Source organism: Heterocephalus glaber, unplaced genomic scaffold, assembly GCF_053883595.1.
Source record: "Heterocephalus glaber isolate CG9 unplaced genomic scaffold, H.glaber_assembly_v1.0 deba00000901, whole genome shotgun sequence".
Lineage (NCBI taxonomy): Eukaryota > Metazoa > Chordata > Mammalia > Rodentia > Bathyergidae > Heterocephalus > Heterocephalus glaber.
In genome coordinates, this window is record NW_028258171.1 from 5,904,773 (window position 1) to 6,048,951 (window position 144,179).

The window sequence follows — 144,179 nt, forward strand, 5'->3', positions numbered from 1 at the left end:
GTTCTGTTTTTGATGTAAACGTTTGTGGGTATAAAATTTCTTATTAGCTCTACTTTTACTGTGCCCCATAGGTTTTGATATGCTGTATTTTTATTTTCCTTTTTCTTATAAAAATATTTTAATTTCTTCTTTTACCCACTGATTATTCAGGAACATGTAGTTTCATTGCCATATGTGTACATCATTTCCATTATTCCTCTTGTTATTCATTTCTAGTTGTATTTCTCTGTATTCAGAAATATTTCTTGATATGAATTCTATTTTTAAATTTGCTCTGACTTGATTTATGATATAACATGTGCTGTCCTGGAGAATATTCCATGAAGTGGAAAAAAATTATGAGAGACTAATAAAAGACTAAATGGTAATAAAATACAAAATCTGATAAAATTTATAAATTCCTGAATAGTTAAACTATGAAAAAGAAGAAAATACAAAAATACAAATAAAATATTGAGTAATAAAATAGAACCGTTAATGTAAAGTCTTCCAGCAAAAAAAAAAATCAGGATCTTATGGTCTGAAATATTTAATGAATACCAATTATTGCCAAACTATTACAAAAAATGAAAGGGAAGAAATTCTTCCAATCTCATCACCCTGCTATTACAATTAGACTGAGAAATCACACAAAAAGGTTATAGGCCAATCTACTTGATAAATATAGGTGCAAAAATTCACAAATACAAGCAAACTGAATTCAGTGGCACATAAGGAAGGATCATTCAGTATGATTAAATATGACTCATCACAGCAATGAAAGAATAATTTAATATGAAAAATCAAACCTGACAGAACATATCAATAGACTCAAGCACAACATTTCTATGATCATTTCAATAGATGCAGAAAAAGCATTTGATAAAATACAACATATCTTTAAGTAAAAATTCTCAACAAATTAAATATAGAAGAAAACTACCTCCACATAATAAAGACCATCTATTACAAACTAATTGCTAACACAATATTGAATGGGAATATGTTGAAAGCTTTTTCTCAAAAATTGGGAACAAAAGAAAGACATTTCACTTTCATTATTAATATTTAGTATAGAATAGGGAGTTCTAGTCAGAATTATTTGGCAAGGGAAAGAAACAAAAGTCATCAAAATGAATAAGTAGAGATGAAAGGAAAAGTCAAATCTCTGTTTTCATACAACATAATGATATATATATATATGTCAAAAACCTTTCCTAAAAACTGCTAGACTTAATAAATAAGCTTGGTAAAATTTCAGGATACAACATCAACACAGAAAAATCAGTAATGAGGGTTCCATTATCCCAATAGTGAAGTACTGGGGAAAGAACTTAAGAAAGCAATCTCAATTAAAAAGCTACAAAAAGAAATACCTGGGAATGAAGTGAAAGGTCTCTACAAGGAAAAATATTAAAAATGATAAAATTAGAGGGCACAAATAAATGGAAAATATCTTATATTCATTTGGCAAGGGATCTAAACATTTAATGCAAGCCATGTCAAAATAATTTCATACTTAATTGAAATTTTTAAAAGCATTCTTGGCCAGTCCCAGCACCCAGAAGGAAGCTCCCCGCCTCCATCCCAGGCTCCTAGGGCAAAGAAGCTGAGCTGGTCCCAGCACCCGGGAGGAAAATCCCTCGCTGCCATCCCATGCTCCTAGGGCAGAGAAGGTGAGCTGCATTGGCGCAAGAAGCACCACCCCACCCCTGTGGAAATGAGAAGACATGTAAACAAGTCTCAAAAACAGACTTCTGGATCACCTACAGCAACCCCAAAGGAAAATGAGATGGAACAATCTGATACTCAACCACCTGGACTCTCTGAACTGGCAACAAAAAAGGACCTGGCAAAAATGAAATCAGAAATAATTACTCAGATAACAGCAAAGATTTTGCTCATGGTGCAAGACATGATTAATAAATCTAGAGAGGACACAGATAAAAAAATAGAGGACCTGAGGAATATGATGGAATCCCAACATAGGAAACAAATGGAATCCATAAAACAGATACAAACAGATTTCCAAGAGATTAAAAACTCCATCGAAAGTCTGTACAATGAACTGATGTGAGGATAGAATTTCACATATAGAAGATAAGATTGCAATTAGTGACCAGGAAAAGAAAAATTGCTTTAAAATTGCAAGGGAGCATGAGAAATCAATCCAGCAGCTGCTAGATGATGCAAAGAAGAATAACATAAGACTGATTGGAGTCAATGAAGAAAGAGGAGAGAGTGCAGGTGACATAAAAAAACTCTTCACAGAAGTGATGGCAGAAAACTTACTAAGGAGGGGAAAAGAACTTGACATACAGATAAGTGAGGCACATAGGACTCCAGCTAGCCTTAATCCAAAAAAATCTACACATAGGCATATAATAGCTAGGATTCCAGAAATCCAACAGCAAGAACAAAATTCTACAAGCAGTGAGAGAAAAGAAACAAATCACATACAAAGGAAAGCCCATCAGAAGCACAGCAGATTTCTCAATGCAAACCCTCAAGGCAAGAAGAGCTTGGAGTGATGGATTTCAAGCCCTAAAGGAAAACAGCCTCCAACCCAGATTGATGTACCCTGCAAAACTATCTTTCAAAATGGATGGAGAAATAAGATACTTTCATGACAAAGAGCACCTCAGGAACTTCATGAATTCCAAACCGGCACTCCAAAAAATTTTAGACAATACCCTAGGAAAAGACAATGAGGATCACAACACCAGGAAACCCAGCAGAATGAATCCATTGGGCATGACAAGTTAAATGCAAAGGGGGAGAATCCAACAAAAAGAAAAAGTCATGGCAAGGCTTTTAAAACTTTTGACTTCATCTCCCTAAGGAGAGTACAATTCAATCTTGTTACTGTACTGATTAATATTTTTCTGATTCTAGAATTGCACACTATTCCTTGTGCTATACTGGCTATTTATCATCTTTTTATGTCTACATTTTAATTGGGTTGTCTATTAATGAACTCTAAGAATTCTTTTTATATTCTGGTCATAGGTTATATGTATTGTAAATATGGTCTGTTTAAGGACTACTTCTCATTTTAATGATGTCATTTAAAGTTCTAAATTTCGATAGAATCTCATTTATCAATTTTTTTCTTTTATAAATCATGTTTTTTGTATCCTAGGTACTTCTTGCCTACCCTGAATTCATAAACATTTTCCCTTATAATTTTTTCTTAAAGTTTTATACTTTTAAGCTTTCTTATTTAGGTTCATAGATCCCTTCAAGTTATTTTCATGTATGGAAAAAAAGGGTTGAGGTTAAATTTTTACATACGGATACCAGGTGTTCTAGTGCCATTTGCTGAAAACACTATCTCTTCCTCGGCTCTTGAATTGAGTTTATATTCTATAAAATGCTAATGTTAAATAATCTTTCAAAACTCAGTGGACCATATATGTTTGGTTCTATTTCTAGATTCTCTGTTTTATTCAAATGATCTATATGTCTTTCCTTACACCAACACTGCCTTGATTACTGTAGCTTTAGAAGAAGTCTTAAAATTAGGTACTAAATGTCTTCCAACACTATTTTTGTTTTTGTTTTCATTTTTGTTTTTAACTTTTCTAGGTCCTTTGTACTCCTACATAACTTTTAAATTTCAATATCCAATTCTTCATTTATAGCAAATATACACAGACCTGAATTTTTATATATACCTTGTGTTTTCTAATCCTGCTAAATTCAAACACAAGTACTAGGGGGTCCTAGAGATTTCTTAGTATTTTCTCTGTAGATGATCATTTCATCTACATATAAAGATTTTCTTCTGCGGTGCTAATCCTATCCTAGTTGTGTCATTTTATTGCCAGACTATTTTGGTGGGGACTAGGTTTCAAAGTTTAATGGACAGAAAAAGAGTAAGCATATCTGCCCTTGTTCCCCACCTTAAGGAGAAAGCATTGTATCTTCTCCATTCATATAAGGCGTTCTCACTGGAAGTATGGAGTACATGTCTTTAATCTGTTGAGAAGTTTCTGTTCTACTTCTAGGCTCCTGATAGCTTTTACCATGAACAGCTGTAGAATTCAGTCCAATACTTTTTCTCCAAGTAGTGACAGGATCATATGGCTTTTGCCTTTCCTCTGTTAAAATGATGACTTTTGGGGATGGATCTTCCAATGCTGAACCAACACTGCCATCCCTATAACAAAACCACTTTCTACATCCTGCCAGATCTGACTTCCAATAGTTTGTTTTGCTAAACAAATTTCTATCTATGTTCATACTTTTTTTCTTCTATTATCTTTATCCAGTTTTAGGATTAGCACAATGTTGAGTTCCTAAAATGAAGGGAGAAGTGTCCCTTCTTTTTTCTGCTTTAATTGTTTGATATAATTTATCAGTTAAAATGTTTGTGAGCCTGCTGTTGTCATCTAGGTAGGTTTTCAAGCTAGGAATATACTTTCTTTAATAGGTGCTATTCAAATTTTTTATTTCCTCCAGAGTTAGTTTCATTAATTTGTCTTCCAAGGTACTTCTTAGAAGTTGTCAAATTTATTTTAAAAACGATTTTTTAATATGCTTTCTATATCCTTTTAAATTCTGTAAAATCTGTGGTAATGTCTCCTAGATCTTAATATTGTAATTTTAAAAATGTATAACTGATACTGTGTAACAGGAAGAAAAAGTCTAAAAGAGCAGGGGAATTGTGAGGGGTAGAGGAAGGGATAAAAGGTAAATGGAAAAATATGAGAAGAGGAAAAAAAATGGAAACTAGGTCTTTGCAAATAGGGAAGGGTGGGCAAGGGAAGGGGGAAAAAAATAAGAACCAAGATACTCATGCAAAGGTACAATATCCCAATGATGAATGTAACTGTATTTTATACTGAAAATGTACCAATAAACTTACTGGGAAAAAAATCATTCTTGAAATTTCTATGAAAACACAAAACATTCCAAATACCCACATCAGTCCTGATCAGAAAAACAAAATCTGAGGCATCACACTACCTTACTTCAAAATATAGTAAAAAGCTATAGTGACCAAAATAGCTTGGCACTGGCAAAAATATGGTACAGGTCAATGGAACACAATAAATTACTTAGAAACAGGTTGTAATTCCAGCCCTTATAGCCAGATTTTTAACAAAGGCACCAATTACACACATTTTGGTAAGAGCACTCTCTTCAATAAGTGGTGCTAGGAAAATTGGATGTCCACATGTAGAAAAACTTATATTAGCTCCTTCTCACCATATATGGAAGAGCAATTCATTATGAATTAAAGACTCAAATATAAAAACCAAAGCTCTAAAACTACAAGTAGAAAGAAATACTTTATAAGGTGTAATCAACAAATAGGATGAATATTTAAATTTTTAAAAAATTACAGTAAAATATATATTTCCATTAATCTCCCCCAAAGAATTTGCCCTCACTTTAACACATTTTCCCCATCATACTTGCCACATTCTTAAGCAGTTCTAAAAGTTCTTTTTCATGAACGTCTGTAGTTATACTGTTGTGGCTGCCTCAGTATCCTGAATCAATTCACACATTTCTGTTTCATGATCATTTCGACTTTGGGGAAAAGCCAGAAGTCACATGGGGCCAGATGTAATGATTACAGTGGATGAAAACACCAAACAAGAGGGAGTATTTTGAAAGGGATTGATGTCAATGTGTCTTTTAATGTAATCATTTTTTAGTTCGCACATTCACTGTATATTTTGATCACCCCCATATATGGTTCTGGCAAAATTTTTTGGAAACATACATAAAAGCATAGCAACAAAAGGAACATAGACAATTTGGATTACATCAAACTAAAAGGCACAAGAAAAAAATAATAATCTAAGTGAAGAAATAACTTATACAATAGGAGAAAATATCTGCAACATATTCATTTGGCAAGGTATTAATGTTCAGGATATACACAGAAGTTTAAAAAAACAAAAACCTCAGTACCAAAGACCAAATAAACCAATTTAAAAGTGACAAGTAATTTAAACATCTGAATAGAAATTTCAAAAGAAGACATAAAATTGCCCAATTAGAATATGAAAAATACTTAACATCACTGATCATCAGGAGAATGCAAATCAAAATAAAAGAGTTATCATCTCACCCTAGTTACAATGCCCTTAATCAGAATGATGAAAAATGACAAATGCTGGTAGGGATGTGGACAAAGAGCAACTCCTGTACACTGTAGGTGGGAATGCAAATTAGTTAAATCATTATTGAAAACCATAGGGATGTTCCTCAAAAATTTTTAAACAGAACTAACAAATGATCCAGCCATTTCACTACTGGATATTATTCAAAAAGAATGAAATGAGTATATCAAAGAAATATCTGCACTCCCCTATCTGTTGCAATGTTATTCACAATAGTTAAGATATGGAATCAAATGAAGTATCCATTGATAAATTAAGGGATACAGAAAATGAGGTACATATATATAAAGAAGGACAATTTAGCCATTTTAAAAATGATAAAATCCATTTATTTACAGCAACATGGATAGAACTGGAGATCATAATGTTACGTGAAATAAGCCAAGAATATAAAGTAGAGTACTGTGTGATATCACTCCTATGTGTAATCTAAAACAGTTGAGCTCATAGAAATTGAGAGCAGAGTAATAGGTACCAGAGGCCAGGGATGTGGGGGTTATGGTGGGGTGGGTACAGATTGGTTAAGGGAAACAAAATAACATTGAGATAGGAATAAGTTCCAGTGTTCTACTACACAAAAGGATGACTATGGTTAAAAATATTTTGTATAATTCAAAGTAGGTAGAAGAGAGGTTTTTGAGTATTCTTATCAAAAGAAACATAAGTGTTTGAGATGGCAAATAATCTAAACCTCGGGTGTTGATCCATATACAGTAATTCCTTGGTTCACAAACTCTTCTGTTTGCAAACAACACAATTCACAAACAAGTGTTCCACAGAATTTTGCTTCTTTTCACAAATTCTGCATCAGCTGATAAACATGACCATGGCCATCTTCTCCACAAAAACACAAACACAGCCATCTTCCCCAAAATTATAAAACAAATTAAATTTGTAAATCAAGGTACCACTTTACAACGTACACACATACTGAAATATCATACTGTACCCAAAATGATAGACAATTATCCATTGATGAAAAATTAACCTCCTTTAAAAATCAAATTTGCCTCAATGAAATCTCTAGTTTGGATGTGAAATTCTGAAATTATTATGAATATTTTTCAGGAAAGAGCTAATATGAATATTTCTGGATATTTAGGTGAAACAAAAGATTATTAAATTTTATGTTAACTGAACAATTTTTTTAAAAAATCAAGTGTTTAAAACTATAATGGCATAGTAGAGGGAATTAAAAAAAATAAAATATATGTTTTTCAGCTACCATTAAAATAATAAAAATGAAATATTACTCCACTGACAGTAATGCTTTATAATATATTAAAATTTTGATTTGCATAATGTTATTATAACACAGTATCAGTTTCTAAATAATGTCAAGAAACTTAAAGTAATTATATAAACATTCACCCAGATGTAAATAATGTTATCATATGAATTTTACATACTTAAGAATAAAAACCTTGTTAAATAGAAGAGAAATAATATTTACTGATGTTAGATAACTAGAAGGAAAATAAATACAGGACTGTAATACTTCAGTTCACAAATGACTCTGCTTGGGAAAATTTGGTTCCTGAACACATCAGAAGCCTTTGGAAAAATTTTGCTTCCACTTGAAAACTCTGTATTGAGCGACAAACATGACTGCAGCCATTTTCCCTGCAGAAACACAGATGTGGACATTTTCCCCAACATTAAACCTAATCACTGAATTTGATTCAGTTCTCGTCTAGTTTGGTTTGCACCCAGAATCATGGAAAGAATTAAGTCTGTGAGCTGAGGTACCACTGTACTGATATATCATAGAGAAGAAAATAAACATACTATATATTAAGGAAGGGAAAATATTTGCTATTAAATTATACTAGTTAGTAAATATTGATCAATGATGTCAGGGAAGCAACAAGATATTTAAATATAATAGACTTGGAGAATCAGGGATCATGGTCCTGAGTCCTGGCTTGAAGATGTTCAATTCTTACATTGTCTGAGAATTCCCCTCCCCAGTGGGTCAGAAATCATTAGGGCCAGCAAGAATCCATCTTTCTTGAGCTTTCCACCGACTCTAGGTCACACTATAGACCTTAAGACACTGGAATAAATGCCCAAATAGCTTGAGTTCACTTCTGGGCCTGTGGAACTCCACTCTCTACTCTGTCTTCCTGAGGGTCAATGCCTCTGTCTCTGCACTCCTAGCTGGGGTTTAATTTGGCCTTTGTTGTAATACACAAGTGCTGTCAGATACAGTTGTAACTTCTCAAAAAGAGGAAGGTGTAAAGTGAGGAAGGACAGAAGACACACTTCATGATATATGGCTCTTATCTAACAGGGAACAAAATAAGAAACATTGCCTTTGCCTTAGTGCCATCCATTAAGAAAATCTGATGAACATTTCATTATAAATCACCTTAATATATCACCTGTTACCCTTTGCTGAGAGCATACTTCTATTTTAGCATGAACTTCAAGTTCTAACCCAGGGTTCTTTTTAAAATGAAAGAATCTCTAAGGTTAGGGAGTTTTACATAGCTGTCATATCACCTTAGTTACATTGTTCCACTGTAGGCAGCTGCAAGCTAGAGGACCAGTATCTGCAAGACCTCGCTGCTTTTATCAAAGAAAGTCAAATCTGTGGAGTCTCTTTCTGTATGCTAAATTATCTACCACACTCACAATTCTAAGTGTTATAGTCTTTATGAATTACTGGATTTCTGTATCAGGATTATTTTTTGACAATAAAATAAAATCTGTGTTCATTATGCGTGACCCTCAAAAGTCCTCATGTTTTCTTTAGTTCATCAAAGAAATTTATTAACAGATATTCCCCACTGTTGTAAGTTCTACTGCCTGATAATTGAACACAGTGGGAGTTACTTACAATGACTATCAATTCAAGAACAATTAATGTGCAGCACAGCTTATAGAGAAACAACATGAACTGAAGAAAGTACTTTTTCAGATCAATACTGCTTTTAAGGTTTTCTAAATTTTAGAGGAGAAAAAGAACACCTGATGAACAGAAACTGTTCAACTCAAATAGATTTCCATTCACAAAATATTTCCATTCAAACTATGAATATTCCATGAAGTTGACATACAAGGAAATTCTGGTTTAATTTTAGAAAGGTTATGTTCCTGATTATGTGTATAAGCTTTAGATGTTATTTATGTTACAAGTCAAAAACACATAATTTTGCAAAATAAGTTCCTATCTTTTTCTCCTATTCAGTAGAGTTCAAAATTAAAGGAGGATTCAATGGCAAAAATTTCACATTGTTTCAATTGAATTTCTATTAATCATTAATCTAAAAATAAAAAGACAAGATGAGTATAATTTATAGATTTGACTCAATCAAGTTGAAACATATTTTTAAAATTTCAATGTAATAGTCTGTCCTGGAAAGGACTACCTTTATATATTAAATTATAAAATTATTTAGGCACTCATATTAGCAATGCCAAAATAAAATAAATATCCTATCATAGAATTATCTTCATGTACATTAAATTCTGTTTAATAAAGATTTAAGGCTAGAGTTTCTCTAAATGCTGTTTATATTACTGTACTAATCTATATTAAAGAAGATAATAACAGATAATACTAGATAATCAAACATCACAGGAGATTTCTCTAGGAACCGAGATTGCTAAACTTTTGAGTGTCAGAGTAGTTATGGTGTGCTATGCCATCAATTAACATATATTTTTCTTCCAGTGGGTAATACATGTATTCTGTCAAGTAGTATTTTTGATGCTTACCTAAAAAACCACCCACTCTGGGACCGGGGATTGAGCTCAGTGGTTCCGCCACCTGCCTCTCATGTGCAAGGTCCTGAGTTCAATCCCTGGTACCAAAAAAACACACAAAAAAACACCCACTCTAGTAATGAAAAGTATAAGAATATTACTGTGTCATTCACAACAGTTTATGTCCTGTGCTTAAGGAAAGGAGTTGGTCATACTATTTACTTGCTGTTCTATATAGTTTCCATTGTACCATGGCTATATGAGATGTTGAAATTTAAATTGAATGTTTGAAATATTACAGAAGACAGTTTTTTATTTTTGTTTTTGGTACCAAGAATTGAACTCAGGGCCCTGAGCTTGCTTGGCAAGTACTGTGCCATTGAGCTACATTCCAAGACAAGAGTTTTCTGTCTAATCTACACATCTTTGGATGTTCTGAAGATATTTTGTTCTTTAATTCTAAAATGAACTGTTGTAAGAGTTGGAAACTGCACCTGGGTATATAGCTGTACATTTAAGTAATAGAGCAGGTAGAGCTGAGAAAGCACAAGGGAAAACTCTTTAGTGATGACAACTTTCAGTAAATTATTAGTATTTTAAAATGAAATCCAATATAATAAAATAAATTATCTTCACTAGATTTCCTGGAGACTGAAAAAAATCTTAAATTCAGAAAGATATTATTTGATAATATTGGAGGATTTTTGTATTACATAATCTAAAACCCAAGTGGGTCAAACTACTCTTTGACTGATATGAATAAATTTTAGAATATTGTGGAAGTCCAAATGGTGGGGAAAATTTTTAACATTTTACATTCTTCACATTATGAAATTGAGTATATCCACATTTATAGAGGAACTCTCTTTCAAAGCACTGATTCTGAATTAGGTCAACTATCTGAAGAATGCTTCTATAGATTGTATTAAAATTACCTAAGAGAATGGTCACAGAAGTCTCATTTGAGTTATGCAAAGATAATAAAAGCTTTCATAACCACTGTGTTATTTAATATTTACAGAGAATATTAGTGCTTTTATTGTACTGTCATGCTGGCTACAATAAGTGTGAAAATTACAAATTAAGATAATAGGGCCAGAGATTTAGCTCAGTGGTGCCATGTTTGCCTGACAAGCGCAAGATTCTGAGTTCAATTCTTGATACCAGGAAAAAAAAATAACAGATCATTATTTGTTACCTTTTAAATTTGTTGAAAACTATAGTTACAGAGTGTGGATAGCAGGATGCTTGAATGACATGTTTGACCCACTTCCTGTTTTCCACCCAACACCGTTGTGTAGTTTTTTGTCTTTGAATGTGGGCAGAACTAGTGACTTGGTTTTAATTAACAGAATATAGAAAAGTAGAAGTTATATTAAAGAGATAATTAAGGTCTCCCTCTAATCAATATAACATGGGAAAAGCAAGGTGTAGTGAAGATGTAATTGAGGTCATCAGTTGATTTATGTTAATTAAAAAGTAGATTATCCTAGGTGGGATTAGCTTAATCAGATGATCTATTAAGAATATTAGTGATATTCATGATGGCCTTCAAAGAAGCAAGCTTCCAAGAGTTCCATAGCCACAAGGAAGTGAATTCTCCCAAAAAATAAAAAGTGAGCGGTGGCAAACTATGACACATGTATTATTTTTCAAGACAAAATATGCTAATTTATGGATTGTTTTTTCTAAACTAAAACCTCAGTGTCCAGGTTGCAGTGTTGGCACTTTGGTGTAAATAAGTGGGTTTGGATTGCATATTGGACGCTTGACTCTAAGAGGTTCACCATCACTGCTCTAGATAAAAAGGACCTTTCCTCTAAATGAGACTCCATCTCTAATCCATGCCTTTATTACACCTTTGTGAAACACTGGGTACATGAAACAACTAAACTGGGCCCAGACTCCCAACTTGTGGAGCTGTTGCAATAAATTTACATTGATTTAAATCACTAAATTTACTGTCAGTATTAAAAGTCATAGAAAATAAAAGGGGGTGAAATTTATATACTGATAATAACCATATTACAAAGAATATTTATGAGGAATAGCGAATCACTTTAATTTCTTCATATCACATCTGATGTCTTTTGAACTTACATGATTATTTTATGAATTATCAATTAGAATATGTGATTTTTAAAGCTGTTACATTATTTTATTCATTCTTGTATCCCCAAATCCAAATAGTATTTGATACAGTGTAAATGCTCAATAAATATTTAAATTACTAATATTAAAATAAACACATTAAAATATATTAAGAATGTTTGCACTGAGACAAAAACCTCATAGGTATTAGTCACTTTCCTGTCACTGAGACAAAGTATTCAACACTTGTAACTTAGAGAAAGAGAGGTTTATTTTGCCTTATGGTTTTCGGAGTAATTAGTGCATAGCTGGATGACTCTAGTGCAAAAAAGGAATGGCAGAAGGGCATGGCGGAGGAAAACTGGTCATGTAATGGTAGCCAGGAAACCAGGAGAAAAGAGAAGAGCTGAGGACAAGAATACACCTTTCCTAGTCAGGGCCCCAGTGACTCCCCTCCTTCCACTGGGCTCTAACTCTGAACTACACATTCAACAATAAACTCATCAAATAAATAAACCCACTGATGAATACAGTGGCCTCATGGTCCAATCATCCCCCAAAGCCCCACCTTTGAATACATGAGATTTTGAGGGACACTGTAGATTTAAACCATAATACTATAGTAAATGACCACATAAATGCACCCTCCTGCCTCAATTACTTGAAAATTACTTAGATCGTGTTATTTCACTGAGACAGATAACCACAGCTCAATATTAACATGTACTTATTAGTGAACCCCTCTGCCTAATTTCAGAGACATTCCTTATTCAATTCAATTTCATTTACTTTATTTACAACTGACAAGGGGTTGAATTCAATGGCCTCAAATCCAATCTAGTTAATCTGGTCTCTGATGGGTGTTAAATACTCAGAAACTTTGTGTTTATTATTTATTTTTTTAATTCTTAAATTCTTTTATTGGTAGATTTTAGGTATACAATACATTTACATTTATCATTGGGTGCTTGTACCTGTACACGATGTATCTTGATTCTTATTTTTTCCCCATTACCTGTGCACCCTTCACCCCCTCCACCCTTCCCTATTTACATAGACTTCATTTCCATTTTTTTTCTTTTCTCATAATTTTTCCTTTCCCTTCTTTTTTTCTTGCTTTCTTCCTCAGATCTGGTTTTCTTCTTTCCTTTCATTTATTTTACTTTCTCTACCCTTCAGAGTCAAATTTAAATGCGTACAATTTTGTTTCACTACATTACATTGAACTACAATTTCATCTTTTTAGATACAAGTTAAAACTCCTTAAATGTAGGATAATATAGCACAAAATGTTAGGATAGAAAGGTGCTGAATTCTAGACTGCATTACTTATTATTTGTATGAATTTGAACATATAAATTAACCTCCCTAAATAACACTTTCTACACTTGAAAATATGTATAATCTCAACTACTTTATAGCTTCATTAAAGATTAAATAATCCTCAGAACATTTCCTAACATCATTACTGCACACGAATATATTTTGACTTATACGTATATTTTGTTTCCCAAAATAAAAACATAAATCAAGGTATCTTAGTTCTCAATAAAAAATTGTTGATTATCTAATTGTTGTCATTTTCCCTAAGAATATTGAAAAATATCAGCTCCCATAATATTAAAAATGATTTAATATAAGTCAATGCAGATATGCACACACGTGCACGTGTGCACACACACACACACACACACACACACCCCTTAGGGTGCCATGGAAGTTCTCTATGACTAAATATATTTCTCTCATTTCTGAAGCTATTTAGACTATGCCGAAAACAAAAAACAAAGGAAATGAAGTTGAACCACCAACGCTACACTAACATAAAGAGTAACCTACTAAAAAAACACAAGAGAATTAAAAAGTATTTTGTTTAGTTTAAATGGAAAAATACTTCTATTTCATCATATTTTTAATGTAATACATAATTTGGAATAGCTTGCTTCAGATTTAAATATGTCATCATGATGATATCTTCAATTTTGTTTCTCTTCAGAGGCGGAATGTACTAACATGAAGTGAAATTTCAAAATATTTTTCCCACAGCTTTTTAAGTTTGTGTTTTCCCAAAGCTATGATTATATATTAATTATTGATATTCAAAATGTTTACCTGCTGCTACAAAAACAAGCAAAAACAAGCACCTCTAAGGAACTTCTTGATGTGTTGGAGGAAAACCTCTTGCTGTTTCTAATTGTTTCCCATTCGTGAGAGCAGCACTCAGGGCCAACAAACAGCTTCTCTGCATGAGCAGTATCTACCTGTAACTTCACTGCAGATTTCCTTAGAAATAAAGTATTAATGTTTAAGCATAACCTTTCAATTTAAATTTATTTATTCTGAGTTAGAAATAAGTTTTTATAAACATGGCATTTTTTATCAGCCATATCACATCTAGTGATTTTCAAGTTGAAGGTTAAAGATATGGAAACCAAATTCAAAGGGAGAAGGGGTTTCTGTTGTCAATAGGAAAAAAGAAAGCAATAATTTAAGAAATATTTATTGTGTCCCTGTGTACTGAGAGGATGAAATATAATTCAATATCTCTGTCCTAACCCAACCAGTTTTGGAGAGAATAAAGAGGCTATCATAGCAAACTATACAAATTAAAACTGAGATGCCTGTTATCACTAGCTTGGACAGTTACTGTGATTGCTAATCATACGTCAGCTGGCCTGGGTTACCATGTTAGTCGAGCCCACTTCTGAGTGTGACTGTGGTGTGTTTCCAGAGGTGACAAATGTGCAGGCCACAGCCAAGGGGGCAAAGGACCTGCCCACGTTACCGGTGGCGGCATTCAATAGGCTTGCAGCCCCGGGGAATGAAAGGGAAAGAAATAAACTCTTTTCAATTATAGAAGGTCTATACTGCTTGAGTAGGAGCACCTGTGCTGCTGTCATCACCCGTGGACATCAGACCCCACTTTCTTCAGCTTTTCATTTCAGCCTCACTTGGCTCCTTGATCCCTCTTGCTCTTCAGCTTCCATCTCCTTGGTCTGAGCAGCTACTGGGTGCTTAGCTCTCCTGCACACAGATGACCACTGTGAACTCTGCAACTCTGATCCTGTAACCCTCCCTAATATACCCTCCCGCATACACATTTCCTATTTATTCTGTTCCTCTGGAGCACCCTAACCAATACTATTACAGAATAGTTATGAAACTATGTTATTCACCTCATATATTCAAACACAGCCATTTGCCAATTCATATATGTCATTCTCAGTGCAGAATTCAATGTTAAAAGTGTAACATGTTACTTAGATGATGGTCATGTACACCTTGCCATTTCCCTTCCACCTTCTCTCCTCTCCCACTTCTCTCCTTCCCCTTTCCTAATAGTCTCTCTTCTATTCTTATGTCATCTTTTCCATATATAAGAGAACACGCAATACTTGTATTTTTTGCCTATCTTATTTTGTTTAACAGAATGTTTTCCATTTACTACCAATTTACCTGAAAATAGCATGATTTCGTTCTTCTTTTAAATATCATATATCTCTAGCTAGTCATCTGTTGATAGGTACAGTAATACAGTGATTCTATATCTTGGCTATTGTGAATAGTACCACAATAAAAATGGTTATACAAGTATCTATTTCATATTCTACATCATTTTCTTCCATTAAACACCCAGGAGTGGTGCAGTTGGATTATATGTGGTTCTCCTTTAATTTCTTCAAGAATCTGCATTCTTAATTCCATAGTATCTGTACTAAATTACAATCCCATTAGCCGTATAGAAGGGCTTTTTTCCCATTTTTTTTCTGTATTCTTTACAAGAGCCATTCTGACTAGGTGAGATGGAATCTAATTGTATAAAATGTTTGATTCAGATTTCTCTGGTGGATAGTGTTACTGTGCATTTTTATCATCTATGTATTGGTTATTTGTACTTCCTTTGAAAAGTATTTATTCAGATTATTTCCCATTTTTATTGGATAACTGTGACCATTTAATTGTGATGTGTAAACTTGACCAGATGAAGAAATGCATAGCAGATTAGCAAAACACATTGGGCTGTGTCTGTGCATGCTTTCAGAGAAGACTGGAATGTAGGCCAGCAAACTAAGGAGGGAAGGTCCAACTTTATTGGAGTTGGCACCATGTAATAGACCTGTAGATTGGATGGAATAGAAGGGAAACATGGAGGAAGCCACCTGCATTCTGCTTGAGTGGGTGTACCTTTTTGCTACTCTTATTTCCTGTGGATATCAGACTCCAGGTTTTTCACCTATGCAATGCAGACTCATACCAGTGACCCTTTTAGTAATAAATTCATAAATGTCAAGGAGTGGCTTTAAGTGGGATAGGACTGCTTGATGACAGGAGAAATACAGAAAATTAAAATCAGCAGAAACATGAGCATAAATAGGGTTAGTTCGATATGCAATGAGGAAAGTGACATAAATTTTATGTTAAGTTAAACTGTCAACCATTGAATACATCATGAAGGAACTTGGTACACATTTAAAACAATTTAAGCTGTTTCCCAATGAACTGGGAAATCAGAAATTGAAAATCTTTAAGGAGAAAACTCTTATGAATAGTCTGTACATTAAAAACATGCTCTGCTTACAAAATGGATAACGAATGGGAGGCACAACTCATAGGATTTACATGGTATTATTTAACTTAATCTAAACTTTTGTATATAATGTTTTAAAATTATTCCAATAAAGATTTCTCAGAAAAGTAAATGTGATTGGTTATGAGAGTAAACTGACCAAATATTCCCTCCTGATACCTTTTACATAGCAATTGCTTCAAATTTCCTATGCTTATTCTCACTTATCCTTAAACACTGAGCACAAGAATCATTTTCCTCAAACTCCCAAAGCTCTTTCTTCTTCTACCACAGCAGTTGTTACATATTATTGAGATAAATTCAAATATCTCCTTCCTCTAAAGAGACAAACTCTACAAAATTAAAAATCTGTATTTATCTCTGAATATTCATGTTTACAATAATGTTTCACACATAAAACTTACACAATAAGAGATCTTTTGAACTTCTGATTGAATTTGCAGAGTATATGATTTTGATGGGTTATCTAATTGTATCTGCAAATCCCTGTCTCCCCATTACTGAGAACAAGGCAAGAAGATCCATATACTCTCTTTAAAGATGTTAAACCCTGTCCTATTATATTTGTAATGTGTATACATCCCCAGTGTTCTTTTACTGATTAAAGACAAATGCAGCATGTGAGCAAATTAGTGATTTCTTTAAACAAACATATCTCAACTGACATAACATTACCACTTTGTTGAAGATTTTGATCCAAAGTATGTTCCCAAACAAAGTGGTGTGTGCGCGTGTGTGTGTGTGTGTGTGTGTGTGTGTGTGTGTTGCATATAACTTCTTTGAAGCCTTTTGTCCACCATAAAAGAGCTAGTTAGGAAATTTCTTTCAAGGTGTGAACTGAATAAATAAACAATGACAAAAAAATCCTGTCTTTTAACCTTTTAGTCCTCTGAAGTCTAAGACCAGGATAAATTTAGTAGAAATAGTTTTAAAACTTCAAAAATTATTTTTTGTTGGCCACCCTCATTTAGATTCTAAATAATTACCTTTTACTCTCAAATATCTTTCTTTGATCCAGACTATGTATCTACTAAAAAGAAAACAAAAAATCTCTCACTTTTTGCAAGTGCATGGCAGAATATTATTTACTTCTTCACAAGTAAAAGATAACTTCTGGTTCAATTCAAGGTCCTATAACAAAGACATGATTTTTTTACCTTCTACCTGCAATGAAACTTCATTCTTATATCTTCATGTTCATCTCATCTGTCATGTATATTCTGAAGTTAGTCCCATTTGGTGTATTTTCTATCTTTAGAAGTCCTATTTGCATCACTTTTCTAAAACCCACCTGTCAACTTGTTCAGTGTTTCTACTGGCCTTTGAACATATGGAATACATTTTGATAATAGTTTAAATGTGCCTTCCTATTAATACTAACAACTATGTGAGTCTAGGTTATGTTTCTTGAAAGCAGATAGTTATAAAAGGAGCAAGCCTGTCCTCTCTCACCATCTATGCCCCCTCTCACTTGGATGAGAAATGACTCCCTCATCCCCACGTGTGTCTCTCTCCACCATCGCAATCCACGAAGAAGTGACACAGCCAGTGAGGACCTTGCCAGATCTGAACCGAAGGACACCGTGTTCTTTAGCATCTAGAACTGTGGAGGTCCACAAACCTCTTCAGAAAGACAGCTGTCTCAGCTATTCCATGACATGGATGAAAATTTGATTAACACAGATCATTGAGCTGTTGGAAAAAGTCATGATATATAAATATATTTTATTCAAGGAAAGTACAGAGAAGATGGATAGAAAAAGGTTACTAATTGAAGTAATATTTTAGTAATATAGCATTCTTTCTTATAGAAACAGTTACATTTATTCTACATCCTTTGCATTTTGGCACGGATTTAAAATCAGTTTGTCAATTTCCACAGAAAAGCAGCAAAGCTTCCTAAGATTTTGCTTAGCATTGCTTTGAATTATTTATTGATCAAATTTGGGCAGAATTGACATCATTATTCTATTCTGTTTTCTAATCAGTAGAAACAGTGTAATTGTTTTAATTGGGTCTTCTTCAGAAATGGTTTTGTTCCATGCTAATGTCATCTACAGATTGGGTTAGATTGAGATCTGCATAGTTTAAATAGTTTAAAACTAAAAATTAGTAAGGATTGTTTAATTTAGACTTCCAGCTGTTTGTTTTTAGTAAGCGTAAATAATTGATTTTTATATACTGATCTTATATCTCCCAACCTTCCTAAACATACTTTCTTGTTACTAAATTATTTCATAGATTCTATTGCATTTTCACCGTATGTAATGATATTATTCTTAGAATAAGGACAGTTTTATTTTGTCCCTTTCCACCTACGTGTCTATTGTATGGTTTCTTGCTTTATTACTCTTATTAAAATCATCGATACACTGCTAAATAGAAGAAGTCAGAAAAGATATTCTTGCCTTGCTCCTGAACTCAGGGGGAGAGCATTCATGGTTTCACCACTAACTGTTATGTGAGCTCTAACTTTTCACAGTTATCTATTATGAGTTAAATTGTGCTCTTCTAAAATAACATGCTCAAGTTCTAATCCATTTGTAAATGCAACATTATTTGAAAATGACATGTCTGCAGATACTCAAGTTGAAATCAAGTTATAATAGTGAGCCTAAATTGAATTCAACTGTACTTTACATGAAGCAGAAAAGTTGGACACAGAGAAAGACACGCATAGAGGAAAGAAGATTCGGGGGGAAAATACCACTTCTATATACCAAGGGATGTTGAAACTGCTAAAAGCTAGAAGGCAAACATGGCACAGATTCTGCCTCAAAGCTCTAAGAAGGAACCAAACCTGCTGAGACCTTGGATATTGAAATTCTAGCATCCAGAACTGTAAAACAGTAAGCTTTTGTTGTTTAAGATACTCTGTGGTAGTTGGTTATGGCAGCTCTAGAAAACTAAGGGTCTTTTTTGGGTTGAGGAGGTTCTGCTTCTTCACTTTGCTGAGTTTTACCAAGAATGGATGTTGAATTCTGGCAAATAAATCTATTCTCCTATTAAGTTTACTATATGGTTTTCTTTATATGTTGGTACTCTATTTAACTGCATTGAATGACATTTAAATGTTAGCTCAATATTGTATTTCTGAAATAAATGCCACTTTGCTGTGATATAGTTTCCTTTTTTATATATAAAAATAAATTTAGTAAATTTGTATTTATTAAATTGTTGTTACTTCCATGTTTCCTGATTAGCTCAACAGTGTCATAAAAAGCAGAGAAGAAAAGTTGTTAAATCAAAAGTACATTTTAATAGTTGAGATATTGTTATTGTCTAAACACAAAAGAGATTATACCCATACAGAAAAAATTGGAAGTTACATAGCTCTGACAATACCTCTGTAACATATTCTGATATTCTGACCCCTAGGGGAAGTATTTGTTAAATTCTTATGAAATAGCTATATGTTACTCCAGCAAAGAATTTTAGTCCTCTATCCTTTCTTACCTTCATAAAATAACCAGATTTATTTAGTTTCATCTACAGATGATTTCAATTTTCTGGGAAGTTTAGGATTTGTGTCCATAAGAAAGGCAACATCATAATACTGCAGAAAAAGATAACCAGGTACTCCTATTGATAAAGATTTTCATGAGACTGTATCTGGGTCTACTGAAAATTCCAGGCTGTTTTAGCTGAGAGTATGACTTTATAAAAGAAGTTCATCCAAAATCCACTCTTCTAAAAATTAATTGAAAAGGACTGAAATGACTAGTGAGTGAAAAGTAGCTGTGGGAATTTGCTTTAGTGCATTGTTAATATTTTTTTAATGTTCCTTTTTTGTAAAGGCATCAGAGAAAAACCCTGTTGTTTCAGAAATCTATTTTCAAACTTCACTTTAAGAGATGATACTTTTACCAACTGAAATTAAATATTTTATAATAATACCTGAGTTTTCATAATCTCCCAGACATCGGAAACAGTAACAGCAAAAAAACAATTGCCCAGTGTCACTACATGGTAAATTTAGCTGATACATGTTTTCACTGTCATGTTTCCATCACAGAAAGTGTTGAATACTTAACTTGATAGATGATTTGGTTAACTTGGTCATTTTGCATTGTATTAAGAAGCATAATATTCCTTTGTACCCTTTAAATATCCTCAGTTATAATTTATCTATGTAAACTGAATATTTTATGTTTCTATTTTGTTTTGAGGGGGAGGCTTGAGACAACGTCTTACTCTGAAGCCCAGGCTGACTTGAGCTTGCTATCTTCTTGCCTAAGCTCATGAATGCTGGGGTTACAAGCATCTGGTATCATACCCAGCTGATAAAATGATTTCAAAAAAGAAGCAAATAATTTACTGTGGATACTTTATAAATATTTGCTGCCTAAATTCTTCTGTGCAAGGATTGTTTCTGTATTTTAATTGCAGTGAAATTTCTGCAACATAAAATTAACCTTTTAAAAATGTACAATCAATGGACTTCAGCACATTCACATTGTTTTTAGGATTACTACTCTTACAGTTACAAAATATTTTTGTTATTCTAAAAGAGAAGCCTGTATTCTTCTCCCAGTCTGACCTTTCCTTTTCCTCAGTCTTTGGCAATCATTAATCTGTTTTCTTATCTATGGATTTACCTGATCTTGATATTTTATATAAATGTAACAATATAATATGTGAACTATTGTGTTATCTGACTTACTTCACTTGGCACAGCATTATCAATACTTCATTCATTATTATATTTGAATAAAATTCCACTGCATGAATATAACACATTTTCCTATTCATTCATTGCAAAACTTTTGGGTTTTTCTACCTTTTGGCTATTGTGAATAGTGCTCCTACAAGACAATGTGTTTTATATAATACTTTTGTTTGCATAACAAAATTTAATATAAAGTAATAGAGAAAATCAATATACTACAAGGTCAGCAGAAATTAAGTTTTATATTCCCCTTATGGAAGATTCTGAATAATCTATATGAAAGTGGCATATTCAGGAAGAAAGTAAAATTCACACTGTTTAATAATTGAATAAATAAGGCCACAAGGGAATATATGTATGGTTGTGCTAAAAGGACACTTTACCTGGGAAGCATCTATTTCTATCTCAAGGTGTTCATACTGAAGGTGAAACTGTAAATTGCAAAAAGGATGTTAAAGCAAAGAGAAGAATATAGCCCTGTCAATGCCATTTTGAACACGTTTGAATGCATGGTTGAATGAATGAACGGATAGAGATGGAGACAGTCTTGCTAGGTGACCTCAGAAATTAGTTTTGCCTGTGTGAGGCACATCTGCTAACTTGTATTTGGTAACAGAATGTGAATCTACAAAAGAAGCAAAGATATTTCAACAAAATTTTATCAAAATGTAAAAGGAAAAAAGTAAGAGGATATTCTTACTTCTACCCAGCATTTGAATTAGATTAATTGGTCTTCCCAAAGAACTATATTTCTGAAAACATTTTATTTGGTGCTTGATGCAGAATATGTATTAAAGTATATTTGGCATCAGTCCTAAATTATTAAGTCTTAAGCTTACATTATTGTTGTGATTAGTGTCCTATAGTATCTTTAAATTGTTAAAATATACAATTATATTAATGAGGACAGTTAAATAATTGACTAGTATAGCATTAATGTTTTCTTGTTCATGTTAACGATCAATTCAACAGCTAATGACAACATACAGATTATTTAGAATGAGATACACAATGCAATGCTATTGTATTTGGTCACTAAATAACATGAAATATTTATTTCTACACACCATACATAACTAAATGAAAAAAAGTTTGAAATGATAAGTATAATTGAAATATAGCATGATTTTGTTTTGCTCTTTTTCATGTCTGTGTGCAATGCCTGTAAAGTAAAATGGCTCGAAGGATACATGTTAAAATATCAGTTTTGTTTATTTTGGGGGACTGATTTTGGGGTGGCCCCCGTTTTTCTTCTTTGCTATGATTATATTTTCCCTAAAAACTCATAACCATCACCTGTATTTTATTCAAATAGAATTTGTTTTTATTCTGAATTATTTTTCCCAAGTCCTGTAGTAAAAGACAGACTGGATTGATCATGTACATAGATATTCAGCTATGATTCATTTGCTGTGTTTTTCATAGGCTGCCTACACATTGTTTGAAGTTTCCAATTATTTTTGTATTATGCAATCTGTCTTCCAATAACTCCCATCAAAAGGTTTCTACTTTAAATGAAATGCACTGGATTTATCTTGGAAAAAATTCAAGTTGCTATTACTTTTTAACAGATTTCTTTTCCCTTTTTTGCCAGGTATTCACTTGAGGGGTTTCACTGTAACATACTTCTGTATTTTGTCAAACAGTGAACAAAAGGATTTATTCTTTTAAAGATTCTTTGCTTTTAGTAGGTAGTCTTTTGAGAGCAGACTACCGAACTGAAGTTTTTCTCCAATCATGTTCCACAGTAGGGGAATGAAAAAAGGAGAGAACAAAAGATTAGGGGAAAAAATTGAAAAGCTATTATCTTGAAAAAGAGGTTCCTGGTTGAAGCATTATTGTTTTAACGTCCTTTGCATATAAAGAAGCTACTTGAAAGCTCAAAGTCTTTTTCTTTAGTTTCAGAAATTTTCACATATTCATTAATGGAAGAAATGACAAAGACTTCCTTTGCAAATATCTAATCAATAGGCACTTTCTAGCTCTAATAAGTATCTAATAAGTTTCCAATAAGCTTAAAATTCAGCTCTGTCATTGGCAGCCTGTGCTATTTGGTCCAGTTTAAAAAACACCACCAGACCTCAGACTTTTCGTGTGTCAAATACAGCTAGATAATCATGGCATTCATGTTAGAGGCTTGTCATAAGGATTAGGTCAGATAATACTTCTAAGGCATCAGAATACTGTCAGATCTCTTATTAACACTCAAATGCTTGTTATTGCATTATTATTATTCTATTGTCCTTATTATATAAAAACATTATTCCTAATGTTATTGCTATTGCAAGTAGGTTAAGGATTTTTAGTTAATATAATAAAAAATATAACCTAAATTTAAGATGGCTTAGTATTTTTTTTTTTTTTTAGTCCTGGGGATTTAACTCGGGTCCTTGTACCTGTGAGGCAGGTGGCAGAACCACTGAGCTAAATCCCCAGCCCTAGATGGTTTAGTATTAGCAGGTGGAATCTGTAGCAAACTACTTACTGATGTGGGTGAGTTTTTATTTTTTCCCTCTTCCATGTCCCCAGACTGCATCTCTCTCTATTATCACGGTTAATATTCATGTAAAGTTTACTAGGACAGGCAAAGTGGAACCTAGGGATTGGACAAATAAATCTCCATTACATGGAAATGGATCTCCAAACTTTCAGGATTTACATAGATAATGTACACATAGGATCAGATATTGAAAGAAATCCAAGAAACCTATTTTCCATTAATAATTTACACATAGCAATTCAAATATTTGTAGATATTATATCTGGAGAAGAGCTCAATTTTTAAAAAATTAACTTTCATACAGTTTCATGCAACTTGTTGACAGCTACAAAAGTTCATGCACATGTTAAGCCATTGGAGATATCTATATAAGATATATGTGTGTACATACATATATCCAAATTACATAGACCACACAAATACACAAGATTGTATATAACAGACTTAAATTAAATTATTATTTGTTTAGAATATTTTTTTCTTGGAGAAAAAGATCTGATTTCTGAAAATAGCTCTCAGTATTCACTGTGGAATAGAAATAAATGAACAACTAGACCTAAACTCAAAGGTTATCATGCTTATTCAATGCTGAAGTGCAAATATTATAGTCTTAAATTACATTTTTAATTTTAGTATAAAAATTTAATTTTCATTTTTTATTGTCAGTCAAATGATTTCTCTTCTGTTACTTACCTTGTTTTTATATTATAGTGTCAAGAATTGTCCCCAGTATAGCTCCCTGGAGTCCCTTGATTCTAACTCTCCTTCCTGACAGTCTCATGGAAGCTCAACAGTATATATATATTTCTATTTTGACTCAATGAATTAAGTTTTATTTTTATTCTATGGGAAAAATCTAAATATTTAAATAAAAAGTAGAATCTCTAAATCTGTGTGTGTTTGTGTAGCCTATCTGTATGATTACAATTGTGTATATATGTACACACCTATCAGATGTAGATACTCAAGTGGCTTAAAATGTCCATATATATTTAAGAATTTGATATTAATTTTTATTTTTTCACTGAAAAGGCAAATTTCTGTCGAATTTCCATAAAATCTAATTCAAGTTAACTCAAATTTTAATGCATGATTGACATTTTCATAATCACAAATGAAGACAAAACTTTTACCTACACTTTCTGAAATCCACTTTCCTTTTTTAATTTTTATTTTTCATTAGTACATGTTTGTAATACATAATGATCATATTAATCATGGGGAGTTGGTACAGGTACATAACACATCTTAATTCTTTTTAATCTCCCTCCCCTCCCTCCATCTTTCCTCCATCTATTTGTCCCCTTCCCTTTTGTAAAAGATTTAGCTCCCTGTCTCCTACCATCTTTTATTTTGTTCTTTAATTTATTTAAACAGCATGTCAGGTTTTTCATATAAAGGAAATTGTGTGACATTTAAGCTTGTGTGTCTAATTTATTTCACTTAATATTATGACCTCTTTATTTTGCCTTCTGCAAAAGTACTGTATATTGTATTTTGATTTGATTATTTATTGGTTAAATGTACTAATTTAGATCTTTATATAAACAATGCATAGTGCCATTTCATTTGTAAATTCTATACATTTATATAAAATGTATCATTCTCTAGTCATCTGAAACTTTTTTCACTTAATATAATATGTAGGAGATTTAACCATATTTATACACTATTCATGGTTCAATTACTTTTTGCTGTATATATTTCTAGTGGTTGAATGTAATACTATCTTTTATTTTGTTTTGTTTTTTTCAGACAGGGTCTCATTATGCAGTTTAGGCTGGCCTCAAATTTATGGTGATCCTCCTGCTTCAGCCACCACGCCTTGCAATATTATCATTTTTAATTTTGATTAATATTTAAACTGTTTCATTGTTTCCCTCTTTTCTGGCTGTAACAGATGTTTTTTCCATATATAGCTATATACAGCTCCTTGCACCTTTGTGAATGTTTCTTTCTACATATCTATTGAGATAGATAGATTGCCTCATGAGAAATACTGTAACTCAAAATTATTTTGTTAACATCTTTACAAGTATCATTCTTAGAAGCTGTATATGACAGCTTTGTTCTTCATCTTTTTCAACACATTGTATTTTCAGACTTTATCAATATTATTCCATTGTGAGTGAAATGGTATCTGGAGTAAGGTCTATTTGTCAATTCCTTGATTACTAGTAAAGGTAAGCATTATTTCAGAGGACTATTGGCCACAGGTTTTGCTTTTTTTAGCTACACACTATTAAAATTACACATTTTAACAATACTTGACAATTTAGCTGAAGAACTATGTGACAAAGAAGTGAAATACAAAATGGCAGTGATCAAGATGTCCTTAATGTTCCTCTCAACTTAATTAAATTTTAGAGATGTTTCTTCCCAATCTTCCTTTGCTCAGAGAACTTGTTTTAGAAAATTTGTCTTTGTAAATGTGTTCTCTACCTCTCTGAGATATAAATCTTCTTCCAGACCCCTGTCAGTGTTATACAAATGCCTTTCTCAAAGACCTGGAAGCCATGCCTTTGAAATATGGCCACAAAGTAACAGTGCCCGTATCAGTATCATGGGGCTTCACACCTATATTTTCTTCTAGTAATTTTACAGTTTCAATTCTTCTGTTTAATCCTTTAATGAGTTGATTTTGTATATAGTGTGAGATGTAGGCCTAATTTCATTGTTCTGCATGTGAATATGCACGTACTTATCTCAATATTATTTACTGAATGGATTGTCCCCTCACTATATTGTATTTTTAGTGTTTCTGTTGAAGGTCAGTTAATGGTAAATATGTAGATTTGTTTCTGGGCTCTATTCTATTCTGTTCCATTCTTCTTTGCCTGTTTTTTTTATGCCAGTACTCTATCTTTATCACTTAGATTTGTAATATTATTCAGAATAGGAGGTGTGATGCCTTCCATTTTGTTCTCAAGACTGCTTCAGCTTTTGGGCTCTTTTGCAATCCTTAAAAATCTAGGGATTTTTTTTCCTATTCATGTGAAAAATCTCATCAAAATTTTGATTGGGATTGCACTGAGGCTATAGATCACTTTGTGGAATATAGGCATTTTGACAATATTAACTTTTCTGATTTATGAACATAATAACTTCCTATATATGTGTGTGTCTTCTTCAATTTCTTTCACTCGTATTTTATAGTTCCACTATGAAGGTATTCTATACTCTTGGATAAATTTATTCCTTTTTATATCTATTATAAATATTTTTTTCTTTTTATAGTACATTAGTGTATGAGTACACTCTCCATTACTTGAACAAAATACTTTGTACACGCTACTTTATAAAGAAGCAAAGCTCTTTTAGCTCATAGCTCTGTAAGTTCAAAGACTTGGCACCAGCATGCACTCTCCTCTGGTGAGGACATCATGGACAATGGACAGCCATACAGTAGCAGGAATGCATGCAGGATAGGATAGTCCATTATCAGACAAGAATGGGATTTGGGGATGGGCCTCACTTTTAGAACTCATTCTCTCCTTCAAGAGCTCAAAAATACCACATGCTATCTTAGTCTTCCCCAAGGGTAGTGCTCAACGTGCACTGAGGACCTCCCAGGAGACCCTGGCTCCTTAAGGTGACACACCATTTCCCAATGCCACTGCCCTGGGGACCAGAGTTCCAACACAAAAACCCTTGGGGTCAAACCATATCCAAACCACAGCTGTGGGTGACCACAGTTAATAACAATGCGTTACTTATTTGAAAATTTCTAGGAGAATATTTTTTGTGCTTTGATGCCTTTGTTGAAAGTCAGTTGATGGGAAATGTGTGTTTTCACTACAGATAAGAGCTCTGCAGGGCAATACACATGCTAATGTTTAATTTTGCTGTTTCATAATCTAGACATATTTCAAAACATCACACTGTACAGATGCACATCAGGAATATATACAGTTATATATATATGTGTATGTTTGCAACATATGATACTACAATGATCATGAGAAATTGCTACATATACGTATACTATCTTAACCATTTTTACTTCTTCCCCTCTCCATGTTTCCCCTCCTACACCCAGCTTAATTTCCTGTCTCCACAAAGTCTACCTTAATAGATGAAAAAAAAAGAGAAAGGGAGACAGAAGTAAAGAGAAGAAAAGAAGGAAAATAAAAAGGAAGGAAGGAAGGAAGGAAGGAAGGAAGGAAGGAAGTCCCTATCTCTTAGTCTCTGGGATGATAGAATTTAACTTTAATCAACAAATACAAATGGCCTAATCATATTGATCATTCTCTGTCTTAATATCATCTAGTCATTTTCCACTAGTTTAATCTAACTGAGAAACACTCTGCTTTTGTTTCACGGGTGTTGAGTTTTATTTATTACCCTTATTACAACAATCTTGATCTCTTTTTCATTAGTCTTGTTTAACTTTATCTGGGGCACTTTTTAAAACACAGATTAAGATATACATTTTTCAAACAAACTCTTAGAACTGATATCATATCTCAAAAATCCCTCATCCACAGAACAGTTCAGAATTCATAATAACAATTTTAGGATTTTTATAAAGCTAACTGCACTATGAGTGTCATTAAGCTTCAAGCAAATTGTCTTAAATGAGATCAAAGAGCATTACAGCAGGCATCATTGGGGAGTGAGAAGGCCAAATTATAAGGGGCATGAAGAAACATTAAGTGGTGATTTTATCTCGACTGTGGTGATAATTTCACAAATGTAGACATGTTTCCTCAACACACTGTACACTTTAAATAAGAGTACTTCACTATATTTCAAAAGATATGAGGAAAAATAGAGAAGAAAAAATAAATGAAAATCAGCTTCAAAGAGGAAAATGGCACCTGTCAGCTAATCTGACACTAAGGTAAGCAGACAAATTATTGATTACAGAAATTTCCCAATCTGGGAATGAATTCTATTTGGGGATAATGCTTGTAAGTCAGATTTGTTGGTATCCTGTATCCAACAAAGTGAGTTTTATACAATATACCTGTAAAAGTTCACAACTCAAATGTTCACTAAGTCAGGAACTTACTGTATATTAGTTTATATGAGTGTTATTTTTCTTATTGTTGTTTTTAAAATTTTATATCTGGAGGAGGTGAGAATAAGGTGAGAAGAATAACTTGGAGTAGAGAAGGAGATAGATAAAGCAAAGGTGATGACATTCCTGATCTTAATACAGGGAAAACAGAGAAGTGAGTATATTGTGAAGGCATCTCAGTGAAAACTGGATGACTTTGAAGACCACCAAATGAATGTGGATAGATGAAGGAAAGATGTGGAATCTAAATGTCAAGAAAGCTATCCTTGCAATCAAACAGTCCTTAACGTGCATCTGTACTCATTTACTGCCCTTGCTACCTCAAACTAGCTTTTTCTTCTATTCTTCAGTTTACTATATTACACAAAATGAGGCCTTATTTCCCAAATTCAGGAGTCCTGAATAATAATAAAATTATATTACATGAATGTATACTGCACTTATATACCTTTTTATACCAATTACATATTGTATGTAACATAAGTGATCAAAATTGGGGTTAGTCTCATGATATGCCTCTATTCTCCTCCACCTCTTAGAATCAAAGCATTTTTGCCATTGTTTTTATTTATGACTAGTAAGTGCTTGTTTATGCTCATAAAAATACATTAAAATAATAAAATAATAATAAAACTGTGACCATGAATATATGAGAGGAATGAGTAACTGTATAGTGACAAAAATTGAACTTTAAAGCTCATAAAAACTCTTTGTATATTTTAGGAAAAACTATTTTGGGTTAAATATATTTGTCCATAGCTACACAGGAAAAACTTTTTTTTTTTCAGGGAATAGCATCTTGTAAAGCAATTTTATATGATTTAAGAATGTTTAATGTTTTCATTAATATCTTCTGAACAAAAAGACATTTTGAGTTGGTAAATTATAAATATATCTCTTTGCACCAAGTAGGCACTTCAGGCAATACTTTCAGCACTGCCAACAAAGCCACCCAGTATTACGTCGAAGAGGAGTTGGTTCTTTGAACGGCAGTTTTCTTTTTCAATCATTGGACCACATGTTTGCTGTTACATAAACTACCTTCTTCTTGACTCCCTTAGAGAAATATCTTAACTTCACAAGTTTTATACTCAGCAGAATTATATCCTCACATTTTATCTTCTAAATAATAAAAATTTGGAATCATGATTGAGAACTTAAAAATGAGGCCTTAGCACCTTTGTTTAAAAAAATGAACATTTTTCCTTTGTAATAATTTATGAATTCAAACAATGAGCATCACATGTCAGGATGTACCAACAATATAAAGAGGAACTGACCCCACCTGCTTTTTAATATGAAAGTGGATGTTCAATTGTGGTGTAATCTCAAACACTAATGCAAAATTCACAAAGACAACTCACCTGACTATTATAAATATCTACTAAGAGACATGGTCCAAACGTGTCAACTTTTATATTAAATACAATGAGTGCTATGAGTTAAATTCTTCATTCATTCATGTTATCAAAAAGTAGATTATTTCACTTGTGATTAGTGAGTCAGTAGTTGATAACCATAGATATCTTATTAGAGTTAGATTTTTCCAGGAAAAAAGGGGAAATAGCACTGATTTATGAACATTTTCTTGCCAAAGAAAGTTATTATCTAACATCATTACCTTTCCTTAGATTTTTTTAACCTAGATATCAGATTCTTCTTATAGCTTCAAGTAAAACAGTAGGCAGAACTGGATTTTCAGTAACAATAGCATTTTTAAAGACTATTATAATTTTAGAAGCTTTGAGATATATATTATCTCAACAAGGCTCTGAACTTTGCAAAATTTTGCTATAAATGTGTTTACTCTGAAGTGACCCATATCTTACTAACTTCTTTATTTGGAAAAGTAATCTTGGTGCAAATGACTATGTTCTCCCTTCTTGTAATTTCCAGAGTAAGTACAGGTTTGGTGTATGTTCTCCAGAGAAATCTGAGTTAGACCCAAGTTATCCATCTCAATATGTTTTAATAATATCCTCGTACCTTTCAAACATTCATCAACGAGCAATTTTATTTTCTCCAGTGATGGAGGAAAATGAAGTGAATTTTAAAAACATATTACAATAAAAATTGTGAATTAGTTATTGTTACATGAGTCATCTACAATTATTTCTAGAATACTGAGAAAGGGGCCGGGGATTTAGCTCAGTGGTTTCGGTGCCTGACTTGCAAGCTCAAGGTCCTGAGTTCGATCCCTGGTAAAAAAAAAAAAAAAAAAAAAAGTAATGAGCTTAGAATACTAAGAAAAACGTCTCATGATACTGATGTCAAAATCACTTAAGCTGTGGTATTTCAAATAAAATCAGCACAGTATCTTGCACTATTTCCATAAGTGTTAGCACAAAAGGTGATAATAATCCTGAACAAACTATAAATAGAAATCTTTACTTCAATTCTCCCCCTTCTAGATGTGTGCCTGTGCACTATGTTAGCGATATTAAAATTCTGTACCCTTACATTTATATATTTTCTAATGAACTCTATGAACTCTAATTACATTTATCTTATGCTTAAAGATGCTTGATGAACATTACTTTTCAAATTCAAAGACTATCATTTCTGAATTCTATCTCCAGTTTCTTTTTTTTCCAATATTTATACAAGTCCTTTCCATATCAATAATGCTACTTCACGTTTCCACAGTCCATTAGATTTTTCTTCTCTTTCTTCTTCATTGACTCAATCAAATCCCATTGCTTTTCCCACACTCACTCAGCCAACATTTATCTCTGGATCATTTCTACAATTTGTTCCTTTTCTTTTATGATTGGATCACAGAGAAAAACTACATTTTGAACTGATACCACTACAAATCTTCACCTTTTTCAAATCATCTTGGGTCTCCAGTTTTGCTTCGTGCTCTTTTAGCAATTTATTTATTTTTTGTTGTCTATCTTTTCAATTTGTTCTCGTGGGTATTCTAAAGATGAAGTGCAGTGTCACCACTATTATTCAATATAGTTCTGGAAACATTAGCCAGAGCAATTACACAAGAGAAAGAAAGAATACAAATAAGATAGGAAAGGAAGAAGTTAAATTATCATTTGTGGATGACATGATACTCTACATAGAAGACCCCCAAAAACTCCACCAAAAGACTTCTACATTTAATAATCAAATTCAGTAGCATAGCTCAATACAAAGTCAACACTAGAAAATCAATACCATACACAAATAACAAACCCAGAGAGAGAAATTAGGGAAACCACACCTTTCACAATAGCACCCAAAAAATGAAATACCTAGGAATCAAGCTAACGAAGGAAGTAAGACTACAGTATTCTGTAGCAAAGAAAACTGTAATAAAGAAAACTATGGTACTCTGAAAAAGGAAATAGAGGAGGAAATCAGAAAATAGAAAGATATCCCTTGATCTTGGGTAGGAAGAACCAATATATTGAAAATGACCAGTCCTCATCAAAATTGTTAAACAGATTTAATGCAATCCCGATCAAAATTCTAATAGCATATCTCATACAATTAGAGTAAACAATCCTAAAATTTATTTGGAACCAGAAGAGAACTAGAATAGCAAGGACAATTCTGGGCAACAAAGGCAAGGCAGGGGGCATCACAATCCTTAATTTGAAGTTATACTACAGAGCTACTGTGATAAAAATAGCATGGTACTGCCAAAAAAAAAAAAAGATTAGAGGATCAATGGAACAGATTAGAAGATGCAAAAACAACCCCATTGTACTCAGCCACCTTATCTTTGACAAAGGAGGCAAACACCCTCAATGGAGGAAAAATAGCCTCTAAAAATTAAGCTGGAAAAACTGGCTTTCCACACGCCGAAGATTAAAACTAGACCTATATCTTTCACCATGCACTAATCTAAAATCAAAATGGATCAAATATCTAATTATTAAAGCAAAAACACTAAATCTTCTGGAAGATAGAATAGGTAGAACTCTTGAACATACTGATGTAGGCAAAGACTTTATGAACAAAACTCTGATCACACAGGAAATATCACAAAGAATCAACAACTGGGATTTCATCATCTTCTTAAAAAGCTTTTTCATAGCAAAAGAAACCACCAACAGAGTGAAGAGACAACCCACAGTATGAGAAAAAAGATTTCCAGCTCTTCCTCAGACAAAGGATATTATCTAGAATATATTAAGAATTCAAAAAGATCAGACCCCCCAAATTTAGAGATCCAGTCAAAAAATGGACATCTGAAATGAACAGACACTTTCAGATGAAAAAGTAGAAAGGGCAAATAAACATATGAAAAAATGTTCAACATCACTGGTCATTTGAGAGATGCAAATGAAAACAACGCTGAGATTCCACCTCACCCCAGAAAGAATGGCTGTTATCTTGAAATCAACCAATATCAAATGCTGGCAGGGCTGTGGGGAAAGAGGAACCCTGCTTCACTGCTGGTGAGAGTGTAGACTGGTGCAACCACTGTGGAAATCAGTATGGAGATAGCTCAAAGAACTAGGTTTAAAAGTTCCATTTGACCCAGCTAATCCCCTGCTGGTTATCTTCCCCAAAGAATTAAAAGAATCAGTATGATAGATATATGTGCTCCATCTCACTCCAGAAAGAATGGCTGTTATTAAGAAATCAACCAGTAACAAATGCTGGAGGGGCTGTAAGGAAAAAGGAACCCTTCTCCACTGTTGGCCAGAGTGTAGACTAGTGCAACCACTGTGGAAATCAGTGTGGAGATTCCTCAAAAAACTAAAACTAGAGGTTCCAATTTGACCCAGCTTGTTCCCTTCTTGGTATCTTCTCAAAATAATTAAAAGCGTCATACACAACAATAAATGCACACCCACATTTATTGCACCACAGTTTGCAGTAACTAAATCTTGGAAACAGCCCAAATGCCCATCAACGAATGAATGGAAAAGATGTGGGATTTTTTTTATACCATGGAGTATTACTCTGCCATAGGGAAGGATAAGCTTGAGACATTTCTAACTAAATGGAAGCACCTTGAGATCACACTTTTAAGTGAAAATAAATCAGACACACATTGTTTAAATCATTTTTTTTTCTGATGTGAGAAACCAGAAGTGGAAGTAAGGGCCAAAATGTATAATAAATATTGGGAAATGGTAAGGAAATGTTCAAATGGGAAGGAAAACCAGAGAAAAGAAAGAGGAAAGAAAAGAAGAGACAAGAAATAAAAAGAAAGAAGGAAAAAATGGAAACAAATCTTTTATAAATAGAGAGGGGAAAAGGAGTCAAAGAGGGGAAGAGTGGGGAAAAAAGAAGCAAGATATATCATATACAGGTTCAAATTCCCTGTGATGAATGTTATCATTATGTATATCTAAAATGTTCCAATAAATGTTTTGCTTTTAAAAAATAGAAAAAAAAAGATGAAGTGCTGGCTCAAAAACCCTGTATCTTCTAAGACAAAATGACTTGGGAGAAACCTACCCATCTGCATTTTAAAGAGCTTCTCAGCATATTTTTACAGACACTAAAATTTGAGAACTCTATTGAGAAGAGTTAAAAAAAATACTAAGACAAATTTAAAACAGAGATGGATAAGGTGAAATTACCATTTATTAGTTAAATTCTCCATCATTTTAGAAATGAACAATTCTTTCAATAAATAACTCATTCAGTTATCACACTCATGCATATATACTTATACATAAGGATACCCTTATTAAATTGTTACCTATAACAAATGCACTGAAATATGTAGAAAAACACAGATGGTTTTGGAATGTCAGATTTGCTTTACTTATTGAAATATGCTAAATAGCTGGTTTCTAACTTAGAAGGTTTGTGATCATACATTTTCTGCCAAGAGCAATCACCCCACAATCATCCCACTCCTCCATATTGTTCTTTCTAGCTTTATGTACTTTTTTTTTATGTACTCTTTTTATATAAAAGAAAATTACTTCGCATGCTTTTTAGATGGTTGAAGATAGTATGGTCAAAGTGTTCCCCCTGGGCAATAGTGTTTGGAATAGTCACTGCTTACCTAAATCTTAATTTGTTTTTATTTGATGATTGGTCTCCCATAAACTTGCACTTGGCTACCTCTCCCTTAATTAAAAGCTGTATACTTTTAATTGCTTATTTTCTACCCTAGTGTGAGTGCTTGAGTATTTTAGTATTTCTCCTGCCCACTGGTTAATTTTGATGAAGGGCCACTGATTAACAGGGTTACACAGGATGTTCTGACATTCAGCAGGTAATTACCATTTGTTGATCAACATCTCATACAATGTTGTATGGAAAATACCTGTGAGCTAGACAATAATAGAAGTATAATAACAAGCTGCTAGAGACTCATTGCTTAATAATTTGGCAGCCATGCAGGTAATTTTCAACCCAATGTCTTCATTTGGTGTCCACTAACATTGTCCTTCCAAATGTGCTAATGGAAGAGATCTTTTAAATCTCCTTTTTGAAAGATGTAATGGGTAAAGATGTATCTAATATTCAGTTTCATTTTGACAAGAAAATAAGACTTCTAAAATGTTTCCTTTCCTCCTAAATTTCTGTTCTCTGAGCTTACTAACTGAAGTCAACCGTGAAAACTAGTACAAGATAAATGGCTTCAGGATGAAGGAAAATTTGAATGAGTAAAGGATAAGCAGGAAAAGTGATTAAGCCCAGAGACAGTCTTATTGGACTACATCTAGAAACCCGATTTATGGCTAAGAGCAACAAACCTAATTATTTTCCATAATTCACTCATTCTCAATTCCTAAAGCAATGTTTATTTCTAGAATAATTTTAGATTTATACGTGATAATATACTTCCTTTCAGCAGGTTGGCTGTTCATGCGTATGTCTATATGTTAATCTAATACTCATCTCTTATCTCTTTACTACATGCCCATTCGACTTCACTTCTGTTCTCCATTATCATGCTGTGAACTCTTTAAAGGAAAGGTCTGGGCCAGGTATGCTGGTGTAACCTGTAATTCCAGCACTCTGGGAGCCTGAGGCAGAAGGATCCTAATCTTGAGTCCAGCCTCTGCAATTTAGTGACTTAGCCAGATAGTGTCTCAAAGTAATAAATAAATAAATTAATTAAAATTATTTATACATATGTACATCCATATATATATGTATATATGTGTGTATATATATATATATATATATATATATATATATTTGGTGAACCCTTGACTCACAAACTCAATCAGTTCTCAAGGTTGTAATAAGTCAATACAGCTGAGATCTGGATGTTTACCTGGGTATCTGCTATAGATAACAAGAGGCAGATGAATCTTCCATTAATCTAATTAATCCAAATTGTTCATATGTCAGGCCAGTCCTAACTTGAGGCTCTACTCTACTGTACATTTATTCTGCAAAAAGTTCCTTTCCTGGTCCAAATATTCAATTGCCCTGTATTTAAAACCTTTAACTCCTAACTCTGTATATGGCTTAAAATTAACTCTAAAATCCCATACAAAAAAAGTCTACTTCAGTGGCTTTTTAAAAAGTAATGACATCTAAAGAGTATGAACCTGTTTCTATTTTTAAAACATAATTTGTAGATTCATGTGAGTGATGTAAAGATGTACTAATGTATTTATTGGAAGCAAGTTGTAGAATGTTATGTTTTTAATGAGTATAATTTTCCTAAATGTTTTTAATGCACATAATTTACTTTAAAAATAGCACTAAAATTTGGAATACATTTTCAATTTTCTATACTTACTTAAATTGGAAGTGCTTTGCTATAAAATTATTTTCATCAACAAATATATGAAATAAGAAAAATATTTAAAATTTATAGTAAGTAAATGAAATGATTTTTCTCACATGGTAATAAAACAATTTATCTCATTGATATATAAGCTTCTGATTTTTCTATCCCTTCATGAAGGTATTAGGTAGTGTAAAAAAATGATTCTCTATTAATGGTGTTTATGCTTGAGGAAGATAGTATTAAACCAGAAAGTTAACATTTAAGTCATTTAAACAGATTATATATCTTTCATCTATTTCAGCTAGTTATAAGCAAAGATATTGCAGAAAATCCCAAGTTGATTTAGACAAAATTGAAAGTAATATATAACATTATACTTAATCTTTGATTTTGTCCCTCATGATATTCACTTTTAATTCTTAAATAAATGGCTTTCCTTTCTTATTTCCCTCATAAATCCTGTCTACAAAACAAGTTTTCTACAATTGACAATTTTTTATATTCAACTTTTCAAATATGTTGTGAAACTAAATTAGGTCTTTTTTTTCATTGAAACAATTGCATATTATCTGAAAAATGGCATTCATTCTATTGAGTTATTCTTAGTAATAATAGTATGAAGCTTCTTTGTGAAATATAAATAAAATAAATTATAATTTCTGCAAGGTAATTAATGGTAGAGTATTATTAAAAGCCATTTTCACATTATTAGAATAATTTTCATTATACCTTTAATAAACAATCATTTTACAAAAGTGAATTCTACAATGTGACTTGAATATAAAATAGTATTTAAGAAATTGACCTTTTTACTATTTTAGTTATTTTATAAGAACTTTGATCTCCTGATATTTATCTTTTGTGTCAGTTGAGCATAATGAAATATAATATAATAATAAAATACTAGACCTTCTGCTGAGTATTTTCCATTTTCTGTAGTGTTTTTATACCAACCGACTGGCTATTTTCTGTCTTGCTCCCTGGTTTTGGTAGGCTGTATAGAAACTATCAAAGTATAACATTCCCTCCTCTTTGTCTTTGGATTGTGTCTGGGGACCACAGAGTGTCAAGATTTGATTTAGAATGCAAAACATGCTAAGCACTGAGCCTATGAGTGGCAACAGCTTCCTCCTTTTGCTAGTCCTGAAGTAACTATCCTTTCTTGGTTCTCCAAATGTTGCCCATGTCTTGGTAGTCTTCTTTTAAAACTATACTTAGCAGTTTGAGAATGTGCCTTACTCCTCCTAGAACCTGGATGGCTGTAAAGACCACCTACACTATCAGAAGAATTAAATTATTTTTCTATTTCCCTCTAGAAACAGAAAGACAATATGAAGTAATATTTCAGTGATCTTTTTAAAAAGTTCTGGATATGGAGAGGGCAACCACATGGACCTTGGTGATTGCTCTTGTTCATGTCAAAATCATCCCACTGATTTGCACTTAAGGATAATGCCACCATTCTCTGTATTCTTCTGTATGGTCAGAATATGAGCATAACATTACGTCACACATGACTAGAGTCTGTCACAATTCATCCTAACACATCTACCACTCGAAAAATTATACTAACAAATTAGAAATATCTTCCTCTGGAAAAAGCAAAAAATAGTCAAACATACTACTTTCCTTTAGATCTAAAATGTCTCCCAAAAGTCTCATGTATTCACAGTTGGGCCTTTTACAACATGATGGGGTCATGAGAGCTCTAAATTCATCAATAAATTAATCAATTGATAACATCATAATTTAATGGCATTATTAGGGGGTACCTTTCATTGAAACTTAGGTGATATAGCCTAGTTGAGGAAGTGATATGGGTGTGTCCTTGGGGACTATATCTTACTTCTGGCATCAACTGAGCAGTTTCTTTCACCATTACCCTTCCACCATGACATTTCTGCTTTGGAAGCAGCTGACTATGGACTGAAACCTCTGATACTGTGAGCCAAATAAACTTTCCTTTTCTAATTTGATTTTTTTTTTACATATTTTAAAGGCAGATTTTCAACTTTATTGAATTAAGAGATGCCTCAGAGATTAGTAAAGTCCACTACTGGGTGTGTCTGTGAGGATGTTTCTGGAAATCACTGGCATGTAGGACAGCAACTGGGTGGATGATCTTCCTTGAATGTGAGTGGCACCATGTCATAGGGTAGGTCTCAGGATGGAATAAAAGTGCAAGAAGAAGGAACGTTATGCATATACATTCTTTCTGTCTTTATTTTCTGGCTGCAATGCAAAGGGCAGCTGTCCTCCACCACACTCCTCTGCCATGATGTTTCTGTCTCACCAAAGGCCTAAAAGCAAGGGAGGTACTCGACCATGGGCTAAAACCATTGAAAACCATATGCAAACTAAATATGCATGTGTGTATGGTTTTCCTGCTATTGGAATTATGTAGTAGTTGCCATAATTCAGTTATTTTGAAATTATCAAAAACAAATTTCTTTAAATGTTGATTTTACAAAATATAATTAACCAAATCAAGTAATTAATTCAACTTTAACCCTCATTTTTAAAAACATCGTATTATTTTCATCAGAACACTGACTATGTGACATTTTCCCCACACATTTATTCATCTTAATAATAAGGTATGGATTCTCAAATGGATTTGAATTGTGCAATAAGCTTCATATATCACATATTTTTATGTCTTTATTTTCTTTCCCATTCACTAAATAGCAAGTTGTTTTAAAACTTCAGAAATCTGTTTTAGAGACTGTATGTCAAGTTGTTAAGCAAGTCATTGCTGTTTTATGAACATTAACTCATATACTCAATGCCATTCACCATCTCATCCCATGTACCCAGGAGAGTTTGAAATCACCAATCGTAAAAGTCAACAAATCAAGCAAAATCATGAAGGATTACACATAGCACTTCTGCACTGCTAGTGTCTCATACATTCAATTTTTTCAGCCCATCAAACTGAAAAGACAAAACCATGTTTATCATTTATCCTTCTGCTACGATGTATTTCTTTTCCTGACTTTCCTATTTCTGCTGATGGTACCACTATTCTTCTTCTAAATTATTCCTGATAGAAAAGAATCTATGCAGATATTTTAACTCTTTCTTCTCTTTAGATTTCACTTGTCATTAAACTCCATCTTTAGTGGACTGAACACTATAAGTAGTTTCTAGTTTTATTTCATTATTGCATCACCCCCACCAACTTTCTCTCATCACCTCTTACATTATATTTTAAGGGAAAATCTTAAAACAGAACTAAAGCAACATTCACTGGACCCTCCAAACATCCTTCCTGGTAGATAGCTTTTCTAAGGTCTGCCCTCACTAGATAATCATCTTTATCAGCAACTAGAGAGTAAAGTTCTTTTGAATAGTGAATTTTAACATCTAAGAGAAAACCAAAGTGAGAAAAGGTCACTTGTCAGGTACACAACAGGAATGAAAGGAAGACTAGGGAAGATACCAAGTTTTCTTTGGATATTTGTCTTTTTTGAACTTCCTACCATGAAATGATTATTTGAGATGAAATTCTTCAGAGTGTGAATGTCTGGAGGAGGCAGGGATTCTGATCACCATGATAGCATCTGTGTCCTACATGCCCAGATGAGGACAAAGTCAATGAGGCACCACTGTCTAAAAACTTGATTAATGAAGAAACGTCACAGGGAGAAATCAAATGGGAGTTTGAATCTATGGCAGCCACAGCTATGTATAGCTCTGTTAAGTAGAAAGGTCATTCTGCAGGGGGTCACTGTGTAGAGACACGGCCTCCTTCCATGGTGGTGTTGTATCAGATTCTCTTTATTGCATAACTTCTATTGGGTTTTGGCCATTTTCAAAGTATAGTTCTCAAATTTTCTTGCCAATTTATGGAGTTATGCAAAACACTTCTGATAAAGTACTGCCTGATGAGTTAAGAAGAACAACGCCTATAGATTGAATCAAGCACCACAACAGCACTGAAAACTCAATTTCCTCAGAGAAATGTGGAAATCACAGGGATTCAGTTCACGATAATAATAAGCTCAATCCACAGGTTCAACAATTTGGTTAACTGAGCTATATTACAACAAAAGGAAGAAAATCCTGTTTGTATTCAGGGTTTGGAATCTGGCAACCAAAAAGAACCAATTGTTAAATAATCACTTATATTCACCTGAAAAGAAATTAAAAGAAATATTTCTAGTGTTCTGTGTGGCAATGGAGATAGGGGAGTATGACTAGTAGGAAAGGGATGCCAATTTCATGAATATGGAATGGACTGATTCTTTCTAACAATTTAAGGCACAGTGACTTTTATTTACTATGATAATTCTTCCCTTCATTTCCCTGCCAAAACAACCAAAATTAAAGGCAGACTTTCATTCTATATATTGCAAAATTATAACATCAGTTGAATATATTAGCCCTGCATATTCACTGTATGAAATATGGGGCCTCCATGGGAGAGAATCAAGAGCACAAGCACTTCAAGAGGAGATATATGCAAAAACATCAGGAGCCCACTGGACTGCTCTGATAGACAAATAATCTCCCCATATCAATGAGGTACAATAATACCCATTCTTTTTTATCAGAGGAAGTTAAGTTTCTGCCTGAATTATTTTATTCTATAAATACATGTCCCTATATGGCCAAAACCAAAATGAAAACATGGACTAAAAAGAGACATGAAATAATTTTAGGATATTGCTCATTTCTATTAGCAAAAATCTGGAGATTGTGGATTAAACTAGACTCCAAATGTGTATAGGATACATGTTTAGATTAAGATGAATTGGCGAGCCAGTCTTGGTGGTGCATGCCTGTAATCCCAGCACTCAGAGGCTGAGGCAGGAAGATCGTCATAAGCTTGAGAACAGCTAAGCTACATAGTGAGTTTAAGGCCAGTGTGAACTACATTGTGTGTGAGACCCTGTCTCAAAAACCAAATAAAACAAACAAAAAAGATGAATTGGCTAGGGCAAAGGTTAGAAGGGAATGGGATTAATATGAGAAAATGAAAAAATAGGAACAAAATCTTTGTAAATAGGGAGGAATGGAGGGGTTGAAGGGAGGGCTAGGCAAGGGTGAAAAATAAGAACCAAGAGAGATTATGTAAAGGTGCAAATTTCCAATGATGAATGTCATTATATTGTATACCTAAAATGTATCAATGATTAGAATGAATAATCGATAATGCAAAATAGGAAGAAAAGGTCCAAAGGGGTAGGGGTAGTCGGAGGGGCAGGGGAAAGGAAAGAAGGGAAAGGAAAAATGCTGAGAAATGGAAAAAATGGAAATAAAGTCTTTGTAAATAGGGAAGGGTGGAGGGCGTGAAGGGAGGGCTAGGAATGGGGAAAAAATACGAACCAAGATGCATCATGTAAAGGTACAATTCCCAATGAGAAATGTAATTGTGTTGTATACCTACAATGTACCTATAAAAGAATTTAACAACAAAAAAAAGATGAATTGAGGTAGTAAAAAACAGTGATTTTTTTCATTAGATGTCTTGATTTAGATCTAGGATTAAGTTAAATTATTGGCCTGCTGCTTCTTGGATATCTGGACTCAAGATATAGTAACAAATGGGAAGAAACTTAAGCTTTTCTTCTAAGAGCTGGTACAAGAGAAGGAATCAGCTTTCAAGAGCTGGTTCAGCTTCCACTGAAAATAGTGCTGTAAATATAAGAAAACAAAGGTATCCAAACTGCAAAGGAAAAAATGAAGTTATCTGTTTTGTGGATGTAATGATCTTATGTGTAGAAACTCCTAAATAACACATTAAAAACTACTACATTACTTCAGTTAAAGGATATAAAACTAATGTAAACTATAATAGAAAATAATTTTATATAATATTTAATATAAAATATAGATTCAATGCAATTGCTATCAAAATCCAAAGACTTTTTCACAGAAACAGGGAAAAATCATAAACTTCATATAGAACAACAAAAGAACCCAAATAGCCAAAGCAATTTGGAAAAGGAGGTAGAGATAAGGTTGAGGGCATCATAGTTTAAAAATTAGTTATATTACTAGGCTGAAGTAATCATAATAATGTGGTCCTGACATAAAGAGGAACAAATGAAACAGAATAAAGAGTTGAGAAATAAATACCAATATATATTATCTACCAATTTTAACAAGACCACCAAAAAATTGGAAAAGGTACAGTTTCTTCAATAAATGGTGCTGGAAAAAAAAATGAATTTCTACATGCTAAAGAACAAAACTGAATCCTTATACCATGCAAAAAAAAATCAAAATTCATAGACATCCTAAATGTGAGACTTGAAACCATAAAACTTCTAGAATTAAACATAAGGTGAACGCTCCTGGACATTGGTCTTGGCAATCATTCTTTGGATACCATATCATAAAGTCAGGCTATAAAAGTAAAAATCAAGAAATAGGGCTATATCAAACTGCAAAGCTTCTGCACAGCAGGGGAAACAATCAACAAAACAAAAAGGCAGACTGCAGATTGGAAAGAAGTATTTGCAAATATCCAAGATTCATAAAGAATTCACACAACTAATAAAAAGAAAATATACAACCTGGTTAAAATACAGGCAAAGGGTTTGAATAGATAGTTCTCCAAAGATGATATAAAATGGCCAACAGGTACATGAAAACCTGCTCAACATCACTAATCATTGGAGAAATGCAAATGAAGACCACAATGAGATACCACCTCACACCTGGAAGAAAGCTATAATCAAAGTGGCCATGATGTGAGATGAACAAAAGATCTAATGTACAACATGAGGACTATAGGTGTTAAAAGTGTATTGTATTCAGAATTTCTCCTTAGATAATAATTACATCATAACTTTCCTTGACACAGATATGTTAATTTTTCTACTATAGTAACTATTTTACCATATATATATATAATTTTTAAAAATAGTAGTCTTTTCTTTGTCTTATTATAAAAAGTATGTTTCATATTTAAAATACAGTTGAAATGACCAAAAGAATGTGTTGTAATATACAGGAAAAAGTCCAAAACTTTGGGAGCATTTTATTTTTAAATCTGTAAGTATGGAAGAAATACAGTTGTAGATATCAGGTACTTAATTGTAGGCCTAGTGGACATCTGTTATTATTTTTATTTTTGTCCAGCATCTTAATCTTTGACTTTGCAGTAGTGCTCTATTTCCTAGTTCTAGCAGAAAGATTACACCAGCAGCATTTGACTGGGTGTTCATTCTAAGCATCCAGGTGAGGGCCTGAAAGTGGTAATTTGTCACATGGCATTCATTCTCCTGCCTACTGATGTCCTTCTCCCCAAACAGGGCTTTTAGTAACTTCCTGCATATCTTGTCATTCTCCCTGTGCTGGTTTTTAAAAATTAAATATTGATGTTATTCTTTGATTAGAAAATACTCCCTCTTTCACCTTGTGTACCAAAATTCTATCCATCTTTTAAATCCAAGTTAAATCATAACTTATTCCATGAATTCTAAAGTAATCTTTCCAGCTGTAATCTTTTCCACTATAAAATCCTCTCAGTATTTAGGATGGATACTTTGGCCCTGGCAAACCAACAGGCTAAAATTATTGACAAGTAGTGAAAATCAATCGAATCATGAAAGAAACCTGGGATACAGGTTAAGACAAAACCTTACTTCTTCCTTGTAGTAAAAGTTCATTGCTAGGAACCTTAGGACTTGGCCTGCTGGGAAGTTCACTACACACAGGCAAGAGAGAGAAGTGAAAGCCTAGTGCATAGGAAGCACCCCAAGGCATGCCAAACCATGAGTATAACTCATTCTTTCTTCAGGTCACTAGTAAAAGAAATCTGTTGCAATTCTCCTACAACTAGTACTATACTCTAGTTAAGGAGTTACACAGGGATGCACACATAGATTGTTATTGCTTAGAATAAGGTAGACTGAGATTTCTGTTACAGCATATTTACTACCTCTACTGTTGGAAAAGTATTAAAGATAAAAACCCAAAAGAATAAGACTTTCTCTTTCATTTTGAGTTTCCCAGAATTACAATTTTGTGTCAATAAAAATATTGAATACATAAATGAAATAACCTTATGAAAAGCTTTTCTCTAAGATACTTAGATGGGTGTATCCATGTTTCACCAATTCCCTCATATTTTCTCTGAGCATCCAATAATATAATATATGGGAAGTATTCATGTTCTGGTTATATTTGATACTCAGAAAAATATCATTCCAGTTCTTCTCATTCATCCATGTTATTTTTATCTGTGAGTATCACAGATAGACTTTTGATTGTTTTTTTTTTAATTCTTTCATTGGTACATTTTAGGTATACAATACATTTACATTTCTCATTGGGAACTTGTACCTTTACATGATGTATCTTGGTTCTTATTTTTTCCCCATTCCCTGCCCTCCCTTCACTCCTCCACGCTTCCCTATTTACAAAGACTTTGTTTCCATTTTTTCCATTTCTCATAATTTTTCCTTTCCCTACTTTCCTTTCCCCTACACCTCTCACTTCCCCTACCCCTTAGGACCTTTTCTTCCTATTTCACATTATCAATTATTCATTTTAATCATTGGTACATTTCACATTATCTATTATACCTTTTAGTCCTTATTTACACTTTCAGTTTATCACACTAGAGAAACTATTTGGTATTTACACACATGTGTCCTATTTATTTCACTTAAGAGCATGGCCTCAATGTGCATCCATTTAGCTATAAATGTCACTAATTCCTCATTTTTTATGGCTGAGTAGTACTCCATTTTATAAAAAAAGAAAACACATTTTCTTTATCCAGTCTCCAGATGATGGGCAATTGGGCTGCTTCCAAGTTTTAGCTATTGCAAACTGTGCTGCTATGAACATGGGTGCACACATATCACTGTGGTGTGATTCTTTTAATTCTTTGGGGAAGATACCCAGAAGGGGAATAGTTGGGTCAAATGGGACTTCCAGTCCTAGTTCTTTGAGGTGTCTCCATACTGATTTCCACTGTGGTTGCACCAGTTTATACTCCCACCAGTGGTGAAGCAGGGTTCCTCTTTCCCCACAGCCCCACCAGCATTTGTTATTGGTTGATTTCTTGATAGCAGCCATTCTTTCTGCAGTGAGGTGCGATCTCAGCACTGTTTTCATTTGCATCTCTCGAATGACCAGTGATGTTGAACAATTTTTCATATGTTTGCTTGCTATTTCTATTTCTTTGTCTGAGAAATGGTTTTTCATTTCAGATGCCCATTTTTGGATTGGGTCTTTAAATTTGGGAGGTCTGATCTTTTTAAGTTCTTTATAGATTTGAGAATAATAGTAGCAGAGTTCAACTTGTCTCAGATACACACACATCACATCAAATTAAATATCAATGGAATGTGCAAGGTGTAGGGTTCAGTTCTCAGCACTTTCCCCCCAAAATCAATAGCATTTGCAGTAAGTTCCAGTGTACTTCTGTAAATGACCAGGGGTTGTTAATTACAACATACTCCTACCTTACTGTAACAGAATCCTAAGCAATAAGATAAGATATTATGGAAAATTTAGTTAAGTTTTCATGGGGAAAAATGAAGTCCTAAATCAAAATTTCATCCTCATTTTTCTTTCAGCTTTTATTTGAGGAAAATAAATGGGCCAGTGTATTACTATATTCTCAAACTGCATACCTTTGTAACACATTATCATCTGATTGATTTTGTTTCTGGCAATTGTGTTGGAATGATTATCATGAGATATAAAAAGGGATTGACTTTCTTTTTTGAATAATGTCTATACTGAAATGTAGTATAAAACTTAAGGAAGAGATATCACTTAGGTATATTACCATCTATGAAAATGAAAGTAACATTAAAGAGTGGAATTTTCATCTGATATTATGACTATTTAGAGCCCATATAGTGACTTAAGTGTAAATCTCACTTTACAGAAACATTTTTGAAATAACCAATCTCCAAAAATATTTAATTGGATGTCTAAAGGGTGGCATGTACCAGGAGTATTCCATTCATATTTTGGCAGATATTACAAATAGATTTTAGAAGCTTACTGCAGATTCTATTTCAAATAATCTCCTTTGAAACACTGTTGATTATGAAAATCAGATCCAACCAAATGCAGTTTTCTAACTGATATGCTCACTTAATTGTGGTTGGGTATATTTAATTACAGTTCAAAAGACATAAATGACATTCCCTGAGTGCTAGGTAGTGTGCTAGATAATTAAAAAGATCAATGTTATTTTATCAAGTCCTTTCAACGAGCCTACAAATGAAAAGCTTCAATTTCAAAGGGGTTTAATAACTTGCCTAAAGTCAAACAGCTTGCTACATAATTTAAAATAATTTTATCTAACTAAATTCACACAATTTTAAGACATTTTCTCATAGCTTATATGTGCATTACATTTACAATACATGCAAGTAACAATGTCATTTTTCTAGGATCAGGGATATTTTCTTAAAATACATTTTTAGAAATAAAGTTTTAATCATTAAGCTTGGAGATGTTACTTGGTTGTACAGAATCTTTGGAAAAGCATTGGTTGCTCTTTTACTTCCCTATTAAATAGTACATAAAATATGTGCTTTTTTTTTTTTTGGTACCAGGGATCGAGCTTGGGTCCTTGCGCTTGCACAGCAGGCAACAAAACCACTGAGCTAAATCACCAGCCCAAAATATGTGCATTTTTGATACTTCAAGTTTTCAACATGATCATCAGTTTGTGTAGACAGTAGTAAGATGTTATGCATGAAGAAATACTGAAGATCTGTTTGTCTTCTCCTCAGTAGGACCTGGACAATATTTTATTGCTTTGTTTCTGATTTCTGCTTTGTTTCATTATTATTAATGGCTGTTTCTTTTTGCTGTTAGTGTGCCTGGCTGCTGTAATGCTTCATTTTTCATATGTATACCCAGTTCCTAGGAATTTAAAGGACACAGAAATGTGATTTCACATAGTATTTTAAAATTGCATCTGAATTATAAATTACCTAGCTATGCATGAGGATCTAAACACCTATTAAATGAAACTTCTCCAGTTCAGGGTGCATGTTTCAATGCAAACTCATTTTTGTATTTATTTTGCTCAAATATTCATTCACAAATATTTAATGACCCATTGCTCTGTGGAAGAAACATCCCCAGATGTTAAGGCATAAGCAATGAATAAATAAACAATGGTTCATGTCCTGCAAAGTTCACATTCTATTAGGAGAAGCAGGGAAAGGAAATATTAAAAAATAAAATAGTGGTTACTAGTGAGTGACAAATATATGGAGGTAAATTACATAATACAGAGCTCTATGAAATTCCAAGAGAATAAGAGAGATGCAATTTAAGATGACATGATCAGAGAAGGTCAAACTCAAGGGGGACATCTAAGTTAAGAGCTGAATAAAGACATGCTGCATTGAGTGTGTTTGTCCTTACATCTCTTGCTCAGCCTTCACCAGCTATACTTTACTCAGGCATTTTAACCTAGGCCAGCAGCAGCTAAGTAGGTTTGGCTACCAGTGAGCTTTGAGAGCTAGAGGGAAGAAAAGGACAAAGAGTACCTGGTGCTCTCCACCAGTTTGCTCAGTATCTACAGCAGCTGCCTTGCTTCTGAGATTCTATCTCCTATTGGTTGCGTTATGTGGGGCTCTGTGTGTTTCTTTTTGATGTCAGACTTGAAAGTCTCATAACAATGGGTCTTCCCTTTATTTCTGCACAAGGATAGATAGTTTTCTAACATAGTTAATCCTCATGTGTTTAGTGCTCCCATCACCTGCATAACTAAACCTGTGGATAAAAATCCCTCCTTCAAAATATTTCAAATGCCTGTTTCAAATACTGAAAGAAATGTATGACTCAATATTGGAATGCTGGCTAACACAGAAGGTGAGAGAGATAGAGCCTCATTGCCATGTTGATAAAAGATCATCATGAGGCATGCGAGCGAGTCCAGCACTGAGAAGGGGGTCTGCGCTGAGGGTTCCAGTTGCAGTGAGGACAGCAGTGTAGCTACCACCAAGAGGGAGGGAAAAGTCCAGACATAACAAGAGATATGCAGAGAAGGGAGGGAACTGAGGATGAAGCTGATTTCCAGAGCTTGGAGCCATCTTCCTGACTTCAGCTTTTCTTCTAAGAGATGGGAAGTTACTGAAAGCTTTTTAGTTGAGAAACAAGATGATCTACCTTCTGTTTATGTTATTATTCTTTCTAAGAAGGGACAATGGCAAAACTAGGGAAACAGGTTTAAAAGACATTAAACTATTGTGGTGGAAAATGGTCACAGCAGGAAGATAATAGTGTTGGTGGTGGAGTGGTCAGTCAGGTCCTGGACAGAATTTGATGGTCAAGTAAGCAAGATTTAAAGATTAATTTCATATGCTCAATGAAAAAGGATAGGTTAACATTCATAAGTACATTATACCTTTGTGTGGAGATGTGGAATATACAATAATATGCACTCAAGTGGAAAAACTGGACCTATGGAGGCAAATTTGGAAATCATCATATATAAATGGTAGTTATAAAGACTTGAGGCTTAATGATATCAGTAGTGATACCACTAGTCTATTTGTAGTATTTGGGGTAGATAAGCTCCTCAATAAAGATTATACATGAATATATAAAAATATCTTAACTCTTTTAAAATAAAACTATAGAACCTTACATTTTAAATGTGCTTGTTAAATATCCACAGTGAGGAATCATATATTTATTCCAAGTATTCTTAAAGTGTTTCTTAAAGAGTGACTTGTACCACTTAACTCTGTCACTAATCTAGTTCACACTAAATAGACTTTATAAAATACTTGTGGAGTTCAGGAATTCTGGGACCATGCTACTGGGGCATGAATATTGGCAGGGCTCATATGTATCTCTTGTCAGCCTCTCTATGTGTGTCAACTGCTCTTTTCCCTTTCTCTGCAGGCCAGCTTTTTCCATGTGGCAGAAAACGTGTTCACCAACAACTCTGCATCTTTACACCTTATGGTTTCTGTGACTCAGAGAAAAAACAGTTCCCAAAGAAACAAGGAAGAAGGAAAGTGCCAGAAAAAATTTATATATTTAGCATAGTTTCAAAAACAATTTACTAGTCTCTTAAGAAAATGTGTTGTTTTTTTAATTCCCAGGCTATATATTTTAGTGTTTCTCTTTTAAAATATATGATAAAAATCACATTATAATTAGAAAATATTGTTATTCAATTTCCTTTTTTAAGAATTCCTTGTACTTTTCCCCAGATCTCTTTTAATATTGATGTAATAATTTATCTACAATGTGTTTGATCAGTGTACAATGAAAGATGACTATCAATGATACTTAGAAGACATGATGATCACTTTTCTATTCAAGATTGTGTTTAAACCCAGTGTTCCACATCACATTTTAGGATCACTTGAGTAAGTACCGAAGGAAAAATGACTTTGAAGCTATGGGGTGTGTTAAACTAACCAGAGTATAATCATATGAGAAATCATTCAATACTACAGGGGAAAGAGATATATTTCTGTCATTCATTTATAGAGTTGTTTCTTCTGTTTAAAGACAATAATATTTCTACTGTAGCAAAAGAAAAAAATGTAAATTTAAACAGTAACAGATTGTATAAATGTAAACATTACAAAAAAGGAAGACATTGAATTCATTTATCAATCAGATAAATCCATAATTACTTCTACCACCACACCCACAGTCTGCTGCAGCTGACATATCAGACTCATGGCAGCTAAAGCAAACAGCAGACACAGTCTCACTCCTCTCCTGCCATCCTTGTCTTGCCCATAGAATCCAGAATCATCCCTACAAAAGAGAAATGCAATCTACTTCCCTTGTCTCAACACTGATTATTTTCCTTCATGGCTAGACTAAAATACCAATTTCTTATCTTGGTGTACATTATCTGATTTCTAGCTCACTCTAGGAACCATCCCCAATTTTCTCACCCTTCCTCCTCTCACTTGCTGGGATTTATCCTGTAGTCACGTTTTATTCATCACAATGTCCACCACGTGCTTCCTGAAAGCCCAGAGACTTGCAGGTCTCTCTGCCTAGAATTTTCTTCTACCACATCTCTGCATGGTCATTCCCACACAGAATTCAGGTCTCTGTTCAGATGCGCCCTTTTTAGAGAATCATTCTAGAAGACCATCGACTCTCTACCACTTGGATTACTTAAATTTTCTTCATAATGGGCAATAGTATTGTATTTATTTAATATTTCCTTCTAGAATTTTGTTTTGTAAATTCCATGAGAGCAGAGATTTGTCTGCTTGTTGTATCTCAGGGCATAGAAGTGCCTGGCACACAGATGGTATGCAATAAGTTCTTCTTTAATTTGTAAATTTATTAATTGTACCTTTGCATGCTACCATGTGAACAGGTGCAAATGCCAGCTGAACCATTTCCTACTTCTGAGTCTCAGGCAAATAAGGAAACTCTTATTAGCAAATCACTATATGACATTTATTTACACAAACTGCTTGATATTGTTTATAACACTTAAGTGCTTAGAGAGGATGATATAAGTTAATTACTATATATCATTGTTCACATTTCAAAAGTGTACTGTTGCATTCATGTAGAGTAATATTTATTTATTGATTGAGAGTCCTTGTTATGGTTTGTGTTTAGATGTCCCCATAAAGCCTCATGCGGTTGAGGTGGGGCTTTCTTTTTCAGAGGTAGTTGAATCTGAAATGTGTGAAGCTGGGGTTAAGGATGTGTGGTTACTAAACCACTACATGTGAGTAATTTATTTGACACCACTCTAACCCTTGGTAGTCCAGATGGGCTAAAAGAAGGCAGAAAGATGTGGTGAAGGCCCTCTTGTTGTCCTTGCTACCTTGTGTATGCCATGTTGTTTCTCCTCTGCGATCCCTGCCTTGGAGCCAGCCAATTATGGACTAAAACCTCCAGGAACTACAAGCCCAATAAGTCCCTCCCTCTCTAACTTTGGAAAGTAACTAACACAGTGCTCATTATCTTTTAACTCTTAAATTCCTGCCAGAAATGAGATTTGTCATTTCGCAGTTCAGTAGCAACAAGAATCAAAGCTGTGGTTATGCTGGTGGGATATTTTCATACTAGCTATTTTAATTTTCTTTTTATGATTGGTTGCATGGTTGTAAAATTCTGTTTAATCTTTACTGGTATAGTTTATTAATTAATGGCAAATGGTCCTAATGGAGAGCATTTAATGCTTCTTGTTCTATCCAATTCACCTGAAAATACAATACTTTCACAGTTGTCACTTTGTTCATGTTCTACCAATCTTCTCCATCTGTTCTTCATATGAAATATGCCCACTTACAAGGAAGAAATCTTCAATTTAATCATATCAATTCTTCCAGATATCAAAGCTCTTGATATAAATGATCTTCCAGTATTAATTGACAGTGCAATGTTTAGAAGAAATTCTCTTTATTAACATGTTTCTCATTGTGGAGATAATTATTGAATTTTTAATTGAGCCTATTTCAATTAGACAGTAACCTTAAACATAAAAATCAGGAAGTTGCAGCCAGATTGACCTGATGATAAATCCCATTTACCATATAAGCAAAGTAAATAATTTCTATGATCCTAAGTTTCCACAATTGTGAATGAAAGGTTGTTTTGAAATTAAAACTATCATAATGTAATCACAAAAGCTCAATGCTATCCCTAGTTCAAATGATCAAAGTTCATTTTAAATAGGTAAGAGAAGATAGGAAAATAAATGTTACTACAGAACATATTTCCATTTAATGATATTAATGAAATTTTCTATGTCGTTTAACAATTAAGAGCTGCAAATATTTTCATGAGTCACCATAATAAAAAATCATAAAATTATATCAAAGGATGCTGAGAACCTTCTAATACTCTTCATCTAACATATCACATATAAATGATGCTAAATTTTAAGTAAATATGAAAAAGAAAGCTTTATGTTTGACAAATATATTTTTTCAAAAACCAATCATATTTTCCCAGTTACTCACTGAAACCATTTTGATTGAAATTGGAACTATACAGGAATGGTTAGTATCGTAACTACTATTCCATATTTCTTGGAGGGCCTAGAAAATTCACCAAGACAACAGCATTAAAATTATACAAAAACAAAGAAAAAAGAATTAAAGTTATCCCCTTTTGTTAGTGCTGAGAATAAATACACAAACACCTGAAGAAACTAATAATATTCTCTTTAAAGCAAATAAGGGAATAAAAGTGGTCAATTATGATCCAGGGATTTAGCTCAGTGGTTTCACCGCCTGCTGCGAAAGCACAAAGACCCGAGTTCAATCCCCGGTACCAAAAAAAAAAAAGTGGTCAATTATATGATAACTTTTAGCTATTTAAGAAAAATAATGTAGAAAAAAACTGGAAATATGCTTTATTTTTTTAAATGATAAAAATAAGATTGTTGTAAATACAAAAATTCTTAGTGTATAATTCTACTTGTTTTGACAAATGCATCTAATCAACCTATAGAACACATTCATCTTTCTCCAAAATTTCTCCTGTTCCTCTTTTTAATTGAACAACTTCTACCACCATAACTCACTAATAATATGCTACCTATTCCTGATTTTTCCCTTTGTAGAACATATCAAAGTGTATGTAGACTTTTGGGCAAGACATATCATTGGCCAAACCACATGTAAGATTCATTAACTTTGGTTATCAGTAGTTTTTATTTTTATTCTAAAGAACTAAGCCAATTAAATTGTAATTTATTTACAATAAATTATATTTCTAGCACAATATATCCTGTAAAGAGACTTTTATTTTTTATTTTTTAGTACTGGGGATCAAACTCAGGACCTTGAGCTTGCAAGGCAGGCACCAGAATCACTGAGCTAAATCCCTGGCCCTATAAAGAGACTTTTGAGAAAAAAAAAAAAAAAAAAAAAAAAAAAAAAAAAAAAAATATATATATATATATATATATATATATATATTTTAGTTGCATTAGGCTTTAGGTTAAATCTCCATCATGAGCAGGGGAGGGGAGAGGACCCTTATCTGCAAAGGTAACTATCAAGGGAATGAAAAATCATGCCATAGACTAATGAAAAATAACTGCAAAAGACATATCTGATAAAAGATTGGCTTACTACACAAAATACAAAATAACTCTTAAAGCTCAACTGCAAGAAAATATACAACCCAATTAAAAATGAGCAAAATATATGAACAGACATCTCTCCAAAGAAAATGCATAAATGACATCCATATGAAAAGCTGTGCTATGTCTTGTAATTGAGGAACTGCACATTAAAACAATGACATATTACTACATACCTATTGGAAGGTCAAAATACAGAACACTGGAAACACTGGATGTTGTCCAGGATATAAACCAACAGAATTTTTTTTTTCAGTGGTTGGAATGCAAAATGGTAATGCTATTTTTTATTTTGGTGGGAATGCAAGATGTAACCCTTTTGAAAACAATTTGACAAATTCTTATAAAACTCACCATATTTTTACCATGTTATCTAGCAAATGTATTCCTTGGCTATTTATCCAAATGTTTTAAAAACTTAGATCTACACAAAAATATTTATCATACATGTTTACAGAAATTTTATTCATAATTTTTAACTTGAAACCAACCAAGATGCCATCCAGTAGTTAAATGGATAAATAAACTGGTACATCATAAAATGTTACTCAGCACTAAAAAGAAATGAACTACAAGTACATAAAAAGACATGGGCAAACATTAATTTTATTGAGTGGAAACAAGTCAACCCAAAAAAGTTCCATATTGTCTTATTCCAACTGTGTAACATTTTGAGAAAGGGAAAACTGTGGAAAGAGAAAAATATCACTATTTGCTGGAGGTTGGATGGAAGAAGGATGAATGAGGCATAAAGGATTTTAGTATAATGAAACTCTTCTGTATGAACCTGTGATGGTGATTATATATCACGGAGTATTTGTCCAATCTATAGACTGTGGAACACTGAGAAAGAACCTTACATAAACCTTGGATGTTCAGTAAAAATGATGTGTCAACTCATGATAATTCACCAATAATAAAAAAGTATCACTCTGTTGGACCATGCAGATACTAAGGGGCTTATGTATGTGTGAAAGAAAGGGATACACGGGAAAATTGTATCTTCTGTACAATTACGCTGGAAACTTAAAACTGCTCTAAAATACAAAGTCTGTTTAGAAGGAAAAAAAACAAATTGCAACAGTAAAGTAATAAACTGAAAAATGAACATCCTTAAGTAGAATAAAGCCTCGGATCCTAAAAGTAATTCAGTGTATAAAACTGAAAAAAAGATTAACAATGAAAATTATATTTTTGTTTTAGTAAATGTAGTTCAAGTAAAACAAAAATATGAAGACATAAAATTATGTGGTAGTACAATTTCTTGAGATAAGAATTTATAATAAGTGCTTGAAATGCCAAGAACTCAGAAAACACATAGACTTTGATCTTGTGATAGAGAAAAGTTTCTTTAGCAAGAGAGAATGTGCAGAGGACAGGTGAAAAATATGTATGAATACAAGCATATCAAGCATATTGATTTGTGTAGTGAAAGAAAAATCATCAACATAAAAGATAAATCTCAGGGAAAACATTTGCTAAATACGTGAAAGGAGAAACAACCATATGCTAACATACAAAGAAATTCCAAAAATTGTAAAAGAATGAAAAACTATTTAATTCAAAGGTGAGTGAGTTATATCAATACACAATGTATCTCACTATTACCTTGGGAAATGTAAGTTAACATAAGAATGTGATACTGTCTGTATCCATCACAATGGAAAAATTGAAATGAGTCATTAACATCCAACAGAGACAAGATTGAGGAACTGAGTGCTGTCATATGTTGTTGGTGGAAATGTAAATAGCCTCAGTCTCTGGAAAATAATATGAAAGTGGATATCAACAGTGTAAATACAGAACCTTTAACTCAGGAACCTTGGCATCTGTTTCCTTTGCTTCTTTTTATTGTATCTTCATTTGCCATATAAAGCTTCTAATTTTATGTTAGGTTCCCTGAATTTTTTTTCTTTTAATGTTGCAGTTAACAACAGAGCAAGTTAGCTAAGGAGACATTCAGAAAGTTGAAATATATTTGGGGCACAGAGGACATAAATGGTTTTGACTGTATAGGTGGTGTCATCAGCATGGTGAGTGAGTGATTTTCTACATCATGGTTCTGTTGCTTTTTTGGAAATACAGAGAAAGTAGTGTTTTCCTAACATGCTGTTTGGTTTGGTTTGGTTTGGTTTCATTTCATTTCATTTCATTTTCCTATGCAGATATGACAGAAGAAGAAAGAGATAAATGTTAAGGTCCAAAAGTAATTAAAGTATAAGTCATAGCATTTTAGCTAGAATCAAAAATAATATTCATGGTTAGGAAGAGAATAATTGGGTCTGTCAACTAACAGAACTTTTAAGGTTAAATGAAAAACAATGGGAATTGTCAACTAGGTAAAACACGAGAATAAGAGTTATCCATCAGAGACAGGAATTTCTGTGTCATTCTGCAACTCCATGTTTTCAATGATGCAAAGGTCAGGCCTTGCCAAGAATATTCTGTAGCCTGGTACCATCCCTGCAGGCCTTGCTACCTCACCAAATAGGGTTTTGAGTACAAAACACTATTTCCTATGTAGTTTTTCAATAAGATTCATATTAAGAAGGGGGAAAAATAATGAAGGATGAACAGTCCTCAGTTTCACTGTGTTATTTAGTGGGGTAAGGTGAGCGAAAAGTTTTTAGAGGATGGTAGGTCAGAAAACAAAAATACCACGTTGTAATGGTTATGCATGAAAAATTAAAAAATCTCTCAGAACAACTGCAGGATTTAGTGTGGACAAAATTTTGAAACAAAAGTCAAAGTTTCCAAGGGATGAATGAGATTGTCAAAAAGGTCATTAGGTGTCTCCAACAGACTCAGAGAACATCTGTCATACATTTAGCACTGGTGTATCAGAGAAAATGAGGTCTTAAGGTTTTAAACATTCTCACAGAACAAAATGGATAAGCATGAAAATTAAAATATAATTAGCACAAATTTTTGAGTGATAGACAACACACTGGTCAGACAGTCTCATGGAAACAAGAAATTGTTTTAAGAAAGCTAGAAACCTATTCTGTGTTCCCCAATTGCTATTGCGGTTGAAATCTGGAAATAGGCACTAAAATCTGTCTTTATTGCAGGCAGCTGGATGGATGCTCTTTGAAGAGATTAAACATATCAATTTTAATAAATTTGTGGAACCTTAAAAAAAAAAGAAAGCTAGAAACCAATGTCCTTCTGTTCTCTTCAGAGAAGGTGTAATGTTTCTCAGAACACTTTGTTCAGGTAAAATCTCCAGACACAGATTTTGATTTTGGAATGAAAAGAAACCTTGCAGAGAAACATACTTTGATTAAACCTTCACAAAGCACAAATTTAAAAGGGGCTTTAAACTCCACCTAATTTAAATATTCTAACAATACACAGATTTTTAAAAAATACACCATTATATTTCATGAGAGCATCAACAGTTTCTTTCTTGTTGCCCACAAAATTCTAGTACTTGTTGAAGTGCACAGTACAATGTAAGCACTTAGTGTGTAGGTATAAAATTAATATATTTCTAATGGTGATTACTGTTTCACCCAAGATGGCTGTGCAACTGGACACTACCCACCATTCTCAATTAGCTTAAGAGCGTGTGTAGGTATCATCCTCCTGTTGCTGCCTACAGATTTGAGAGCGCTCACAGTTGAGAACACATTTGATAGTCCTTTAAAAAGGCCAGGGGCAGGCACATCCTAACTTTCAACCTGGGATGCTCATTCAGGTTGATGCAGAAGGGTGGGTGAACATACAATGGAAAGCTTAAAACCTACTGAGTCATCTATTTAAATTATCTTTTAAATGAAGCCTAAATCTACTACCTTTCACATCTTCAAAATTCTGCCAGTATTTTTATACTATAATATATAAAATTTGATTAACATTTTCCTTTTCTAGTGAATGCTAAATAATTATATTGTTAATTCCTTAATCTTTTATATCACACTCTTTTCACTATTGAGATTTAAAGGTGCTGCAACTGTTTTTCTGTTGTGCATAAATGACATTTATATTCTGTGAACATGCACTACAGACTTGGTGCATTTTGTGTTAACATTGCATGTTGAAAAGCAAAAGTGGAATGTTCCCCAATTCATAATCTCCTAGGGATCTTTTTTTTCCCAAACTCTGATAAAATAGCCTACGTTATTCAATCTAATTTCATTTTCTAAAAGTTATTCTAAGTAACTGTAATATTAATTTCAAGTTTCTTCAATAGATGCTGCCCTAAATAAATCACTGAAAACTGCATGGGTTTTTACTACCATCTAACCTCCTTTTGAGAAAAAGAAAGTCTATTCCAATAGACTGAGAAGGATTCATTTTTAAAATTCAGAGTATGATTGAACTAGACTTACATTTAAAAAATATTCTATGGTAAGGATTTGTTCCCTTTCACTTGTGGGGTGTGTGTGTGTTCCATCATGTATTCCTTTTAGAGAAGGTCACAAAAAATTAATCTCCAAAAGAAGTTTTTGTGTTTTTCTTTCAGGGTTTCCTTCACTCACTAAAATATTGCAAATGTCAAAAAGCGTGAATAAACTAATGTACTTGTAACAAAATTTAAAATATTTTTGGAATATGGCTACAATTTTCATGACATGTTAGAAAACAAGATGGAAATATTGAGAATTTGAAATTCAAGGGCTAGGGGTTTAGCTCAGTGGTGCCGCTGCCTGCCTCACAAGTGCAAGGTCCCAAGTTCAATCCTCAGTACCAAAAAAAAAAATTTGATGATTCAAATCCAAGATGTGACAGCAAGTATATCAATACAAAACCTCTATGACTGTTACCTTTCCCGATCAATCATTTCTTTATGTTCCCCAGAAATATATTTCATTATAATGTGATTCACCATTTGATAAAACCAAGTATATATTTGTTTATCTTTCAGTTTATGTCTATAATATTTATATGACTGAAAATGTAAGCATACCTATTTATTGACAAATGTCATTAGGCCTAGACATTCTTTCTTTTCTTATTATATTTCATATTCAGAAGCTGACACAACATATTCAATACACCAAAAAGTAGTATGAAAGAAATTATTGCCCATTCGACAAAGGTAATAAAGATGTAGCAAATGTAAAGTTCAACTTCATATCTTTTTCTCCTCTATAACTAATGTTGAGCTAATAAAATACAAGAATAAAGGATCTATCTTGGTGTCATAACTGACTATTGTCCAGCAGTTCTTTTCATAAGCCTGTGACAAATGTTCCCTCTGGTAACTTTAAATCCATTTTTTATAATTAGCATTTCATTGTATTATTGAAATGAAATCAGCTTCTTTTTGTCTGCCAATATCAATTTTCAGCTCAGTAGTGCAAAATGAATTCTATGTATTAAAATCAGCAGGACAGATATCATGTCGTAATAATATAGGAAAATTCTGTCATAATTTTACAAATGGAGAATTATTTTTTTCTGAATCTGCTATTGTTTATGGATTCAAAATTCTATTTGTATATACTTAAAACCAAGACATAAATAGGCTGAGAAGCTGAAGATTATTAATTGTAAATAGTCCTTGGAAATATAATATCTTCTTAATCATTTTTCTAATACACTAAATACTAACATACAAAATTTTCTTTTAAATTATGTAATAGTTTATATATTAATTTAAATTCTGTTCCATTCACTGATAATTTCACGGACAACCTACAGTGTTAAACTGTAATTTTTCACTGGTTTTATTTCTCTAATTCTGTTAATAGTGTTTATTTCAATTAGATAATACCTGGCATACATAGATATTGGTACATTATGAATTTAATCATCAAACCCTGAAAATTTGAGTTTACAACACTTAACTTTAATATTTCAAAATAACAAATCACCCACATTATTCTGCGTCCCACATAAATGTACAAATGTTATGTTATTTAAAAATAATTAATCAATAATGATTCTTTTTTCATGATCTGTGCATTATTCTGCTACAGATGCCAAAATAAAATACTTCAGGTGGGTGACCTAAACAAAATAAAGGTATTATCTTGGAGATCCCGGGGCTAGAATTTAAAGTACCATTTGGTTCACTTTCACATGAGGCTGATCTTCCTGGCATAGGGATAACCACATTTTAGTTGTGTCCTTACATGGTCTTTCTTCTGTTTGAATGTAAACAGCTATCTTCAGTGCATCTTTCTTTTCTTATAAAGATACCAGTCCTACAATGTTAGAGCCCTGCACTTGGGGCTTTATTTAACTTTTCTCACCTCCCTAAATAGCCGATATTCATATGTAGTCATACTAGAGATTTTGATATAAAAAATTCTTTTTAAGGGACACAGTTAAGTCCATAGTAACATACATTTAATTTTAATGAGAAAGGCAAGATCAGAAAGGTAGCCAAAGGGATGCATCTTCAGTTCATAATGCTAAGTGAAATAAATCAGGTACAGAAGGCTGAATATCACTTGGCTACTTTATTAAGAGAAACTCAAAATATAAATAAATTCAAGACCAAAATAAAAGAAAGATAATAGAATACAGGCAGGTAGACTGTGGAGATGGAGGTAACTAGGGGTAGGGAGAAGATGAGAGGAAAGTAAAAAGGATCAAAATGAGATTTGAATACATACCAATACTATAGGATGAATGTTTATTATGTATCACAAACATATACTAATCAAAAATTAAGAAACCAAGCACAGTGATAAATGCCTGTAATCCCCACTGAGGAGTCTGAGGCAGGAAGATCACTGCAAGTTCCAGGCCAGCCTGAGCTACATAATGAATTCAAGGATAGCCTGAACTACATAGTGAGGCCCTGTCTCAAAACACAAAAGCAAAAAATAAAGAAAAATTGAGAAATGAAAGAAGGAAAAGTTCCCCACAAAGAAAGTATATCATATATGAAGAAAATTCCGTAAGGCTATCAGCAAGTTTCTTAGCACAAATCTTGCTGGACAAAATGCAATGGAGTATAAGTGGAAGGATATACTCAAACTACTGAAAAGAAATTCTTCCAACTAAGAATATGTTACTTGATAAACTCCTTCAGAAAAGGAGGCATGTGATTTTTCTTGGAAAACAAGAGCTGAGGAAATTCATCACCATTAGAACTCTTCAACTTGAAATGAAACATGTTAGTTGATAACAGGAGAACAAATGAAAGTATAAAGTCTCTTTTTAAATCAAGTACATATAAAAATTCAGAATATTCCAATGGTGTAGTTGTATGTATAAATCATTTTTATCTCTGATGTAAGTTTTAAACAAAAGTATTAAAAATAATTATGGCTACAACAATTTATTAATGGGTATTCTGTATAACAAGATGTAAATTGTGACATCTATCACAGCATGAAATGTGGGAGTAGGGAACTGCAAAGTTTTTGTATAGAATCACAGTTAATTTGTTATCAGATTAAAATATACTATTATAATTAAAAGATATAATATGTAAGCCTCATGATAATCACAAGGCAAAGCCCAAATAACAAACAGAAGAGAAACAGAAAGGAATTAAAGGAAGCTACTACAGAAAATCATCAAATCATAAAGGGGAGACACAGAGAAAGAAGAAAAGGGTATCTACAAAACAACTAGAAATATGTAACAAAATGGCAAAAATTAATCTCTATTTAGCATTACTTACTTTAAATGTTAATGAATTGCATTCTCCCATCAATAGACATGCAATATTCAAAGCAGTTTTACTGTGCACTGATTATCACTTTATCTCAGTATGTGTTTGGTTACAAACTCTACCACTTGCTAGAGACCAAAGATATCAAACTTTCACACAACAAGGTACATGAAACAAATTTAGTATGTGTGGATAGAAAGGAAGGGGCTGGAGAGGCCCAGTAGCCATTGTGAACTGGTCACTCAAGGCCCAGCATAGATGCCCACAGCTGTTACTGTCTTGTCTGCAAATGCCTCACCAGACTGCAGGTAAGGAAGGCTGAAAGCAGCTCATGCGAAAATTGATATTGCAAGGAAACTTGATAAGCTTAGCTAACATATTATAGGCCATGCTATTATAACAGAGACAGGAACAGGGCCCAGATTCTTCTGGTAAGTTCTTCTTTATCTCAGTATGTTTCAGACTCAATACATTCAACTGATATTCTTGAGAACTACAAACAAGTAAAAGGATGAGGAGGCCTGGAGCAGTGCCAAGCCTCCTAGAGAAGAGTCAGGCAGAATGACAGAGAAGTAAATAAGATCTTACTATAAGAACTACAAAGGAATCACTGCAGGTTTAAGGAAACATATCAAATGAAAGTAGAGAGATGGAAAAATACATTCAATGCAAGTTAAAACACAGAAAGAGCAGGATTAGCTATATTTACATTAGACACAATAGACATTGAGTCTGCAATTACAGTAAAAGGAAGAAGGTTATCACATAACGGTAAAGTGATTAACTCACTATAAACACTTATACACTCAGTTTCAGTGTAACTCAGTATATAAAGCAAATACTAACTGATTAGACAATAGAAATAGACAGCAAGACAATAATAATAAGACTTCAGTACTACACTTTCAACAACAGACAGACAATTTGGACTGAAAAACCATGAAGAAACCATAGATTTGAACTATACTTTTATGCCAATGGACTTAATGAACATACACAAAGCATTCCATTCAGCAGTAGCACACCAAATACACATTATTCTCAACTATATATGAAACATTCTTCAGATAGATCTTGTGGGATATTACAAGAACACTACTAAAATTTAAGACAACTAAAGTCATATTAAACATCTTTTCTTCGTAGCAATTTTATAAAATGGGAAAATCATTAACATGAAGAAAACTGGAAAATTCTCACATTAGAAATTTAGAAAATTCTCTTAGGTAAAGAGAAGAAAATTAAAAGGGAAATTCTTAAAATCTTGATAAAGACAAAAAATAGAAAATCAACTTTCCAAAACTTACAGGATACTTTAAAAGCAGAACCAAAAAGGAAGTTAATAGTGATAAATATTTGCATGAAGAAAAAAAAGTCTCAAAAAAATAGCTGTTATGGTTTATACCAAGAATGTCACCCCAAAACCTCATGTGCTCATCAGCAGGGCTTCTGGACAAGGACTGGGCCATGGTGGCACTCTAGCTAACTTACTGTTAGGTGCTGGAGACTGGGAAGGAGAGATGGGTCACTGAGGGCAATACACAAAGCTGTGAGTGTGAAGCTGAATATGCAGTGGAGGCCCCAAGAAGCTGGGGAAGCCAGGAATGTAGAATTTCTAAGACATAGGCAATGAGCAAAGCCACCCAAAGAGAGAAGCCATGAGGGTTACCACTGATAGTGCTGCAGGCCCAGGACTGCCCAAGCCTTTTGAAGGTCGCATATCACCCAACATTTCCCTGGGTCCTGGCTATGGTGCTACACGATTTAATATTTGCTCTGCTGGATTTTTATATGCCTTTGGTTCCACTCCTTTTTCCCCCCTTATTTTTCTCTCTAGGAATGAAAATGTTTATCCTGATCATTTTATGTCTGCAGTGTTTAATTTTCTCTTTGATTTTTACAGGAGCTCACAGCTAAGCATTTGCGTTGAGTCTCAGAGGAGATTTTAGACTTGGACTTTTTGGCAGTGCTGGAACTGTTAATACTTTGGTGACTCTTAGAGATGGACTCAATGCATCTTGAATAAAGAGATGTTCATGAGTTTTTTGGGGCCAGGGTTAGAATTTTATGGTTTATATCAAGAATATTCCCCAAAGATCTTATGTGTTCATAGGTAGAGCTTTTGAAAGAGGATTGTACCATGGGGTCCTATTGCTGACTTGCTGTTAGGAGGTGGGCCTTGTCAGGTAAGGCACATCACAAGGTCAAAACCAGAAAGGGCATATCTCCTTTCCCAAATCCTTCCTTCTCACTCTGCTTTCATGACCTCCATGATGTGAGCAATTTTCCTTCATTAGGTGCTTACACAATGCTTGTGGAGAGCGAAAGGTTGAAATAACCTTCAGAGACCTCTGAGTCTCTTGAGAACATAATGAATCCTGGATATGCAGCTGGCACAAAAACAAGGATGGTTACTTGTAACGAGAGTGGTTAAATAGAAAGAGTTCAAATGTCTGTAATGCAAGGGAATGTTATTCCCGGAGTTGTAAAGATACATTTGACCTTTTCCCTGGAAAATAATTAGTCGCCGAATTATGTACAGAGGAGGGGTTGGGGGTTGTGGAAAAGGTATATAAAGGGCAATAAAGTGGGAAGAGGGGTCTCTCCTCTGCCTCTCTCTCCTTTTTCTTTTCCTCAGAGGTTTTGTTTTTCTTTCATCCTCTCCCCTCCTCTCAGGTACTGTTCGACTAGTGACGGCTGGCACCGTCACAAATGCCCTTCCTGCCTTGGAACCTACTGACTATGAATTGAAAACGTATGCCAAAATAAACCTCTCCACTTTTAAATTGTGGGGGCAGAGTATTTTGTTCCAACATTGAAAAAGTAAGACACTAAATTTAAATCTCAAGGAACTAGAAAAATAAAAACATTAAATCTACAGTTTGAACCAATAAAAATGAGGAGTAAAGAAAATATAGTTTATACACAGAATCGAGTACTTTTCAGCCATTAATAAGGATGAAATCCTGTTATTTGCAACAAAATGGATGGAATTCAAAACATCATGTTAAGGAAAAAAGCTATATAGGCAAAGAAAAACTTGTATTACATGTTCTCTCTCAGATAGAGAAACAAACAAACAAAAATCAAGAAAAGGAAAAGAAAGTAAAGAAAAAGGAAGGGAAAGGAAGAGAAAAGGAAAAGGAGAGATAAAGGAAAAGGAAAAAAAAGTCATCCTGAAGGCAAAGAATAATTACTGAGGGAAGGGTCCCAGGGTGGGTGGGTAGCAAAAGGATAGATAGACATGAACAATGAACAATATATACACATATAGAAATATCACAGTGCATCACATCAATTTGTATGATTAATATGTGTTAACAATGAGAAAAGAAAAGACAATAAAATTCAATAATAATAAAGGCCATATTAGAAATGAGACAGAGATGAGAAAAATAAAGAAAATCAATGAAACTAAGTGTTGGTTTTCAGAAAGATGAATAAAATCAACAAAACTTTAATTAGACTAAGAAAATAAGGCAGAAGGGGCAAATAAAATTATAAATGAAAGAGGAGATATTGCATCTGATATCACAGAAATAGAAAGGATTAAAAGAGACTACTCTAAAAATTAGATTCCATTAAATTAGATAACCTAGAAAAACAAATTCCTGGAAACATATAATTTTCTAAAATCAAACCATGATGACAAAGATATCTACACAGTATGAGGATTGAAATTAATAAAATATTCCATCAAAGAAAAGCCCAGGATCTGATGGCTTCACATTTGAATTCTACCAAATAATTAAGTAATGATTAATACTAAGCTTTCTTGAACATTTCCAAAAAATTGAAGAGGCAGTAATATCCAAACGTATTTTAGGAAGCCAGAATTAATCTGACAATAAAGATCACAACACTATGAGAAAGAAAATGACAGGTCAATATCTTTGATAAATGTACATGCAAAAATTCTCAACAAAATATATAAGTAAACTGAATTTAACACCATATGAAAATGATCATTCACCATTATCAAGTGATATTTACCCTGAGATGCAAAAATTTTTCAAACAACTTTTGCCCTATCTACCCAGAGTAGTACACCAAGCCCTGACTAGAGATATTAAGCAAGAGAAAATAATCAGAGGCGCCAGATTGGAAAGGAAGAAGTAAAATTGACTGTGTTTGTAGAAGATACAATCATATATAGAGAAAACTCTTGAGTCCATACATACAAAAATCTATTAGAATAATCAAATTCAATAAAGCTGCAGAATACCCGACATGCAAGAATTATTCAACTCACTCTTTCCATATCTATTTGGTATAGTACTGCAGGTCCTGGCAAGGGAAAACAATCAAATGTATCCAGATTACAAGGAAAATAGTAAAATTTTCCATGTTTGAAGATGGAATGATTTTATATACAGAAAGTTGTAAGATTCCACAAAAATCCTGCTAGAATGGATACATTTAGTAAAGTCATATGAAACAAAGTCATCATATAAAGATTAGTAGTATTGTTACATGCTAACACTGATCAAGAAAAGTCCCATTTAAATGTCAGAAAATAAACAATATAGGAATAACATTAACCAAGAAATAAATTTTTCTTGTTATGACAAAACACCTTAGGACACCAATTTAAAGAAGGAAATGTTTATTTTGCCTCACACTATCAGGAGTTTCAGTCTACAGTCAGCTAACTCTGCCCTTTCTGGGCCTGTGCCAATGAAGAACATCTTGACAGAGATGCAGAACAGGAAGTAGCTGCTCACCTGTTGACAGCCGGGAGACAGAGAAAGAAAGATCTAGAGAGGAAGTGGCCAGTGACCACACATAGCTCCTGGGTCAATATTCCATGTCCCATTTCTTTCATCTAGGCCCCACCTCCTAATAGTCTATTCAACTATATGGGTTAGGCACACATGATCTGATCACTTATCCAACTCCCTTCATTTGGCCTTTGGGAAACATTTTAGATCCAACTGATAACACCAAAACATCTGCAGATTCAATGCAATCTCTGACAAAATACCAATTTTTTTTTACTAAAATTCATATGGAACCACAAAAGACAACAAGTACTCTCATAATAGTAAGCAAGAGGAACAAAGCTGGAGAAATCATACTACCTGACTTTAAAATATGCTAAAATCAAACATTATGATAGTGACATAGATATAGACCCATAGATCAATGGAACAGGATAGAAAGCCAGGAATAAACTCATGCATACATATAATAACAGATCTTTGATGAGCATGACAAGAATACACAAGGAGGAAAGGATTAGCTCTTGAATAAATCATGTGGGGAACATAGGATATTTACATTAAAAATGTAGAAAATTGGATTCTTATCCTACACCTTACATAAAAATCAACTCAAAATAGACTAAAAGTTTAGCCATGAGCCCTTAAACCATAAAACTCTTAGATAAAAATAAGTATAAAACACCTTGGCATTAGTCTTGGCAATAATTTTTTTGACTATGACACCAAAACATTTTAAGGGAAAATAAATAAGCAGGAGCATATTGAACTGAAAAAATTTCTTCATGACAAAGAAAATGATCAACAAAATTAGATCAACCTAAGGAATGGGAGAAAATATTTGACAAGTATATAATTACACTATATAAGGAAGCCATAAAAATTAATCGCAAAAGCCCTCTTAAATAATGCAGTTAAAACTGGGCAGAGGACATGAATGGACATTTTTCAAAGATAACATACAAACGGTCAAAAGTTCCATGAAAAAAATTAGTATTACTAATCCTCAGGGAAATGTAAATCAAAGATTCAATGAGATATCTCTTCAAATTTATTCAGATGGGTATCGAAATAACCCACAAGACAGTAAGTATTGGAATGTAGAGAAAAGGGAGTCCTTATACAGATATTATGGGACACAGTGTGGAAATTTCTCAAAAACTGAAAATTACAAAGGTCAATCCAAATTTTGGTGTATATCCAAAATAAATTAAATCAATATTCACAGAAACATGTTCATTCCCAAGTCCATTTCAACACTATTCAAAATAGCTAAGATATAGGTTCAACTTAAATATCCACCAGTGTTATGAGTGGATAAAGAAAATATGGTAAATAAACACACAGAAATACTACCAGCAGTTATAAAAAGATATGTCTGTTGTGACAACCTAGATAATATTATATTAAGCATTTAATATTAATATTATATTAAGCTATGTTCAGAGAAACAAAAACCACGTAATCTCATTTATATTTAGACTATAAACACACCGAATTCTCAGAAGCAAAGTGTAGAATGGTTGCTGCCAGAGGCTTGGATTAAGGGAAGAGAGATGTTAGTCAAAAGTTACAAAGTATCAGACAGGATAAATACAGAAAGCCTACCAATATTAGGGCATAGAATCAGCAACCTATAGCAAATATAACTAGCCAAATTAAAGAAATCTCAGAATGGCCTACTAGTTGAAATATTTTAAAATATATCACCATACCCTTAAATCAATGACTAAATACTAAAAATATATCACAAAATTATAAAAGTTTTAAAAATGGAAAGCATTAAATATCTATCAGAATGAAAATGCATTAATATTACTCAATGGAATTGTTGTAGCTAACATGGTACATTCAAAGAAGGTGATTTTATATGTACTGATACAAGGCATATTGCTCAATGAAAATGCAGAGGAGGAATACATATGATTATGTACATTTGTAAAAATTTTAAAATTGTAAAAATTTTTAAATTTAAAAATTGTATGTTTGAGTGACATAGAATGTTCATGAAAGAATACACAGAAAATTCACTGATTAGGAAGTCATAGTTGATATAAAATATTTTTCATTGTGTATTTTCCAACTTTTAACTTTTATAGCAACTGCATGCTTTTCATATACAAAATGAAATCTAATTCAAAGTTTGTAAGAAATACAAGCTTTCTTATAGTGGCAAGAAAAAGGATAAGACATATTGATTTGCAAAAAGAACAGTGAAAAATAATGGAACTGTTAAACATAAGAATGATGAATGAAATCACCCAGTCTTTTGAGATGCACTCCAACTAAGACTGTTGGATAAGAGCCCTAACTTGAAATTATGTATATTTCTTTTATAAGCCATAGCATTTCATGTGCTCTTCTTATACCTTGTATTTTGTTTTAAGGATATTAATTTACTCTCTTATACTCCATGCCTTTGTACCTTCCTCATGTCATTAACTCTTTTTGTAACTTTTTTGTATCCTTCAGGACAGCTTGGCTTAGGCATTACTTCCTCTGGAACTTTTTTAGCCTGTTTGTAGTATACTGAGAACTCCATCTCCTTATCCCTATGAATCTCTATCCCATCACAAAGATTATACTTAGAGTTACTGTTTAAAAGTTTCATTTTCTCTCTAGGAGAGTAACACTCAGGGAGCCTGTTACATGTTATCAGGTCATCCAATCCTGACTACAATTCCCTGAAATAGGTACTTCAGTCATATTCTGCTGTGAGAAATCTGAGGGCCCTAGAGATTAAAGAACTTGTCCAAGTAAACATTAATCAAGACTGATTTGACACAAGTGACACTTTCTACACTTTGTTCCACTCTATGCTACTGCTCAAAACTTAACCATCAATATTAATAAATTAGCATATAGAGTTGTGATGTTAAAAAAATAGCATTACTTCTGTTTCAAATAGGAAATTCTTGGGCCTTTTTAACTGTAATGAGGTTATTTCTTACCTAAATCTAATCTATCACATCAGCCACTTTGCGAATGATTGGTATTTCTAATATGAGGACATAAAAATTGCTTTCAACTAGTATACTTAGCTTTGAATTATATTACATAATAATCAGAAATGAAATATATTAGAAAACTGTATCTCATATTTTCTGCTCTAATCCCCTAAAAGGATAAGGATATGATGATAAAAAGAGAGTGTGATGGTTCAATGTCTCCTTCCTAATGCCAATGAAAACAGCTAGTCTAGCACCTTAGCCTTATCTGTTTTAAAAGTATAAAGTTTATGTCATAGGACCCCACAAATGATCACAAAAATCTTCATGTTTTATGGCACACATTATTGCAAGTTGAATCAGAAGTTAATTACTTTTAAATAGTCTAAATTTATTCTCATTATTATCCATAAGGTAAATAACCATTGCTGGGAACTCATTAGGCATGTCCAAGAGAATGAAAAATAAAATGAAAAGTACAATTTGGTTCTGTTTACCTTAAAAGAGGAATACAACTTAAAAGAAAATAAGCAAGATTGAAAAAGAGTAAGCTTATTAAATTGTTTCTTGTTTGTGGTCATGAACCTAACTTCCTGTCATAATTCATGAAAAGAATATATATATATACATATATATATATATACACACACACACATACACATATGTATGTGTGTATTAGATGAAATTGAAAGCATTAATTTCTCCTAAAGGAAAGGGTTTTTATTCATCATATTTATCAGCCAGTTTATAAGTAGTTTATTAAAATGAGCATCTGAAGGTTTTACTTCTAGATTTTTATTAGAAAAAGTGTTGACACCATAAAACTTTTTAATAAAACTTAAGCATTATTGCCACTCCAGCTTTGGTTAAATCAGGAGAAAAAAGTGTTAGTGTCTTATCAAGATTCAATTTTCTGTCATTCTTACCAATAAAATAATCTACAAATTTTCAGTGTACTTAAATCTAAATCTATAACATATTAAGAGTGTATCTGGCTACAAAATAAATTTTAATATGCCAAGCACCAGCGAGGGACTGGCAAGCACAGATGTGTCACCCAGGATTTTCAATCTGCTCTTGCAACTTAACATGGGCAAACAGCTAACCTCAAGGCAAAAATGTTGTGTGGATACATGTTTCTGAAAGAGCAGCTGGCATGCAGTCTTAAAATGTAGCATAGTGTCAAAGCAATAAGATTAAGGCAAGCTCTAGTGAGACTGCTAGGTTCTGCTGATTACCAGCTGTCATGAAACCAAACTTCAGAATAGTACGCTGCTTCCTCTCCCTAAAAGGATTTGCTACTTTGAGACAAAACATGTGTTTGTTTTTTTTATTTTTGTTTGGTACTCTAACTGGTGTCTTCATTCACTATATTTTTTGAATCCTCAGCAAAATGAATACTAAAGATTCCATATTATGAACCTTTCCTGGAGGATCTTGTTTGGGTGACCTGTGTGTTATCCTCCCTTGAGTTCAATTTGTAACTGCACAGTAACTTAAAATCTTCATACTATTAAGAGTCTAAAACCAGGCACTTTCAAAATCAAGAATGGAGTGTGTCCCTCAGTCATTTATTTTCTTCCAGATTAGAATGTAAACACTGTTAAGAATTGGCTATTTAAAATATTGTATTTTACATGGTTAGTGTACAATGTGAATAATTTTTATAAAGGGACAAATGCAACTGTTGCATTCTGTTTTGATAACGTATGTAAAACTACACTGGGTCTTGTTGATGCTGCTTTAGCTTTCTCCATATTACCATCATAGAAATATTATTCACCTAAATGTTAAACAAAACATAACTATGGCTACTTGCTGTATATTACTATATATGTAAAGTGCACATTTTACCTTAGAAAGTATCATCTCAAATGAAAATGTTTTATACCTTACATGATAAAATTGCCTCAGAATTTTTTAAATGCCTAGTCAAAATCTATATGTTAGTGCAGAGGAAACGATAATTTTGCCTTCTATATTGGACTTATTTAAATCAATTTTACATTTCTGAGGCTATATTATTAGAAGAAAATACCTAAGATGATATGGAAAGACCTTAGACTATAATATTTAATGAAGGAATTATTGATCATAATTGCCCAGCTATATTTATGAAGCTACTTCCTTCCTCTATTTTGCCCCTTGTTTATATGCAGTGAGTATTTTATTTGATTAATGCCACACTCCTCAAAAATTCTCTCATATAGCTGTTAAATGGCTGCTTCATAGTAAGTTCCAATTTGTTTCTCTTATTGTACACTGAGAACAAAGCTCAAGGCTATACTATTTTAAATCCATATTTTATTAAATTTGGTCTTATTTATATATATCTTTAAAATTTCTTACAAAAACACCTAGAATTATTTGCCAAGGAAAACATAATATGTAGTGTTTGCTTTATGTTACATGTTACATATTCTTCTTTTGTTGTTGTTTTTTAAAAAGAGCACACTAAGACAACAGTAAACTACAGAGGTTATAAACTTGATTTAAAAGGTTATGTATTCTCATATAATCTGCACATATTACATATACATATACAATGTATATGCATATTCAAAATATAATACATACTTATATATTTCTGTGAAACATATGAATATTATGTGGAATATGTGATTAGCAAAGTACACATGGATTGTTTCTATTGGAAATTTGTGTTTATTTAGTAATTCTCATCTTTGTTAAAAACAAAATCCCAATGTCTAAAAGCAGATTTTCATTAATATTCATATTTTTTAAACTATAGGAAAACAGGGCCAGGATTTAGCTCAGTGGTGCCACCACCTGCCTCGCAAGCACAAGGTCTCAAGTTGGATCCCCCTGTACCAAAAACAAAAACAAAACAAAAAAACCTATAGAAAAACAGATCGACAATGTGTTAGTAAGCTTTCTTATACATTAAAGAATTGATATTTTAAGAAAAATAATATATAAAGATAAGCAGCTGATGATAAAACCAGAGACTATATGTAGATCTTTCATTTTAAAATTCTTATTTGTAGGGGCCGGGGATTTAGCTCAGTGGTTCCAGCGCCTGCCTCACAAGCAAGCGCAAGGTCCCAAGTTCAATCCCCGGTATCAAAAAAAAAAAAAAAAAAAAAATCTTATTTGTAGATGGTAAAATAACTTCTAGATAATATTAATCAAGTTTAAAAAATCATTTATTTCAGTAAACTATGGAAAACAAACTATCTTTGTGAACTTAGGCTACATAAAGTACAGAGGGAAAAGGATGTTGTTTTGAAAACTAATAAAAGCTTTTAAAAATCCTAATAATATGTTCTAACTCCAAATTTAATATTATAATTTACATGAGCCAACATATATGGACAGCAATGTGCAATGAGGTACTTTATGTTTTTACTGAACATGTTTCAATCACATTTATTCATTAATCTTGAAGATTTATTTATTAATCTTGATTTTTGCCTCATAAAACCATTCAGATAAAAATACTACAACATCTCATACTCATTTAGACTACTCTAATTAAGCTATAATATTTTTGTATACACCATTCAGCAATAAATTGCATCTACCAAAACCATAAAATACATTTTATATATGTTGTTCTTCTTATGTTGAAATCCTAGGGCCTCGTGAAGGATTTTGTTTAACTTCATTTTAACTCTCAAAACTTTCCTGTCCATGTACTCCATGCACCCTATTTAAACATTACTCATTTCCACTCTTTAAAATGTCTTAAAATGAGTCTTTGATCCTATTCAAAACTATAGGCATGTAAAAATTTCATTTGCTGTGAATGAAGCTAGTAAATAAAATTGCATTTTAAAAACATTTGATGTATAAAATATTTCACCCCAATTTAAATCAAATATATTTTACTTAACTTCTCTTGAAATAGGTCCAGCTAATTATGGTAAAAAATTCAGCCCTAAAAGAGAAATGAACAGACCCTTCACAGAGGAACAAATACAAATAGTCAACAGATATATGAGAAAATTTTCAACATCTCTGGCCATTAGAGAAATGCCAATTAAAACAACCCTAAGATTCCATCTTACTCTGGAAAGAATGGCAATCATTATTAAATAAAAAAATAGCAAATGCTTGTGGTGCAAAAGGAACCCTCCTTCACTGTTGGTAGGAATGCAAACAGGTACAACCGTTGTGGAAATCAGTATGGAGATTTCTAAAAGAACTGAAATTAGAAATTCCAAATGCTTCAGCTATATCCCTTCTAAGTGTCTTCCCCAAAGATCTTAAGTTATCATACTACAGAAGTTATCCTACTACAGCAATACTTGCATACCAATGTTTATAACAGCACAATTCATAATAGCTAAATCCTGGAAATAGCCTGTATACCCATCAACAGATGACTGGATAAAGAAAATGTTATATACATATGTACATATATGTATACACTACTTAGCTATAAAGAATGACAAATTTGAGCCATTTGTAGGAAATTGGATGGAACTGGAAAATATAAGGTTGAGTGAAATAAATCACACACACAAGCTTGAATACCACATGGTATCTCTCATTTGAGTGAGGCAAAGTACAAAGAAAGAAAATGATAAAAGATGGATAGAAAGGGACAAGGGGACAGATCTCTTACAACCTGGAGGAGGCTAAAGGAACAAGGATGAGGGGTAGGGGGGAGAGGAAATAAGAAAAATAAAGATATGCCATGTACAGGAACCTAACAACCCCAATTAATGTAAATACTATATGCCATAACATGAGCTAAGACAAATAATATCAACAAGGATGAAAAAGGGGATTAGGGAACTCAAGGAGGAGGGGGGAGGGAGAGAAAAGGGGGTTTTTAAAACAGAAATGAACTATATGTCCATGTACCTACTCCCAAGATAACTGTAAATTGCATGAATTTTAAACATGTACTAGTAAAAGAGAAATAAATTATTTAAAGAATCAGCCCCAAGAGCAGATAATATATATACTTTCTTTTAATAATTTCCAGTATAGAGTTAACATGTGAAGTCAGGTTGCTAACTATAAACCAACAAATCTGCAATCCTAAGAATAATCAGAAATTATCCACGTAGCTAGACATGGTAGTACACACATGTGATCCCAGCATTCAGGAGGCTGAAGCAGGAGGATTGCTGTGAGCTTAAGGCCAGCTTGTGCTACCTAATGAGTTCAAGGCTACCCTGAACTATACAGAGGGGCCTTGTCTGAAAAAAAAAAAGGAAGGAAGGAAGGAGGAGAGGGAGGGAGGAATGGAGGGAGAGAGAGAGAAAGAGAGAGAGAAAGAAATTATTGTTAGATACACCCTTTGCAGCTCATTTAGTCACAGCTGTCAAGTTTTGTAGTTGAATTTCCATATGGGGTGTAATTATTCATCTTGCATGTACAAACACCAGAAAAATAATATTTAATAATTTCTTACCAATATTTAATTTTATACGAAGTACTAACAATAAGGCCCAAAGTAATTGATTTCAAGCACAAACAGTCTTTAAGCCTTTGTACTAGTTATATAAAAATTAAATACGTTTTGATCCCAATTTACACTGTCAGTTGTGAAATAGGAAGAAAAGGTCCAAAGGGCAAGGGGAGGTGGTATGGGTTGAGGGGAGGAAAGAAGGGAAAGAAAAAAATGTGAGAAAAAGAAAAAATGGAAACAAGGTATTTGTAAATAGGGAGGGGTGGAGGAGTTGAAGGGAGGGCAAGGGAATAGGGAAAAAATAAGAACCAAGATACATCATGTAAAGGTACAAATGAATGTCATCATATTGTATACTTCAAATGTACAAATAAACTTAATGAAGAGCAAAATTAAATATTAATTTTCTTATTAAATCATCAAAAATTAATAATTGAATGGTTTTAGTATGGAACAATTAATTAGATGGTTCTTTTCAGTTATGGAAGAGTCATCAGTGGTACAGTATCCAAAAAAACATACAACAAAAAAATATAATTGCCATGTAATTAACTGGAGATTTAAAACTATTTGATTCATGCATGAGAGTAGAAAATAGGGTTGTGGTTTCCAGAGATATGACATGACATATGATGACAGGATTCTTAATGTATCTTGTGAATATTAATTATCTCCATAGGATATCTAATGCTTCTGGTTAGCAAAAGTAAATAATAAGCAATATGTAATTACACTTCAGTTTTCTCTGTTATAGCATATTTTCCTTTTTAAAAACAATAAAGATTTAAAACAGAGATGTCTTGCTCTATAAACTTATAAAAAAGATTATAGTGAGATTCCAGAATTCAGGTTGTGTTTTAACATTGCTATTAATTACTTTTGTGCCATTTAACATAGCCCCAATTCTATATCAATAAAGTGGGTTTAATACCTGCCTTAGGAATTTTTAAATTTATCTTGGAATTGACAAGAAGATACACGTAAAATAAATCTTTGTACCTCTTATTAATGTAGGAACCATTTACCTTGGAAATTCATTTATATAGAAGAGAACTAATTTTTGAGCACAATGTGGTAATCACATGCTGAAAATTAGAGTAAGAAAGAAAGTAAACCCATAGGGTGAGGTCCAGTTTTGGGGAAAAGTTTGTAACACTGTATTTTGTGACTACATTTATATGGCTTGAAGTTATTTTACAAAAAATTGATTATACATATATATGTATAAATATTTTCCAGTCTATGTAGTAATTACTGGCATATAACAACTCTGTGATATAAGCATGTCCAATATTACGCTTATCCCATGAATCAAGAAATTAGGCATACTTTCTTGTGCAAATGTCACACACATAGCAACATCAAGGAGCGCACCCGAAGGGGAACTTCCTGATTCCTAACATATTGCGAATTTTTCTCCACCACTACGAATAGCACACAGTTTCAGTAGAAAATCTACCAAAAACTTTTACTTCATCAAAGCAAAATTAGCATAAAAGTGATAAGTTCAAATCATTTGCCTTACAGACAGTCTGCTCTCTTAGTTTGAGGTCCCTCCCTCTGTTTGCCTTGTCAATTTCTATTTCTTATAATGCCTACTATTAACTTTCATGAATGGAAAGGCTTGTTCCTTCTAAACATCTGCAAAACCTACTGAGCACAGTAGTTAGCTTGCACTTCATTATACAGAGCATTGTGTTGCTATTTACCTGTCTTATGTTTATTTCTCATCTAGCCAACTGAATCTCTAAAAGGAAACATCTGTGTTCATAAAATCTGTAACACTGCCAATAACCTGCATCCCTTCTCCTCGATGAACACTCATATTATATCCCATAAAGACTGTTTCTGTAACTTCTGTCTCTTATTATACATTCTGAATTTATGGAATGTCTTCTTAACATTCACCCAGATATCCCAACAAGTAGACCATGGAAAGAAGTAGAAGGTGTGCTTAGTCAATGTTTAATAGACGATGCATAAATGCTCAAAAAATTTTTGTTCTACATTTTGAAATTTTATTTTTTATAAAATAATTTGTTCAAAATGTATTTTGCATTGGAGATACATATTTTTGTCATTAACTGTGATCAATCTCCTGAATCATATATATTTTCCTATCTCACAGGTGAAAAATAGGAAAAAATGAAATAATTTAAAAATGATTATTATGACTTAAATCTAAAATGTCCCACAAAAGTCTCATGTGTTCTGAGGTGGGGCTTTTGGAAAACAACTGGATTATGGGAGTGCTATATGCTTTATTGAATCAATCCATTTGTAAATTCATGTGATGTTAGGATACGGGGCCTGGTTGGAGTCAGGTCACTGGTAACATGACTTGGAAGGCAGAATGCCAGTCCCCAGGTCTTCCTTTCCCTCTGCCTCCTGGCTGCTTTGGGTTGAGCAGCTTTTCTGTGCCATTCCCTTCCACTATGCTGTTTCTGTTCTGAGAACAATAGACTGTGAACTAAACCCTCTGAAACTGTAAGCCAAAATAAACCTCGCCTTCTTTAAGTTCCAGGTGTCATATTTTTTCCCTAGTGACAGAAAGTGACTAATACAGATTATGTATCTACATTTTTAAATTTCAAAAGCTCTAAAATAGTTACAAGTTTTTCATGTTCTTAGTTGTTTTTATCCTTGGATTTCACTTTACCTTTTTTAGTAGTCTGTATTCCAAAGTGGATAAAAATGTTGAACATCTTTGTTCTCTATAGCTAACAGATGGGAAGGCTGGATTTTACTAAAGTTGTCTAAAGAAGTGAGTTGTTTTTCATTACATATCTGAATATATAGTATGTAATGCTCATTTTTTAAACAAACTTTTATATATATTACCTAAGAATATTTCAGGGCAACATTCTTGTGTTCTAATTACAATAAAGATTTTACATGAAAGATAGTAACAGACTCATAAAATATGGATTTATTAGAGATATGTTAAATTCAAATTGGGTATTAGGATGTTAAAATTGAAGCAATTCATCAAAATCATTTAAGATTCTAGCAGGAAAAGTTATTTTACAAGGACATGCATATATAAATAAATATTAAAATCAATAGAAATTTCTGCTTGATTATTAAGAAGGTTACATAAAGAGAAATACAATAGTTTATATTTAATGTGTATTCACTAAGTTCTTTACTAAGTTTCTAGAGGATCATTTAGCCCTTGCCCTAATTCTTTTTAAAAATGTGCTAGTCTTTTTTCCTTTTTTCCCTGATGTCAAGGATCAAACTCAGGACTTTGCACTTGCAAAGCAGGCCAAAATGTATAACAAATAATATGAAATAGGAAGAAAAGTTTCAAATGGGAAGGAGAGCTAAGGAGGAGGGTGAGGGAAAGGAAAGAAGGGAAAGAAAAAATGAGAAAAGAGGGAAAAAATGGAAACAAAGCTTTTGTAAATATGGAGGGGTGGAGGGGTGGAAAAATAAAGAACCAAGATATATCATCTACAGGTACAAAATCCCAATGATGAATGTGATCATAATGTATACCTAAAAGGTACCAACAAACCTAATGAATAAAAAAGAATGTAGTAGTCTGAATGTGTCATTTTAAAATTTTGCTCTTTGGTCCTTTTTTGCCAAAAAGGATTTTTCCCTTATCCCTTTACACACTCACACAAATCCACCAGCCTTTATTGTTTATACTGTTCTCTATGCCGACTCACTCTATTCTATGGATTACGTTACCATTTCCACTCCTCCAAATGTATATTTTCTTCAGTACTGTTCTTTATCCATTCTATTTTTCATATGTATCTCAGATAAATAGCTTTTAGTCTAGAACAATGGAGTGCAGGAGAGAGGGAAAAAAGAAAAGGAAAATTGCTAACTTGAACTTGGATCAACACCGAGCTGCCAAACTGACACTTCCATTTCTGCACAGATTAGTCTTGTGGCTAGGTTCAAACTATTCATACCAGAATGAAATTACCAGTCAAAACATTCACAGTTCTGTGCAGCCAGTATGGCAAGAGTGGCCAAAACATTTAGGGACTTGTGTGTTGAAGTACTCGCATCCATCTATAAAACAAATATTAAACTACTTAATCTATTTTCCTGCCACTTTCTTGAATAATGGCTAATACCCCCACATGTCCTAACACAAACCTTCTACCTCCATGACATAAGCCCTCACAGACCCATCAGTCTAAATGCCCTGTGTATATAAAAGCATGGTCAAGAAACAAATGCTCAAGGTTATGAAAATGCTACATCATATTACTTCTCTCAAAATAATTACAGACATTAGCTATGATTCTATACTAATATGTTTCATAAATTATAATCTTTGATGATCACGGTTTCCCTTTAAAAATTTTACTAAAATCTAATTGTTTTTTACTAGAAGACATTAACAACATCTTTTCTGCAAAGTCTTGCAAATCACAAGATGTATTCATATGTGAAATAAAATGCAAGCTACTTTGTATCCAATTGAAAATATTACTGATATTCAACAGAATTTCATAGTTTTTCACATATAGACTTTCATTAATTTATAAGAGTTTAAGATTTTAAAGTTAACTTTTTCTTATCTCTTGCTACTTCTTTTTAAAATACATTGAATGAATCCCACTTATCTCTCTTCTTATAAAAGAAATTATTACCTGTTTTGTCCAGTGATGATTAAAAAAACAAAAATAATGTAGCAGTAGATATTAGTCAGACATATTAAATTCCTGCAAGAAATAGAGCATTTCACGATGATTCTGGTAAGAAACTGGAAAGGAAAAGCTTAAATATTTAACACACACTGGTGATCTTTCAGAAATACTGTGTCCTAATGACAAAGAAGTCATTTCTGACAAACTTTACATTTGCTTTGAGGCCAGACATAGCACAATAGCACAATGCACAATTAAGGGCCAGTCATTATACATATATCTCTCAGAAATATCCATACATCCACATACGACTACTTGGCTACAGCCTAGAAAATTTCCCCCTCCAAAATCTAGCAAACACAAAAGTACAGATTTTTTTTTGCTGTCAGCTCTTTGAAACAGACAGCTTACCATATTAAGACATAGGTTTACACCACAGATATCCTCATGCTGAAACCAGAGCATCAAAGAGCCTTTCCTTGCTTCCAGAAGTGGTGTTAGCCTAGCAGCCAGAGATGGCAATGTCACTAATGAACTGACAAGAAAAGCATCGAATGGAAGTCATTTTTCTATTTTTCCTCACCATTCTGTTGTGTTTCTCTCCATTCCTCTTCTTCCATTTGTGTTCATTCTTCCCCGCCCCCCCAACCATCACTCCTCCAAATAGATCTCTCATACCCCAGAGCTTTATAAATCTCATTTTTTAGAAAAGTGCTACAATTTATTGTATCTGTAGAAAACTTGAGAGATGCCATTGTTTGGACTCCTACATAAGATTATAATTATCTAATCTGAGTGGATGAATGACTTGAAAGAGAGCAAAATAACAAAATAACACAAAGAATTCTGGATAAATTCCCTGGGGATCAATTAAATGAAACAAACCTTTAAAATAACTGCTATCAACAAAATATATATTGCTGTTCAGAATGGTCTACTCTTAATTCAGTATGAGTAATATACATCTGTGGGCCAACATAATTATGCTAAAAGGGAAACAAAATCCCTAAGGGCCATGTAAATCAATGCCATGAAATCCAAGACTTAAAAATCATCAAATTGAAATATTACTGTCCTTAACTATACTGAAGTTCAGTATTTAATGATGTCATAATTTGTATATCTCCTTCAACCCTGTGTACATACTAAGTCATTCCTCAAAGCCAATATTAGTTTCTGTTTTGAAGTATACACTAAAAGAAATTAACAGAACAAGCAGGGTGAATGTAGCAATTTATTCACACAAATTATTAAAACCTGACATGATCCAGGCAAATGACTGGAAATATAATATCATGTATTAGTAATTTTGACACAAGATGAAATAAAAAAAAAGAAACCAGTTGTGTCAAAAGTATAATTTTTCTGTTGTGGATGTGAAAGAACTGTAACCCACATTGGAGATTTATATTACACTGACATTATTACTAAGTCAAATATGATATATAAGAGAAAAAAATGTAGGAATACGGTCAATAGGAAAGACAGTATTTTATATTCTCTGATAATTCCAGTACTAGAAGTAGTGACTGTGTAAAAATTGTTTGATAAAACATTCATACAATTGTAATTATAATTTCCTAGAGTTTAATTTCCATTATTTCTATGAGTAATAGATTTTAATGTGATTCTTCGCTTAGAAGTTAATCCAAAAATGTCTTGACAGTGTACCCTTTAAGTTGAATGTCTAAAATATATGAATAAATGTTTTTATTTTTTATTTTGTCAGTTACCGAGAAAAAATGTACTACAAGTAGGGCTGACCAAGTGTGTAAAACTAGTTCAAATACCTCTCACTGGCCTTAAATGTACAGTACAATATCCATGTCTTACATAATCCATGCCGTGAAACTGTTTATAGGCAAAAGTCAGTCCAAGATATCAGCCCTCAAACTTAACAAAGTTTTGTATTCCAAATCAATATTTCTAAAGAACAATGAGGATCAGAATGGAAGAGAAAAAAAGTAGACATAACAGTTTAATTGGTCTCTAAAATAGGGTTATTATTCAATGGATAAATTAAAATGATAGAAATAGTCTCTTAGGTATTGGCCACAATACCAAATTTTATCTGACTTGATTTTTTCTCATAACATAGTGTTTTTGAACATTTAGAAATACAGAAATATTTCCCTTCTCTTTGTTATAAATTTTGCTTTTGTGTGTACACCAATATTAGAAACACTTGCAGAAATTCTTTGATATGTATTTATTTGTTAGAGAATTTTTCCTTTCATTTTGTTATCAGATAATGAAAAGTTTACTATGCAACAAGGTGAGCTTTGTATAGCAGGTTAGAAATTAATGATTCATTAAACAAAGTCTGTATGATAACTTTTTATTTGGTATTTTTAAGAGTGCTATACAGAAGCATTGGCCAAATACACTTGACATACAATAAACTCAGGCAAATCTGCAGTTATAAGACTTCACTGTATCTATTAGTAGTAAAAATAATTATGAGTAGACATTCCAGTTTATGAGTAGGCTAAGACTATGTCTTTGATTTTCAATAATAGGAGTCATAGACATATCTAGGACACCTTCACAGTGTAAATATGAAGAGATCCAACCTTTACAACTAAATGTATTCTATCATTGAATGTCTTGAAATTAAGATATTGCCCATAATTCTAAAATACCAAATGGTAAGAAAACAAAAACAATTAGTGTTAAAATACAATAACTTTATATTTAAAATATGGGAGACCATTTAATTTTTTAATGCTTCAGTTTCCTGATATGTAAAGTACAGATTGCATGTGCTTACTCTTTAGAGTATATCTTTGTGTGTATAAAGACACCAGGGCTTTATCTTGGAGGACATATGTTAACAGTTTTCAAAATGAGACATTCTGTTCATATTTTTGTGTTGGAGAATAATAAATTGTGTTTGGTTTACTTTAAATTAAATTGAAAACAGAATGATGTCAGAAAAAGTGTTTCTTGAGGGCACTTACATTATTGTATTTATTTGTTTTTGTGGTGCTGGGCATCTAACCCAGGGCCATGTGCATGCTAGGCAAGCTCTACCATTGAGACTCACCTTCAGCCCTGCATTATTTTAAATGATACTGTGTGGTGTGAATGAATAATTGATTTTATTGACTATGATGCTTATATTGTACAAGCTAGAAAGTGACCTTAATGTAGTACTTGACACAACTCCTTGACCTCCACATCATAAAACTTTCCCATTTTTACCAAGAAACACATTTTTAGTGAATGCATTTCTCCAATTCTACCACCAAAATCCAAACACAAGCTATTTAATACAAGTCTCATCTGGACCATAGCACAACTGCATAAACGATCTCCACAAATTCTCTTTTCCTCATTCAGCATTCCTATATCAGTAAATTAAAACTTATTAAGAATTAGCACTATTCATAACCTGCCTTCTATGTGATCTACAACTTGTATCATGTTCCTTTCTGCCGTAGCAACTTTGAACATGTCACATTCCATTGTGATTTTGTCTGCTTTGGTTCATAATTATTTTTCCTGGAGATTGGAAGACTGTCAAGCACATGCTAAAATTCAACAAATAATTTCTAAATAAAGAGATACAGATAAAGTAAGTGAACATTAATGTCCGTTCACACAAAAATTTTAGGTAATTATTTGGATGACTGCAATAGTTTGTTAAAATTTTATTGAATTAAAAAATATAATGTTTTATGGTCAGAAGCATCATGGACCCTTCCTGCGTAGAAATGAGTTTGTGTGCAAGTGATCAGCGAGTAGAAGTGAAAAACTAACCAGCGGTAGAACATGTTAAGAAGCAGGGAAAGAAAATAAAAGTTAAAGCCATAAGAAACTTGAATAAATGATTAGACTGATTAAAAAAACTCAATATTGTCCTTAAATTCCTCCTCCAGAAAACACTGCCATTCAACTTCATTTTCAAGACTTTATCTAAGTTTGACTCTTTTACATGCCACATATAAATGATATTATGCAATATTTGTCTTTGTGTCTGCTTCTTTCACTCAACATAATGTCCTACAAGTTTATCCATACTATCACAAATGGCAGGAGCTGTGGGACGAGGAACATATGTAAATGTTAGTCAAAGGGAACAAACTTTCTGTTCGAAGAAATATAAGCTCTAAAGATCTAATCGATACATGATATGGTAACCATAGTTAATAATAACATACTGCGTACTTGAGTTTTGCTGAGCACTTGAATGCTATCACACATAACAATGGTAATGTACAAATACGACAATTTTCAATTACCTACTTCTCAGTGTTCCCTGTAAAATGGTAGTTTTAATTAATATCAGTGACTATATTATATATAAATACATACTTTTAGTATATAAAAATCAGTATAATATACATATATACTTTTAGTATATATAAATATATATTTATATCTAAATATTAAATAGCTATAACTATATATAAAAATTATTTATATATATACATACATGTATTTACACACTAGAAGTAATAATACAGAAATACAACTTGTATGCAAGGTAATGGGATATGTTTTGTTTTTTAAAGAAAATAATAGTTCTGCTCTGAAGAAAAGTGTCAGGTTGTTTGAGAATGTGAAAGATTATATGTAGAAAAGACTTCACTTTGTAAAGAAAGTTTGAGAGAAGTGAATTTGATGTGCCTTTCTGTCAGTCAGCTTAGGCTATTAGAGAACACCACAGCCTACCTGCCTGAAAAAATATTTCCACCTTTCTAGAGGCTGAGAAGTCTAAGACTGAGGTGCCTGAGGTTCTGCCTCTAGTGAGGGCTCTCTGCCCAGTTTGCACTGGCCATCTTCCCACTGTGTATCTGTATACAAGAGTCCTCCTTTCAGCGTTCCCTCTCTAGGTAAGTGCATAGATGTAAATATCACCCTAAACTGCAGGCCAGAAACTAGGTTTTCAGCAAGACAGCCTCAGAGTCACATGGAAAGTATAAAAGAGGGAATAATTGTATTTCAAGAAATAGACTCATGAGTACAAGTTTCAGAGCTGAAAGCTCTGAACTATTAAGCAATGTCAAAGTACTAAGTACATTTTTTAATGTTCTTTTTGTCTAGGAGCAAAAACTTCATGAAATAAGACTAGTGTCACGAAATCTAGAGGAATAGTTTTCCTAGGTTTTGATTAATTATAAACAACTATATCAATAGGTGAAGAAAATTTATTTGCTGTTATTTGATTACATTGTTATGGTTGTTCTAATATTCTGATGAATATATGTGGTGTCTATCTTAGTTTGTCCCTAATCTTTAACTTGTTTTATATATCTTTGCAAACTGGTCATGACTGCAATTAGTATGACTTTAACGGATTCTTTATAATTTGATATCAATTACTTTTATTTAGTTTCCTTGTTATTTATGAAAATAATAGTATTCACATAAATACAATGAAACATAATGTTTCCTTATATTAGTATACAATTTGAGTAAATTGATTGTGTAATAGCCAAAATATTACCTGCAATATTATGTCTGGTAATAAATTATTTTAATAATGACAATCTCATCAATGAAAAAGAATTGTAATTTACATATGGAGACAATGCCTATAAATATCCCCAAGATAACAAGCTAGACACACAGTTTCTGGGATCATACAGGTTCTTAAAAGTTTATAATGAGATTTTCAAGTGAAATTTCTTGGAAGAAGTTAATTATCTTTGCCTCAGAAGTTGCTCAACACTGTGAACTAAAGTAGGCTTATATATTCAATTAACACCTCTTATTATACCTCTGTAAGTAAGTAGACCTGCACCTAAAAAGAACATTTTTGACATCAAGAATACTCTAGAAATTATTACAAAGTAAGGTCAATGTTAAGTGATCTTATTTTAGTTAAACATTGTTTAACTATCAGAGGAAAGCAAACATTTTAAAGATATATTGATGACTTTGCAGTCCATATAGTCTCTATCACAACTATTCAATTCTGCGATAAGATTCCAAATGAGGCCCAGACAATGTGTAACTTAACGGGTATGACTTTGCTCCAATAAAAATTTATTTATGAAAATATGTAGGCATAGTTTCTTGGCTCCTGATTGTGGAAAATGTGCTTGTGTTTATCTTAGCTATTTTCTATTAAATAAAGTCATAAATTATATATAACTTACATACTCTTCCATTAAAAACTATATCCAAAAGTTCTGGTTGTACTGCTTGTAGAACATTAATCAAATGTGTATCCGACATCGCAATCTCATCTATCACTTTTTTCAAAACAGTTTCTGAAAGACTATATCATCTTGGTTCCTCTACTTTTCACTTGGAGCAGATTCACTCTGTTACCTGTCCCATAAATAAGTCGAGTAATTTTTGACACAAGTTTATTCTCTATGTGTGAGTCATGCTTTAATTTTGGAACACTATAACTAGACAATAAAATATTAAGATATAAATGTCTTTTGAATCCTAATTCAATAACTTAGATATTTTGATTCTAAAATATCAACTTTTATATTTTGTTCACCATTAATGAAGGATCCCAAAATTTCTAAACCAGAGCATCCTTTTATCTCTGGAGGAGATTCCAATTTGATTATTTAAATTATTGTGACCCAAATTTTCAAGACTTGATGAGTCAGAGACCAATTAAATTGTCTCATAGTTTCTTTATCCTCTATGAAGTACTGTATAATGCTAAAATATATTTTATGTGCATTTAACTTTCTGCCTTAAGAAGGAAAACTTTTTCAGTGATCTGATAATTTTATGTCCTAAGTTACAGTTGTTTTTCAGTTCCATGATAGGGGGCAGAACAGACCATTTCTGGAAAGAATCTCTTCAGGCTTGGAAGATCATGACTGAAAAGAAAGACATTTGAACTTCTTTATTTACTTTCCCACATGAGAGAGTGAATTTGAGCCTTGGTAAACCCAATCAAAACTGTCATAGGTCATTCAGAGGCACAAGGTTTACTTACAGTTAAGTTGCTAAGATAAAGTTCCTGTTTAATGGTGTTATTGCATTTATTCTTGTTAGTATTAGATTTCTTCAAGTGATAGAGTTCTGTATTTCTTTGTCTTTTTGTTTATAACATGGCAAAACATACATACCATCCTTTGTAAAAATAATTTTCACAGGGTTTCATTTTTGCATTCTGTCATGTACAATTCCTGATGCTATAAATGTTATATCTATATTCTACCTAAACCATGTATTCTAGCATTCATGCAATCCTTTTAGAGTGTATTCAATAATATCCCCATATACATGATTTCTTCAGTGCCTCCTATATTTTATTTCACTTGGATAATTTGTAATAAAACAAATGTTCCTAATTTTAGAAACCCTCATTCTGTAAAACAAAAATCTGTTTTCAGAAATCTAAAATTTTACCATCTTAATTATTGTTCTTTGGTTCTAAATTGTGGAACTTGGACTTACTATAGTTGAACAGTTCCCCCTATTATTATAAATATAAGGATTGCTCTAAATTGTTGAATTAGATCTTCCAATGTTTATAGCCCCTTCTTCTATTATAAACTTAAGAATCACATATTCCCTTTCTCTCATGGTGCTTGTTAGTTCTCAACAGTACTCTGGGGACGAAAGAGGCAATAAAAGGAGTACAAGTTGAAGAGGTCTCCTTCTTACTGAAATGGTTAATAACTGGAATGTGAACTTCTTTGAGTCTTAATATTCTTTTCTATAAAAATGGTCATAATAATTGTACCGCTTAGGGAAGTTGTGACGATTAAATAAAATAACCTGCATAGAATACTTAGTTCAATACTTGACATACACTGGTGCTTAATATGGAGTTGTCATATACTGTTATAATTTATTAGTGATTGTTCTGTGAACCTTCATATTGAATTTCTTTGAAAGATAATAAAGAAAATATCATTTTTCTCATACTGGAAATAAAATTTCCAGGAGATGTTTTCCTATGTGAAGAGAACTGATATTTTTAACGTTTTCCATCTAGATTCCTTGCATCTGCTCATGCCTGCAAATGATTTCCTTCTTCTTAGAGGATAAAACATGGCATTGTTTCTAAACAAATTGAATTTCATTCTAATTCCTTTCATTTTGAAAAGTAATATGGCTGATATAAATATCCTATAATTAAATTATTCTTTTTTTCTTTTTTTTCTTTTTTTTCTAATGATCAACTTCTGGGTTCTGGTTTACATCTTTCTCCGTGTTTTTTTTTTTTCCTGTTACTATGCCTCTTGGGTCATTTTCCTATATAGTAAAGGGTCATTTTCCTATATAGTAAAGGCTCATTCCATCCTTTATCCACTCAGAAGCAGAAAGACATTCTGTGAACATTTTCATTTGTCATCTCATATGACACGTCTAGTCAGGCTCACCAGTGTCCCCAGCTGTCTCCCTGTATCACGGCTTTTCCCTTTCCAATCTATTCATCATATGTTCAGAAGTGTTATTTCTAAGAAAAAGCATAGTTATGAAACTCCAAAGCTTTAAAAATTAGAGCCTTCCAATTGCTGCAAAGAATGTCAGCATGTCACACAGAAGGCCTTTTATACTCCCGTTTTATCCACACCAAGAAGCAAGTCACGCCTTGACAGCTACACTGTCAGGTGTATCCTGTTATGATCCAGTGGACTTCTTAGTTCATGTGTGTTTATAGACCTCACCAAAAGAAGAAGAGATGCCTCATGCTCCTGGTTACAGCCAGATGGGCAAGGGATGACTTGTGTGCTCTGGCATGAAAAAGGTGAGCTAAGCAAATTACATTTCTCTACTGTGAACTTGAAATCTGTACACTGGGAATAGCTATAGTAATACATGGAGAACTGAATTAGGAAAATGGCTGGAAAGCCATTAGCTATGTGTCTACAGAGGAAATAACTGGAGTAGTAAATAAGACAGGAGAGAAAGAAAGAAATAGGGCTTAGAATAAGTTTAGCTAATCTAAAGGAGAGACATGGAGGCAATGACAAAGAGACAAAGAGAGACAGGGACAGATACAGAGTCAAAGAGACAGCCTTGATTCATAACAGTTTCTGGGTTCTGTTTTCACTGAGATTTCAGTGCATTCGTAGAATAAGCTTTCCCCTTTTTCTTGAGTTAGATTTAATACGTTTTTCGGAGGGTTTTTCCACTGAAAAATCTTTGACATGAACAGATGAGCTATTCTTGGTCATCCTGTATTTTCCCCCTCTGGAAAGTTTTCATCCCTTATAAAATTCCAACTTTATATCAAAACCTAACTCAAACATTTCCAACATTTTAAAATTAATTTTCTGTCTTGCTGAGCCAAATTGATTTTTATCCCCAGTATCGTCAAAGAGTACTACAGCATATTATATTTTATTTTAATTACTTATCTCTTCAACTTTCTTTGCTGTGCTTCAGTTTCTGCATCAATAAAAATTTCCTCAGAGAAGTATAGTTTAGGGTGAAATGGTTTGGCACATGTAAAACACAGAGTAGCTATTTTATGGGTAGGGACTTTCTCCATTCAACAGCACACGTTTCCTTGATCCATAAATAATACATTAACTTAAAAAATAAGAATTAAAATGTTTACATTTAAGAAATTAATGTTCTTTAATCAATAAGTAGGTATGAAGTGAACAGTATCTTCAGTCAAGTGCAATGCTCCAGATAAAATTGATTTGTTGGAAAATAATGATTTCCATACGATTTGTCATTTTTCATTCTAAATGAGCAATAAGAACTGGATTTGGTAAAAATTTATTCTAAATTATCAGCAAGAATTGAATTTGGAAAACCTTTGTTTTATAAATCACACAGCTTATTTTCCATGTAGTAGAACCAAGGACAAAGGAGATTGGAACACCTTTCCTACATGTACATGTAGAAGCACTTGTAGATACTAAATGAGCCATGATTTGAATGTGTCAAGCAAATGTGCTAGAAACTTAATTACAAATGCCACCCTGTTGAGCAGTGGGATCATAAGAGGTGATTATGTCATGAGGATATCACCCTCGTGGCCAGATCGAGGTCATTTCTGTGGGAGTAGTATTCTAATAAAGGATGAGGTCAGCATGCCCCTTGCCATTCTCTCCCCGCTCACACACATGCATGCACACTCAGACACACACACACACACACACACACACACACTCTTGCCCTTCCGCCTTCTGCCAAAGGATGAAACAGCGAGAGGTTCTCAGTAGGCTCTTTGACCTTATACTTCCACAACTATAAAAAATAAATCTCTAATAGCCTCCAAAACTGTAAGTGTCCTTTATAAATCACCTCCTCAAGTATTCTGTCATAGAACTCCAAAGAGGACTAAGACAATATAGAGTAACGATTCAGTCATTTATTTGAAAATTCAGGGTTTTTTTAAAGTAACAAGTCATTTTGCCATAAATGTCAGTGTGATGATAGTCAGAATGATGATTAATAGGAATTAAAGAAACAAAAGAGTACTATTAGTCGAAAACTGAGTGTTCTCCTACTGTGCCTTTTGTTTGTATTATTAGTGAACTCTGGTATTTCTTTTGTTGTAAATTTGGAAATAAACAGGTTATATTTCAGTAGAAAAACATTTTAAAGGGAATAGACTAAACTGACAAATCCACTCCTCTGACCTTAGTCAAATTCCTTGTAATTACTTCAGAAATGAATCTGGAAAAGGAAAATGGACTGAGCTCCCCAAGTGTTCTGCAGCTTGGAGAAACCAGCTGGTATTTTTTAAATTTAAAGTCAAATAACATTAATATTAAAAAATTGTAGAAGTAGGGCTGGGAATGTAGCTCAGCAGCGCACCATCTGCCTGGCAAGCATGAGGCCCTGAGTTCAATTCCTGGTACTGAAAAAAACTGCAGAAATCAAAGTAAGATACCATCTTATAAGCCACAAATTTGTAGCTATTCTATATTTAATGTCATATATACTAATGGTCATAAGGGAGAGTTTGAGTTTAGAAGCCTAGAATAGGATTAAAAGAAACTCATCTCATTCCCAGTGGCTTTAAAAGGACTTTTACTTAAATATACTTCAAAAAATACATATCTGCTGATAAGCATAAAAATATTAACAAAACTGTCCAGCAAAAAAATAAAGACTTGTGCTATATATAAAATGCTATTGCCGGGGACTTACCTCAGTGGTTCTGGCACCTGCCTTGCAAACACAAGGTCCCGAGTTCGATCCCCAGCACCAAAAAAAAATCTTAAAAATGGTATTTTACTTAGTAAAATTTCATAGTTCTTTGAAAGTTAAAACAACAGTTTTATAGTATAAATAAAAAGGCCATAATAAAGTACTATACTGCCTGGCGTGGACAAAATATATGTATTGTCTCCTAGTTTTGAGGCTGAACGTCCAAAATCAAAATATCAATGGGATTTGTTCCTTCTGAAGGCTGTGAGAGAAAATCTACTCCACGCCTCTCCCCTTGGATTATCCTACATAAGCAACTTCTCTTGCCTTTTTACATGATCTTCTCACTGTGCATTCCTATTTGTGGCTCTGAATGAAACTCCCATAGGATGAGAGCCACACTTTCCTTCTAGTATAATCTCCTCATAACCTGGTTTCTACAATGACTCGATTTCCAAAGGAGATAATTGCTAAGGGACTAGGAGTTAGTACTTTGCACTAACCCATGATGGGTCAGGAAACGCAACACAACTCTTACCACTTTGCTGCTTATTTTTGCTACAAGCTGTTTACTCTGGCAACTGCCTTTCTCTGAGTAATTAAGTATGCTCTACACACATAAGACTCGAACATATTCCTTCAGCTGCCATGTTCATGAATATGAATTGCTTAGAGTAAAAATTAAGAGACTTGATATACAGTTGGCAACTGCACTATAAAACTTCTAAAATTAAAAAGAGCATGCTTTTGATTTCAGGTATCATCTTTCTTCAGTGCTTTTCTAGTAGAGACTGCAGAAAAGACATCCAGATTTGACATTAACCCTTTAGCAAAATATTTGAGCATAGTCTCACCAATCAAATTTTATTTTCCACTTATACCAAACTCAGCTTTTAGATCTTTTAGTTGCACTTTGAAGCCCTTACATTCATATTCCTGAATTGCTTCTTTCCAAACACTTTCAAATCTTGTCCTTTCAGGGAACTCAAAGTACAAACTTTCAACATGTCCTTCTTTTAAATTTTCTTTTGAAATATTTAAAGTCATTTTTTCTTTATTCACTTGTCCCAAAGGTGCTCTTAAGGTGTCATAGGTTTCACAACGAAAATAAGTGTACACTGCATAGGCAGAGCCACTGAAGGAAAATTAGTGGCTTTATATGGCTTTCATTAGTAATTCAAGTAGCTACTTTCTAGAGAGTAGACAGATTGATGTTACAGGCATTAATTTTAGGAATCAGGCCTTGATTAAAGAAAGAAAATGAATCATTTATTTTTCTTTCTATGGCCTGTATTTTGGGAATGATGCATTCTTACACTCTTACAGTATAAAAAGTATAAACAGACTCTATAAAACACACACATATGTATTTTCATAACTACAGTACTGGATATATATGTATATATACAATATGTGTACATATATATATATATATATGTACACATATCCTAAGTACTTAGCTCCTAATTATTGTTCTTTAATTAGAACTCCTTCCATCTGGACGAAAGGCACGAAGACAAAAGGACTATCAGAAATAGTACCTAACTGACCTTCTAATTCTAACCTAATATCTGTACCATTATTTGAGTTACTCTTTCAAATATTCTGATCTAGAAAATCTATACTTATTCATCCAACAAATATAACATGAACTCTGTGACAGGCATTTTTCTAGATTCAGAAATTTTAACACTGGCAAAAGACAAACCTGTGCTTATGACATTTAGATCAAATGACCAGAATAAATATAATATTTTAATTGTACATTAGAAAATGATACAAAGTTTTTGTACATAGGGAGGGGAGAGGGCTTGGGGGGCGATGGGATAAAATAAAATGTATTAATAAAAAAAGAAATTTGAGATAAAAAAGAAAATGATAAATACTCTGGGGATAAATAAGAAATGATTCTTTTCTAATTCAGAGGTATTAGAAGCTATTTTCACAATGATTCAATTACCAAATACTATTTTTAAAAGATTGAGAAATTAATTTGTAGGAAAAATAAAACTCCTAAATACAGTAAGGGGGAGAGGAACACTATCAACAAAAGTCAAAACACAAGTAAATAAATAGGAGAAAGAAAAATATTTATGATACATGTAAATAAATGATCTCAAATATGTAACATGCAATTTGAAACAAAGCTACACTAGAGAGCCTTTCTTTACAACTAAATTTGGGCAAAAAAGTAAAAAGTTCTAAAACAAACTCAATTGTCAGTGATGTGCAGCCAGGCTAACCTTGTGGACAACTGATGGAAGTATGATATAGTACAAGCCTCCGTATTTTATATAGCAGTAAAATTACCAGAAATGCATTGCTAATGTGAAATGACTTCTACATACAGGATTATTCATTGCAAAGCTGGTTTTCTTAGAAAAACATAAACATCATGAAAATGAAAATTATCTCTAAAGAATTTATTAATGAGGTATATGATGTTTCAGTACAATTGGGTTAACAGTAGCCTATCAAAATAAAGGTTTTTCCTCAGTAGCATGGGAACTAGCACAAAGAATCAACAATTGGAATCTCATCTTATTAAAAAGCTTCTGCACTGCAACAGAAATCACCAACAGAGCAAACAGACAACCTACAATATGGGAAAAAAAAATTTTAGCACCTGTACCTCAGACAAAGGTCTACTATCAAGAATATATAAAGAATTGAAAAAAAATCAGAGCCCCCAACTTCAAAGACCCAATTCAAAAATGGGCATCTGAAATGAAAAGACATTTCTCAGACAAAGAAGTAAAAGCACCAAATAAATATATGAAAAAATGTTCAACATCACTGGTCATTCAAGAGACGCAGATGAAAACAACACTGAGATTCCACCTCACCCCACAAAGAATAGCTTATATCAAGAAATCAACCAAAAACAAATGCTGGCAGGCATGTAGAGAGAAAGGAACCCTTCTTCACTGTAGGTGGGAGTGCAGACTGGTGCAACCACTGTGGAAATCAGTATGGAGATACCTCAAAGAACTAGGGCGGCTAGAGGTCCCATTTGACCCAGCTATTCCCCTGCTGGGGATCTTGCCCAAAGAATTAAAAGAATCATAGCACAGTGATATATGTGCACCTATGTTTATAGTGGCACAGTTTGTAATAGCTAAAGCTTGGAAACAGCTCAAGTGCCCATCAACTGGAAACTGGATAAAGAAGATGTGGGGTTTTTTTAATGTAATACTGTGTACTACTCAGCCATAAAGAATGAGAAACTAGAGACATTTATAGCTAAATGGATGCATATTGAGGCCATCCTCTTAAGTGAAATAAATAGGACACACATGTGTAAATACCGAATAGTTTCTCTAGTGTGAGAAACTGAAAGTGTAAATAAGGATAAAAATGATTAAAATGAGTAACTGATAATTTGAAATAGGAAAAGATACAAAGGTGTATGGGTGGTGGGAAGGGAAGGGGAAAGGGAAGAAGGGAAAGGAAAAATTATGAGAAAAGAAAAAAATGGAAATTAAATCTATGTAAATAAGGAAGGGTGGAGGAGGTGAAGGGAGCACAGGTAATGGGGAAAAAAATAAGAACTAAGATATATCATGTACAGGTACAAGCACCTAATGATAAATGTAAACGTACTGTACACCTAAAATGTACCAATAAAAGAATTTTAAAAAATTATGGTTTTCTATTTTTTCCAAGGAGGAAAAAAAGAACAAAGAAAAATGTATAAAATAAAGTGAGTTATGTAGCTCAGCAATAGAGTGCTTGCCTTGCACCATGAAAAAACAAAAAGGTGAAATATAAGAATTTATATATGCAATTGCATTTACATGCAAACTAATATTATTAACATTGGTAACAAGTAATATTAAATTGTATTAATAGGTATAATAATATAATAATTCCTAAGTCCTTATAATAGGTAGTATAGTAGCAAGTGGGGGATTATGATATCCCCTGCTTGTCTTTCCTGCCTACAATTGCTTTTACTATTCTAGCTCTCTTCTGGTTCCAAATGAATTTTTGGACTGTTTTCTCAAGCTCTGTGAGGTATGCTGTTGGAATTTCAATTGGGATAGCATTGAATCTATACCGCAGTTTTGAAAGTATGGCCATTTTCACTATATTGGTTCCTCCTACCCAAGAACAAGGGATGTCTTTCCATTTTCTGATATTTTCTTTGATCTCTTTTTTCAGAGAGCTGTAGCTTTCACAGTAGAGGTCTTTTGCTTTCTTTGTTAGATTGATTCCTAGGAATTACATTTTTTTGAATGCTATTGTGAAAGTAGTTGGTTCCTCAATTTCCTTCTCAGTGATTCTGTTATTCATGTACAGGAATTGATTTTTTTGAATGTTGACCTTGTATCCAGATACTCTACTGAATTTGGTTATTAAGTCTAGAAGTCTTTTGGTGGAGTTTTTGGGGTCTTCTATATAGAGTATCATGTCATCCTCAAATAATGATAATTTAAATTCTTCATTTCCTAACTTTATTGTTTTTATTTCTTTCTCTTGTCTAACTGCTGTGGCTAATGTTTCAGAACTATGTTGAACAAGAATGGTGATAGTGGACATCCTTTTCTTGTTCCCAATTTTGGCATGAAAGATTTCAGTTTTTGACCATTTAGTATGATATTGGCTGTTGATTTTTCATAGATGACTTTTATCAGGTTGAGATAAAGACCATCTGTTCCAATTTTCTGCAGTGTTTTACCATGAATGGGTGTTGGATTTTGTCGAATGCTTTTTCTGGATCTATTGAGATGATCATATGTCTTTTTGTCCCTGGCTCTATTAATATAGTGTATTACATTCATCGATTTGCTTATGTTGAAACATCCCTGCATCCCTGGGATGAATCCCACTTGGTCAGGGTGTATGATCTTCTTGATGATCTTCTACATTATATTTCCCAGTATCTTATTAAGGATTTTTGCATCTATGTTCATTTGGGCGATTGGCCTGTAGTTCTCTTTTACGGTTCGGTCTTTCTCTGCTTTCGGGATCAAGGTGATGCTTCCAGGAATGAATTTGGGAGTATTGCTTCCCTTCCAATTTCATTGAAGAGTTTTAGAAGTAGTGGCATTAGCTCTTCTCTAAATTTCTTATAGAATTAGCAGTGAAGCCATCAGGAACTGGGCTGTTTTTGTGGCTAAATTTTTAATTACAATTTCAATTTCATTGATTAATATTGGGTTGTTTATAATTTTTATATCTTCTTGGTTCAACTTTTGTAATTCATATGTATCTTGGAATGTGTTCATGTATTCTATGTTTGCCATCTTATTGGAGCACAGATCTCACAGTAGGTATTGATGATCCTCTGGATTTCTGCTGGATCTGTTGTAATTTCACCCTTTTCATTCCTAATTGCATGAATTTGAGTGTTTTCTTTCTTTTTTTTTTTTTGAAAAATTTGGCTAGGGGTTGGTTAATTTTATTTATTCTTTCAAGGAACCAACTTTTCAATTCATTGATTTTTTTGGATCATTCTCTTAGTCTCCATTGCATTGATTTCTGCTCTGATCTTTATAATTTCCTCCCTCATACAACCTTTGGGTTTGTCTTCCTCTTCTTTTTCTAGAAGCCTGAGGTTCAGCATTAGGTTGTTCATTTGAGTTCGCTCTGTTTTCAGTAATCGCTGCTATGCCTTTCTTTCATAGGACTGCTTTCATTGTGGCCCATAAATTCAGGTATGCTTTACTAGAATTATCATTTAATTGTAGAAACTGTCTAATTTCTTCTTTAATTTCCTCTATGACCCATTTGTTGTTGAGGAGGGTGTTATTCAATTTCTATGTGTTTATGAAGTTCTTCTGGTTCCTTTTGCTACTGATCTCCAATTTTATTACACTATGGTCTGACAATATACAGGGGACAACTTCATTCCTTTGCACTTACTTAAGCATGTTCTATGAGCTAGCACGTGGTCTATTTTGGAGAATGACAACTATGCAGCTGAGAAGGTGCATTCTCATTTTGTGAGGTGGAATACTCTGTAGACATCTATTAAGTCCATGTATTCAAAAGTTTGGTTCAGTTCTAGCATCTTGTGGTTGATTTTTTTGTCTGGTTGATATGTCTCTTTGTGACACTGGGGTATTGAAGTTCCTCGCTACTATTGTATTAGTGCTTATTTGATTTTTCATGTCTGTTAATATTTGCTTTATATAGTTGGGTGCACTAGTATTTGTTGCATATACATTTATGATTGCCATATATTCCTCTTGGATTGTTCCTTTTACAAGGGTGGAGTGACCTTCTTTGTCTCTCTTAATTAGTTTTGGTTTGAAATTCATTTTTTCTCGGTGCCTATCCCATGGAGTATTATTTTCCATCCTTTGACTTTCAGCCTCTTAATTTCTTTTTGAATTGTGTTTCTTGTATGTGGTATATTGTTAGATCTTGCTTCTTGATCCATTCTGCCAGTCTGTTTCTTTTGACTGGTGAATGGAGACCATTAGCATTGATTGTTATAACTGATATGTGTTGACTTATAATTGTCATGATATTTTCTTGTTGTTGGCTCTTTTATTTTTCCCCCTTTCCATTTAATTTCTTGCCTTGCCTGATGGCTTAATTCTATTGGGGGTCATAGAGTTCTAATTCTCATTGGTTTTTTTCTAGGATACTTTTTAGAACTGTTTGGAGTGTTGCTTTGGTATTCACGGAGTTCCTCAGGTGTTCTTTGTCATGAAAGTATCTTATTTCTCCATTGATTTTGAAAGACAGTTTTGCAGGTACATCAATCTGGGTTGGAGGTGGTTTTCTGTAGAGCTCAAAATACAGCACTCCAGGCTCTTCTTGCCTTGAGGGTTTGCATTGAGTAGCCTGCTGTGATTCTGATGGGCTTTCCTTCATATGTGATTTGTTTTGTTTCTCTAACTGCTTGTAGAATTTTGTTCTTCTGTTGGGTTTCTGGAATCTTAACTATTATATGCCCATGTGTAGATTTTTTTTGATTGTGGCTAGTTGGAGTCCTATATGCCTCTCCTATCTGTATGTCAAGTTTTTTTCTCCTACTTGGGAAATGTGCCATTACTTCTGTGAACAGTTTTTTTAATGTCATTTGCACTCTCTCCTATTTATTGACTCCAATAATTCTTATGTTATTTTTTTTGCATTGTCTAGTAGCTGCTAGATTGTTTTCTCATGTTCCCTTGCTCTTTTTAAGAAATCTCTCTTTTATGATCATTAATCACAATAATGTCTTCTATAACTGATATTCTGTCTTCATATTGGCTTATTCTGCTATGCATACGTTCAATGGAGGTTTTAATCTGCTGGATATCTGTTTGAATCTGTTTCATGGATTCCATTTCTTTCCTATTCTAGGTGTTCATGGTTTCCTTTTCTTTCCTATGCTGGGCAATCTTGGCTTTCTTCATATTCCTGAGCTTCTCTCTTTTTTATTTGTATCTGTTCTAGAATCACTAAGCATGTCTTTCATTCTGTCACCATCTCTGTAGTTATCTAAGAAATTATTTCTGCTTTGATATTTGTAGAGCCTCATTCATGTGTTTTGTTGCTTCACTTGTTACCAGTTCAGGGAGTCCAGGTGGTTGACTTTTGGGTTGTTCCACCTCGTTGCCCTCTGTATTTGCCTTTGATGGCCTGGACATCAGGGTTTGCATCTTATTTAGGTGCTTTCTCATTTTTGCTGTTGTTGCTGATATTTTTGGTTTAATTTATGGGTTGATACTTATATATTGCTTATTGTGAGTATCTTTATTGATCATATTTAGAACACTCAGGGAATGACTACTTCTCAGAGGTGCCTTTGAGACAGAGCTGGTCCTAGATTTCGAGTCTACAATGACCTTTAGGCAATCTCAGTTGGGTATATCAGGAAGGACAGCTGACTAGAACAATCACTTGCCCTTGGCCAAAGCAATACACTTAGCATCAACAATAGCATCAACCATACCCTAGAAAATGACAAATTATGGTAACTTAATCTGTCACCTTTAACTGCATGAACTAGACTTGTGGTTATATATCAAAAACAAGGACCAACCAGAAATGTGTTTGCAGTAAATAAGCTCTTCAGTATAGCAATTTACCCTCTGGAAAGAAAATTTAGAAGAAGTTGGGGGGACGGGTAGAGAAATGGGAGAGGGAAAGGTTAGAATTAGGGCTAGAGGACACAGGAAGATCATGTAAAAGCCAGTTTCATCAGGAAACTGGTGAAGACAGGAGGAAAAAAAAGAAGAAAGGAACAAAAATAAGAATAGAACAAACTAACAGCAACAAGAAAATTAGAAACTGTATTCATGCTGTTATAGAAAATCACAATCAATAAAAAAATAAAACAGGGGAAAAGAGGAACAAGAAAAGAAAGAAATGAAGTAGGAGGAGGAGAAGAAGAGGAGGAGAAAGAAAGAAAATCAAAAATGAAAGAAAGAAAGAAAGAAAGAAGGAAAGAAAGAAAGAAAGAAAGAAAACAAAAGCAAAACAAAAAAAGAATCCTCCCCTCTTTCCCATCTTGCAAGATGGCAGGTGAAAAAGCTGAGAAGCCCAGTACTAAAGAGGTGAAACCTGAAGCCAAGAAGGCTGATGCCACTGCCATGGTTAAAAAGAATGTGAAGAAGGATAAAAAATGCAAGAAGGGGCAGCCCTGGTGCAGCTGAAACCCTGTCCTGGTTAGAGGAATTGGTAGATACTCCTGATCTGCTATGTATTCCAGAAAGGCTTTGTACAAGAGGAAGTACTCGGCTGCTAAATCCAAGGTTGAGAAGAAAAAGAAGAAGGTTTTTGCTATTGTCACAAAACCAGTTGGTGGTGACGAGAATGGTGGTACCTGGGTGGTTAAGCTTCGCAAAATGCCTAGTTACTACCCTATTGAAGATGTGCCCTGAAAGCTGTTGAGCCATGACAAAAAACCCTTCAGTCAGCACATGAGGAAACTTCAAGCTAGAATCACTCCTGGGACCATCTTAATCAACCTCACTGGGTTCCACCAAGGCAAGAGAGTGGTTTTCCTAAAGCACCTGGCCAGTGGCTTGCTACTTGTGACTGGTCCTTTTAACCTTAATCAAGTTCCTCTGCATAGAACACACCAGAAGTTTGTCATTGCTACCTCCACCAAAATTGATATCAGCAATGTCAAAATCCCCAATCCCTCACTGATGCTTACTTCAAGAAGAAGAAGCTGCAGAAGCCCAGGAACCAGGAGGGTGAGATCTTCAACACCGAGAAAGAGAGATACCAGATTTCAGAGCAGCGCAAGGTGGATCAGAGAGTGGTGGACTCACAGATTTTACCAAAAATCAAAGCTGTTCCTCAGCTCCGGGGCTACATTCGATCCCTTTTTGCTCTGACAAATGGAATGTACCCTCAAAAATTGGTGTTCTGAATTTCTTACTAAGAACCAAATTAAATAACTGATATGGTGGGAAAAAAAAAGAGTCCCCTTTAAGGCATGTCTCTACTGTTATCAGCAGACAATATGGGTAGCAGTGTACAGATCTGAGTCACTTAATCCCAGTGAGCCAGCCATAGTCCACTGAGATTCAGGCTAGTTTCTGGCTATGAGGCCAGAATTGAGCATCTGACCTCCTATGGGTTTGAACTCTACACAGTTCTGTTATAGGTTTGAGCTACCCCTCCCCCACAATAAGTCCAGGGTCCAGTAGGAGGTGTTGATCCAAACCACTTACCAACTGCCCTAGTCTACTGTGTATTATGGTGACTCTCTCCGCTCTTCCAGTGGGCTTCAGTTTTCAACAACAATCATCCGAGAGTCCCTCTCTCTGAGGCTCACCACTGTGTCATCTTCCCCAGCTCAGAATGATGATCTCTTTGCACTTCACCATTGTCTGGATGATGGTGCACAAGTGCGTGGTCTCTCTGGTGCTGTACTAATCTAAATTTTTACATATGTTTTTCAAACTTCTAGGATAATGCAGTATGTCCCATAATACACACACCCCATTAGTGTGGGGAATATTTGAAAAATATACAAACTGCCTTGATTAACTTAATTATTACCTTTGTTTTCACATATTGGCTATAACATCTGAAAAACTGATTTTATTCCCAAGACTGTAATAGTATAAAAACATTCAGCACCCTCTGTTATATGATATGATTATGAAATTAGCACTAGCACATAGGACTTCTTCATTAACCTCTTTTATCTTCTACTTATTCTTTTCACATATGATTAAACTATTGTGAATCCAATTTCACTATTGAGATACATTTTTAATCTTTTGTCCATACTTATAAATGCGCACACTCAGAAACACCAAAATTATAAATAACTGACATCTCTTTTTCTCCTTTTCTTTAGGAATATTAGATAGATTCTTCAAAGTAAACTTTTCTACAAGTTCTATGCTACTTCACATAATTGCATGTTCTGAGGATGAAACTTTGAAAAGAATAAAATAAAAAATACAGGGTACTAGTCAGTTTCCAGTCACTGGAACAAAACACCTGCTACCCACTACATAAAGGCTTATTTGGCTTATGGCCTTAGTCCATGGTTGGCTGGCTCCAGGGGAGAACAGTATTGTAGAAGAGCCTAAAAAAGGGGGGCTGTTCAACCCATGGCAGCCAGAAAGCAGAGAAAGGGAAATCCAGGGCAAGAGATCTACCTTGAAAAGGTATACTGGAGTGATTCATCTCCTCCAACAAGCCCCTACCCAACAGCACATGTAGCCATCATGATACAATCACCTTCTGAACACCTAAGTCCTACCTCTAAATACAGAAGACTTTTGGAGAATATGGTCTTTATCTCAAAATAACAGCCATCATCATACTAAATGGTCAAAAACTAAAATCATTCTAAAATGAGGAACAAGATAAGGATGTCCACTATCACCACTCCTGTTCAATACAGGTCCGAAAACATTAGCCAGAAATAAAAATAATAAAGGTAGGAAATGAAGAAGTTAAATTATCATTATTTGCAGGTGACAGGATACTCTACATAGAAGACCCCAAAAACTCCACCAAAAGACTTCTAGATTTAATAAACCAATTTAACAGTGTAACTGGATACACAGTCATCACTCAAAAATCAATAGCATTCCTGTACACAAATAACAAACTTATTGAGAGAGAAATTAGGGAAATCATACCTTTCACAATAGCATCAAAAAAAAAATGAAATACTTAGGAATCAATCTAAAGGAGGTAAAAGATCCCTACACAGAAAATGATAGTACTCTGAAAGAGGAGATCAAAGAGGATATCAGAAAATGGAAAGATACCCCTTGCTCTTGGGTAGGAAGAACCAACACAGGGAAATTTACCATACTCCTCAAATTGTTATATGTATTTAATGCAATCACGATCAAAATACCAATAACATACCTCATAGAATTAGAGAAAACAACACTAAAATTGATTGGCAATTGAACCAGACAAGACCTAAAATAGCAAGAACAATTCTGGGCAACAAAGCCAAGGGAGTGGGCATCATAATCCCTGACTTGACATTATACTGCAAAGTTACTGTGATAAAAACACATGGTACTGGCAAAAAAACAGACCCGAGGATCAATGAAACAGATTAAAAGGCACAGAAACAACTTCAAATACACTAATCCACCTTATCTTTGACAACGGGACCAAACACCTTCACTGGAAGAAAGATAGCCTCTTAAATAAATGGTACTGGAAAAATTGGCTTTCCACATGCTGAAGGCTAAACTAGACCCATGTAAATCCAAACCATAATATATTGGTAATATAATAAAATTTCCTTTCCCCTCAAATTTTCTAAATTATACGTGACATGTGTACAAAAAGTATACCTTTGTTGGATGTGGAATTCAATGTAAGTTATGTACAGAAAGGAACCAACCACCAACTGCATTCCAGAACATTAACCAACCATTTTGCAAAGGTGTGTGGTTTGGGACTACTACTGTCTGCTCCCACTCCTGGAGAGGCAGTGCTCACATGACCAAGATTTGCTTCCAGATGTCACCGTGGGCTGTAATTAACAGAAACTTTGGTGAGCAGCTTTTTCCTATTTTTGGACTCCTGATTAAAGGCTGCTGGAAATTTTAGTCTCTGGAAATTCATGGGGCTGTAGTTTTTAAAGAAGGTGCTTTCATACTTTGCAGTTGACTCTACAAGTGAACTTCAACCTGAAGGAAACCTGAACTTCAACACAAAGGAAAGGCAAATTGGTGCAGAGGAAATGTTGAGGACTATTATGTTTCAAAAGGTGAGTAAAAAAGGAATTTAAAGAAATAAGATCTCTATTGTAAACCATAGGAATTTGACATCAGTAGATATTTGTGTTAATAGAATAGTTCTATATCTTGATGATAGTGGTACTTTCAAGTCTATATATGAGATGAAATGGCATAGAAATATCCATGGACTTTGTACACAAGGCCTCTTTTGGGCTTTTGATATTGTAATATTTACACAAGTTGTAACCATTGGGGGAATCTGGGTGAAATGCACATGGAACTTTTCAACTTTGCAGTTTCTTATAAACCTATAGTTTATTTTTAATGTTTCAATCAATATAATACAAATGTAAAATAGTTCTTAAAAATTATACTTATTTATGAGGTACAGTGTCTTATGTCAATGTACATATACAAGAAAATACAGTAACTAATCAAAATACAGTAACTAATGTTTTTCTCAGAGAAAACTAATGTTTTCTCTCTCATTACTTTGCATTTAGAATTTTCAAGCTCTTTTCTTGTAGAGATTCATAAAATATATAACAGGTTCTTGTGAACTACAGTCACTCAACAGTGCTGTAGAACACTACAACTTAATAATTCTCTCTAGCTCTGCTTTGATATCCAGCACTGCAGACTCCCACTTCATGTGACCTACGTTGTTATCCTATTAGGTATTCCAATTGATTTTATTTAAATAAAAATTTTAAGAACTGTTAAAGGAAAAGAAAATGTTAACTACCTTGATTTGATCTTTTCACACTGTGTGTATGAATTATGACAACATAACCCCTAAATGTGTACAATTGTTTTTTAAATTTGTTTAAGATGACTATGCTTTCATTCTCTTAATACGCACAAAATTTCTTCCTTGTTTGATAAAATGTTCCCTCAGACTGCATACTTTTCACATTCTGTGCATGTACAAATGGATATCTGTCCCTTGTATTTTATGCTAAACAGCACCAAAGGATGTGCTTTTAAATTCTGGACACAACCCTTGAGGGAAACTGAGCAACACCTTCATGTGGCTTCTGGGTATTGTAATTTCATGTAAACTGATAATATTTCTGAATAATATTTTTTAAATTTGTGATTTAATCACAAAAATTTGCTTAAATTATAGACTATGTTTATTCCTCAATGTTTGAAATAATATTACTATGATTAAAATAATACTGCTATGATTGAAATGATATGTGCAAGGTTTAAGGTAGTAATCTTCAAATTCAGTACTTTTCAGTACACCACGAACAAATAGAAAACTGTGTTCTGTTTTATACTTCATAAATTGACATATTTCTCTTTAAATTTCAATGGGAAATGTAATATATGATTAACGTTTAAAACTTTGCTTTAGATACTTATCAATATTTTATCATTCCTCAATTTAAAATGATAGTATTTCTTTTCTTAACACTTTTTTACAGAGAATCTTATATCATACCTGATTTACTCTTATTTTTGAACAGAAAACTTTCAAAATTTTCTTCTGAAAGATACTCTGCAATGAGGTAAATAAACAGAAAACACATGAACTTTCACTAGAAATTCTGCAGCTTCTTGAAAGATTTCTCAAAAAGGTTGTTCCATTTCCAACTCAAAAAATATCACCATTATTTAATTTTTAATGATTTTTAAAAATCATGATTGTGTGGAATAATTTAGTGCAGGATAATAAATACTAATAAAATCATACTGTTAATTATAAAAACTTTATATTTGTTTTATAAAAAAGAAATTTCCCCTTTTATTGCCCCCTCTTTGTTAGTTTATTTTCATAGAATATTAGCTGACAAAGAGCACTAGCAAAGAGCACTAAAATATCCCTTGAAATTCTTCTCTTACTTGCCTCATATTTAATCACACTTTTCTATAGTGAGGATCAATGCATTCTGAATAATTATCACATGTTTTGCTAATAGATATGGTGTTGCTTTGAATTTATTTTATTAAATTTCTATATTTAATATACAAAAAAGTTATCTTAAATTTTTTGTAGTTTAGCTACACAGGGTAATGAAAATACTAGAAGGGACTTGTAAATTCTGTCTCAGAGTGTTCAGTTATTACAGTAATATCTGATAATCTAGCTATGATCTTTTATCACTTTTATTGCAAATGCCTGATACAATAAGTGAATTGACATAAGAATTCCAATGGTTTTTATACACATAGATTATGCAAATAATTTTTAATTACTTTCATGATACAAAAATAATGGGTTACATATTTGATTTCAGATCTTAGTGCTAAGCATGGGACAAATAGAGCCACTTGAGTCTCTCCGTGATATGCTCACATTCAATGGAGGGCAAATCTCTACCTAAAGAAAACTGCCTGTGAAGCTGGAGAATTTCTCATTCAATTTCATTCTTCTATGCACCCTTGCATGGCTACTAATATTTCAGTCAAACAGAAAATCAAGCTCATAAAAGAAAGAAAATCTGTCAATTAGATATCAGATATCTACTTTAAAATGATGCTAAGATTTATCCTTCCAACTAACAATTATTTTTAGTTCATCTTATAAAATGCCTGAATGAAAAAGAATCCTACCATTCATGATCATGTCTCTAGAGAAAGAGTGGTTTTATGTGGTGCTAACATTTACATTTACAGAGATAAGAGATATGGATATTATAAAAATAAGAAAAACTATTTAAGACCAGACACCTAAAAATGTGCATGGATCTTGACAGAAAATAAGTGCTAAAATATGATTTTGCTGTGAGGATAGACCTGGAATCACGAGGTCTATAATTTGCCAGGCAAGTGATAATGCACCTTTTCACTAAATACCTAGCAATGTTGGCAAATCCATGCCTCTACTAGAGAGCTGTATGTCTCAGCAGGGGTAATGGATATTTTTAAAAATTACTTTCAGAAAAATGGAATGTAGCACAATAAGAAATTTGGAATCTTTGCATTTAGATCCACATCCCAAAATGTTTCATCAAGAGATGATCATTTATCTTGAAAAACATAACCAATAAAGCCCATAGTGTGAGGGAAAATGAAGCCATTAGATTTTCAGAATTTCAGTTTATAGTTGAAATTTCAATACCACAACAGGAATTGAAGAGGCCCCAAGTGTCACATTGAAGAGTCAGCATAAATGACTAATTCCTTTTGGCAAGAAAGCTGAAAGCTTTCTTATACTGAACTATCTGAGGAGAAAAGAACTACTCAAATATACAATATTGCTTCATTGAACGTCTGGGGAAGTGGTACATCTGAAGGTCTGAACAGGAAGAAACAATTTGGAAGGAATAATATTGTAGGAGAAATTCAGCAGTATTAAAAATTAATATTAGTTAGTTTCAACTGGATAAAGTCCATTTATGAAGCGAGATTTGCAATTTTAAAAGATCCTTAGTATGCAATGGGTAATACAGATACTATCAGATCTGGTAATAAAAGTTGAATTCACTGTCATGTACCTCTGACTCCCCACAGTGATACAAGAGTATGCTCCTTCCTTACTCTTGGAATATATAATGCTAGAGGGAAACATTAGGATAGGCCAGGCAAAAAAAATTCAGATTTTACTCCTGGTCCCTGTAGGATACTGGATGATCCCTCATGGTTAATCTTGTTTCTATTTTTCTACATGGTCATGATCAAACAAATGTATGAAAATGTTTTATATAAGAAACAAAACAAAATTATCACCAGCAACAGCAAAAATAAAGTCTCTGTTTTGGGAAATTCCTTTCTCTGTACCGTTTATTAACAGCAGTAGATTGCGAATACATAGCACACTTAACAGAATGTAATACAGATGTTTAATCTTTGTTCTGCGGCTGGTAAAAAGGATCCCAATGTCACTTTTACTGATCTTCCACTTTGCTGCTTTTGAAAGAAATCTGTGGTAAATTGAGAACTGTTTGATTAAGTGTTGAATTAGGCCAGGGAGAGCATATGCAGGGATCCCTTTCTGGGAGACTCCTCTAATCTGCCTTTCTACCATTGTGCTTACACAGATTAACTGTCAGTTAATCACATAAATAGGAGGCAAAAGACTCACAACAATTTTTGCCCTTTGTCATGAATAAAATGAACTTTTCCAGACAGAAGGAGACCACATGGAACAGGCAATTCAGCTAAACTGTAAGCCAGGGTGGACTTAGAGCTATCAAGGGGGAAGTTTGGGTTGATGGTTCTTCTGAGCAGCCCGGCTCAGTGTTTTTTCTGTTCACAATGTCAGCTCTTTTTCTTGCAGGCTGAGTTTACTATCAGGGACTTCAGCTACAGAAGGAATATTGGGATGTTTGATAGAATCTGTTGGGAGGAGACTTTTTAACCTCCCTAATTTTCTGCATTAACTTTCCCCATAATTTCCCTTTTGCAGTTTTCTTTTGTAAGACTGAAATTTAAAAAGAGAAATAATAAAAGTGATAGTCAAAAAATGTTCAAAACACCTCCAAGAATCCCTTCTTTAAAGATCGATGAGCTACTTTTAAAACAATGAAATCAAGCATCATCAATTACCACAGAACAATAATTGGGATCTTGCAGTTCAGCTGCAAGACCATTTATGGTATTTTTGGTCAAATAAACATGGACTATAAAGAATAGAAAAGACATCCCCAAGCTTCCAGAGTGCACAGTTTTTCAGGCACTTAATAGCTATACAAAAAGAGCATAGTCTAATAGTGTTCTATGTAACGGCTTCAAGCTTTCAAAGCTGAAAGTTCCAGAAACAAAATTCAATATGATTCTCTTTTTATATCCACTGACATTACAGAAACTACTTGAAAATGAACTCTTTAACTGTAAGAGCTAAAATACTTCTAAAATTATTTGCAGATATTTTTCAAAAATAAAAACATGCCCTACAGAACACATACATGTGTATTTTACTTATATCAAATGGATATTTTAGAATAAGGAATTAAATACTTCAATAAAATGATGTAAAAGCTATTTTTCCATGACTAAACTTGCATCTATGGGCGGATCTATCCTGACTAAAATTGCTTCCTTATGAAGTTGTAGCAGTAACTGTTGTTTTATAGACATGTTGTACAAAGAGAACAGAGATCTTTGCACTGAAAGTCCACATTTAAAACAAGTTTGTCCTATAAAATGGAGTTATTTATATTTATAGTTCAAGTCATAAAAATACAGAATAATTCTTCTTTATAATCTTGTTATTAATGCTAGTGACTTACAATGTATTGACCTAGTTTTTGACAGTAAGAATTCCAAAGAGTAACATGATACTTACTGCATATGTTCTTTCCAATCAGTAATTAGGTAAATATCTGTTATTTTATTAAAATTTTACTTGTTGTCTATTGATACTTTAACACTTTCATGCATTATTTCTAAAAATAAATATTCATGTAATCATAATTACAAACATGAAATGGTATAGATGATGATATCTTTTACTATCTAGATTATATTTTCAGATTATTGTTAATACAGACATTTTCTCTCAGTAGCCCAATTTTGATGTCAACAAACAAATATGCCAAGGTGACAAGTCAGTGTCTACAACTGAAGAGTCCAAGTGATTTCTTAAGTTTCATGAGCATTTAAAATACAATATCTCTCAAGCTTAATTATCACATGATTTCCCTTATATAAGGAACCAAAATACAAATAAAGAGCAAGATAAATGACAGATAATTAAAGGAGATAGTTTTTTGCAAAAGAGGAGACCAAGAGATGAGGGGGGTTCAAAAAAAGGATTAAAATGTAGGATGTCTATGTACTAATTCCCCATGAGGAATGTGATCATTGTGTACTGCAAACATATATTAATAAAAATTAAAAACTGAAAAATTGATACACAGAATCAATCTTTATAGTTGATAATCTGCACATATAAAATGAGAGATATTTCTCTCCCTTGGAAAGATAGAGAAAATAGTTGAGAAAGAAAAATTAAAATATAGAATGCAAAAACCAAATGATGAATGCAGGCTAGGAAAATAAACAGCATAATCCAAATAATATATATGAGTCCACCAAAAAAAATATACCCAAGAGATGTTCACCATATTAATAAATGTCTGGAAGCTAATGACCACCACTTGGAAACAACTCTTGCAATTGTAAAGGCCAAAGGTAACTTGTGTTAATCTCATGATGTCTCAATAAAATTAGTATTAAAGTATTTATACAAGCTTTTCTTTTCCTGAAATGTGTATACACATTTTGGCAGACTCTATGTTTACCACAACTGTTTTAAATCAGAATTTTATGAAAATAAAATTAGAATAGTAGTATATAAGAATTCAAATGTATGGTTGTTACAATATAATTGAGAAAAAACAAAAAACTAAAAAAAACACATGAAGATCAAATTAATATTATTAGAGAATAAAATTAACTAGATAAAGTGGGACTGAAATAGGTAAGATTGATGTTTGAAAAGGAAATAACTGACAAAGGCTTAAGTTGATGAATACAAACCACATGTGAAAAATGATCAATATACCAAAAAAATAAATGAGTAAAGGAAAATCTCAAAATGAAAGAATGTGTCTGAAAATGGGTCATATTGGGATCCAGACAGACTCAATACCAAATGTGCTATACCAACACTTAATCTGATGAAATTACATAGTTACAAGGAAAGAAATATTCATATATTTAAGTAGATAAAGGATATCATCTGCAATATCTTGGCATCTATATGACTTGTAAGTCCTTCTAGGGCAAAAGTCAATCCCATTTAATCCAAAATTTAAATCTGTGAAGAGATATATAAAAACAAATCTATGGAAGTAAAGAAGCAATGCTAAACAGATGGTGCTAAACCCCAAATCTTCTAAATGTAATAATTCTATTTGTGGGAATTATAGATACTTGCATATAACTGAGTCTAAATCTAAGAAGTATGATCATATGTGATGGTTAATTAACTTAGCTGGATTGAGAGATGTCTGCAGAATTGATACTAAAAAGTAGAGTTGTTGCCATTTCTATACCTTACTGTGGAAAATCCTGTGGAATTAGTTCATGGGAGGAATAGGCTAGAAACATCTACAATGCTCAAAGCAGAGCTTTATGAGTGATTCTGGTATGAGATCAGAAAATCAGAATGCTGATAGGAATGCAGACAGTAATGTCTATGCTGATGAGGTTTCAGATGAAAATGAGGGATTTACCGGAAATTGCATTAGAGGTTATTCTTGTTACACTGTGGCAAAGAATATGGATTCATTTTGTCTGTGCTCTCAGACCTTAAAGGAGAGTGAATTTAAAGGTGACAGACTAATTCTCTGATGGAGGAAATTTTAAGACAGCCACAGGCTGGGCATTAATGGCTGCTTTTAACCAAGTTACACTGAAGATAGGGAACAAAAAACAGCAGAAAGATTTGAAAACTGCATAGCCCAACCAGGAAAAAAACATGTAAAATTTTAGCTAAGGAGGGTAGAGTTGCTAAAGAAATTAGCATCCATATAAATAACCCAAAAGCGTTGCTCCAGAACAATAGGAAAGATGCTTTGTGGACGTCTCAGAAATTCTCAAGGCTACCTCACCCTTCATGGACCCAAATATGTAGAGGTACAAACTTATTTTAAAGAATTTTATTAGAGATTAGGTCCCCAAGGAGCACTGTAAACCCAAAAGCACTCAGGGCTTCATTTCCTAGTGTTTAGGCAGCACATCACTCAGGTTGTTCCTGGCAGGAGTTCCAGCATGGCCTGGGATAGTTCACACTTGCAGGAGACCTTGGTGTCATCCTTGTGACACGGTTTTGCAGACATGCAGAATACAAGAGTTTTGGAGTTAAAGAGGTGTCCACCAAGATTTTGAAAGGCAATCCTGTGAGCCAGGAAGAGAACTGTGATAGCTGGAGTATTTGCAAGCAGCCCCACATGTGCCAATCCAGAGAGCTGAGAGTGAACCAAAGCTACGGTGGAGACCCCAGAGAATTAGAGGTGCCAGGGACATGAAATGTCCACTGGGAGAGAAGCTGCTGGCAACATGCAAAGCCAGCACCAGAGAGTGACACAGTGGGCTGCAGACTGCAAAGCTGGAGGTTGGGGCTGTCCAAGCCCTGTGGAGCCTGCATTCCACTGCAGTGTACCCAGATACTAAATATGGAGTTGTATCTCGGAGGTAAATAACTTGTTCTTTTGATTTTTATAGGGGCATACGAACAAAAGTTTAAGTCTCAAAGGAAACTTTTCTTGCACTTAAGAACTACACTGAAATAGCTAGGACTTACAAGCTTCTTAGGGAGAGACTGAGTATGTATTACATGGTGAGATGGAATAAATTTTTGAGGACCACAGGTAGAATGCTGTAGTTTGGATCTTAAATGTTCCCCGATGGTCTATATGTTAAAGCTTTCAACCTCTGTATGGCACTACTGGGGCTTAGGCTAGCTTTAAAAATGGACCCTAGTGGGAGGCATTTAGGTTACTGGGGCTCTGTCCTTGAAAAGGATGTAGGCTCTGGCCTCTTTCTCTTTCTCTTTTTCATTTCCCAGCTATGAAGCGAGTGCTTTTGCTCATCTGCATATTGCACCACAATTCACTGCTTTGCTCCAAGTTCAAAAGCAATGGGGTCAACCAGTCAAGAGCTGGAAGCACTAAAACTATGAGTCAAAATCAATCTTTCCTCTTTATGACTTTTTGTTCTAGTTCTTTTGTTATAGTGACAGAAAGCTAAATTTTTGTTACTGTGCCAGAAAGCTGACTTTTCATCACACCATATAAAAATATTAACAGAGTACAGTAATGAAGCAATGGAGGTAGGTAATCAGTGCCTAAAATTAAAATGAGTTAGTAAATATACATATAATAACTGCAACTTCTTAGCTTACTGCATAAACACTTTCATATTTGAGGATAGTTATTTACTTTGTAGTATTGGGGAATTAACCCAGGGCTTTTTCTCTGAGCTGTATCCCCAGCTCGTTTATTTTTTTATTTTGGAGAATTTCCCTACATTTCTAAGTTGCTCAGATTGGACTCAAACTTGCGATCTTCCTATCTCAGACTCTAGAGTGCTGGGATTACAGACATGTATCAGCACACCGGCAAATTACACTGTTTTTAAAATATTCTTTTTTTGTAGAGATCTATTTATTAAAAAATGAGAAATTAATAAATTTCATCATATTTTTACTTAAAGAAAATATGAGATATTTACTTAAATAGTACATGTGACAGAATCCATTTTTAAATAAGAACATATTTCTACGTTTATATCTGTAATCAACTAGCTACACAGACAAAAATCTACATCTGAAATAAACTTTACTGGATATTAATGAAAGCTACTTCTATGTGATAGAATCTGAGTGGTTCTCTTTAAGTTTATGTGATTTTTCATAGCTTAAATACATCATGAAAGAATGCTATCTTAAAAAGGGAGAAAGAGAAATGTTTTAAAGTATCTCTAATTTATTTCTGATATCTAGGAAGAATTCAAATTAGTTTGATTCATTTGACCAATCTGACTTTGAAATTATCAACAAAATTAAGAGTTCCCTAATTTTGAGGATTTTCAAATCTGCTTTTCTTGTATTACTTATTTGGATTTTTAAATTTTAAATATCATATTTCAAGGCTCTGAGTGTTAAAGAAAATATCAATTCTAAAATGTTTTACTGAGGAAAACTGCTTAATAAACAGGAAATATTTTGACTGACATGACACAAAGGATGAAATATATCCTAGAAATTAAATTACTTTTCTTTTTGCTCTCATGTTTTTTTCTTCAAAAATTAGCAATTGCTTTTGAATGACACATGATGATGCTTTGTGCTTTTTTTTGCGAAAATTTTTGTTACATTTTCTTATAAAAACTATAGGAAATTCAGAATAAGAAGATATATCTCTATCATGTCTGTCCTCCGTACATCTAATGGACTAAGATTTATAGTTAAAGTATCATTCACGGTTGTGCATGTTTCACTACTTGCTTCATAGAAAGAAAGTAAAGTGAATCTACTCCCAAACTGAAATGTCTATGTTGTCTCAAAACTCACACTAAAATCAGTCAACTATCATATTATTATCTTCTACTTTTTAGCATTTAATCTTTCTAAAATGAGAAATGTAATTTATAGAATTATTTTTAGTTTCAAGTATGCCACATATTACATGTGCCAGTTTAAGATATTAAAACATTAATATTGGGTGTTCAAGGGAGAGTTTGTACATTCTCATTTGTTAGGGGAGGATATAGATAGATAGATAGATAGATAGATAGATAGATAGATAGATAGATACATCCATATGTATCTACATATCCTTTGGCCTGAGAGAGCTACTTTAAATTCCAGCTCTAACCTGTATAAATGCTATGAGTTCATGCAAATTAACATCACTGAATCTTAGATTTCTCCTTTGTAAATAGTGAAAGTGATAAAGAAAATTTTCAAGCTTTATTTAAGGATTGTATGCTAAGAAAAATATTTTATCAGATCTAAGATGCAAATAATTATAAAATATCTACAGATATTTAAGCTTTGACTTTGTGTTCTAAAACCTCATGATTTGTTTTATATTCATAAAAAGAGTTTTTGAGAACCCTGTCATAAGTTTCTCCTATGTTCCATAATGTATATATACAAAAGTAAAAGCTAAAGAAATTGATGAAACTATTTCCTTCTTCATATTCAGTATCCAATTTTCCTAAATCATTTTCTTACTTGGTTTGTTATCCATATGCAACTTCACACACTTTCTTTGTGTCAAAAAGCACTTTGGAAGAGCAATATTTCATAGGCTTCTCTACTATTCTCTCTAGAATTTTCTTCCAAGATGATGACCCCATCCCTTACATTTCTTTTTGCCTTAAAGGAAATTTAGACTTAGAAAAGAATTGCAAATGTAATACAGAGCATTTCTATGTAACTTCCCCCATCACCTCTCAATGCTGCTGTTTTATATAACCATATTCTAGGGTTTGAATCTAAAATCCCACCCCCTCAAGACCCATATGCTTATAGTTTCTTTGCCAGCCTATGTCACTGTTGGGAAGTAGTGGATCTCTAGGGGATAGGGCCTAGTAGAAGAAAGTCAGGTCCCTGGGACCTGCCCTTAAAGAGCATATCATGATCCACACGGCTCTTGTCTTTCTGTGTTCTGACTGCCATAATGTGAGAAGCTTTGATCCACCATGCTGCTCCCCTTGCCCTGGGTGTACTGCCTCACCAGACCCCCAAAGAAGTAGCTAGCCAACCACAGACAGAAAGCTCTGAAACCATGAGTCAAAACAAACTTTTCTTTCTTATAAACTGCTTATCTCAGGTATTTTGCCATAGTAAGAGAAAGAGAACACACTATGTATAATTCTCAAAACTGAGAAATTAACATTTGCATCATGGAATTACACAAGTTTTTTCATGAAAGTCTCTCTTCTGCCTCAGAGACCAATCCAGAAAAATCCCATTGCACTGATTGCTTTATTTCCCTCCATTTTGTTATAGACTCATAGTCTTTCCTTGTCTTCCATGTTTGATCTTTTCTTATGATAGAATTCAGAATTATTAGATAGGATGTGATATTTATTTTCTATTGCTGCTATAACAAATTATTAAAAACTTAATTACATAAAACAATAAAAATTTATTTGGATTTTTTTTTTTTGGTACCAGGGATGGAACTTAGGACCTTGCGCTTGCGAGGCAGGTGGCAGCACCACTGAGCTAAATCCCCAGCCCCCAAAATTTATTATCTTCATGATTTATAGTTAAGAAATCCAAGCTAGACTGGCTAGGTTCTTAGACCCAAGCATCAAATATGGAAATAAAGGTATTGGCAATACTATATTTCTTCCTGAAGGTTCTGGGGGTTCATTTGCAAAGTCATTCAAGTTGTTGGCTATTATTCGCATACTGTTACCTTGCTGACTATCATTAGGGGTTGATTTTTGTTTCTAAGAGTGTCTACTTTCCTTAGCTGGTAACCTTTGTCTCTAGCTTCAAACAGAAGTGGAAATATCCAATCCTACTCATACTTCAGATTTTTCCAGACTTGGGTAGGGATTTAGGAAACTTTAAAAACTGTGTTTGTAAAGTTAAGACTAAAGAAAAAAAAGTACTGTGCATAATACTGCTGTCTAGTTGCTAAATTTATTTCTCCTAAGGAGTATGGGTTAGCAATTTTGAAACTAATTTATGTTACACTAAGGTTGAACAAATAAGTAGATACAGTGTAGCTAACAAAAGCCAAGTTTCTCACTGTTGAATACAGACAGAAATCAACAAGGGAAGAGGTGAGACCATGTTCTGTGGTGCTAGATTAGAGGTATGCACAGGAACTCACATTGTCATTAATGTGGATGTGAAAATCAGTAGGTATATAAATGTAAATGCACAGTTATTACACATACATTTCATAGCTCCATCTACTGATGAGGCCTAGAAGTGATGACATACCAGGTAAAGTAGAGAATGTCTGGCACCGGGTCTTAATTTCAAAGTACCATTTTCAATTTTACACATTTTAATAATTCTTTTCATTTTATCAATGGAAGGTCCTTTGGCAACAAATGTGGAAAATGTGACTCATTCCTTTCTCAGTGTCATGGAATAATTTGATTCTTTAATGTCAATCGAATCCCTCATTTGTATTAGTACTGTGTGTGCAAACAATAAATGTGGAAACAAAACATCTATTACCAAGCAAATACTTCTATAGTAATGGAAAGTACACCAAAATTATTTCCCAATCAACAGTAATAACACACCATTAATTACATGATACACTACTTTTAAAAGGTGAAAGACATAAAGTAAAAATGTGTAACTTAAGAAGCACAAAATAATATAGATATAAAATTTCTGGAATATATTAGTCAAACAAGTCTTGATAGGTGAATCACATACTATTCCCTTCTACTTGTCTAAAAACCAAAAAATTTGCCTTACATCATATTTAAATTATTCCCCTACTTCCACTCCTTAAACTCACTACAATCACTGACAAAAACTGTTTTAAAATAAGTAGCAACTGGCAAAAATATGTATACAAAGAAATCCTTTTTTACAACAACAAAAGATCAGCAAAAAATCCTAAAGACTCTTATAAATAAGCAACATATAAATAAAATTTCCAAGTAGGTTAAAGAAGAAATTTATTAATAATGACTACGCTAATATCATCCATACATAATATATATGACAGTTAAATTAGTTTAATATATATTAGATGTCATCTAAAAGATACAGAATTTATTTAAGCCTTAAACCTACTTAATCTAGATTCTAGTAGTATCTTTTCATTTAAAATCTGATTAAAATCATTATCGGTAAGTTTTTATCTATATAAAGATATTTTGTTAGAATCTAAATAAATATACACTTTAAACATGCACTTCTTTCTAGGGCCCAAATTGCTGATTTTGATATACGATTATTTCACATTGGTGCATTTTCTCCACAAATAAAATATAAAAATGGTTCGGAATGTCATAACCTTGTAAAAGCACACAATAATTCTGACTAGTATTAAACCTTACCACATATTGTTTCTTTCCATTATCGACAAATGACTATTGAATGAACAAATGATTATTTGGCAGTAATTCTGATTCTAGGAAAAGAGAGCCTTTGAAAAATATTTTAATAACTGTAGAATTAATGCCAAAAAAATGGCTTGTGCTTATGTACATACTTTTGACTTTTCACAATTTAAGTATTGTTCTGCTTTAGCACTATTCTTCATCTATGTCTGAGTTATTTGCTTGAAATTATTTGGAACACTATTACTGATATCCTAAAATAAGTTATTTCTAAGTCAAATGGTTTATCTATTTCTGAATAGCAAATAAGCTTCATTAGTATACACAACTAGTAAAAGATTACTAGCATATTTAGAAATTTTAAAAATTTCAAAGGGCAAAAGCACCAGACTATTATTATCCATATAGCAGTAATAGAGAACAGAAGAAATAAAAGAGCACTTAGGCACTGAAGGCCCTGGGTTATATTTTCCTATGTCAGTTTTTAGCCATATGGTTTTGCTCATAGTATTTAACTTCTTTTTTTCATAGCTTTCTGATTTATAAAATAAGAAAATAATGATGTATCATAGCAATGTTTTAATCACTTAAATTCAGGTATATGAAGTGTATGAAGTTTCTAATGCAATAAAGCAAGAGAAAGAAATAAAATGCATACATATATAAAAAGACAAAGTATCATCATTTGCAGATGTCATGATGCTCTACCTACAAGACTCTACTTATAAAATTATCCACCAAAGGACTCCTAGAATTAATAACTAAATTCAGCAATATAGGATACAAATTTAACATAGAAAAAATCAATAGCAATCCTATACTCTAATAATGAACTCACTAAGAAAAATTTAGTAAAACCATACCATTTGTGATAGCATAAAAATTAAATACATAGCAATTTACCTAACCAAGCAAGTAAAAGAACTCTACAGATGAAACTTGTGTCAGTCTGAAAAGTGATGTTAAAGAGGATATCAGAAAATAGAAAGATATTCCATGTTCCTGGATTATTGTCAAAATGGCCACACTTTCCAAACTGTCATGCAGATTTAATCCAATCCCACTCAAAATACCAACAGCATTCCTCACAGATCTAGAGAAAATAACTCAAAAAATCATTTGGAACCAGAAGAGATCCAGAAAAGCAAAAGCAATTCTGAGTAACAACAGCAAAACAGAAGGCATCACAATCCCAGATTTGAAGTTAGATTTCAAACTTATAGAGAAAAAAAACAGTATGGTACTGGTACAAAAACAGAAATGTGGATCTATCAAACAGAATAGAGGGAACAGAAACAACCCCAGATAGATTCAACCATTTGGTCTTCAACAAAGGGGCCAGAAACATAAACTGGAGAGAAGAAAACCTCTTTAATGAACTGTGCTGGGAAAATTGGATATTCACAAGCAGAAGATTGATTCTAGACCCATATATTTCACCATGTACTAAAGTAAAATAGAAATAGATTGAAGATCAAATGTTAAAACAGAGGCAATCTTCTGGACATTAAAACAGATAAAACTTTTAAGACCTAGCCATAGGCAGAGACTTTCTGAACAGAACCCCAGGGACACAAAAAGTGATACCAGAATCAACAAATGGGATCATATCAAATTAAAAAGCTTTGGCAATCAAAATGAATACACAGTTCTCAGAAGAAGTATAAATGGATAAGGCTACATGAAAACTACATTATTGGCCACTATGGAAATGCAAATTAAGAGAATGCTGAGATACAATCTTACTCCAGAGAGAATGGCCATCATCAAAGAATCAAATACCAAATGGTGGCAAGACCATGGGAAAAAGGAATTCTTTTACATGGTTGATGAGGATGTATACTAGTACAACCACTGTGGAGATCAGTATGGAGATTTCTCAAAATCTAAAATTAGATATTCCATTTGACCCAGCTATTCCTCTTCTAAGCATCATCCCTAAAGACTTAAAATCATAATATTATATTTATACATGCATACCCAAATTTATAGCAGCACAATTTATAATAGCTATATCTTGGAAACAACCTATATGCTCATCAACACATGGATGGATAAAGAAAATGTATCTTTTTATATACAACTGATTTAGTAGGATAAACATGAGTGATTAGGATAGCCTTGCATTAGGCACTGAATTTTTGGTTACAAAAATATGCAAGATCTATGAACTAAAGAATATATATACTAGACTTCATTAAAATTTAAAAAGTTTGTTCAGGAAAATACACCATCAAGAGAATGAAAAAAAAAAAAAAACCACAGACTCCAAGAAAATATTTGCAAAAGACTGATTTAGTAAATAATTGTCCAAAGTATACAAAGAAGTCTTAAAATGTAAGAATAAGAAAACAAATATGTATAAAAAGTAGGTCAAAGACTTTAACCAATATTTTATCTAAGAAGATATGCGGTGAGATATATGAGAACACATTCTGTGTCATACATTATCAGAAAATAGCAAATAAAACATTTTCTTCCTATGTCACAATATCTATTACATATTTTGGTCCTCATTTACACCTTCAGTTTCTCTCACCAGAAAAATAATTAAAAGGAAAGGGGAACTAGGGCGGGAGGGTGGAGGAAAGAAAAGAAGGGAAAGGAAAAATTTGAAAGTAAAAAGACAAAAAGGAAACAAAGCTTATGTATATAGGGGGTGGAGGGGTGGAAGGGAGGGCAGGGGAATGGGAAAAATAAGAATTAAGATATATCATGTACAGGTACAAATTCTCAATGATGAATGTGATCATAAAGTGTACCTGAATGTACCAATAAACAATAAAAATTTTAAAAAAAGAAAATAGCAAATTAAGATAATGTAACAACACTACATGCCTATCAGAATGGATAAAATCTATCTTATCTATTTTTAAATTATTTAAACATCAAATGTTGGCCCAGAGGTGGAACAGCAGGAACTTCCACTTCTGTCTCATGAGATGTAAAAGGGGATAGCCACTCTGGAAGACAGCTGGGTTTGTACAAAACTAAACATAATAAAAACCTAAACATAACAAAACTAAATATATTCTTACCATATGATCCAGCAACTGCATTCTTTAAAATTAACCCCAACCCCAAAAATTGCTCTAAAGAGTTCTTTTTAAAAGCTTTAAATAATTTAAAAATTAAAATTCAACCTAACACCAAACAAAATAAAATTATAACAACTAAGACAACAAAACATTGCAACTAGAAGAGATGACACAGATAAGGAAAATCTATGTAGGACCATTTTAAACTTTTATTTTTGAAATAAGGTGGCTGTTTTTGGCTTAGGCAATGTGGAAAAAGCTCTTCCTGCCAAACCAGATTGGGATGACTTCACCCAACTGCCAAGATTTTGCTCTTTCAGCAGAAACATAACAGACAGTCACAACATATATATAGACATAGAGAGAGGCCTCAGATCTCAGAAAAAAGATATGCTGTACTGAGAATAAGCAACTAGTGAAAAAACTGCAAAGTGTATTTGAAATCTATTTTATGTGAGGTCTAAATGATAGACAATTTCTAAATAAGAAGGCAATAATTCTTTGCCATTAAAAATAAGAATGGTGGCACAAGGAAGCAATTATTTTAGTGCCAAATACTGATGACATGTAAGAGATCAATGAACAAACAGAACTTTAACAGTGGGTTAAAAATGAAAAATAAACTCGAGTAAGTACATTTGACAAAGCATTTCATCTATTTTTACCAGAAAAAGATTAAAAATTGAAATAACATTTGCAGTTTCTTTTATTTATAATGCAAGTTTTAAATCTACCCCAAGATTCTAAGCAAAATTAACCTCTAATAATGAGAGTCATGATCTACATATTTTGGAATAGACAAATCAGAGGCATTGTGTATTCACATGAAATCAACCAGTCACATAAAAATAATTGTCTCATTTCTTGTACATTGTTTAACCATATACATGGATTATTTCAGTTCTTTCTGAAAGGTCAAAAAAAAGATCTGGTCAGTAGAACTATAGGTCATTTTTCTACATATTTCTCAATAAATCCCATTAAATATATGTTTAAAGTAAAACTCTGCCTGTTGCAAATTAAAGTTACAAATGAAAGAAACATTTAAAAAATATATGCATTTATGCCACCATACAAATACATTAGCTAACATATATATCAAAAACTAAAATATAATATGTATCAAAGCAGGTGATAAATTTAATCGTGCTTGCTCAAAATGATCTGAATTGTTGAAAAGACAAGTTTTTTGTTTTTTCAAATAAACAGGTCTGGAGAAAAATCAGCTTCTGTCACCAGAAAGTCAGTTTGGTCAACTCTCAGGAAATCCTTCATAGACACAAGAGGAAACTACTTCAGCTGTGTATGTGAAAGAGACTAAGCAGCTGAATTTTGGATCTAGAAGCAAAAACTAAATGGCTTCGATTAGAAGAAAACATCTATCTGCAATTAGCAAAAAGATGCCAAAATCTTTTTGCCTTAAAAACAGTCCTGAGAACTACAGTGACACATAGCCAGCAAATTCTGACATTGCAGTCTGGGCTTCCACTTGACAATTTAAATTATTCAATGCTAGAGCTAGGAGGACCTTACACAGTATGTCATCCAAACTCGTTTTATAACAAAATAGATTGGTCTTTTAATCAAAACACCCAAGTCTTTTTCCTAGGCAGTGTTTAATAATTGAGCTTCCTTAAGGGTTAAATGCTGAGCCTCATTTCCACACCTGCAAACCATGGATGAAGATCCCTGCTTTGCCTTGCAGGTTTTATAATGGTAACTACATTAGTCCCCTACTGCTGTTGTAACAAATTACTCCAGTGAAATAAAACTGCATGAATTCATTACCTTACAATGTTGGAGGTCAGAAGTCTAAAGGGGTCACAGTAGATTAAAACCCAGGCGTTGGCTGGCCGTGGGCTAGTTTCACCTGGAGGAACTGGAGAGAAATCTGTCTCCTTACCCTCGCCAGCTTCCAAAGACTGCATTTCCTGGCTTCTGCAACACTTCTTCCCCCTCACAAAAACTCTCCTACTTCCTGCTCTCCTTTAAGCCTCTTGTGATTATATTGGGCCAACCTGAATAAACCAGGTTAATTTTCCCACTGGAAAGTCCTCATCTCACATGATGAGCAAGCTTAATTTCCCTTTCCACTGAACATAGCCTACTCATAGATTTGGGGAATGAGGAGGTGAATATCTTTGGGTAAGGGTGTGGACATTATTCCACCTAACATAAAAATTACTCAAATAATATATGTGAATGCACTTCTCAGATCATGAGTATTTTATATGTGTTAATCTCATTTAAAAGAAACAAGGAAAGAACGGTGAACATCTTAGGAGCAGCAGAGCTCATCTAGGTCTCAGGTATCACCTGACCAGCAGTTTCTAAACCTCAGCTGAAAGATGTAACAAGAATCATACAGAAAATAAACCATACACCTGGTTTAAACTTAGGAACAAACAACCTGAAGATTTAATTCTGTTTTAAGATTGACTTCTGTTATCAAAATACCCAGATTAGACGCTTAGTTCCACATGAAATTCTGAGAATTATCCCTTTTTGTAACCTCTATGAGCTTCATAATTTCATTGTTTGTAAAGTAGTGATAATAGTATTAACCTCAGAAGTTTATTGAAAAAGTTAGATGAGGAAAAACACATAGCATTTAGGAAGCTAATACACAGAAAGTATTCAAGAGATGTTAATTGCCTGTCTTGCCCTAGGAACCATTAACCTGCCAATCACAAAACAGCTATGCTATGTACCACAGATTTCTGGAGTATGAAACAATAAATTACTGTAGATTCATGCTATGGTCTTAAGAAAAATGAACACAACAGAAGGCACCACTTACCTGACTTCAAGTATACTACAAAGTCATAGTAGTCAAAACAATATAGCACTGGTGTAAAAAAGACACATAAGGCAAAAAAACAGAATAAACAGCCTGGAATCAAAACTCACACATTTATAGACAGTTGATTTTTTACAAAGAACATGCATTAGACAAAAGGACAGACTTTTCAATGAGTGATCCTGGATAAATTGAACATTCACATGAAGAATAATGTGGATTTATCTATCTTTCAACAGCAACACATATCAACTCAAAGGAGATTGAAGATTTAAATATAAACCTGAAACTGAAACTACTACATAAGAAAAATGCTTCAGGACACTAAAATGGGCAAATACTTTGATTTTGGGCAAAAATAGACAAATGTGATTGCATAAAAATAGATTCTGAAAAGCAATGAAACTAATAGGAGTGAAAAGACATCTTATAGAATGGAAAAATATTTGCAAACTATAGATCTAACAATTCTGGTTGATATTCAGAATATATAAGGAACTGTAAAACTTCAGTAGCAACACAAACAAAATACCATCAAATAACCTGATTTAAAAATTGGGGCAATAGACCTAAACAGACTTTTCTCAAAATAAAACATACAAATAGTCAACAGAAATAAGAAAAATGCTTAATATCTTTAATCATAATGGAAATGATAATCAAAAACACAATGAGATAATACCTCATCCCCATAAGAATGTTTATTATGAAAAGACTAAAGATAACAAATCCTGACAAGGATGTAGAGAAAAGGGAACCCTTATGCATTGTCAATAGAAGTGTAAGTTAGTCTGGTCATTTTTGAAAGTAATATAGAGTTTTCTCACAAATGAAAAATAGTAACTACCATGTCATCCAGAATTTCACTTCTGAGTACAGACACAAAGGAAATATGACAAATATGGTCAAGGGATATCTGCATCCCAACGTTCATTGTAGCATTATCCACAACAGCCACAAATGGAAACAACTTATGTGTCCTTTAACTGATGAGAGGATAAAGAAACTGTTATACATATAATACATATACACAATGGAATACTACTGAGCCATAAAACAAATAAAACCCTATCATTTGCAACAACATAGGTAGAAACAGAGACTGCTAACATAAATGTCACATAAAGACAAGTATTGCATAATTTCACTCATATATGAAATCCTAAACAGTTGATCTTGCCTGGCATGGTGGCACAGAATATACTTGGGAGGCTTAGGCAGGGAATCACTGTGAGTTTGAAGCCAGCCTGGGCTACCTAGGACTAATGAGTTCATCCTAAACCACATAGCAAAACCCTGTCACAAAAAAATTCATTAAATTAAACTAAGATAAATTGAAATTTTTGATCTTATTGAAGTTGAGCATAAAGAATGCTTACTAAAGGCTGGGAAGGGCAGGGGAGTGAACAATAGGGAGAAATTGATCGGTGGCACCTAGTTACAGTTAGATGGAGCAAAACAGTTATAGTGTGCTCTTGCACAGTAGGGTAATTAAATTAAGTAATGTAGTATATATTTCAAAAAGCTAGTAGAAAGATTTTGATGTTTTGCCATGAAGAAATGTATTTAAAGAGGTAGATATATTTAATCTAACTTAAATTTTGCATAATGTATAAACATATCAAAACATCACCTGGTACTCCATTAATATATACACATTTGTCTCACCCAAAATAAGCTTAAAAACATTATGGTGCAGTACTAATACACAAATTAATCATGAGAACAGAATTACAAACGATATGTACCTAAAATATTGTAAAAAGTCTACTAGGATTAGTAAATGCCTGCTGCCCAATTCTGCCAAATGTCTCCAAATTCAGTCATTTCCAGGGACCCCAAAATAATTCCCCATGATCCAGTAGGTGTAATGCCTGTCAAAGCAGTAGACTTTGGAGTCTTGGTACAAAAGTCAGGGTCAATTCTGATTGGTCACTGCATATACCAATCTCCCGATCAAATATATTATCAGGCTAACATATAATATACATTTTATCTGTATTTGTATACTTTTAAATATCTATCCATATACAAGATTCTAGGATATTACTGAGGTGTAAATCTCTTTATATTCTTTGGCTAAAAGTCCTTTGTGGAATACTGTACATGCATTACAAATATCTCATGATATAGGGCTTGACTTATTTTCTTAAGAATTTTTTTATAAAGACCAAAGTTTCTCATTTTTTAGAAATTTAATTCAACACATTATTTTATTTTATAATACATGGGGCTTAGTCACTTTCTCATTCCTGGAACAAAATACCCAATACCTATAACCTCAAGTAGGAGAGGTTTATTTTGGTTCACAATTTCAGTGACTTCATTCTACAGCGAGCTGGCTCCCATGGAGAAACAGTATGGTGGAAGGGCATCTGAGAACAAAGCTGCTTACATCATGGAGCCAGGAACCAAACAGCAAAGGGAGGAGTCAGGGGAGAGGAACACCCTTTCAGGTATCAGGCCTTGTGGCCCCACCTCTTCTGACCAGGCCCCACCTCCTAACAGCATATTTAGCTTTGCTAATTCGCCTCTTCGTGCAGCACCTCTCGATCCAATAGACTTCCAAACACATGAAGCTTTTGAGGGAAACTTTAGATCTAAACCATAGCACCATGCTTCATATGTCTGATAAAATTAACCTGCACATCTAAAGCTCCAATATCTTTTCCTCTCTTTTTTTCTTCCCTGAAAATATTGTAGGCTTAGCTCTGTAACTCAGGTCTATGGTATCTTTTACATCGACTTTTCTATTTTATCATTAATGCACCTTTTCTATTATTTCTTTTAGGTTCACCAGATATGCAGTACATCATTTACATCCAGACAAAGTAATACTTTACAATTTTAGAGAGAGTGTGTCTTAGTTACCTTTTTTGTTGCTGAGACAAAATACACAACACCCAAAGTGAAAAGAGGAAAGGTTTATTTTGATTCACAGTTTGTAGAGGTTTCAGTCCATAATTGGCTGACTCCAAGCCTAAGTGGCACAGCAAAGGCGTATTGCAGTGAAGAAACAGTTCACAGGAGGCAGAAGGCAGAAGACACTGAGGCAGTAAGCAGCAAGTGACAAGTAGCAACTCTCTTTCTGTCTCTTATATCCTATCCATGATACCTGCCCACACCCTTAATCCTAGTGTCACACCAAGAGTCAATCCCAGCATCACATCCTTGATCCCAGCATCACACAGCCCAGATCAAGCCACCTCCAAAAAGCTCTCTGTATGACCACATAAAGCTTTGGGGAGATATTCAGATAGAAGCCATAATAAAGTGATACTATACTTTGCAATGACTCTTGTTGCAGCTTTGAATTATTACAGGTAATTTAATTTGACTCACCTAAGACATATTCCACTTCTTCTTTCTCCTTCTTCATTGATTTGAAAACTGAACTACTTCTTCTGTGATACTTGTGCTTGTAGGGTAGTATGACAGCATTTTTTCCAATAAGCCATAAATAAAAGTAACTAGTGTCACATTCTCTCTTTCTTTCCTTCTTATCATTTCTACTATATATTATACCTGAAGTATAGACACTACATGCTGAGGTGGGTCTACTCTAAAGTGATGCCTGGCATTAAGAGTCATGAAACAAAGAGAGAAAGCCCTTGGTTCTCTCACTGAAGTAGTAGAGAGCTGCTATACTCACCCTGAGCTTCCCATTTTCAAGTAATTATCAAGCAAGTAAATTAAATTATCACTTGTTTAAGTTCCTATAGCAGAAGTTTCTGCATAATGCAGAGTTCTATCCTGATTGATGTACAGATCCAGGAAGATTTCTATACATTCTTCCAGTCCTTTCTGCAGATATATTTATGGATTCTTCCAATGTAACTGAAATATGGGTAGCCTTTTTTCATTGTAGTATCTAACTCCATAATAACACTAATTTCATTTATTCACATAGGTCCTCACTAATCTGTTTACTTGTGAAGACAAAAGTCAGGAATGCCTTTACAATATTTACATTCCCCTTGGTGCAAAAAACACTATGTTTCTCTTTATAGAAGCTCAACAGTATTCTAACTGATCTAAAAAGTAAAAGAGAAAACTGGAATGACAAAATAGAGCAGACTTGAAAAAGAATATTTTAGGGCCCTATACACCCAGAGAAGAGCCACCTGGAGCCATCTGCACTACACCACCCCCTTGCAGGCCACCTGGCTGGGGCACACCAGTGAGGAGCGGAGCCTCACTCGGCCTACAGCACCACCCCAGTGTGCCCCCCACCCATTGTCTTGAGCTATAGAAGATACAGCAGAAGTGAACAATGGAAAGAGGGCTTCTCTCAAGCTCCTTGATGAAAATTGAAGCCCACTGGAAAAGTGAAGAGAATCTCTGCAATAAAGGAACAACAGACCACCATAGTTGGTAAGTTGGAGGGATCATCACCTCCCATTGGAACCTGGACTATCTTCAGGGGAAGGCAACTGGAACCTTCAGTAGAACCATGCAGAATTCAACCCTGCAGGAGGTCAGGGAGCTCAACTTGGGCCTTGCAGCCAGACATCAGGTTGAATCTCAGGGGTCTTCTGCTGGCTTGCTGAGACTAAGTGACTTAGATCTTCACACTGCTGCCCATGTTGTCTATTGACAGCAGAAACACACCCTAAAGGAGGCCTTTCATTTTAATTTTTTATTTTCAAAATTATTTTTTTCTCTTATTTTTAATTTTTAGTTGTTATTTTTTTCTATTCCCCAATTTTTTCTTTCTTCTTTTTCTTTTTCTTCTTTTCTTTCTCTCACTCTCTCACTCTCCCACATTGTTCTTTATCTCCCTTTGTGTTCCTGTTCCTGCCCTAATTTGGATTTCTTCTTTCTTTTTCTTTTCTTCTCATTTTTTCCTTCTCTCAATTGTCATTAGCTTCAAGGGAAAGTGAATACAGTTTGTAGCTTCCCTATTGCTGATAGGTTTGTCTGTTCTTCTCTTTGTTCTTTCATTCTTTCTTTTTCTCTTTTCTTCAACACTTCCTTAGAGTTTGCATGATCTTCCTGTGTCGTCTGGCCTCACTTCTAAACTTTCCCTATCCTTCTATCTATCTATTCCTTCCTCCCCAACTTCTTCTAAGTCCCCATCCCAAAGGGTAAAGTTGCTATATTGAAGAGTTTATTCACTATAAACATGTTTTGGGATGGTCCTCAATTTTGATTTAATTCACACGGTTAAAGGTGATAAATTAATAACTACCACAAATTATTATTTTCTAAGCTGTACTTTATACTACTGTTATTGCTGATTGTATCACTTGAGCTAAGGTATTGTGAATGATCTACTCAGTTATCCTTCTGGTATAATGAAAATGAGATTGCCCCAGTGTCATTAGAGACTTAAAACCTTAAGACCGGCTGTATCTGGAAGACACCTCTGAGAAGCAATAATTCCATAAGGGTTCTAAATACAAGCAACAACGATACCTATAATAAGCAATATTGAAGTCACAACCCAGGAATTAAACCAAGGACAGTACCAACAACAAAAATAGAAATGAGAAGTCATTTAAGCAAGGTGCAACCCCAGACTTCCAGCTCACCAAAGGCACAGTCTGGGGGAAAAGAGGTGGAAAAGTCTGATAATCAACCACCTGGACACCCTGAACTGATAGCACAGATGAATGAGGCTCTAGAAAAATTCAAAACAAATAATTTCCCAGATAAATACAGAGATGGTGAGCAGAATGAAAGACATGATTAGGGACTCTAGAAGGGGAACAGATAAAAAATATTGTTGAGTTCAGGACCATGATGGAAACCATGAATGACCAGCATAGGAAGGAAATGGGGATCATGAACACCCAGCACAGGAAAGAAGTGGAGTCCATGGGACAGATTCAAACAGATATCAAGGACATTAAAAGCTCTATTGACTGTACACACAGCAGACTGAGCTAATCTGAAAACAGAATATCAAAAATAGAAGACAGGATGGCAATCAGTGACCAAGAAAAGAGGGATCTCTTAAAACTAGTGAGGGACCAGGAGAAATCAATCCAACAGCTCCTAGATGACTCAAAGAAGAATAATGTAAGAATAATAGGAGTCCAAAAAAAGCAGGAGAAAGTACAAATGATGTAAAAAAATCTGTTCACAGAAGTAATGACAGAAAATTTCCCAAACAGAGCAAAAACAGTTTAACATGCAGTGGGTGAGGCATATAAGACTCCAACTAGCCATGATGAAAAAAGATCTACACCTAAACACATAATAATCAAGATCCCAGAAACCCAACAGAAGAACAAAATTCTACAAGCAGTTAGAGAAAAGAAACAAATCACATGCAAGGAAAAGCCCATCAGAATCACAGCAGACCTTTCAACACAAACCCCCAAATCAAGGAGAGCCTGAGGTGAGGTATTTAAAGCTCTAAAAGAAAACCTCCAATTTAGATGGATGTATCCTGCAAAACTATCTTTCAAAATTGATGGTGGAATAACATACTTCCATGACAAAGAACACCTGAGAAACTTCATGAATACCAGAACAACACTCCAAACAATTCTAAAAAATATACTAGAAAAAGACAGTGAAGGTCACAACTCCATGAGGTCCAACAGAGCAAATCCATCAAGCAAGGCAAGAAATTAAAATGATAGGGGGAAAAAATAAAAAAGAACCAACAGCAGGAAAATAACATGAAAATGATAAGTCAATACATATCAGTTATAACCATCCATGTTAATGGCCTCAACTCACCAATCAAAAGAAACAGACTTGCAGAATGGATTAAGAAGCAAAATCCAACAATATGCTGTATACAAGAAATGCACCTATTTCAAAAAGAAATTCATAGACTGAAAGTAAAAGGATGGATAACAGTTTCCCATACAACAGGAACCTGGAAAAAGTAGGGGTAGCTATCTTCTTTACAAAGTAAATTTCAAACCAAAACTAATTAAGAGAGACAAAGAAGGTCACTACATCCTTGTAAAGGGAAAAATCCAAGAGGAAGAGATGACAATCATAAATATATATGCAACAAATACTAATGCATCCAAATATATAAAACAAATATTAAGGGACATGAAAAGCCAAATAAGCACTAATACAACTGTAATGGGGGACCTCAATACCCAATGTCACAAATAGATAGATCATTTACACAAAAAATCAACAATGAAATACTAGAACTAAACCAAGCTTTTGACCAAATGAATTTAATAGACGTCTACAGAGTGTTCCACCCCACAAAATCAGATTATACATTCTTTTCAGCTGCACACATGTCATTCTCTAAAATAGACCATATACTAGTTCATAGAAGATGTTTAAGTAAATTCAAAGTAAATAAAGCTATCCCATGTATATTATCAGACCATAGTGCAATTAAACTGCAGATTGATAGCATAAGAAACTGCAAGAACTTCACAAACACATGGAAATTGAGTAACACTCTCCTGAACAACCAATGGGTCACAGAGGAAAATAAAGAAGAAATTAGACAGTTTTTACAAGTAAATGATAATGCCAGCACAACATACAGGAATCTATGGGACATAATGAAAGCAGTTCTACAAGGGAAATTCACAGCATTGAATCCACACACTAGGAAAACATAGTAAGCTCAAATAAACAACCTAAAGCTAAATCTTAAGCGCCCATAAAAAGAAGAGCAAGACACACCAAAGCTCGTAGAAGGGAGGAAATTATAAAGATAAGAGCAGAAATCAATGCAATGGAGACTAAGAGAATGATACAAAAAAATCAACAAATCAAAGACTTCGTTTTTGGAAAGAATAAATAAAATTGATAAACCCTTAGTGAACCTTATCAAAAAAAGGAAAGAAAAGGCTCAAATCCATGAAATTAGGAAAGAAAAAGGTGAAATCACAACAGATCCAGCAGAAATCCAGAGGATCATCAATACCTACTTCAAGAACCTGAACTCTAATAGAATGGAAAACAGAGAAGAAATGCACAGATTTCTAGATACATAGGAATTACTAAAGTTGAATGAAGAAGATATAAAAATCCTAAACACCTCAATTACAATCAGTGAAAATGAAAAAGTAATTAAAAATTTACCAACAAAGAAAAGCCCAGGGCCTGATGGATTCACTGATGAATTCTACAAGACATTTAGAGAACTATTGCCACTACTCTTTAAACTGTTCAATGAAATTGAAAGGGAAGCAATACTTCCAAATTCATTTCTGGAAGCAAGTTTTATTTGATTCCAAAACCAGGGTAAGACCCAACCCAAAAAAAGAACTACAGTCCAATCTCCCTAATGAACACAGATGCAAAAATCCTCAATAAGATACTGGCAAACAGACTACAGAGGGTAATCAAGAAGATCATACACACTGACCAAGTCAGATTTATCCCAGGGATGCAAGGATGGTTCACCATACTTAAATCAATAAAAGTAATACACTGTATTAACAAAGTCAAGGGCAAAAACCACATGATCATCTCAATAGATGCAGAAAAAGCATTCAATAAAATTAAACACCCAGACAGCTCTCGGTGCAGAGGAGGCTTCTGGGTCAGCATGCCACAGCTCCAAGTGCACAGGAGGCTTCTGTGTTAATGTGCCACAGCTCCCAGTGCAGAGGAGGCTTCCAGGTCACATGCCACAACTCCCAGCACAGAAGAGGCTTCCAGGTCAGCGTGCCTCAGCTTCCAGTGCAGAGGACATGAGCAGTGCATTCACCAGCAGCAACTCCCCCCGCCCCGCCCCGTTGACAGAAGATACATAAACAAGCCTCAGAACCAGACTTCCACATTACCTACAGAAACCCTAAATGGAAATGAAATGGAACACTGATACACAACCACCTGGACTCCCTGAACTAGAAACAAAAGAGGATCAGAAAAAGTGAAATCAGAAATAATTTCTCAAATAACAGCAGAGTTTGTGCCCATAGTGCAAGACATGATTATTAAATGTAGAAAGGACACAGATAAAAAAAAATAAAGGAGCGGAGGAACATGATGGAATCCCAACATAGGAAATAAATGGAATCCGTAAAACAGATGCAAATAGATTTCGAGGAGATTAAAAACTCCATTCAAAGTCTATGCAGCAGAATGAGCCAATGTGAAGACAGAATTTCTGATATAGAAGATAAGATTGCAATTAGTGACCAGGAAAAGAAAAATTTATTTAAAATTGAAAGAGACCATGAGAAATCAATCCAGTAACTGCTAGACAATGCAACGAAGAATAACATAAGACTGATTGGAGTTAAAGAAGAAACAGGAGAGAGTGCAGATGACATAAAAAAACTGTTCACAGAAGTGATGGCAGAAAACTTCCCAAGCAGGAGAAAAGAACTTGACATACAGATAAATGAGGCATATAGGACTCCAACTAGCCTTGATCAAAAAAAATTGTACACATAGGCATATAATTGTTAAGATTCCAGAAACCCAACAGAAGAACAAAGTTCTACAAGCAGTGAGAGAAAAGAAACAAATTACATACAAAGGAAAGCCCATCAGAATCACAGCAGACTTCTCAATGCAAACTCTCAAGGAAAGAAGAGGTTGGAGTGATGTATTTCAAGCCCTAAAGGTAAACAAGCTCCAACCAAGATTGATGTACCCTGCAAAACTATCTTTCAAAATTGATGGTGAAATATGATACTTTCATGACAAAGAGCACCTTAGGAACTTCATGAATACCAAACTAGCACTCCAAAAAATTTTAGACAAAATCCTAGGAAAAGACAATGAGGATCACAACCCAAAGTAGCCCAGCAGAATCCACCAGGCCCGACAGGAAATTAAAAGCAAAGGGGGGGAAATCAAACAAAAAGAAAATGTCGTGACAATAACTCAATACGTATCAGTTATAACCATCAATGTTAATGGTCTCAACTCACCAATCAAAAGAAATAGACTGGCAGAATGGGTCAAGACCAAGATCCAACAATATGCTGCATACAAGAAACACACTTGATTCAAAAAGAAACTCATAGACTGAAAGTTAAAGGGTAGAAAACAATACTCCATGAGACAGGAACCTGAAAAAAAGCAGGAGTAGCTATCCTCTTTGCAGATCAAGTAGATTTCAAACCAACATTGATTAAGAGAGAGAAAGAAGGACATTACAAGGGAACAATCCAACAGGAAGAGATGACAATCATAAATATATATGCACCAAACACTAGTGCATCCAACTATATAAAATAAATACTAATGGACATGAAAAATCATATAAGCAATAATACAATAGTAGTGGGGGACCTCAATACCCCATTGTCACAGATAGATCAACTAGACAAAAACAAAGCAATGAAATAATAAAATTAAATCAAACTCTTGAACAAATCTGTCAACAGATGTTTACAGAGTCTTCCACCCCCAAAAATCAGAATACACATTCTTCTCAGCTGCACACAGGTCATTCTCCAAAACAGACCACCTACTCGCTCACAGAACATATTTAGGTAATTGCAAAGGAATTGAAGTTATCCCCTGTATATTATCAGAGCATAGTGTGATGAAATCAGAGATCAATAGCAAAAGAAACCACAAAAACTTCATAAACACATGGAAATTGAACAACACACTTCTGAATAAACAATGGGTCACAGAGGAAATTAAAGAAGAAATCAGACAGTTCCTTCAATTAAATGACAATACAACATATCAGAATCTATGCAACACAATGATAGCAGTCTTAAGAGGGAAATTCATAGCAGTGAATACTCATATTAGGAAAACAGAGTGAGCCCAATTAAACAACCTGGTGATGAACCTCAAACTTCTAGAAAAAGAAGAGCAGGACAAACCCAATGCCCATAGAAAGGAGAAAATTATAAAGATCAGGGCAGAAATCAATGCAATGGAGACTAAGAGAATGATACAAAAAAGTCAGTGAAGCCAAGAGTCAGTTTTTGAAAGAATCAACAAAATTGACAAACCCTTAGCCAACCTTATAATAAAGAGTAAAGAAAAGGCCCAAATCCATGCAATTAGGAATGAAAAGTGTGAAATTACAACAGAACCAGCTGAAAACCAGAGGATCATCAATACCTACTTTCAAAACCTATATGCCAATAAGATGGAAAACACAGAAGAAATGGACAGATTCCTAGAAATGTATGAACTATCAAAGCTAAATGAAGCAGACCTAAAAATTCTAAGCAACCCAATATCAATCAATGAAATTGAAAATGTTATTAAAAACTTACCAACTAAGAAAAGCACTGATCCTGATGGCTTTACCACTGAATTCTACAAGACATTTAGAGAGGAACTACTGTCACTACTGTTTAAACTCTTCGATGAAATTGAAAAGGAAGCAATACTCCCAAATTCATTCCTGGAAGCAAGCATCACCTTGATCCCCAAAGCAGAGAAAGACCCAACTGAAAAAGAGAACTATAGGCCAATCTCACTAATGAACATAGATGCAAAAATCCTTAAAAAGATACTGGAAAATAGAATGCAAAAGATCATACACCCTGATCAAGTGGGATTCATCCCAGGGATGCAGGGATGGTTCAACATATGCAAATCAATCAATGTAATACACTATATCAATGGCGCCAAGGACAAAAACCATATGATCAGCGCAATAGATGCAGAAAAAGCATTTGACAAAATCCAACATGCATTTATAATAAAAACCTTACAAAAAAATTGGAATAGATGGTTTCTACCTCAATCTGATCAAAGCCATCTATGAAAAAACAACAGCCAATATCATACTAAATGGTCAAAAACTGAAATCCTTCACACTTAAATCAGGAACAAGATAAGGATGTCTACTATCACCACTTCTGCTCAATATAGTTTTGGAAACATTAGCCATGCCAATTAGACAAGAGAAAGAAATAAAAGGAATAAAGATAGGAAATGAAGAAGTCAAATTGTCATTATTTTCAGATGACATGATACTCTATATAGAAGACCCCAAGAACTCCACCAAAAGTCTTCTAGACTTAATAACCAAATTCAGTAGAGTAGCTGGATACAAGGTCAACACACAAAAATCAATAGCTTTCCTCTACACAAAAAATAGACTCACTGAGAGAGAAATAGGGCAAACAATTCCTGTCACAATAGCATCCAAAATATTGAAATACCTAGGAATAAACCTAACAAAAGAAATCAAAGACCTCTTCTCTGAAAACTATCGCACTTTGAAAAGAGAGATTGAAGATGATATCAGAAAATGGAAAGACATCCCCTGCTCTTGGGTAGGAAGGATTAATATAGTGAAAATGGCCATACTTCCAAAACTGCTATATAGATTCAGTGCAATCCCAATTGAAATCTCAGCAGCATACTTCATGGACCTTGAGAAAACAATGCAAAAATTCATTTAGAACAAGAAGAGAACCAAAATACAAAAGCAATTCTAGGTAACAGAGACATGGTAGGGGTATCACAATCCCCAACTTGAAAGTATACTACGAAGCTACTGTGATTAAAGACAGCATGGTACTGGCAAAGAAACAGACCTAAGGATCAGTGGAAGAGATTAGAAGATGCAGAAACAACTCCAGACACACTCAGCCACCTCATTTTTGACAAAGGAGCCAAACACCCTCGCTGGAGGAAAGATAGCCTCTTTAAGAAATGGTGCTGGAGAAATTGGGTTTCAACTTGCCAAAGACTAAAACTAGACCTATATCTCTCACCATGCACTAAACTAAAATCAAAATGGATTAAAGATCTAAATATTAAAATAGAAACTCTGAACCAGCTGGAACAGAGGTTAGGTAGAACTCTTGAAGACATTAGTGTAGGAAAAGATTTTATGAACAAAACCTCAGTTGCCCGTGAACTAGCATGAACAATCAACAAGTGGGATCTCTTCTTACTAAAAAGCTTCTGCACAGCAAGAGAAACCACCAGCAGTGTAAAGAGACAACCCACAATGTGGGAAAAAATTTTCACCAGCGGTCCCACAGACAAAGGTCTACTATCTTGAATATATAAAAAACTTTTTAAAAATCAGACCTCTCAAATTCAAAGACCCAATCCAAAAATGGTCATCTGAAATGAACAGACACTTCTCACACAAAGGATTACAAATGGCAAATAAACATATGAAAAAATGTTCAACATCACTGGTCATTCGAGAGATGCAAATGAATACAATGCTGAGATTCCACCTCACTCCAGAAAGAATGGCTGCTATCAAGAAATCAACCAATAACAAATGCTGACAGGGCTGTGGGGAAAGAGGAACCCTCCTCCATTGCTGGTGGGAGTGTAGACTGGTGCAACCACTGTGGAAACCATTATGGAGATACCTCAAAGAACTAGGGCTAGAGGTCCCATTTGACCCACCTATTCCCCTGCTGGGTAACATCCTTAAAGAATTAAAGGAATCATACCACAGTGATATATGCATACCAATGTTCATAGCAGCACAGTTTGTAATAGCTAAAACTTGGAAACAGCCCAATTGCTCTTCCACTGGGGACTGGATAAAGAAAATGTGGGGTATTTTTATAAGATGGAGTATGACTCAGCCTTAAAAAATGAGAAATTAGAGACATTTATAGCCAAATAGATGCACATTGAGACGATACTCTTAAGTGAAATAAACAGGACACACATGTATAAATACCAAGTAGTTTCTGTAGTGTGAGAAACTGAAAGTGTAAATAAGGACTAAAAGGTATAATAGAGAATGTGAAAAAGAAAGAAAAGGGGCAAAAGGGAAGGGGAACTCAGGGGTAGGGGAAAGGAAAGACAGGAATGAAATTAATATGAGAAAATGAGAAAAAGGAAACAAAGTCTTTATAAATAAGGTGGAATGGAGGGGTTGAAGGGAAGTCAGGGGAAGGAGGAAAAAAGAAGAACCAAGGGAGAACATGTAAAGGTGCAAATTTCCAGTAATGAATGCCATTATATTGTATACCTAAAATGTACCAATAAAATGATATACAGTTAAAAAAATTAAACACCCATTTATGATAAAAACCCTACAGAAAATTGGAATAGAGGGTCTTTATCTCAACTTGATAAAGGCTATCTATGAAAAACCAACAGCCAACATCACACTAAATGGTTAAAATCTAAAAATCTTCATGCTAAAATCAGGGAGACAAGGATGTGCACTATCACCACTCCTGTTCAACACAGTTTTGGAAACATTAGCCACACCAGTTAGATAAGAGAAAGAAACAAAAGAAATAAACATAGGAAAGGAAGACGTTAAACTGTCATTATTTGCTGAAGAAGTGATACTCTACATTGAAAATCCAAAAAACTCCACCAAAAGACTTCTAGACTTCATTGACAGATACAGTATAGAAGCTGGATACAAGGTAAACACTCAAAAATCAATAGCCTTCTTATACACAAATAACAAACTCACTGAGAGAGAAATTAGGGAAACAATTCCTTTCACAATACCATCCAAAAAATGAGATATCTAGAAACCAATCTAACAAAAGAAGCAAAAGACTTCTACATTGAGAACTACAGCACTCTGAAAAAACAGACTGAAGAGGATATAAGAAAATTGAAAGACATCCCTTGTTCCTGGGTAGGAAGAACCAATATAGTGAAAATGGCCATACTTCCAAACCTGCTACATAGATTCAGTGCAATCCCGATTGAAATCCCAACAGTATATTTCACAGGGCTAGAGAAAAAAATGCAAAAATTCATTTGGAACCAGAAGAGACCTACAATAGCAAAAGCAATTCTACTCAACAGAGACATAGCAGAGGGTATCACAATCGCCAACTTGAATCTATACTACAAAGCCACTGTGATAAAAACAGCATGGTACTGGCAAAGAGACAGACCTGAGAATCAGTGGAATAGAACAAAAGATGCAGAGACAACTTCAGACATACTCAGCCACCTCATCTTTGACAATGGAGCCAACCATCTTCATTGGAGGAAGGATAGCCTCTTTAATAAGTGGTGTTGGAAAAACTGGATTTCAACTTGCCAAAGAGTAAAACTAGACCCATATCTATCACCATGCACTAAACTAAGATCAAAGTGGATTAAAGATATAAATATTAAAACAGGAACACTAAACTTGCTGGAAGATAAGTTAGGTAGAACTCTCTAAGACATTGCCATAGGAAAAAACTTTTTGAAGTTTTATGAATTAATCCTCAGCATAGGAACTAGTGTAAAGATTCAACAATTGGGATCTCATCTTATTAAAAAGCTTCTGCACTGCAAGAGAAACCAACAACAGAGCTAAGAGACAACCTACAATCTGGGAAAAAAATTCAGCAGCTGTTCCTCAGACAAAGGTCTACCTACTATCTAGAATATATAAAAAACTCAAACAATTCAGACCCCCCAAATATAAAGACCCAATTCAAAATTAGGCATTTGAAATGAACAGACATTTCTCAAAGAAGTAAAAGCTGCAAAGAAATATATGAAAAAATGTTCAACATCACACTGGTCATTCGAGAGATACAGATGAAAACAACACTGAGATGCCACCTTACCCGAGTAAGAACAGCTGCTATTAAGAAATCAACCAATAACAAATGCTGGTGGGGTTGTGGGGAGAAAGTAACCCTTCTCCGTTGTTGGTGGGAGTACAAACTGGTGCAACCACTGTGGAAATCAATATGCATATACCTCAATCAACTAGGATTACAAGTCCCATTTGACCCAGCTATTCTTCTGCTGGTATATTCCCAAAGGAATTAAAAGAATCATACCATAGTGATATATGCTCACCCATTTTTACAGCAGCACAGTTTGTAATAGCTAAAACATGGAAACAGCCCAAATGCCCATCAACTAGAGATTGAATAAAGAAGACGTGGTTTTTCTATAAAATGGAGTTCTACTCATCCTTAAAGAATAAGAAACTAGAGTCATTTATAGCTAAGTGGATGCATATTGAGGCCATACTCAAGTGAAATAAATAGGATACATATATGTAAATACCAAATAGTTTCTCTGGTGTGAGAAGCTAAAAGTGTAAATAAGGCCCAAAATGTATAGTTCATATTGTGAAATAGGAAGAAATGTCTAACGGAGTAGGGGAAAGGTATGGGAAAGAAAAGAAGGGAATAGAAAAAATAGGAGAAAAGGAACAAAATGGCAACAAAGTCTTTGTAAATAGGGAAGGGTGAAGGGGGTGAAGGGAGGGCAGGGGAATGGGGAAAAAATAAGAACCAAGATACATCATGTAAAGGTACAAGATCCCAATGATGAATGTAACTCTATTGTATACCTAAAATGTACCAATGTACTTAATAAAAACAGTATTTTAGGAGAATGTTTGCTTTTTCTTAGTCATAAAAAATCTACTTAGTCTTGGGCAATTAAGATAAGACAAGGAATAAAAATACCTATGTCATATTATATTTTATTTCAGAAATGTAATAATTATTTCAAATTCTGTGTATTATTATGGAATCAGCAGCATTGGCTTAGACTAACACTTTCGACCATCTATTAATTCAAAGGCAGTGTCTTATGTCTCAAACATAATTTCCTAATTAAAATATTATAGTATTTCAACTTTGTTATTAGAACAAAGTTTATGGAAATACTATTATGCTTTTGAGCTTGAAATATTTTTTTATGTTTTAAAAGTGAAAATGCTAAATTGGGACTGAATGAAGGGACAGGTAAATCCAACTCAGGGCAGGAGCTGAACTTACTGCAGGAGGTAGTAAGGAAGCCAATATAATAAATGTAACTTTTAAAGTTAAAACTTCTTCCACTTAGTTTTTAGAATAAAATGTAGGTTATGAAGAAGTTTGCAATTATTTGTGCTAGACTCAAACAAATATTTTAGTAGCATTAATTAACTTGCTATCTATGACCATCATTTATTGAAAAACTGTCAACGAAAGTGAGCAAGAAGGGTAATTAATTCTCGGTCTTCAATTTATATCTATTTTATCAGTTGATTATCATTCCCTGAGAAGTAACTGATAGGAATGTCTAAATTGTGTCACTATTGTTTGTTACCTTTTTTTCACTCCACCAAAGTTTAGACTGACACAGTTATCTTTACTTTCAGAGTAAGAAGGACTCAAATGTTCCCTTCTACTACTGATGTCAATTTTAAATCAGCTGGCCATATACTTTGAAAGACATAACAACAATTCAGTTAAAGACTCCTCTAGAGGCAGGATAGTTTGAATTAAAAAATAAATGTTTTAAAGTTTGAGGAAGCTAGTTGGAGAGATTATTTCTGTCTGAGATAATTTTAATCTCCTGAAACTGTTATAGTCAGATGTTAAAACATACACTATATAGTTTCTCGCATTATCTTGACAAAAAGAAATAGAATTTCCATTAAATGAAAATATTTAAATTTCATAATTTTAATTCTCATTTTAATTACATTTTGACATCGAAGAGAATCTAAAGAGAACTATTGAATATCTTTACCCTCTAAAAAGCCCAGAAAATTTATAATATTTTAAAGTTGTTATGAACTTGCCGGCTATATATTTTTGACACTATAGATATTGGATAATAAATGAATATATCTTGTCCCTCTAAGCATCAAGTTGGAACATAGAGTTCAGACAGGTTTTCTGTGATACACCAGCTCTTCTTGGAGTCAGGTCTTATGCCTTTGGTCTCTCCTGACCTAAAGGATCCATTCTTGAGCATCCGTCATGGGGTCCAGGCTAACTTGGGTCACATGATTTTTCACCAGCACAAACTTGTCATTTTAGGGTGGAAATTAGGACCCCATAATGGTTTAATTTTTCTTATAACTGAAAATATTAACCATAAAACATACTATAGCTCGATTGTTCTTTGCAAAAAGACTCTTAAGGTGATGTTTAATGTGATAGACAAATTCTATGAAGTAAATGTGAAACTCTTGCATTGGACAAACAAAACAATCTTTAAAAGGTTAGAGAAGTTTTTAAAAGCACCACAAATCAAACACTCGATAAGAATTGAGACTCAAAAATAATCTGTGTAACTGCAGCTTCAATGCCCTTGCCAGTTACCATTTTATTTTCTAAGCGCTTATGAATGGCATCATATTGTACAATGAAGAAAAAATAATATTTCATAAAATGGTAAAAAACTCATCAATATAAGAGACTGGGTAGAAGGGAAGCATAAATTTATGTCTATATGCTTTTAAAATTACCTTGAAGTCATTTACACTGTTCTACCCAATCTTAGAGTTTGGAGAGACACTGTATACTTGTCTTGTTGTTTCACTCATATTTGTCCTCCAATATGAATCTCCACAGGGCCTATTATAAGGAATTGCCTCCCATGATTATGAAGGCTGAGAGACTCCATGTCCTGTAGTCACAAACTGGAGACTGTGAAGAGCCAATTGCACAGTACCAATCTAAGCCTGAGGGCCTCAGAAACACAAGTTGATGATATAATCATTCTAATTGAAATTTGGCAAGTGCAAGACCCAAAAAGATTCAATGTCTCATTCTAGTCTGAGGCAGGAAGATGACCAATGTGAGCTCAAGTAGTCAGGCACCTCCTTACTCAACCATTTCATTCTCCTCAAGCCGGGGCAATTGACTGAACAAGGTCCACCTATATTAGGAAGAGCAATGTTCTTTATTCAGTGTACCAATTAAAATGCTATCTGATTCAAAAGCACTTTCGAAGACCCACTGGACAAAATGCCTGGGCATTCCAAGCTGCCACATAAATTAACCATCAAGGTACACACTGCCCACTCCAAGAAAAGAGAAGAAAATCTGAAAGATGGGTTAATTAACTATAAAAGCCATGATTTCATGAACACAGTTTTTAAAAATATCGTTCATTGTTAGGATAGTTAATGAAGATAAATTTGTTATTTATAAATTAATTTAAATTCTGTACTATCAAAGATAAATGGCACTGGACATATTAAAAGTACAGGGAAGATTTCATTGAAGAACATTACAACATAGGTCAATATTACTGCATTAAGGGAGAGAGATGAAACCGAGGGAGCAGAATATCTAAGCATTGGAGTGAGCTGGAGGCAAAGTCCTAAATGCTGTGGGGAAGGCTGGGAAATGCAACCTGACCATTAGTGTTCGTAACTGACATTTATAGCAGTTAGGTTTCCGTCTTCACAAAAAGACTAAGAGATAGAAGCCCTTCTACATGACTATATTTAAAATAGGAAGACTCTAGGCCCTTGAGAAGGTTGTAGTTATGTATCTTAACAGGGCAACAAAAGAATTTACAATTGCAACTTTTCTAAAGTAACTGGGCCTGTAACCAAGAAGAAATCAAGTGAAAGAAATGTTATGGTAAGTACAGTCAATTTCAAAATTTTATTCAAAAACTTTCAATTACAGGGTGTGCAGTACATTGTTTTTAAATGATATATCACACCATTGTTTGTAAAAAAAATTTTATGTAATTCACTCATATTTTGCGTGTCAAATATTTGAAAATTTGTTTATTATGTGACAACCAATGGTAGAGTATGCACTGAATTTACTTTGAATATATATGCTGATATTACTAATTAGCAGAAGCCAGTGATACTGGATTACTAGATAATAACATCTAGTTTACTAGCATCCAGGGGGCTTTCACAGCTGCAAGCAGATGGAAGTGATTTTAGTGTACATTGAATGAAATTGACAGATAAAATGTTTACTTTTCCTTCTTGTTTTCACTTCATTTTTACTAGCACATTGGCTTTCCTAAATACTTTCTGCAGAAAAACCTACATACCATTGTTAATATTTCCTTATATATCTTCAAATTAGGAATAGCACCCAAGTTAAATGCCACTTACTCTTAAAAAAGAAAATATAATGTACGTTTTAATCACTTGGATTTTAAAACTGCAGTGTATGTGATGTTTTGGAGGAAGCAATCTATGAACCAAATATGTTATAACTAATAATAGTACAATTATATACAAAGGTATATTTTACATAATTTTCTAACAATGTCAAATGCCTCATACTGCATGCCACGTGGAGACCACTGACTTGCTAGCTGTCTTCAGACGTTTCTTACCATCTCTAAAGGAGTCTAATCATTTTTTCAACACAATATATTTTGCTTTGTCCTGCAGTGTCCACAAAGTGGTTGGAAGATGCTGCAATACCCCAGAAGAAAGGGACTGTACTAGGGGATGATCCTAAAATCCACAGCAGACAAAGGAAATATCAGATTTACCCACCGTCAAGGACGTATCTCAAAGAGAAAGTTACTTACATTAAATAACCCCACAACAGTGGAAGGAAGAGACATTCTACCCAACTCTTACAAACTTCAATACAGACGAGATGACTTCCAAATTGCATAACTTTCAAAAACCTGATCTCATAGCTATGGAAATGGATGAAATTTCAAAGAATTTTAAAAACTGACAGTTAAAATGGTCAACGAGAGAGAGAGAGAGAGAGAGAGAGAGAGAGAGAGAGAGAGAAAGCAGGTGAATGAGTCAATTACAGTACTGGAATGATAACTGAATTCAAAGAAGATAAAAATAAGCAATTGAGTCAATTAAGAAAGACAATGTAGAATACGAAAGAACACTTTAGTAAAGATAGAAGTTCTATTACAATAAAAGGAATCAAGCAGAAATCCTGAAAATGAAAACCTTGATGCCTGAAAAATATGCTGTGCCTGTTGCCTAACACATTCTTCCACATTGTGCCCACACCCCTTCCTCCTTCAGGCTGCTATGGTCTCTGCCTACATTGCATTTATCTGAGAAGGCTTCTCTATATTTAGTTCATATCTGCCACCCATTTTCACTTGCTATCTCTTGTATTCACTCGTTCCTTTACTACTCATTCATTTAAAATTTGAAATAAAATTTGAATAGTCATGGTGAGTCAATCTCACTTTTAGAACTCATGAATGCAATACAATCAGACATAAATTTGCGAAGTCATGTTAGATATCAGTTCTGGGATTCAATAGTTACAAGAGAAAAACTCTTTTGAAATGTTTATATTTAATGGAAAAGCAAAAGAGAAAAAGACACACACAAAGATTTTAAAAAGCACTTAACTATGTAAAAAAGCAGTCATCAGGCTGTCTCTGTTGTAGCCTAATTGTCAGTACCCCTGCAATACCTGGCCAGCCAGTGATTTAAGGAAGTCCATTCTTATTCCCTGATTTCCTAAAATGTGTTTGATTGAATGGCTATCTGTATTGCTCTAATTCTAAATCTGACAAGTTAGATCCCATTTCACTTTTCACAACTTCCAAATTGCTCTCCCCAGATATATTTTGCAACTATTAAATTAGCAGCCTTACATTTGCAAAACTGACTCACAAGCATAAGTACTCAAGAGGGAAGAAGCAGGAAATAAGAGACAGAACGATTTTCACACCCAGAGCGAGCTTATCAGTATGACTGAGCTATTGTTCTAGAAGCATTCACCAAATTTTAATAACAAAGCAACTTAATTTTTTACTCTTAGACATATATATCACAGAATTATAATTAACATATGTTTATTTGACTTGGAGAGTAGCAACATATGTTATATCCAATAATAAATTCCTAAAATAGTAAAAAAGTGTGATATTGAAAAATATGAGAGGTCAAGGATTTAGCTCAGTGACACCATGCCTTCCTGGCAAGCACAAGGTTATGAGTTCAATCCCCAGTAATGAAAAAAAACAACCAGAAAAATGTGAGAAATATTTTATAATATACATGAAAATTCAATGCAAATGACATCTGCTATTAAAAAGAAATATAAAAGGATTTATGATAAATATTAAAATGTCTTTTATTTAAATATCCATTCATCTAAGTTTTATTAGGCATGAAATCTTTACTGTAGCATGACTACATGTGTAGCAGTCACATATAAATATAATGATTAATCAGCTTTAAAAATCATTTCTTAAATTTCAAGTTTGCTTACTCAAACTATACATTCATTTTTAGTACTTCTTAACACATGAATAAAACCATTTCCTTTAAAATCTAGTACTACAGAAAATCAAAGAAAAAGTAGGTTTTTTTGTTTTATATAACATATTTAAATTTAATCACTAACTCCTTTTCTTAAGTAACATATTTTATCTTACACAAAAAATGTGAATTATATACAACTGTTTAGTTCATTTTATAAATGGAGACAGTCTAAAAAGCATATACATACACACATCTTCAAGAAGTCCTCTAGTTTTATAATCAAATGGGTCAATGCTAAATCTCTACTTTCCTGTTTCAGAATCTTTCCGCATGATTCTTCCTACTTCCTGATCTGTGAAAGAGCCTGCTCTCAAGAGTAATGACAGTAAATAAGTGCTAAAAGAAGATAAAACTATAAAACTTTATGATATTTGAAAAGATCCAGCAGTTTCTCCACTTCCTACACTCAATTTTTGAGTCCAGTCAGAGATAAATACTTAGATGTCATAATGATAGAGTATGGAGAGAGGTAGAAACCAAAGCTGTAAATTGTCTAACTAGATTTTTATTATTCTTTCTTTTGAAAAGGAAGAGCACTTTATCTCATTATACTTCAGGCTAAGTGATTTTAAAGTTTTTAGTTTTCATTAAGTGACAGATACTAGAAAAGAGAGTGTACATTTAATAGTATCATTATATTCTCTCTGTTGCATATCTAAGATGCAATCATAAAAAATTTGAAACTAATAACACATTCAAAGTCTTAAAATAACTTATAATGACAAACAATACTTTCCATTTTTGAATGAGTATAAATGAGGAATACATGACTACACAGCATGCTTTATAATCTCATGCTGTTCCCCTAATCTATTGTAACTCTGATAGCCTTAAGTAAAAGTAAGTCATGATGCTTTCTATATTGGCATAAAAAGCGTCTCACCCAAATGAGTCATCCCTCCCTCAGACTTAACTATCAGACTTGGGTGCTATAACTCCTAAATGATGAAAACAGTTAGTGTTTACAACAGTTAAGAACCAAGATCAATAGGCGCATATTAAGTTGGGACAAACAGCTAGGGTAAATTACTATTCTTGCCATATGTTGTGGAACTTGCTTCATGCTTAAGAGCAAGCAGTTAATTGAATCAATATGAAAAGCTAAAGAATTACAGTTAATTTGACAGATAATTACTTCCTTTTAATGCGATATAGCAAAACCACCAAACTCTAAATCTATTATGAATAAATTTTAGTAAGCAAACCAAAAAGTACCTTTTTAAAATAGTTAAGAAGTTTTAAATTTCCATGTTAAGTTTTAAATTTCCAT

General features: G+C 33.5%; 1 pseudogene; it reads left to right on the forward strand.

The window, feature by feature from the left end:
- Positions 1-98,267: 98,267 nt before the first annotated feature.
- LOC101720113 (large ribosomal subunit protein eL6 pseudogene) lies at positions 98,268-99,011 on the forward strand (annotated as a pseudogene).
- Positions 99,012-144,179: the final 45,168 nt, after the last annotated feature.